At 38.5% G+C, this 144,179-nt stretch overlaps 3 protein-coding genes across 14 annotated transcripts in view; 2 read left to right on the top strand and 1 right to left on the bottom strand.

Moving 5' to 3' along the window:
• nkpd1 (NTPase, KAP family P-loop domain containing 1) overlaps nucleotides 1-16,884 on the top strand; it is a 17,263-nt gene extending 379 nt beyond the window's left edge. For 2 of the 9 annotated variants that reach the window (XM_056734661.1, XM_056734666.1), the window contains exons 2-5: nucleotides 12,884-12,952; nucleotides 13,466-13,600; nucleotides 14,305-16,118; nucleotides 16,320-16,884. In XM_056734661.1, coding sequence (XP_056590639.1) covers nucleotides 12,937-12,952; nucleotides 13,466-13,600; nucleotides 14,305-16,118; nucleotides 16,320-16,577 — 2,223 coding nt within the window. In that variant the 5' untranslated portion in view covers nucleotides 12,884-12,936 and the 3' untranslated portion in view covers nucleotides 16,578-16,884. Of the gene's footprint in view, nucleotides 199-1,323; nucleotides 1,870-8,754; nucleotides 9,063-9,085; nucleotides 12,531-12,883; nucleotides 12,953-13,465; nucleotides 13,601-14,304; nucleotides 16,119-16,319 lie in introns of those variants that run through there. The other 7 variants (XM_056734667.1, XM_056734663.1, XM_056734664.1 and 4 more) reach the window with 7 other exon arrangements.
• Nucleotides 16,885-72,223: 55,339 nt separating this feature from the next.
• Nucleotides 72,224-120,375, top strand: cntnap5l (contactin associated protein family member 5 like). Of its 3 annotated transcripts, XM_056735132.1 has the most exons (24): nucleotides 72,226-72,464; nucleotides 85,401-85,511; nucleotides 88,195-88,388; nucleotides 97,912-98,059; nucleotides 98,361-98,564; nucleotides 99,025-99,209; nucleotides 101,204-101,347; nucleotides 103,112-103,382; nucleotides 104,921-105,070; nucleotides 105,708-105,879; nucleotides 106,485-106,591; nucleotides 109,356-109,475; nucleotides 111,503-111,703; nucleotides 112,606-112,762; nucleotides 113,126-113,253; nucleotides 113,424-113,594; nucleotides 114,385-114,603; nucleotides 114,904-115,140; nucleotides 115,864-116,097; nucleotides 117,121-117,254; nucleotides 117,523-117,610; nucleotides 118,194-118,406; nucleotides 118,850-118,924; nucleotides 119,241-120,375. In XM_056735132.1, exons 1-24 carry the CDS (start codon nucleotides 72,386-72,388, stop codon nucleotides 119,435-119,437), a joined length of 3,939 nt encoding a protein of 1,312 aa, XP_056591110.1. In that variant the 5' UTR covers nucleotides 72,226-72,385; the 3' UTR covers nucleotides 119,438-120,375. The 3 variants fall into 3 exon arrangements, 2 of the variants coding, with proteins under 2 accessions (XP_056591112.1, XP_056591110.1); XR_008905014.1 differs by lacking the exons at nucleotides 118,850-118,924; nucleotides 119,241-120,375 and adding an exon at nucleotides 117,689-117,801 and having other exon boundaries at nucleotides 72,224-72,464; nucleotides 118,194-118,316; XM_056735134.1 differs by lacking the exon at nucleotides 113,424-113,594 and having other exon boundaries at nucleotides 72,225-72,464.
• A 15,385-nt stretch (nucleotides 120,376-135,760) lies between these two features.
• lims1 (LIM and senescent cell antigen-like domains 1) lies at nucleotides 135,761-143,203 on the bottom strand. 2 transcript variants are annotated; one of them, XR_008905018.1, is made up of 10 exons: nucleotides 143,008-143,202; nucleotides 141,342-141,501; nucleotides 141,137-141,203; nucleotides 140,925-141,045; nucleotides 140,642-140,791; nucleotides 140,412-140,562; nucleotides 139,241-139,333; nucleotides 138,710-138,758; nucleotides 137,933-138,600; nucleotides 135,761-137,110 (listed from the first exon to the last, which is right to left on the bottom strand). XR_008905018.1 is itself a non-coding variant. In XM_056735196.1 (10 exons), exons 1-10 carry the CDS (start codon nucleotides 143,034-143,036, stop codon nucleotides 136,996-136,998), a joined length of 1,011 nt encoding a protein of 336 aa, XP_056591174.1. In that variant the 5' UTR covers nucleotides 143,037-143,203; the 3' UTR covers nucleotides 135,761-136,995. The 2 variants fall into 2 exon arrangements, 1 of the variants encoding a protein (XP_056591174.1); XM_056735196.1 differs by having other exon boundaries at nucleotides 138,525-138,600; nucleotides 143,008-143,203.
• Nucleotides 143,204-144,179: the final 976 nt, after the last annotated feature.

The raw sequence follows: 144,179 nt of genomic DNA, 5'->3' as shown, positions 1-144,179 counted from the left end.
AGTGACGTCGGCACTATATGTATTTAGCGAATTTCAGACCCCTTTTACCATGATAGAAAGTGAAAGTTACCTATTTGTCAGACATGGTGACTTATACCCGAAATGTGACCTCTGCATTTAACCCATCCAGTGAGTAGTGAACAAATGTAACCCGGAGCAGTAGGCAGGTATTACTGCAGCGCCTGGAAGAAAGTAGGGGTAAGTTGCCTTGCTCAAGGGCACCTCAGTCTTTTCCAGCCGGGCTTGGGAATCAAACCGGCAACCTTCTGGTCACGAGTATGACTCTGTTAACATTAGTCCACGAAAGGTGCCTAAAAGGTGCACAGCTTTCATTCCGTTGGAAAAGGTCGTTTATATACTTTAATCTGTAACAAAATGTTATATTTTTCACAATTACAGTCATTGTGTTGAAATGTTATTGAATGTTTATGACTTGATTGTAAACAACTTAAAAAAGTGCAAATAGTTACAATATGGGAGTGATATACATGTCCATTTCATGCCTTAAAAGCAAGCTTTAAAATTAGGACAGCAAGTAGAACAAAATAATGAAACTATGTAAGAAACCAAAATCTTTATAAAACATCATCTGTTATCTGGTTGGTTTATATGAGCACTTGACAGCTAAAGCTTCTTACATTTAACGAAAACGTTGCGGTACCTAAAGTTTCGGTGTTCAATTTATTAACTTTACTAGAACCTGTTGCCAAACAGACTCGGACTGAAGTCTCGTTAAAGAAATTACTCGCGACTCGACTCGGAGTCATCTCCGCGCATGGGTTCTTTATAATGGATTGTAGTTCGCTCAAGACTGCTTTGGAAATTGGCTAAACTGATTCAAAAGAACCGACACATAATGATTCATGAAATCATTGCTTCAAAACCATGGCATCGTTTCATTTTACGTTTTGGATTTTAAATCTATGTGATGAAATTTAATGAATTATTATTTGGTTATCAATAAATGATATATATATGTTACATAAAAAAGTAAATAAATAAAAATAAAATGTATTATTATATGTAGTTAATATTATACTATTAATATACTATAGTTTATTTAGTTGTTGTATCATCACATTAAATAATTAATTGGTTTATGACTAATTATAAATTCAGTTAATAGTACATTTTTTACATGATGTCACAAGATGTAAAAAAAAAAAAGCTGCCACTTTGGGTGGCACCGGCACACCCGTGACTACACAACTGCTTCAGAAGTCTCATACAGAGATACGAGTACAAAGATTTGGACAGATAGTTCTTATCATAGTTAACAAGTTTGTGAATATTTTGAATAAAAAAGAAAAATTATGTAAAAGCAATACATCAGTCATACAGCTACTGTCGTTCTGCGGTGTGTCTGTCACATGATAAGCAGTCCCGCGTCGCAATGGAAATATTAAAGTGATATGTTCTAATGGTTGCCTTGAAAAAAACTCACACCAGGGAGTCATTCTGAATTTTTTTAACTTACGTGTGAAATGGTTTTAATAAAAAAATATACTTGTGCTATTGTTGTTTACTTACAATATTTGTTCATTTGAATTATTTGGGTAAAAAAAGCATTCGGACAGTCAAGCAATCTGCATTCCGCAAACTCGCACTGACTCGCTTGACCCCGCCCTAGCACCCTGGGAGACGTTTGCAGTGCGCATAGAGTCCTTGACTGAACGCTGCTAGCTAGCAATATGTCACAGAGATCCCTTTTTATTTTATTTTTAGCAAAAAACCCGCTTCATGGACAGCCGGACACAAGGGCTAATGTTATGTTTGAACGAGAGCTCACAGAAATACTGGACCCAGATGACATAATTGAATAGTTCAAGGTCTGGCCATGCCGTCTTCCCCTTTAAGGCATTATTAATGGTATGTGTTATGGCGTTGTTGTTCTTGAATCTAATGAATAGTTATATTTGATAATTTATATAAATATAAAATGTATATTGTTTTTATTGAAATGTGGCGAGTTTAGATTTACACATCAGCCCAGTGTATTCTGTAATGTTATATGCAGAGTTGGGTTTTTGCACTTTAATCTGTTGATAAATGTGACACACCCCGTTTTTCAAATGCACAACCAGAGTCTCTTTTCTGGCTACGCGACTGTTCTGAAGGCCATGAAGTTATGGAATATACATTTGAAACTAGGCCCGACTGCCACATCCTGTGTGAAACGGTTGAGAAAGAGACTTTATAAAGGGTTGCTGCAACGATGTGTCATGCATTCTGGCTTCTTTACAATGTTAAACATGCTGTCTTCTCATGGTTAACATGGTCAACTTCTCATAAAACGAGTTGGGCGTATTATGTAGTATTTCTGTTCTCAATACACCCCCCCCCCAGTTATTGTACAGGTTTCGGAATGTTTCGGAAACTGTTTTTAACATTTTTTCTTAGTCCCTTGTTGGACAATTCTCCCGGAAAAGCACGCGTCAGCGTGAAGAGCAGGAGAAGGAGAAGGCGTGGACGTCACTTTCACTTGTGTGCAGGAGAGAAAGAGCATGTGTTCGCGAAGTTGAGGTGTTTGTTTGTTGACTGCATTTGGGTGATGAATGTAATATAAAGGGTGGATATAACGCTGGATTTGGAGATAGTTTGAAACTGATATATGCAGCCGTCGCAGCGCTAAAAGATGCCAGACATGAACCGCATGCGGTGAGTGAAACTGATGTTTGTGTTTTTTAGACAATGTGCTTTAGTTCAGCCTACCCCTCCCCACCGCGCCCTACTATTTTGGACGTAATCGTACAGCTGTATCTATCTTTTATAAATGTGATCAAAGAACATACTCTTTGAAGGTACAACATATGCAATACTACTCTATAGGTACTCAAGATTAATATGAGAAACCCTGTGTGTTAGGGCCGCTTTAAGATCTTGAAGATCATGGTGGTGTTGCAGGACTGCTGTGTATCAAAGAACATTAGTGGAGCCTTGGTCATCAACATAGTGTACTTTTGTCTGAAAAGTTCTTAATTCCTCTGTTATATACTGGCCCATAAGTGCCAAGTTGGAAACTCTATGTATCTGTAACTTATACTAAATTTGGAAAAGTCACAGATTGAAAATGCCTCCAACTTCCTCTAAGCAAGAACTTTAATGAACAGGAAAGCATAATATAGGCTATTTTCTAACAGGTTTGCCATTTTCTCAATTGTTCTTATAAACCAAATTGTATTTGTCTCGACAGGGCTTCCTAGGGGAATATGCTAAAACAGTGAGGGCAACTTGTGGAAAAATCTTATTTAGTAAACCTCAGGCAGATCCTGTGAATGACTCCTGGATGACTTTTACAATTCATATCCAGGTCTGGCATAACCAGTTCCAAAAGCTCTGTGCCCTGAAGTGGTCATATGCTCATCTGGCCGTGGCCAGTAAACAACATAACTGACCCGCTGTATGTTTTTCTCCAGGCGGTGTTGCGGGAAACAATGCTGCCTCCATACTAAATTATATGACATCCTGCCAAGCGCTGTATTACATTCAAAAAATCAAAACAGCATGGGTTCCATCAGAATTAAGGACATTAATTCAGCTCCGTAACATCGAAAATGTTATAAAATGCAATAACTTGAAAAACTTTTCTGCTGTGGAAAAATGAAATTTAGAAAGTTAGCACTGCTAATACAATATAATCTGCACCAGTGCACCACTTTATCCCATGTCTTTGACTGGCCCCCCTGCTGTTGTTCATTTGACAGCCTAAGAAATTTTAATTACGTTTTTTTCCTAATGCTATCAGTGACCTATCAAGCTGCTGCCAAAAAGCCCTGCTAGCATTGTAACGGACATCACTTGCCTGTTCAGGCTCAAGGGAGCGTTATTCCATCAACACATTTAGTTCCCACTGCTTGAAACCACATTTGCTGAATGTTAGTTGTCAACATGCTGCGGCATGGACTCTGCGCTGTTCACTGAAGTAATCTTGAAAATTAGTTGTTTTAAGCAGAAATCTCATCAAAGTGTCACGAGCATGATTATAAATTACTCCCTGATTGACAGTTGGTTGAAATCCTGATTTTTAATTATGCAAATCAAATTTTATACAGAGTTTTAGTGAGTTAAGCAGATGTTAAGCGTTTATTCACACTGCATGCCCAATGGGAAAATTTTGTTTAAACTGAAAAACAGGAGCAAATTTAGGATTATAAACTAAACCTGGTTTACATGTTGATTTGTTAATCCGTAATCTTAAATCCAATGACCAGGCAAAAATGTTACTTTACAGTTTTTTATTTAACTTGCAGATCAAAACATAGAGCCCTGCTCCAAGCATCACCAAACAACTAACACTTTTTTGCCACCACAGGGCCCCCTTGAGGAGAGGAGCAAACACTGAAATTAACAATCTCCCCTCTTTTATTTTATTTATTTAATCACAACAAAAAGGCAAAAAAAAATTAAAGAGGGAGAACAATAACACATTTGGAACATTAAGGCAATTTCTCCTAAAAAAAAACAATGCGTTTTATGTTTATTTGTGTTCCCATACTCCTTTACTGAGAACTTTCAAAAGCATTAATGAAGATGTCCCCTTTTTTGTAAGACAGTCTGCAAGTTGATCTTTTGTAGCAGACCAAAGGATCTGCTGGATACTTCCAGACTGAATCAGTTCCTTTATGCTGCTGATTTCAAGACGAAGCCTCTTTTCTGCAACTGACTTCGTAGACTTCACAGCATCAAAAAGTCAATGATTGTCAGTTACACAGACAATTGGCAAATTATTACCATTTGTTATTTCTGAGTAGAGTGCTGACAGACACATCGCTTCATCAACGCCATCAGCAAGAGCCAAGGTTTCCCCTGCCAAAGTGCTTCTGACAACTCTTCTGATTCTTTTAGATTGCCAAGAGACCGGTGAGAATCTTCCATTTTCTCCCATCAACAGAATCAGGTGTCCACCTTGAGTACCGCCATCCGGAAGATTTCCCAATGAAGCATCACTAAACACAACCAGTTTCATTGAGCTTGCTTTTCCTAGGTTCTGAAACTTTAGAGTCACATCTTCTGACTTAAGTTTTCTGACAAGCTTGTTAGCGTCATGCAAAGTCTGAACAGTAGCGTTCTTTGTGGAAGAAGCAAGGATAGATGTGTCACATACAACATCTGGTCTGCTTTGTCTTGCAACCCACAATATTTGTCCAATCTTGGATCTCAAAATGTCGGTTTCGTGGTCTGTTAGTGGAGCTTCACGTTGCACAGCTCTGACCGGATCAATAACAATGGGATGAAGATTCTTTATATATGTATTTTGATGCACATGTATATCACCATTTTCAGATGTGATCTCCATTCCGACATAACTGAAACTGTGGTGCTCTTCTCGCCCAACCTGTAAAGCAGTTTTTAAGTGTGGGATAACCAAAGAGGAAAAAGCTTCAGAACCGCCCCATAAAAAATCATCAACATGAGAAGCAAGAATTCCAATTAACTCTCCTGAGTTACTCAGCCAGTAGAACATTGCAGGGTCAACTTGAGACACATGAGCTCCCAAAAGCTGCAAAGTGTCTTTGACTTTGTTGTACCAGTACAGGGAGGCATCTGCCAAACCATACACACATTTGTTTAACTTCCACAGGGATCCTTTGCACTGTGCTTCTGAAGGAGGGCGAATGTAGACATTTCTAGTCAACTCTCTTCCCTGCAGAAAAGCAGCTTTGATATCTATGGAATTTAACTGCCATTTCTTCTGACATATGACTGCCATGACCATTCTCAGAGAATCTGAAGCACAAGTAGGTGAGTCTTTAGGAAGGTCACTGACATTCATCTCTTCAAAACCTCTTGCAACTAGCCTAGCCTTAGGCGTTACACCATCAGATGTTTCTTTGACTGAGCACACCCACCTCGTGCTGATACATTTTTGACCGTTGTCCTTAACTTCCTCGTACACGCAGTTTCTTTTCCAGTTATCCAGCTCTGTTTTTTTTGCTGAATCAAAAATCTCATCTTCAGTAATGAAAACATCACTCTCATTTTGATCATAATGTGTTACTGTGGTGTCTGGAGAAACAATCTGTAGGTCATCTACCTGGTTTAAATTAGCAGATCCAGTAACACCAGCAACAGTCCCAGGTTGTGTGTACTGTAGATTATACCAGTGTCTGTGTTTGCCTGTAAGTTTTCCAGCTCTGCCAAGAATTTTTGCTGTCCGAGCCTCACCATTTTCTCTGTCTGTATAGGTTATAGTTTGTCCAACTTTAAGTTTGTGCTTATAACTTCTCACATCTTCCTCTGGCTGGGTAGATATATCATCACATTCCTCTTCCTGCTGTTATGTATCATCACATTCCTCATCCTGCTGTGATGTATCATCACATTCCTCATCCAGCGAATTTTCCATGCTCCCACTTATGCTATCAACATCCATTTCGACAATTTCTGTGAGCTGCAAACCTGTATCTTTCCCAGGATTTTGTTGTTTTTGTACTTCCATCTTGTCTGTGTGGTTGTCATTTGTCTTTCGGAGTCTTGAATAGTGCACACGAACACAAGTTCCTCCATGCCTCACAAAAATCACTGCCCCATCTTGGCCAATGACGACACCTGGACCTTTCCACTGTGTACAGCCTGCATGTTTGTAGTACACTTTGTCACCCGACTCATATCTTTCATCTGTGGGTCTTAATTGTTTTCGTAGGGCTCTTCGAATTCTTTCAGAACGCTCTTCTTGCAGCGTGCAAGGTAGAAATATGCTGCCCTGCCCATGTGCTCACGCTGGAATATTCCAAAGCTGGTGGTTTGTCAGTGAGAACTGATGGTAGGTTTGGATTTTGTCCAAAAACAAGCTGGTAAGGACTGAACCCGTGTACGTTGTGCATGGCATTTTTTGCCATCAGGGCCCAGTCTAGGGCAGTTCTCCAATCACATCTGTTGTCATGCTTCACTTTCAACAGTATTTCAGTCAGAGTCTGATTGTGTCTCTCTAAAAGACCATTGCTCCATGGACTATAAGCTGCTGTGGTCTTTACCTCAATGTTGAACTTTTCAGCCATGTCTCTCATTTCTTCATTGTTAAACTCTCCTCCGTTGTCGCTGAACAGTCTCCTGGGTGGGCCATGAACACTGATCCAGCAATGTATGAAGCTTTTCACAATCTCACTTGCTTTTTTTGTAGTCACAATGCTTCCAGAACTGAATCGTGTGAAATGGTCGATAACATGGAGATACCACACTCCTGTTTCTAATTCATGCAGATCCACAGCCACCGTTTCGTTGTAGCTTGAGGCCATGGGGAGTCCTACAGCAGGTTTGGGTTTGGGTCGGCTGTGCTTTACACATGTTTCACAGTTGTCTACCATGTCTTTAAGGATCACAATGCATTCTTCATCCTGATTGCCTGAACTGGCTAGTAGCTTTTTAAGTCTGTCCACAGAGGCATGTCCAAACTGTTTATGTAATTTTAAGAGTACTCTCTTTTTCTCTTTTGTAGTCATGTTCTCTGTTACAGTTAGAACTTCATCTTCACACTTTTCAGTATCACATGAGATATCTTTAGACATTAAATTTACACAGTAATGTCCAGATGAGGTGAGTTCAAGGGTAACAGGGTGGTGAAACATGATGGCTTTGTCATTCTGAAGATCCAAGACTGCACCTGCTCTTTTTAGTGAAGTTTTGCTCAGAAGTAATGGGATATCTGCTGGAACTACTTCAGTTTCTATGTGGCATTTAGTCTGTCCAATTGTGGCTGGAATCTTGACTTTCTTTGTAGAATGTACAACTTTTCCATTGCCAAATCTGAAAGCCCTTGCACTGTCTATGTACTCCAGTTTTTGTAAGTCGGCTGATTTTAGTCCATTGACATAATGATCAAACCATCTTTGTCCGCAAACCGTTTTGGTACAGGCTGTATCGATTACTGCTGACCCAAAGGATTCCACCATAAAGATTTCTGTGTCAGATAAAGTTTCTTTAGAAAACAGTGTGATGTTACACTGCTCTGAGTCCTCTGCTATCTTAGCATGTTCCCCTCTGTGAGGACAATCCTTTACCCAATGATATGTGCTTTGACAGATGGCACATTTTGATCGCCTACCATATTTATCCAGTGGATTTGTTCCTGGCTGTGCCTTTGATTGTTTTTGCCAACGTGACTTGTTCTCTTTCCTGGTAGCCTCTGTAAAATATGCGGAGCCATCATTACTGTGACCTTCATGCATATGGTTTTCGCCAAAAATTTGTTTCAGTGCTGACTTCATGTCAGCAAACGTAAGAGCAGGACAAGCAGTGAGCGCTAATTGTTTGTCTTTAACATCGAGTCCTGCGGTGTCAAGGAGCTTGAATGCTAATACAGCATCAGGAAGTATACTACCGAACTGAAGTAGCTTGTTATATTTGCGTTCAAATTCAACGATGTAATCGATCATAGAAATGCCGTACTCTCTTGTAATCCGATCAAATTCAGTGTATGCCTCGTATTGGCGATCTTTATCCTCTTTTAAAAACACAGAGTCAAGTTTTTCTAGAATTGTTGTCATACCGTTATCCTTGTTCAAATCTTCTGCTGATATTTCCAGGGCGGCATCCTTTGCTCTCCCTGTGAGCGATAAGGCAACAGCCAAGGCTTGTTTCATTTTTTCCAGCTCCGTAACACGCATCCACATCTGCACTTCATTTTTCCAACTTTCATACGACTTCTTTTCATCAAATTGTGGGGGAATTTTGTAGCTTCCAGCAGCCATCCTCTGCTACCAATGTTAATCCGTAATCTTAAATCCAATGACCGGGCAAAAATGTTACGTTACAGTTTTTTATTTAACTTGCAGATCAAAACATAGAGCCCTGCTCCAAGCATCACCAAACAACTAACACTTTTTTGCCACCACAGGGCCCCCTTGAGGAGAGGAGCAAACACTGAAATTAACAGATTATGGTGAAAATGTTTTATTGTTTTAAATGGTAAATTGACCCCCTACGAAAAGGGGACAGTTAACCCCAAACTCTCTCATCATTTATTCACATTCCATGTATTCAAAACCTGTATGATGTTCTATCTTCTGCAGAACACTGAAGAAGATATTTTGAAGATACTCAAACAACCCCCATTGACTTGCATGGTATGGACACAAAAACATTCCACAGAAGAAAGAGTCCTATACAGTTTTTAAATGACATTCAAAAAAAAGAATTTGTATTTTTGGGGTGAACTATCCCTTTCAGTAATGTCTCGATATAGTACATACAGATGAGGGCAGCATTGTTCAAAAGACATAAACCAATTGAATGTACAAATTCTACTGCAGTAATTCTTTCTCCACAACAGGGGGCAGCATGACTTAAAGACAAAGTTCAGTTTGACAACTACAGTAGATTTAGAAAATCTATAACTCACTAACTAATTCAATAAGTCAATTCTAGAAGGCAAGAATTATATATATATATCTGTATGTAGGTTAAAATAACTTGATCTTAACAAAAATCGAAAAACAGTGTCATACGTGTCAACATTAAAAATCTGATATTTAACATGAAATTTAAAGGCATAGTTCGGCCTAAATTGAAAAAAAATTATTTACTTACCCTCAAGTTTAAAAAAGTAAAAAATGATTTTTTGACAAATTTTTATGACCAAACTGGGGCACTATTGACTGTCATAGTAGGGAAAAACTATTATGGTAATCAGTAGTGCCCCAGAACTGTAGGATTACATACATTCTTGCAAATATTTTGTGTTCCACAGAACAAAGAAATTAATACAGGTTGGGAAAAATGGAGGGTGAGCAAATGATGACAGAATTTTCATTTTCGGGCGAACCATCCCTTTAAACCTGGAAGATAATGGATGAGAAAAATGCCAAGAAATATGATACATTTCTGCTTTTTATGACCATTTATGTTTATTCTTGACTGTTAATAAAATCTCATGGACTCATGGAATGTTTGATGTCCAAACAATATTGTCTCTGTACAAATGTATTCACAATTAGAGCATCAAAAACAAAATCTATATGCCCTTTGGGGTCTCCAAGTGACCTATTGGGATTAAAAAGATGTTTTCATCCATTTGTTCCGTGTTATTCTATTTAAGGCTATTTAACTTAAAGAGTAAAGATTCTGGACTAATCCTTGGTTACTAATCAAAGAAGCAGTGACATTGGTAATTTCATTGACGCATATAAAATGCTCTTTGCAGCCTTCTCAAACTCAAACCACACTGTGATAACATGAATCATCCGGTTTTTTGGACAATGTCATAGCTGTCATTAAAATCTAAAGGGGGCCTTCGAAATAACACTCGGTGGACTTTTCAACAGCACTGTATGTACAGTACAACACGATCTCATCCCTGTGTAAAGAGAGTACTTCAATAGTTCACTCATCACGCTGAAACAGAAAGTTCAAGTCAAACGCATCGCATTGTCTGCTTAAAACAATTGTCAAAAATTTACCCAAGCTGTCACTGGAGCAGACATTCAAAAAGTACACATTTGCACCTAAAGAGCGCATATTCGCACCAAATGTAATATGTATACGTACCCATACCAAAATGGTACATATTTTTACCATCCCATTGACAGTTTGCGTACATTATTTGACTTTTTTCTCTGACAGTGAGGGATAGTGTAGTGAGAAAATGCAAACCACCATATCCATTTATACATACATTTTTTTCCGAATTCTATTTTTCACATGTTGGTGTGCAACACTGTTGAAACTTTACTACCACCCTGAAAGTATGGAAACCAGGCGACGTATCATTCACGAAAAGAAAGAAAGCGTTATTAAAGTTATAGCGTCTCGTTTCGAGCCATAATTGAGAGTCACGAGGCAGAACACGGCAGAATAAAGAGTCGTAAAGCCTTAATTTTGTAATATTGCGGCAATTACTGTGGAAATCTATGATGGAAACAGCAATCTGATTGTCTTAGATGATGGATGGGCTTATTTCAGAGTGATCTAGATGGCGGTAAACCTATGATTAAAACCTAAAGCGTGTAAAGAGAGTATTTCACTATTTGTAACAAAAAGTCCAATATGAACAGCCTTCCCCTAGTTTGATGAAAAGCGCGGCACAGATTTTGGCTTCACGCAGCTATTTTCAATCATTCATTCATTTGATTTTCCATTCTTAGGTTTTTTATGTAACAACATCCCAAGCTTCTTTGATCACACAGCCTGCTTATATTTCGGCATGAAATGAAACCAGCATCATAGGGGGCTGTAACTTCTCTGTTTATGAGAAAACAGAATGACCCATTCAGGAATTTCCTCTCTTACACAGCAGAAACCGCACAGGATAGATAGTCCCAGCATTTGTAATTAATCCTTAGGGAAACATTTGAGGGGTGATGTAGTTCCTATTATCACACTTAATTTAGCTCAGGGAATCTAATTTAGGAAACTATTTAGAGAGATATAAAGACTCCCACTCTCTCTACAAAGGGAGGATACCCACAACCTCCGATAGAAAAAAGTGACTTTGAAAGAAACGGTTATAGGCTTCTAACCAAGTGCTAGTCAATCATGTATGAAAGTCGGGTGTATTGAATGGAGCTACATTGAATAAGATTGAGGCATTGTTAAATTGAGTTACAGACGAGATGAGTGTAAAAACGCGTTAGAAAAAGCAAATAATCTCTGAATGTCTAACATTTGCTGTTAGAGAATACATGTACATCAGAACTAGAAAAACTTGAAGGGGAGGTGGAAATGTGAATGCATTACCTGTGATTAGTGTTATTTATTTTAAAGTGGCTCGGAGCTGTCACTGAACCTCCTATAATCTGTTTTACCTTTTTTTCGTACTTATTTTTTTATTGTATACTCATAATCACGTTTAGTTTTTGCTGAGCTTAAATATTTTCTCTTTTCTTTGTATCCTAGATTTGGACAACTATGACAGATGTTCCTTCAAGTAAAAACAAATAAAAATGCTCCTTCATGGGAAAACCTTATTCTGTTTTATTATATTCTATGTTGCTCTATTGTATCACGCTGGAGGAAATACAATGCGCAGAAGAATTGTGATCATTTTAGAGTCATAAATATAAAAAAAGCGCTGAAGTGGTAAACGTATAAACACATAACAATAAATACAATGCTCATCAAACTAATATCTGATAATAGATTTATTTGAAAAAATATTGTGGATGTGATCTTGTGTAAATAGTACCGTTTTAGATATATTTGATGTATTTCGGGCCTTAAATAAGTTTATATTGGACTGTAAATAACATAACCCAAGATTGAATTGTATATGGTCTCTTGTGTAATTAAATAAATTTTACATTAATAATAAATCACAGTATAAAAAGTCAATGCACAAAGTTTACGTTTAGATCTGGTTCAAAGTTCATCTTGAGCTGGCCCATTGTTCATTCCTCATCATGTTAATGTTTACACACGGGCGTCTTTTTCTCTCTCACTTCCTCTTACCCTTTCAGCTCAGTTTTTAAATGCAAAAACTTTTTCCACTCATACGTCTACATGAAATATCTCTGAAAATAGAGAATGGATATTAGTCTACCAGCAATTTCGTTGTAAACCGTGCCTGAAGGATCGCTCGTTACATCTACTCACAAAAGGTGAGACATTCGCTTCCTTATCATATTATTCATAGTAAGGGATTCAACAGAGCTCTACGTGGTGTCTTCATTTCAAAAAGAGCAACATGAACTGTTTAAGAGGTCTTTTTAATGTACATTCAAATCTAATACCTTGTCAGAATTTAGATTGGGGTGCATTTGACATCTTGGTGTGCTTTCCATTTCTGGTAAATGCATACTAAATTGACATAATCTTATCTCACAAAAAATGTATTGCTTCACAGTGTTTGTTTTCTTTTAAAGATGGCATGGAATTAGACTCCACGTCATTCATGTATCAGAAAAACAACCTTTTTTATTACAATTGCTTTCTGTTTTGGTTTGACTTTCAGGAAGTCTGGCGGTAGAAACTGTGTTTTCTAAGGACAGATAAGGTTCAGAACTGATGGCAATCGAAAGGGGTACAAACATTGCACAAAATACATCACAAACTCAAGAATACTTAAGAAAATTCTTCATTTAGAGAATTCATTAAAACACATAAACTTCACTAACAAAAGCTAGCCCAATTACAGTATAAAGCAGAGCTCTCTGGGTGTAACAAAATGAAAAACAAATAGTTATAGATTATGTCAGTGGTATACCAAATAATGACTAAATGCTTCAAGTTGCGCTATTCAACAGTCGTATAGGCCTTCACCTGTTATCAAGTTCAAATCCATCATTCTTTCTGTTCGAGTAAATCCTGGAATTTGCCCTTCCTTGGCATTTATTGCATTTCATTGTGACTGGGCTTATATCAGTTTGTCCACCCTGAAAGCAAATATTACCTAAAATTATACCTTGTGGTGGTAAATGTTGTTTTTGTGGGGAAAACCTTATTTTTTTAAAACTTAAATACAGTATTAAAGTGAAATTTAAATGAATAAGTTGATGTAAAATATTATGAGATTTTGTTTCATTTTTTCTTCTAGTGACCGATGTCCCCTCTGATAATGTATATGCGTATGCAATATCAAAAACCCTTACAAAGGTCTCATCTCCCGTCACTGTGGGTTTGTATTCAGAATGTCACAACAGGATCAACATGGTCCTCAAGAACATTGAGGGTAAGCAGCCACATTTAAATCAGATTGAAATGTTTTCTGTCATTTGCATGTAAACATTTGATAGTTCTTTTATTAATGGTAACAGCACATTTCAGCTTTACTATTTTATTTTAATCTTTTTGTTTATAAATGCAGTCCCTGGGATTCGAACCCATGACCTTGGGTTTGTTGCACCATGCTCTTCCACTTGAGTTATTAGAAAGTGCATTAATATCTTCTAGAATTACTAAAAGTAGACCCGGCAATATCAGGGAGATTCCTACAGATTTAGGCTCTGTATAGGACTATTAACAAAAAAGCTTCATGTTTGCAATTTTTTATTCATTTTATGTGAACAATTTTGTGTATTACAGCACATGAAGTTAAAGATCCATAGTGTAATTGATTTTACGAATTTACATGAGTCAGAATATGAGAATATTATTTTGAAAGAAATTCATAAATGGCATCTGGGTAAATTTTTGTGTTAGTGAATCCAAGCCCCCCAAAATTAAAACCATCAATACGTCACACAATATCGAAATCCATATCATCAAATGTTCAACCAAGATTCTCATTTCAAGCCATGCGGTTTTCATACTGGAACGTATTGTACATTTCATTCATTTATAGACATTTATGTAGAAAGTGCCACAGATAAAGAATTATCCATAGATTGTGACATTACTTGTTACAATACGATCCTCTGTATCTCTCATTTTCAGTCCACATGAATCTAGAGGCGGAAAGAAGAGAACAGAGGAACAATAAGGAAGTAAAGCCACGCTCAATTAAACCCTCCATATGTGACCTGCTATCTCTCATCGTGAGTCTTCTCTTCTATCGACCTGTGTGGACGGAGCAGAATCAGAAGCGGAGGAATATTCGTTACGTGTTTGTGCGGTTCAGCGCCTGGCATTTTGCAGGCAGTGACATGCTCTGGGCTGGACTGGTTATGCAGTTGTTCAAAGCTTTCCAAAAGAACTTCGGTAAGCTTCAGCTGGGCCTCTTCAGGATTGCGCAATACGACGAAGAGAATGATGCAGGGAAGAAAAAGGTCGAGGACACTCTGAAAGACTGGAGGTCCAAGAACTTGTGCTGCATTCCCATTTGGGCTTTAACACTGATGGCATTTATCGGCACACTTCTCATTCTCATCCCGCTTATTATATTTGGATTTCCTTATCTGAAAGACAAGCCAGAAGGTGAGCAAGATAATGAATCACATGCGTATGGTGTGCTAGAGGGCTTTGCCATTGCGGTACTAGGTGTTCCTGCAGCTGGAGCTGTAAGATTTATATTCTTGTTGTTGAAGAATCTTATATTCAACCAGGACCTCACGGTTAGACAAGGACTGGACAACCAGAAGGTCAGTCAGCAGTTGGGACTAATGAATGAAGTTCGGAAAGAGATGAGACTGCTGTGCTGCTTCATTCACTTCATGGAGATCTTTGAGAGAAGGAAGATCAGAGTGGTGCTGCAGATCACCAACTTGGATCGGTGCACGCCAAGGAAAATAGTCGGCGTTTTGGATGCAGTCAACATACTTCTATCTGATGAAGAGAGTCCGTTGATTTCCCTCCTCGCCGTTGACCCGGAAGTGCTGGTTAGACAAGTGGACCAGGCCGAGGATTGTTTGGGCAAAAGAAATTCGGCGTATGACTTTCTAGATCGTATAGTCACGCTGCCCTTCACCGTACCTAAACTGTGTGATGCATCAAAGTGCAAAGTCTTTAAGAACATCGTCCGTGGTCAGTCTGAGATCCCTGAAGACTTTCCTCTTGGTTTAGGTGCCCCCAATACCTCGATCGCTTTAGAAGATGAGTGTTCTGTAAAGAACGAGAATGAGGAAGATCAAGTGTCCCCTTTGATTGCAAAAAATGTAAAACCTCAAACTTTTACACCCGCAGAACTAAGTCTAGAAGATGTGGATAAGTCCATCGATTTGGCATTTCAGCACATCCTTTCCAGAGATGACAGCAACCTTCAAACTTACATATCTGGTGACACCATGTCCATGAGAAGAGTGATTAACTCCATTCGAGTCACTTTTATTATTATGGAGACACTGAAATTGGAGCCTCCGGCTCCCAAGAAGATCGCAGCCTGGGTGGTTTTGGCGGACCTCTGGCCTTGCAGACTAAGCTGGATCCTGCAGTGTGTGGAAGATGACGTACAAAGAGCCGAAATAGATGGGCAATGCGAAACATTTTGTGCTCCTGAGGAGACCAAGACATTGTGGGAGGTGTTTAATGAACACAGTCTTGAATTTTACCTGCTTGGACACGAGGCTGAGAACTTTTTGGAAAGAGATGGGGATCCTGAGCTTTTTGAGATGTTTCTGAGGAGAGACTTTAGGTTCACAGTTGGAGAGGTGAAGAGGTTTTTGTTTTGCACGGTGAACTTAAACTATTCGATCAAGAATGAGCTGGCCAGAATACGTGGGAGCCACGGTTTGAAAAAAGCAGCGAGAAATATGTTCAACACGATCGCAGCGAAAAAAGTCATCGGCATGAAGACAGAAGATGTTTGTGAAGAGGTTTGTCCTTTCTGTCAATTCCTATTCGAAAAAAACGTGATTCTAGCTTCGTTTTTTCTAATATGTAAATTGTGTATAATGTTGGGTTATTTCAACCCAGCGTTGGATCAAAAATGTACAAACCCAACCATGGGGTCATAAATGAACAAATTTACATATACATAAACATTCATAAAATCATGTATTTTGGTTTCTTTATAGCTGTCTCGGCTCGACTTTCCGGAGAAGTACTTGAAGACGGTAAGGGAAAATTTCCTAGACGGTCAAACAATCCTACTCAGTAACCCCCCAGACCTCAGGCAGGTCCTGCAAATGACTCTCGGTGAATGGACATCTTTTAAAATTCATTTCCTCGGGGTCACGCCTTCTAGCCGACCAGATCTGGCACAGTCTCTTCCAAAAGCCACAAGCCCTGCAGTGGTCATATGTCCATCTGGCCACGGCCAGCATACGATATAAGTGACCTTGAGGTGTGCATCTGCGCAGAGACGGTTTCAGAAAACAACGTTGCATCCCTAAGAAAATATAATTATTTTATGGCAAGGCATGCCAAGACTGTAAATGTACACCAGTGATTTGGAGTACCCACAGAATGATGACTCTTGAAAATAAAAGAGCCTTTTTATGCGCAAGACATCGCTTGCAAACGGATGACATTTTTGAGCTGTATTATTTATATGGGGAATAAAAGTTTTAAGATTACTAAAAGATTTTTCTGTGTTTTAAAATGAAACATTTCTGCATGAATAAAAATAAAAAGATGCCAGCAAGGTGTTTTTTGCGGCGATTCCACAAGGATTATTTTTGCTTTTTTTTAATTCGACAACTTGTAATGTTACAGGTTTCTACACGGAACCATACATTCTTTCTAACAGTAATTTAAGAACCATTCTTTTTTTAATGCAAGTGATATGCACCAGCTCATAGAATAATAAAATAAATGCATTCCTTTTTTAAAACATTGTAAAAAAGTAGTGTCCTTCAACCTACAGATGTCAGACAGTGTTGAATGTCTCATTCTCCAGAGCCACAGTATACGTTTGGTTATACAGTATTGCTGAGTTTCTCGTGCCCAAACTTTGGCACTTCTCAGAATCTTTACTTTTACACTTTAGTTTTACTTTCTATAAAACTTTAATACAGGTTTGAATGACAGCGTGTAGATGTTTTTTTAATCGTACTGCCTGTCACAGAGTTTTATTTTGTGCTCTTCTGAAAGTGTGGAAAAAATGGATGTCTCCCATATGCAGCTCAGCTGAGACCTCCCACAGCTCTATGATGGAACGAAACACTAATGTGAATGTTATTCTCGCAGCTAAATATGTTTGACAGGGCTAGCAACTCCTGAAACCTAGAAAAGCATTAATTTGTAGAAAAGCATCATTTTTTTGTTTTGTTTAAAAAATGTATCAATTCATGCACAGTGTTAAAAAAGGTCAAATTAACTCTCACAGTGGTGAAGAATGAACGTGCTACGTGTGAACGGTTTATATGGTTGTCTCTATTGAATCTTCTTGTGCAGTTCAAGACAAACCAATCGAAGAAAAGAGATCGTACGCCGGGCTGAAATATGACACTGAAATTGCGATCATCAAAGTGAGGGTACGTATTCAATCGATATCATACAGACGTATTAAGGGAAGTTAATGGGCTGGTGACGGGGTGGGGTGTGGGGTCTGTCTTTACCCCCTCATTCCGAATCAATGCAGGGAAGTGGCTTTGACGGAAGCGGAGGAAATGGCTACACAGAACATTGCAATGTGATTTCAGGCTAAAATATTATTGATGGAGAATGAAAACAACGACTTTTGCTGATGCACAAGGTAACGTTCAAAGGATTGCAAAGAAAAGCCTTTAAAATACAATACTGCATCGTTCGGCACATTTTTCAGGCTGTTGTCCTGTATGGGCTGTTAAACATAATACACTTTTGAATCACGAATGCCTTTTAAAGGTTTTTATAATATGCATTTTGCAGCTGGGTACCAACGTCTGCACCTAGTAAAAACCAACAATGACATCTAAAATATTTGATATGAGATTGCATAGGAAAGGATTCACATCAACCCTCCACATTTATTGCAGGGTTTAATGCATAACAATATAACAAGTCACATAAATAAAATAAAACAAAACACATAGTTTTGACATGGCTGGAATAATAGAAAACGAATGCAACAGTCGAGCACATAAAATAACAGCTTTAAAATAAAAAAAGACCTGTGTTGATTTCATTAGTCAATCTTTATGGCCTTTCACATGGCAAGAGTTCCCATTTAGAAGTGATTGCATATTTTAGAGCTATACAGGGACATGCGATTTTATTGAAATTAGATGGGCTTCCCCATGCCATCATATTTGATGGGGGTCCGTGAAACCTCCCCTCTTAAAAGTGGCATTCTGTATAAAGCACTCCTATATAAAAATGCATGCGGTGAAACAGCCCATCTTCAGGCAGGCTCTGGTTACCTCATTTCTCCCGCTGTGAAGGCTGTAAGCTCAGGGTAAAACTAATGAGGAAGTATTTCCTTGGCATTTGCAATTTCTCTCCGAAGGCCAAGGTCGACAAACGCGGCGCTTGAGCTAAAAGAGACATCGGTCTCCAAGCAAACCAAGCTAAACCAAAGACGAACATTATACGTCACCAACTGACTGGCTGGGGGAGAAACGGGGAAGAGAAAGCAATTCGACATAATCGTAGCTGTGGCTCAGATGAGGTTTTTCTAAAGTCTAAATGGATTTGCAGTGCAGCAAATCCCTACGTGAAACATACCGTAAAGTTCACTGGCCGTAGATTAATGGCATAATTGGCAGTGGCGTGAAATTATAGATCACATTTCTGCCTGGATGAAATGTAATTAAACATTCACAGCTGTATTGACTCTACTGATGGATATTCGCAGTTAATAAGCCACTTGTGGCTGACACAAATTCAATAGGGGTAGTAATATCTGTATGCTGAAAAAAAATGAAGTTAGGCTTGTCTGCAATAATTATGATTCATCTGTAAAGCTTACCCCATAGTACCTCATATTTTGTGAAAAATATTAAACAATATTTACTCATCCTGTATGCTGCTTTAGTATGAAACACAAAACGAGAAATTTTGAAAAAACTTTATAGTTCATCTACAAAGCTCTGTTAAAGTGACAGTTCAACCAAAAACATCTTGGATGACATGGGGGTGAGTAAATTATCATGAAAATGTATGTTGAAAGTGAACTACTCCTTTAAAGGGATAGTTCACTCAAAAATGAAAGTTCTGTCATCATTTACTCACCCTCTTTTAATTTCAAACCTGTATGACTTTCTTTCTTCTGCAGAACACAAAAGTAGATGTTTTAAAGAATGTTGTTAACTGGCATCCATCACTTGTGTGTCCATCACTTTTGTGTCCATACAATAGAAGTGAATGGGTGTCGGCGCGGTTCAGTTTCTAACTTTCTTCAAAATAAAAAACCTTCTTTATGTTCTGTGGAAAGAAAAAAGGTAGAAAAAAAATGATACAGGCTTGAAATGACAAGAGTGTGAGTAAATAATGACAGAATTTTCATTTTTGAGTCAACTATCCCTTTAAAGGAGCAGTTCACGTTCAACATACATTTTCATGATAACTTACTCACCCCCGTGTCATCCAAGATGTATATGTTTTTTTTCTTTAGTCGAAAAGAAATGAAGGTTTTTGATGAAAACGTTCCTGGATTTTTCTCCATATAGTGAACTTCAATGAACTCCAAAGGGTTGAAGGCCCAAATTACAGTTTCAGTGCAGCTTCAAAGGGCTTTTAACGATACCAGACGATGAATAAAAGTCTTATCTAGCGAAACAATCGGTCATTTAAAAAAAAAAAGAAATGCTCGCCTTGCTCTGTTCTGCGATGCCGATTCATGACTTCACGTAATATGTTATTATCGTTTCGCTAGATAAGACCTTTATTCATCGTCTGGTGTCGTGTAAAGCCTTTTGAAGCTGCAGTGAAACTGTAATTTTGACCTTCAACCATTTGGAGTCTATTGAAGTCCACTATATGGAGAAAAATCCTGTAATGTTTTCATCAAAACCTTCATTTCTTTTCGACTAAAGAAACATAAACATCTTGGATGACATGGTGGAGAGTAAGTTATCATAAAACTTTATTTTAAAAGTGAACGACTCCTAGACTCCTTAAGACATATAACTTTAAACAGGCACTTGAGTTCTACAGTTTTATAACTTTCATCAGGTGTCATCAAAAAACAGCACACAAAAATGTTAATGTCATTTAAAAATCACACTGCTTGAAGGTTGTTATAAGGTGAAATCACACATTGCAAAAGCCACGAACATACATACTAGAGTACACAATCCATCGAAATGTGTGACACAGATGCTCTGGATGAAGGCAAGACAGAAAGTGGTGTTGTGGAGCCCCAAATTCACAAGCATGACAGCAATGCATTAATTATTCAATTAACAGCCTCAGAATACAGGAATAACAACTTTAATGAAGCAAAACCCAGCAACAGTTGTGCCTCAGAAAAATGCACAAAAACAAAAAAGGTTATGTGGGCAGTAACCATCACCAACTGATAATTTTGCTGCAACCATCTTTTAATTGAATTTAAAATATGTTTGAAACTTTAATTAGGGTGACAAACAACGTTCACAAAATAAAGCTTTGACATCCGTTGTGCGTGTGCTGGGAGAGGCGTAAATGTACATGTGACATTCAAAGAGGGATGATCTACCAGTAACAAACCAGGAATGGAACAAATGGGCCAATGAGAAGTGTGAAGTAGATGAGACGCATTCGGAAGAGTTTGTAATTGGAGTGTTGATTGACATGTAGAGAGAGACCTCAGGATGTGTAAAAAATAATGATGGTAACGTGTTGTTTTCCTTTTGTGTGTTAGTTGACACTGTGCATCTGCAGTCACGGACAGACAAACAGGAGCGTGATTGTTTGGTAAGTGTTGAAGGGAGGTAAATCTTAGACGTGTGTTGTTTGCCAGCAGCTACTAACAGTAAGAGGAAGCAATGAGCCTTCGATGAGAACATTGTGATGTTACATGCACAGTGTGGATATGTAGGAAGCATAAGACATGATGTGTGTTGTGCGATGCTCTTACTCTATGAATTGTTTTATCCTTAACTGTGTCTTTGCTGCAATTGTCTTATGAATAGAATAAAAGCATTTAAACGCTTTCTTTGTTATTGTTTAAAGGAATTTGAAATGTGTGAAATTTGTTTCATAAATGTTTAATTTGAGTTTATTTTATTACGGTATACATGGTTTAACGGTGAGGTGTGAAATTTTTACATCACTATTGATACTGTGTTGCAAATGAGGCTACACTCCTGGTTCTAGCACATTTTTTGTTGTCGGTTTAAGTTTAAGTCAGACAATCAACCTTGACTCAATTATTCATACTTTCAGTATAAATTATAGATTTTTCCTCATGTTCTATACAGTTAAACATTGTAAGCAGATATGCACATCTCGCACGTTGACCCAAATTAGCATCAATGACCTGGAAGTCTTGGTGTCTGCGAGTTATGGTTTTATTTTCTCACAGTAATGACCCTGTTGTGAATGTTGTTTTTGTCTGTACTTCAAAAACTAAGTGCTTGCTCACTTTCACTTTTAATGCCAGAAGAACACTTCCAAGCGGGGAAAGGGTCGGGTGAGTGCCACAAGTGCCTTTTTAGTATATGTGAAAGTGTGAAAGCCTGGGTTAGGAGAGAGCTCTAAAACTTTTATAAATTCTGTATCAGAAAGCTGTGAATGCAGAACAATATTTTTGCTAAATAACTCACTTCATACTTTGTTCTATGTAGTAAGACAGTCGCACAGTTTGTGATTGTTTTGTGATAACCGCATCTGTTCCTGCTATGTCCTGACTCTAAACGATGGTCATTTTTATAAAGAAAAGTCTTTCGGGTACAGAACAGCACGTTATTTGATTTTCCAGATTTTAAGATCCAGATTTTCACATTCACAGGATGGAAGAACTCGTAAACACCAATTTCAAATGGCCACAGAATTTTAATGATGCCCATGTAAGGTAAGATGGTGTAAACTTAACAGCATGAGCTCAGCATGAGATATTTTTGTCATCTGGAAAATATGTAAATATCTTATGTAGTTTTTGAAGGGGATAGTTTTTATTATATTTTCCTATGTACTATATGTTACCCTATCTTTAAAATCCAGACTGAAGTCTCAAAATCTACAGTGAGTACACTGAAAAGAACTATCTTAATTTTTTGTGTCAGTTAAATTATTTTTTGCCCTTAAAAAGTGTGTGCAAAAACTTGCCACAAATTTATTTTTGTAAATCTATTTAACATGTTATGTTAAAGATATTTATATTTATTCTAATTTTATAAACACTAATATTAAGTAATTCCCACTAATTGTATGAGGTTAGAGGCATCAAAGTAGCCATAGCCATAAAATTATGAAAATAGCAAATGTGGGTTTTATAAATTATATATTTTGAGATATACTATTCTAATGTTCTTTTAAATAAAACAATTCATGATGGCAAAAATAGTGGTTCCTAAATATGATTGGTAACACTTTATAATAACTGCACGCTATGAATCATTAGTTAAGCATCAGTACATAGTTAATTAATCATTTATGAAGCATTGGCCCCACATTAATAAACATTAGTAAGCAGTTTATAAATACAGCTATAAATGCTTTGTTCTTGATTTATAAGCATGTATATAATATGCTTAATAATCAAATTTTCATACTTTGTTAAGGATGAATTCATAGTTTCTAAATTAAGGATTACATTACTTACAAACCAGTTAGTTAGGTCAGTGGTTCATGAGATCATTTAGAAAGTGTAAGTAAATGATTAATAAACTCTTTGAATGCACATTTATGCATCTTATTATTCTGACATATAGTAACAGTTACTTAATTTGATAATAAATGCTTTTTTAACACACATTCCTGCTGTAATTCATGATTAATTAGGGTAGTTATAAAACATTTACTAGTTGTCATTAACTATTTTTGTGAGCTCATCTAAAGTGAGGACTATGTATGCCTTGTAGAGCATTTACAAATGAGAGTTAAAGGCTCAGTTATCTTCTAAACAGAAATAGGAAAAACACAACACCGAGGGATAAAGAACATAGAAATATTTATTTCAAGATGCAAAAGAAATTAAACTGTACAACTGTACATATTAATGAATATAAAACGATTTAATAAAAAATAAAAAATAAACCTCTGCAAAATTAAAATTGTACAACCGAACATATAAATTAACATTAAATGAATTGATATAAAATGAAAAATAAACTTCTGAAAAAAAATTAATTCCTGCACACCTCCAGAAAAAATATAACTGTGAAGTGATATGCAACTCTCATTTGTAAATGCTTTACAAGGCATACACAGTCCTCACTTTAGATGAGCTCACAAAAAATAGTTAACTGACAACTAGTAAATGTTTTATAACTACCTTAATTAATCATGAATTACAGCAGGATTGTGTGTTAAAAAAGCATTTATTATCAAATTAAGTAACTGTTACTATATGTCAGAATAATAAGATGCATAAATGTGCATTCAAAGAGTTTATTAATCATTTACTTACACTTTCTAAATGATCTCATGAACCAGTTTGTAAGTAATGTAATCCTTAATTTAGAGATGATGAATTCATCCTTAATAAAGTATGAAAATTTGATTATTAAGCATATTATATACATGCTTATAAATCAAGAACAAAGCATTTATAGCTGTATTTATAAACTGCTTACTAATGTCTATTAATGTGGGGCCAATGCTTCATAAATGATTAATTAACTATGTACTGATGCTTAACTAATGATTCATAGCGTGCAGTTATTATAAAGTGTTACCGAATGATTCTGTTTAGATATTAGTAAATCACAAAAAGTATAACTATGTCTTGCTGTGTCACACATTTCTTGAAAATCCGCTGCATTTCTTGAAAATCCTTGATGCATAAATGTACAAACCCAACTTTATAAGAAATATGACGCTTAGGTTGTAAATGTAAAGATTAGATTTCTCCTTTCACTGAAGACTTTCTATTTTGTTTTGCTGTTTGATTTGGGAGATGAATCTCAGCTATGAAAACATTAGTAGTCATGGCATCGACCGTGAGTCTGAGACAACAAGAGGGCAGAGCAGGGTGCCTTCCTGGTGTCAGCCAGAGCGGCATTGCTCAAGGATGCTTACTTTAAAAAAACAGAAAATCAGAAACCGCCAGGCCGGAAACCACTTGCGCATATCTTCTTTCTCATTTTCTCAAGGGCTCAAATGCTTCCATGAATTAATCTGAGAGATTAGGAGACGGACGACTCCGACCTCGAGGAAACAAAACAGCGTGCGGAACTTCCACGGAGGTATAACCAAAAACCACTTCTCTCTTCCTTCCCCTGCACGGCTTGCTAATTACGCCTGTGTGATTATGATGAAGGACATTCATTTGGCCAAAATGTCACCGCGTCTCATCCCCCTCACCTATCCTCATTTGCCATTTATTTATCTTCTGCGCCACAGATCGTGTCTCAGCTACCTAAATGCGCCCGTTAATAGACTTGACATCATCGCGCCCATGATCCTTGTGCACGTGATTAATTTACGTGCATTTCTATAAACCTGCAGACGTCTGTTTTAGGAAGCTGATGCAAGAAATAAAAAGTCTGTTTGAGACACAAATTAGCATTTCAAAGCTGATCTCAGGGTCTTCTGGAACGAAGCCTAATTGGTGGCCCTCGGTGACACAGGTGTATTAATGACCAGTGATGACCATGTGCTGGTATGTAATGGAGCTAAAGTAGCTGGCCAGGATCCTAATTGACCATTTCGGTCTTGCGAGGTCTGATGATGCCAGAGGACCCCGGTGGGTGGTTGAGGAGTTTGTGGCCTTACAGTCATTAGGAGCGCTGATGATCTTCCTCGAAGACGAGAGCTTCTAATGGTGGCCATTTTTGCCATGGAGACAGTGAGTAGGAGGCGGATGAAAGGGTATTGTGGTATCTATGGCGATGCCTTTTCCTTAATGAACGCGGCTGGCCATTAACTGGAGGTGATGCGGGAAGAGCATGTTTGGAGAGACACTAATGTACGAGTTAGAAACCCACACGACCGTCATCCCACCAGTGTTTGGAGTAAACAAAGTGTTAAAAGGTAAAATAAACGATAGAATACCTGTAAACACATGGATTCAGCACTTGGCTCTCATATACTGTATACAGTAAATCCACCTCTGACTGAAGCCATTTAATCTCTTCTGTTCTTTACTTCAGAGACCCACTGAGAAGTCAGGAGAAGAGAGTAAATATAGCGAGGTAGCTTTAAAGATATCGAGCAGGAACAAGAAAAGAACAGCGCCTCAAAAACACATAAAGGATAAAAATACAACACCTTGAGGGACATCTGCTCTTCAGACTCGCTACTGTAGCCGTACCGTCCCTATAGTTTTGGCTGTCTTCAGAAGACTAGGTACACGTGAGCTTCAGAGAGCTCTCGGCTTCTTCAAGCAGGCTATTCACAGATCTCAAAATACTCATTCTCTCAGAAGAGAACTACTGCTCACACTGTTCAACATAGGGTGTGACTGAAGCACAAGGCTTTAGTGAGTCAGCCCGGCTTTTGAGGCACAGTTAAATAGCGCCTAATGATCTAAACATCTACAAATGAGTTTTAAAGATGTTTATTAACTACAGTGCACATTTCTTAGTATGTATCAGATCATAACCAAGCAATAAAAGCGTAGGCCTAAATTTATTCACTAGCACAGGGGTGTATTGTTTGCCTCCATCAAGCATCTTTTTTGTAAATTGAAATCATTATGAGATGCTTTATCCAATACGCTATTTAACAAAACACTCTAAAAATGCTGGATTATTATATTACCCAAAAAGGGACCAATCCAACCGTTGGGTCGCAATTAAACTTTGGTGAGTCTGGTTTGTTTTAACACATTTTTGGGTCAAATATAACTGTTTCCTGGGTTCATTAAACCCAACGGTTTGGTTTCGTACCATTTCGCCATTCTTGATAAATGTGAAATAATAGTGTTACAGGCAGCTGGTGTATAGGGTTTGCTAAATGCACCAGGTTTAGTGCGTTACAGTACATCCTGTGGTATCAGATCCTAAATAAAATTAAATATTTCTTTCACAAATAAACTGACCTAAATCACTTGCCAGATGCAATTTTTATTCATTTGAAATAACCACAAACACAGGATTCTGAGGGATCAAGTTAAGGTTATCTGTCTTGACAAATTGACCAGATGAAGGCATTTCAATAGACAGAATGCTCCGCCAGCATTTGATTCTAATTTGGCATACTTCCTCAGAATGCTAACTGTTTTTAAAGATCCAGTGTATGAAACTTAGCGGCATCTAGGGGTGAGGTTATGAATTGCAACTGACGGCTAACTCCACCGCTCACACCCTCCCTTTCTTTTTTACCGAAGGTAATAACGTATACACAAAACGCACTCTGTAGAGCATTTTGTCCGTTTATGTCTACTGTAGAAACATCATGACGAATTCCAGGTGACCAGCAGTGTATGTAGATAGAAATACAATAACTGAAAACAAAACCCTCATTATTTTAGGCATTTAAACACCTCTGAAGACATAGTTAAGTTTATTATATTGCATTTCTGTCAATAGATCCAACAAAAAAATACACATTGGTTTTTACATGCCTATGTAACTTGCCCAGTTACAGTTTGCATCGTATTCGTGTTTTTCAATTCATACATTTGAGATGGTTTTTCTTTACTCTGAGGGACAAACTCTGGTTCTGGAAACTGTTTTGCTAACAACACTGAGCTATTGAGAGTGAGAGAGCCAGTAAAGAAGCTGACCTGACAAGGTAGATAAGTGTGTGTGAGAGAGAGAGGGTTGAGGTGAGAGGGAGGCCGTTGTGTTCGTGTTGACACTGTGATGGGAGATATTCAGCCTGCAGTCGGAATTGTCTTAAGGCAGGCTGGCTGTAGGCAAGACAGCACTGCCAGGGTAATTCATACAAATACAGGTGCACACACATAATGTTTATGCCTCTCTCCTTATTTTCTAAAATCCCCTTGAGCGAGCGAGTAAGTCAGCCGTAACAGTGAGAGAGAGAGAAGTAGGTGGAAAAGAAGACAAAAGAGTGTTCTGCTTCATTTCATTGCCAATATATTGTAATTGGTATGAACGAGTGGGCAGTATATGACAAATATGTTACTTAATAGGCTTTCCATGGACTAACACTCAACAAAGGCTTATACACTTACAGTAGAATTACCAATGACAAAACTCTTTTTATATATTGGAGAGGTATATATAAGTCAATCTAAGGAAAGTTTGAGCCAAATGTAGTTTTAACACTTTCTGTAGTAACTATTTCTCAGGGTAAGTGTTTTGAAAACCAATAATTTTGTTATTTTGTTACTTATAGGCAACATTTAATCTTGTTGATGGGTTAAAGCATCACTCTGGAGTAGAGAGAGTTGTGGGATAATGTAAAACCAGTTGATTTTTATTGTAAAATAAATCCTGACAGGGTCATCAGTCCCTTCCAACTCAATATTTTCTATGGACTTGTTTCACCTAAATTTGAGATTTGGTTTAGTTTGTCACCATGAGACGGAAGATGCGACTTCTTTTCCGTATTGTGACGTGTATCCAAGTGAAACGGCAAATTGTAGGGTATTATTAATGTAGGGTATTATTTTGGGGCATTATTTTGCCGTTCCCTTTGTGATTGGTTTGATGTAAATTGAGCCTGGAGGGGAGGCCTTAAAATGCCTGTTGTTTATGTCTTGTGGTGAAGAGTTGTTGTTGAGAGGGGAGAGGAGCTTAACTTTTTTTATTAGGGATTACAAGTGTAAATGAATTTTGAAAAAAATAATGGTGTGCACAGATAAATCATTTAGAATAATCGCTTCAGCACTGTTTGAAACACTTAGTATTTTCCCATTTGATATATAACACGTTTGATAATAATTTGTTACATTTATATAGTGCTTTTCTGGACACTCAGAGCACTTTAAATGCAAGGGGGAATCTTCACCACCAATGTACAGCATATTGGGCCAGAACACCCACCACACACCAGCTTATTGTTGGGGAAGAGACAGAGATGGTAGAAAGAGTAAAAAGATGGTAGATTGATACCTTCAAAGTTTATACCACAGTATTTGGATATGGACGTGTCAATTCTATCAGTTGTTACAACAGAGCATCAGAATCAAGTATTCCAAAGAGACCTGTAATAATCAAAATTTAATGTTCATAAAACTAACAATGCAGTATCATTTGCTTTTATGGTGAGCTATGAAATATTCATACATTTTTTTTATGACAGTTTGGAATGTACAGTCGAGGTATGTACAAACAACATGCCAAACCACAGCCTATGACAATAAATATAAGCATCCATGAAATTGAGCGTTTGATTCAAAACCATATAGTTATTAAGATATATATAGCCTACAGATTTCCTATATCGGATGCAATTTTATAAACAGACCATCAGGGTTTCTCTCCCGTATGACCCTCACACTGTCCCACCTTAACATCTGATGTTTGAACATTGAGTGTCACCGTGGAGATTACCTCTCTTTGACATTGCATCCTTGCAGGTCCATTAATCACACCGGCAGGACACCTCTGAATAATTTAAGTGCTGTGTGGGACCTATCTCTCCTTTGTTTTATTAATTAATTTAAGAGGGCAACGGGAGTGTTCATTTGCTTCCTCTTTGCCCCATCATTGTTAAATCTTCAGATTGATGGCTCAATTTGCTAAGAAATAGCAGGGGAGGTCGTTCCATTTGATTCGGGAGTTAAATCATTGCACTTTAGGGTGCTGTTTTTTTTAAATCGTCATCATTCTGCAGAAATATGGAGTAATGGTGTAACGCTAAAATGTGTCCTGTGTGAACATTCGCCTTAGAAGTCAGTGAGACGTTGACCTTCCTTCACTGCTTGTATTTATTGAACCATATTTACTTACAGGCATTTGAAAATGCTGTTACAAAGATTTAAACATAAATGAATTAGTTCAGATCATGCCCAATCACATTACTGTTATCATTATAAGGTAAGATATAGATCCAGGCTTGTCTGTTTCCTCCCCTAATAAAACAAACCATTGATCTTATTCCAGGGTTTTACTGTAAGCTATTGTTTAGCTACAGTTATAGTACTGCAGAGCCGAGGTGCCAGGAAATGCTCGGCACACATGCTGATAGATAGAAAGAGAAAGTGAGCAAGAAAGTGTGTGTGTGTATGTGCGTGTGTTTGAGGGAGAGAGATAAAGGGTATGGTTTGGAGAAGAGAGAAGGCAAAGGTAATCGGGAATGGAGAAAAATCCTGACACAACTGCAAGGTTTTGACTTTCAATTATGATTAGGACTGATAATAGCAAGAAAATGCATTCATTAAGCAATGACTGAATTATACTGTTGCTGATGAAAGCACTATTTAATGCTGTGAGTCATTTTGAGGGTTGATTCATAATGGAACTTAGCACTTGTTTGGACACTCCGTCTCATTCAGTATTGTGAATATTCATAAGACTTTTTTTTGGTGAGGGTTAGTCTCGCAATATACAATTGATACAAAATACACAATATATTTGATTATAATATGCATAACTATATACTACTATATTTAAAATAGGCTTACATAGAAGAACAGGCTTCCTTCACTGTCCTGCGCTTAGCAGTCTTTAGACGTGGGGCGGGGCATTTCAAATTGAAAGAGACATGACAACTAGCCTATAAACAAACTTAATTTAATTTATTGTAAATGATTCATTCACATATTTACCATATCCATTACATGAATTTAATCACATTTGTAATCAAATTTTTTACTCAAATACAAATATCTGGGGGACCCCCAAAGTCCATTTTTTACTTCTTAAGAGGGGTCCCTAATGCCTTATGGGGAGTCCTGGATCCCCCCACCCCCCCTTCAATTCGTGCACTGGCTGTACCCGTTTTTACTTTTTAAAATTTGACATGGATTTATGTTAGATGTTTACATATAGATAGTTAACACAAAATACATACTGTCCCGGGCGAAAAAAGTGCACTATAATACACTTGAATGTACTTAAAGTGGTATATTTTTATATGCCAATGTTGTCCAAACAACAATTTTTAATACTTAAGATAAACTTCAATCTGTGGGTGTCTACTGTGCTTTTTCGAGACACCATGAATAGACGTACAAAAACGATCATTTTATTTATTAAGTACAAATTTAATGTGTGAAAATGGAGCACTTTAAGCACATTATGAAGTGTACTTAAAGGGATACTCCACCCTAAAAGGAGAATTAGGTTGTGAATTAACCCTCCCCAAGTTGCTCCAAGCCTGTATAAATGTCTTTGTTCTGTTGAACACAAAGAAAGATATTTGGAAAGTCAAAGGTGCCCTAGAACTGTTTGCTTTGCTAAATTCTTCAAAATATCTTCTTTTGTGTTCAAAAGAACAAAAAAAGATACAATAATTTGTCTTATGTATACGGGTTTAGAACAATTTAGGTGGGAGGGGTAAATGATGATAGAATCCCTTTAAATAAAGTGTACTTAGTATGTGGTATCTATAGTTACAAATCTAATTTCAAGCCTTGGCCTTTAAATGAACAGGTTTAAAAATTATGAGATATTCAGTCCGGACATCGAGGACACTGGCCAGAGAGTTGAACTTCATAATTCAGGGCTCTTTTTGTCTTTGAAATTCCCCAGACCCACAGCACATAGCCCAACCAAGTCCCTCAGGACTCAGTTCTGGAACAGAGTTCTGAAGAGAAAGGCTTGGAATTATGGCCTACAGCACAACAAAGCATAGCTATGATCAATCCTTTCCACAATTATTATTCCCTGCACACACAGAGAAACACAAGCATATGAGATTCATGGGCAAAAAAGAAACCTGACAGCACCGGGGAATCCTAAGAAATCAGACAGATCGACAGACTTTACCAGGTAAAGTATAGAATCTAAACCTAAATACTTCGATCTGCTAATACAGATACAATATATGGACAAAAGTATTGGAACACCTCCTTCTAATGAACAGGTTTGACATCTTCAGTCCTTTTCGTGAGCCCAAATCTTACTGTTACAGCATAGAATGATAGAGAAGTGTGTGCTTCTTATTTTATAGCAGCAGTTTGGCCGGGATCTTTTGTACTCCGACATAACAATGTGCACAAAGTAAGATAATAATTGATTGATTGACTGTTTCAAGATGGACATCTTGTTATGTAAGCACTGTAATTATATTTAATTATAATAACATATTTTAATGGATCAAAAAGTATTGTTAATAGGTCTTTCTCGTGGATGAAACCAGGTGGATGTTCGGGTCCCAGTCATGGTTATCACTGTTTAATCTCTTCTTACTTCATATGAGCGGGCTGAAGTCAGAGACTGTGCATCAAGGTTAAATACAGCTGCAGTATGATGAAAAGCAGGAAATGAGCCATGTCTTCATTTAGTTATTACTGACGTAATGTAAGCCGCCCTGGCAACAACAGCTTTTAAGCAAGGCTGCATTTAGGGGAAATGCTTCAGTTGAATTCGGTAAGGTGTTATTTTAGGGGGAAAAGAGCCTTTGTGCAAAAGTTATTCTGCTGAAGTGTCCACCAATAACCATACAAAGAACTTCCAGGAGTACCAGTTTCTTGCAGGAGAGGAAATGCTGTTTTCTTTATTGCTAAGCTCTTTGACTCAAGGCTAGACCCACGGCAGACAGGGCAGAGCGAAGAACTCAAGGCAGTAGCACGTTAAAAATATAATAAAGATGAGAAGCCGAATTCTGACAAATAAATGCGATGAAAAGTCTGGGTTCGCTCTCTTTGTGACCAAAATAGTCGGTGTCAACCAAGAATTGCTCGGTGACAACTCGGCTAAGGTTTGAAGCAACTTGTCGAGATACATTTCTAGTAGAGTTCAGTTCGGCTGCCTTCATAGCTCAAGGGTCAACAGTTCACATCTTATTTTCCCTCAAGAATGTGTTGATGAGAGCGAGGTAAAAAAAAAACCTGTGAAGGAAAAAATAAAAATGGGATGAGGGTGGCAGGCAGAGATGATAAATTTGTCTGACGCATTTCTGCTAATCTTGTAATGCCTGTGGCTGACGGGCCGCCCGTCATATCCCTTCATGCATTGCTGCGGGGTCAGATAAGTGGTGCGTGTGAGGGCGATGACTGACAGCTCTTCCGTTACTGCGGGGCACTTAAACAGGCTCATTACTATGCAGAGGCTTTGTTATCGCAAATTCTTCTCAACCTGGAGAGCTCAGAGAGGGTGTGTGGACGGGTGATACCTAGAAGGGTTTAGGTCAAAACATTCTCAGAGCACATTCCAATTTACCACAACAATGCTGCAAGGAGAGGCTTGTGTAGTGTCACAAGTGATGTAAAACTGTGAAGTTTCAGCATCGTTTGTGTGAATTTGAGAAAATGGTACCATAACTAGACCCAAAAATGTCTATTTCTAGGAAACATTCTGTAAAATGCACTGTGGCACTAACATAGTAAAAAGGCACTACTTAGATACTTTACCTTAACCAAACCCTGTATGAATTGATTATTTAATGGCACGTTAAAGACAAGAGTAGTAATATTTAGATGATGATATTTTATTGGTTATTGTAATATCCTTTGCAAAGTAAATTTACGTTATTGTGTTTAAAGTACAGGACGGACCACAGGGAGCTCTCTCTCTCATCACGCTCTTAAGTTTTTCTTTCTTCTCGTTTCCCACATGTCTCCTCTCTTTTCTTTCCCCTTCACTTCCCCATCTCTTCCACTCGTTCCCCCCCGCCCCCCGTCCCTGATGACTTATCGATCACCCTTTGTGGTTTTATCTGAAGTCTCTCAAAACTCGCGGCTCTGTCTGTCATGCCGGCTGCTGAGGGATTGTTTCGGAGGCCGTTGCTCTGTAATTGAAAGCGTGGCTAGAAAGACGAATGGTCCCGCAGGCAGCCTCACTCTGGAGGAAAGCCGCGACCGGTTGTGTAAAAACAGTAACGTATACCCTGCACTCGCCCTGGGGCTTCAGATAGCAGAACCACACAGGCTCTACCTCACATGTTAGGGTGTGTCATGGGACCGACTGAAGAGAAACCTGTTAGCAATGGAGCTGGTAAAGCTTTTATATGTGTATTGCAAAAACATGCCATCTGTGTATAAATCTATTTAAAGCATTGAATCGCAACCTTTTTGACTCCTTTTTTAAGGCCGAGCCCCCACTGTCTACAGTACACGGAAATATACTGTATAAACTCACTATGTCTAACTAATGAAATATTCTATATTTAACATAGAGATACATAATCGGAAAGAAGTTACGAAAATAACCAAACATTAAGAAGATCTTAAAGTTTAGTTGTTTAAGCTTATTTTCATTTTCGTTTTGTCCTATTTTAAATCATTTGAAGTCATCTTGAGGAAGGTTGTTTAAATAAACTGTGTTTTCTGTCACAAAACCGTTTACCATGCTTTAACTACAGTAGTATTTCAGTCATCTATATATAATTTTGCAAGGGTGTTGTACTTAATGATCTGCGCCTTATTACTCTGCTATATATCGCTGCTGTCCTTCTGAAACCTTTTGTCTCCAAATCTTTGGATTTGCCATGAATCAGTATTACAGAAGGTAGCCTTAATGTTTGTCAGTGGGTTTTGCAAATGTCTAACCGATAAAATGAGTAAAAAGTTCTTGTCAAATTTGACAACGCAGTATTTAATCAACAATGTGTTTTCCATTTCCTGAAAAACATTGATTATGGACATCAGATGTTGACAGCAACGATATCCAACTGTCCATCCTTCCATTTTTTTTCAGTGCTTGACTCTACAAAGAAATCTTACTGAAACTTCAATGAAACAAATTGAAAAAATCATATTTTGAATACGGTATACGTGATATAGATTTGCAATTCTTTTTTATATTTAAACATGCATACTGGAAAAACAATATATGATAACCGATCTTTGAAAATCTTAATTCCAATCATTAATTTCACAATTATTTCAATTGCTAACATTACCTTAGTCAGTATAAAATATTGAGGTTATATTTTCAAGTAATGATCTATACATTATATAGGATGATTTCATGTTCAAAACTGTAAAAAAAAGTTTCCAAAGACTGGGTCACGTATTGCAGCAAGTACATATCTTCCCTTTATAATGTGTGTTATAATAAAATAATGCATAATAATAGTATGTATAAAATAATATTGTTAATGCTCTTTTAATTAGCAATAGTTTGCAACGCTTAGGATTGCTGGTAACTACTTTCGACAGCCTTCCCTCCCCCTCTATTCTTTTTGGGAGAAATGCCCCACTTTTTCCCTTTTTCTTGTTATCTAACACGTTGTTTTGTTCGTGAATGACGAGAAAGTTGATAACAGTGCATACGTGAGGGTGCGTGGGAGTATTTTGCTGCTGGATTGGAAGCATGGTCTTAATGCGTTCTGAGTGACGTGCTATCTTCCATTCTCGCCGTATGGTGCTGCTCACAAACTCCAGCAGAGGCTTTTTTGCCACTAACGTGTAACAAATTTTTGAGAGTGAAAAGTTGTCATGTTTTTCTGCTGTGCATTTCTGTTGTGCAGCTGAATTCTGTCAAGCATCCAGCGAGGCCATGGCAGATTTTTTGTATATTTAAAATTCCGGCGGACTTGATGTGTCATAAACTTCACATGCTGCTGGTGTTTAAATGAAGGCCATTTATTTCAGTTGCTTATTAAATAGTTTTTCTCTCTCAATGAATGCAGTAAGTGACATCTTTTTGAGTGTTCCTGTAACTCAGCTGGTAGAATGTGGATACGGCAAAGCCAGGGCTGTGGGTTCGGTCCTCAGGGAATGCACATACAAATAAAACATAAATATTGAATGTACTGGAACTCGCTTTGTAGATGAAAGTGGCTTATTTCAATAAGGTAAATACAGTAAACGTGCTGCCTTTGTATGTGTTTTGAACTATAGGCTTGAAATTAAATTGAGGAACAACAAATGTTGATCAAGAATTTTATAGATAAAATACGTCAGAGAAATTACATTCAGTGTTTTCACGATGCAATAAAAAAACGTTCCTCCTTTATAAAGCAGGCATGTATGATTGACACTGTGAGTAAACAAGCACACCCTACTTGTGTGTGTCTGCTTGTTTGAAACCGAGAGAGAAAGAGAGAGAGCAGATCCTTGACAGGATAAATCATCATCGGCCCAGCCCTGCTGACACTATGGAAAAGCTCGGGTGAGCTCTTCACTGCGGCTCCTTACCACAGTCGTCTTACGGTACCCGTCGAGGTGCACCCATCTGTATTCATCTGTCTCCATTTCGTCGTGATTCCCCGTGTTGCGGGAGAGACGCTGATGCAAACTGTACCAAATGCCAGCCGTATTTCTGAGACTGCTGATGCTACACAAACCCACTTTACCCAGAAGTCCAGTGCTTTGTCATGAGTGACACGCTGACAAAAAAGCGCCTCCAGAGAGCAAAAGAAGGTTATGTCACTGCCATTACTACGAACTCTAGCGTAAGCACGACAACATCGTGTTTGGACGCATTTGCCAGGTCAGAAATTTATGGATTAAGTGACTGCAGTATTCATCTATCACAAGCGTAGCTTCATGTCAGTCTACCATGCACCACGCTGAAACAGAATTGACTGGGGCTGAGAATTATTGCGCTAGTAGTTTTCAATGACATAAATAATCGGATAAAATGGGCCGGCGTTTAGTGGGGCTGTCAATCGGTTTATGTTTTTAATTGAATTTATTATCTGATGGACTGAGCAACTACTCAATTGAATCGTAATTATAATCACATATCGATATCTGCTGACGATAGAATGAACTCAGAGGTCTTACAAAAGTGGTATAGATGCCAATATAAACAACCCAAAAAATACTTCAGCAGCGGGGGCACAAGAAAAGAAACATAAAAAACGTTTTTTTAAAGTAAAATGTTTTATGTTGTAAAATTAGGGGGTTCCATCCATCCATCCATTTTCTACCGCTTATCCGAACCACCTCGGGTCACGGGGAGCCTGCGCCTATCTCAGGAGTCTTCGGGCATCAAGGCAGGATACACCCTGGATGGAGTGAAAATTAGGGGGTTTTCTAATTAAATTTTTTTACCGCATTTGAAAAAGTAGTTTTTTACAGTGTATCTATGCAGTCCTTAGTGATTCATGAAATGAAATGTATCGTAGATTTACTACCACTTCGGAATTATGTTAACGTCACAGATCTTGTGACACGTGTGATACATCTTTCGCCATGATCATGATCGAGTTGAAGGGAGAGTTGAAAAACGGAAAATACTTCCCTCGTATCAGTCCAAACCAGTACGACTTGCTTTCTATTGCAGAACCCAAAGAAGATAAGAACGTTGGTCACCAAACAACTTTGGCCCCCATGGACTTAAAACCACAGACATTTCTCAAAAATATGTTCTTTGGTCTTCCACAGAAGAAAAAGTCATACAGTACACAGGTTAAAATGGCATGAGGGTGAATAAAAAACTTTTTTCTGAGCGAATGGTAGAAGTATTACTTTAAAGGATGTTGAAACTTCGGCGCTCTATTCTGATCTGTTGCACTCTATCCAGATGCTTTTAAAAGCGTCCTGTGAGAATAGCTTCTTATTTATTAATCACTGTGACAACAATGGACATACCACCACTTGCACTCATAATACAGTATGTTTACAGTGCAAAAGAAGAGAAGTGTCTGCTCTGTTTGTCCTCAGTTAGTGTGGTTTGAAGTAATCCATTTCTCCATACCAGTTCTCCTCAAGTGGTACACTATGCCCTGTAAAGATCATGATTCCTCTTGGAAAACACATGATGCTAAAATATTTTTTCAATGTTCCGTAAATCATTTTGGATTAAACCTTCAGCCAAGTGCATTAATGAGTAGCCTGTAGTCTGCTGTCTCAAAACCAGACAGTGCTTCAATACTGAAGTGCTCCAACTGAAATAATATCTCCTCATGGTAATAATTAAGTTCTTTTTACTGCTATTCATTAAATAAGCTAATAAAATAAATCCAATAACACGCATTAATTCGACAGCTCTAGTATTTGTGCCATTTGCTCTCTTAATCCTCGCTTTCTTTTCTCACAGGAAGTTGCTCACGCCAGTTCCTCCCTTCCGTGAAAGGTAAGGGGAGCAGAGTCTAATTGAATTTTGTGTCAAGCTTCTGGGGTTCAGCTATCTCATTAGCCTGTGGTTACTCGATGTCCCAGGACATTAAACCACCATTTGACATACATCCAGACAGAAAATGTAGGGGAAAAAAGTCACCTTGCGACTCCAGCGATAGAAATATCTTACTAAATAAAAGTCCCAATGGTCTACGCACATGTGTTTTCTGTGGACTGATTGTTTATTTATGTGCTTGAGTTATTATTTCTTATAATGATATTGGGTCTTAGACGCTCTGCTGGCACAGTGGCAATAAAAAGGTCTTTACGCTGGAAAGTAGATTTGAATTGATGGTTCTCATTGTCGCGTACAGGGACTGTAGTATGTGTTTACCGCACATGCGATTGCCTTTTTTAAGTAGCCCCGCAGCTCTGCATGCAGTCTGCTGTTTGTGTAAATAGGCGTCATCGCCCGCCAGGAGCCGTTGCTGAAAGCGTCTGAATAAGTAATAGCGAACATATGAATAAGTAAAGAATCGTGTCAGTTGTAGATTGGTCATCGGAGACAAACTGTTCCAGGTAAATGTCGGTTAAAAGACTTTTGATTATTTATTTCCTCACATCCATGATCTCATCTTTGCTGAATGCGTGCTGTTTTTCCCAGCAGAGGGAGAGGCCTTCGTGAAGTCACTTCCTGCGTTTTATCCCAGCAGGAAGTGCTGTTGTGGGTCAGCTCCCATCGTGCAGTTGCTCTGGGGGGCATGAAAAATGCATCGGGTTAAGAAATATAAAAGCTGTGCGGAAAAACGGGAAGAAAAAACTGTTGGAAATTATCCCTTGACTCTGTTTGTAAACATGGTTTTACCATTTAGCTTTCATACAGCTTTGCTCTTCTGCGCTGAGGTGAACTCTTGGTTGAGTTTGAAGGCCGTGCGGCTGGTTCGAATGGAGTTTAGAATAAACCGCAGTCATTTCGCCCTATCCGAGTGCTAATAAGCATTGGGGCTGTGAAGAGGCTGTGGCAACAAGCCAGAAGTCGACAGGCAGTTAATAATTCAGTAGAGCTCAATAAAGTTTTTTTAATGATTTTGAATGAATTATTGAGGGAGCCAAGCACGAGTCTCCTCTGTAAGCAGACTTTCCTAATGTCAGCTCAGTTTTGGCTCTTTCCTGCGGGAGCAGCCGTAGGTCAGAACTCACGGCAAGCCGGAGAGATGTTTCCAAGACTCATGTGGGCCTGACCGACAATGGAATGAGTAACAGCCGTGTTACTTGATTTGCTTTCATCTACCCCTAAAGACGTGCCTGTGGTAATTTCTCTTACCTTAATTTTGATGTTCCTAGCCTACCTTTTCTCAGTCTTGTTTTGTGTGCAACTCGGACCAGATTGCAACTTCAATTTACTGTGGCAAGGCGAGCCATTTGCTCTTGACAGTAATGTCGAGTGCAGCTCTGGAATGAGCCACACAGAGCCAACTAATTTCAATTCAATCTACTGTTATGGGCATTGTGCTTTCTCCCTTTACCTCAGACGGTACGATCTATTTACTCCATCAGCTGGGTGTGTTTTAAAACACGCATGCACATACATGCGCTTCTACAACAACCTGTCACGTTTCTCAGTGTCGTTGCTCTCTGGGGGAGCAAATGCATATTGATCTGATGGCAAACTCTTTACACCAAAGGGCCATTAGGGCGACACATTACTTCCTCTTCGTCTTGGTCTTTCTTTCTCTCCTTTACTTACAGCTGAGCCTTGAGTAAGAGATCCATTGTGTAAATGGCACACTGAGACTGTTTTGACTGCTGCTGTCACTCATGGTGCTGTCCATCTGCAACGGTACTGCGATGCTGCACATCTCTCAGGTTACCAAGGACAGGGAACGCACGGAGAGACAGAGACACACACAGACCCTCAAGACTGATGATACAGCTTTGAAAAGCCGTAAGATAGCTTATTGTGCAAAGGGAATTCAAGGTTTATTTGTCTATCACATAGCGAACCGTTCTCATCGATCTGCGTATAAATAACACGCTGTGGCAATATTGTGTGATACGTAAGTCAAAGTTCAATTTTGCATGCAGATAGTACGCCAATGTTTGCATGCACCTCGGTGGAGAGCAGCAATTTTGAAACGTACATGAAGAGGAAACACTGAAATAGTTCAAATAAATCTGTTAGGTTTAGGGTTTGGGGATAGGTTAATTATCATTTTTTAACATTTAATATGCACATATGATAAAATTGGCGTACCAAATGCACGCAAAAATAGGCGTATTGTATGAACACAAAATTTATCTCAACCGTACGTTTTAAACGATATTGCAATTGATGAGAACGGGTTCCACATAGACCACCGATCAAAAGAGTAGGATCACTTATTCATTTCGTATTCATACTTATTCTAGCTTGTAGAATAGTAAAACACTCAGTGTGATGTTGAGAATTATGTTGTGACTAAAGAAAAAAACGAAGCTATGTTTTATATTAGTTTCTTCAAACAAGCTACCATTTGCCTTGAATTTGCAGATATGCCTTTGAATTGGCATTTTATCAGCCAGTTTCTACACAACTCTCCCTAAGATGCTTTTTAAACAGTATTGAAGTAGTTTCTATCAATGCTGGGCTTTTCAATTGGCTGCCTTTTCCTTATTATTTAGTCCAAGTCATCCATTTCAATACTTTCATTTGATAAAATTTTAGTTTTCAAATGAAAGCAGTTATGTTTTGTCTACAAGCATAATTTAAAATATGCCTTAAAATCAAATGATTTTTAAGATCACAAAATACATTTCAGTCAAGTGATCCTAAACTTTGGAACAGTAGTGTATGTGTGTGCAGAGAGAGACTAAAGAAAATGAATATAAAACGCATGAATAGACTTCTTATGGTATATATAGTGAATACTATATTTGGAACTTGATGAATTAATAGTAAGTATTAAAATGCGTCATATGTGAAATCCCTTGTGTGAAATCCTGTCATTTATTAATGACATGTACTGTAAAGGAACCAGTAAAGAACATAGCAACCATTTAGAATAGTAATCACCTTGCAATTCCTTGCGGGGGAGTTTGTATGAGCAAGCACGTATATTTTCTGCAGAAAATGTTGAAATCTGAGGCATTGTTCGGCAAGATTTGCACAGAAATTCTGTTTGTTCATGTTTAATGAATAGGGTCTTTAATTTATTTTATATAGAAAAAATTTCCTTTTAAAGAAATTAATGAATTGGTTGGCATCAAGGCCAACAAAATTCAATCTGTGTAGCATTGCTGATCAGCACCATGGACAGCGACATACCTCCAGTTGAAAGAAAATACATTTCTATTGCATCTAAAACAATGTATGTGCATCTCTGATATTTTTAAAGCATTTTTATGTTTTGCTTCTTTTCTGATTGAAGATCAATTGGTGGACATCTTAGAATCTAACAGAAGAGAAATATCTCCAATGTTCCCCCCAGCTGATCCCGGTTTCGAGCAGATGGCTTCAGACGCAGCATGGGAAAACAGGGGGTACATTTAAATGAGTGAGTGTGATTTAATTATGATCAATGCCAACCTTATCCAGGCTCATTTCTCAACATCAGGGGTAACCTGAAATACATCCGTCTGCTGTCTGAAGGTTTTCTTTGTTGTCCATTGCAAAGAACCAAACAAACAGCTTTGACTAAAATATATCGAAGTATCCGGCATTACAATGTCAAACCGCAAAGCTGAAATTGGTGCTATCACGATGCCACAAAGAAAACAGTGAAAAGGAAAAAGACAGACGCACATCAACACTTTGTCCCATGAAAGCAGAATTGTTAGCCTGCCAGCTCCAAGCGTCAGACTTCTGAAGAGAATAGCGGGAGTAGCGCATCTCAGCACATCACAATGCAAACCAAATCACACAGATCTACACAGAAAACATCTCCATTCCTCTTAAAGAAATATAGCCGCCTTCATCTCAGAAAACACAAGCTCTCAAAGCTACAGCCAAATGTTCCATTAATCAGACGTGGCAAAGACACAGTGAGCGTGTTTCTACAAAGTCTAAAAGGGAAGGAGGAACTCGGAGTGCTATAATTCTTTGTGGAAAGGAAAACATTACTCTAGAAAAAACAGGGTTAAAGGTAAAGTGTGCGTTTTTTTAAAGTGTAAATAATCCTTTCCCATGTCCCAGTTTAAAATGTAGAGGCAACTGCATTAAAGATTTTCATTGATTGGTTTTCACATAAACTGTAAATACTATGGGGCTTTTAGAACATTGCTCTGTTTGTGTATCCAGTCCAACATAGGAACAAAGTGTAAAGCAATGGCTAAGTTTTTTTTTAGCCTCTGGCAGATGGGGATTCTTTATAGTATTTAGGTGGGATTTATTATCTGTTTTGTGTCACTTAATATACCCATTATAGTGTTAAAACCAATAATAATGTAATGTGGTCAAGTCAAATAAAAATTGAAATTTGATATTCTTTTTCAGCCCTCCTGTCCTGACTAAGAACTAGTATAGAAACCGTAGTATTAAACTGAACAAACCGGCAGCTATAAATGATTTTTTCGTGTGTGTTGAAGCTTATTGCTGTGTATATACAGTACATGCTGTGAAATAAGTCTTTGCATGGAATGAATGTACCACCGTATCACCCCTGGGATAAAAGTTTTGCATGTGTATGTGAGCTGTTTGTGTGTGAAATGATGACTGTTTTACACTGGTTGCAATTATAGCGTTTTATTTTATGTTGTGCAAATTAAACCATTGTAAATTTCTAAACCTCTTAAAGAAGCATATTTTATAATGTTATCATGCATACATGATATATCCACATTTCTTTAGCCACACTGTGTTCAGTCTCTTTGACAAAAAAGCCACTCTCCAAGACTTTGACTTGAAAAGTTGTATATTGTTGCTGTCCTTCTGAAACCTTGAATGTCCAAAATCAGTTTTTCAGGAAATGGAAAAATGTCGATTACACACTTTTTATTAATTTTTTTGCTTAGATATTTGCAGAACCCAGCAAAAAACATAAAGGGTGATTATAATAATGATTTAAGGAAAAAAATAACAATCTCAAAGTATGGAGATACAAGGTTTAAAAAGGACAGCAGCGATATGTGAACTACCTTTGTAAAGCTTGGATGATGTCGTTTTGTTTTTGATTGTAGTTTGACAAACATGGTTACTATAAAAACTTCCATTCTGTTTCAGAGAAAAAATGAAAGAATATCGGTTTGGAACAACTTGAGTAAAGTATGTTATGTGTGATTAAATAATGCCAGAAATGTCTGAACTCCTTAAAGTTCCATTACTTAGATAATGTGGCTATTTGAAATATAAAAGTAACAGCTGTTCTTAAATGACATGTGAAAGATATAGAAAAGAACGCTTAGCCTGCCTTCAAAGGCACATTAAGCTTGGTAGAGACAAGGAATTAGGCATCACTTTGGAAGAGAGATTAATCTGCATAATTGAAATTGCACATCACAAATGTCAATCTGTGAGCTGGACTGAGCTAAAAGTAACATAAAAAGATTTATAGAGTCCTGAGAACATCTTGACGGATTTTGTAGAGCATCTGTCAAATTGTGGGTCAAACTGCAGTTAGTCTGATGATGCCTATGATCACCCTCATGGGCAAACACCTGTTTCTGTTATGTTCTTTTGAAAATTGTGGGAAAATAAGGAGACAATGAATAATAGCCTTGATGGGTATTCAACAGAGCTGAATACACTTTGTCTGAACAAGACCTTAAAAATGTGCTTTATGCATACTGATTTTCTTATGCATTTTCGAGATTTTCATTCCTTAGCGTTATGGGAGCTTCTTCATTAATAATCCTAACAATTAAGGGAAATTACTTGTCATTTAATGAGAGAATAAGCTGTTTCTCAGCCTTTCAGCTTTATCACAAATGAAAAATGAAATGTTTTGTTTAGTTCGCCAGTCGACCCACCCATCTGTAATGATTTTACATAAAGATAAATTCATACAGCACGCATACGGCTCTGAGCAGATGTGTGCATGCGTGTATTTGTGTTATAATGTATTGCACACATGAAATGGTGCTTTCCCCTTCTCCCTGCTGAAGCAGGACAATGTAATTGAAACCTTTATGAGAATGGAGGGACGGGCAGAGAATTCTGGGGAATGGGGGGAGGGTTTGGTCACTGGATCCATAACTCAATTTAATGGAACTATGGACTTGTGGCTGCGGAAAGTAAAACCAGAATACACGGCTTTATTTTCATTTTCAATAATAGGCCGATGACGCTGCAAAACTGCAATCGATTTCATGGTCAGGGCTCTCTCTCTATCTCTCTTTAACTCTCTCTATCTTCTCTGTCTTTCCTAACCCTGTCACACAGTTATAAGTACTAAAAGCTCAAAAGGTTCACAATGTTCTCTTTAATATTTAAATTAACAGGGGCACAGTGTTTTTCATAGAGTCTTTCAACCCTTACGCTTCATGGCGTAGGGTACCATGCTGTGTGTTGAGCCACCTGTGAACTCTCCAACAGGAAGTGAGATATATCTGGACTGATTGTTTCTATTCAATGCCTTCTGCAGGAGTTAGCAACCTCTGTGCAGGGTGTTAAATTACTGTTTATTAGACTTTTTCTTATGAGACTTTGATTATTTCACTTACTTCTAGAGAAAATTGAACAGTTGAATTATTCCCAACTCATTAGGAGCCATTTTACAGTTGTATTTATATTTTTTATAGTGTATGGTACTAGATTGATTCATCATCCAGAAGCTTTTGTCTTGACAGTATGAAATATGATATAAAATATTCATTAAGGCATTTTTAGTTTTTCAGTTTTGCATAATGCGTGGTTAACAACAGACTAAAGTACTATTACAGTTTAAAGCTACAGTGTCTAAAATTACGCACCATCTTGTGGTGAGGTTGTGAATTTAAACCAGTGGCTTACTCCAACCTCCATTTTAAACCACTACGGTGGCTGAAACAGGACTAAAAGGTCTCACGTTTTCTCTTTTTTGCCGTAATTACGTTTCGTTACATTACGCTAGAGAAGTTTGCCGTTCAGGCCAACTGTAGAAACAACATGGTGAATTCCATATCTAGGGAAATCTCAAGGTAATAAAAACATTTATGTTTTCATTAGGTCTTTTTACAACTCTGAAGACAAAGTTATTGCGTATTTCTGTCAATATTATAAAAAATTGTACCTTTAACGGGGACATGTGACACGGCTAAAAGGAATACTATCGTTTGTTTTAAAATGAATGCAATGTGTATACACGGTTTAAGGTTAAAAAACGCTGTATTTTCCAATTAACGTGCTTGTTTGTATCTCCTCATTGCCCCGCCTCTCTGAGACGAGCAGATCTTTTACAAAGCTCATCTCTCTGAAAAGCGAGGTGGGCTATGATTGGCCAGTTAACTAACGCGTAGTGATTGGTCGAATAATGCAAGCGTGTGACCGAAATGTAGCGCCTCTTGCTTTGGAACCTGATGTTCTAAATATGGTCATTGTATTGCTACGGCTACCTTACGTGCGTATACATTTGGGCGGTGTTAGTCACATCAAACCCCGAACTGATGTAGATTTGTTGGGGTGTGGTTACACGAGGCGCTTCAGGCAGGTCTTGGTGAGCATTCGCTTTTAAATATGATGCATCTTTTGTTCCGACACTTAATTTTTGCAATTTTTCGTGTCTAATACATGCATGATTAACTTATAACACACCAAAGACAAAGAAAAACACGTGTTCGCACCACATGTGACCCTGGATCACAAAACCAGTCTTAAGTAGCACGTGAACACTTTTAGTGAAAGACAAAAATACATTTTATGGGTCAAAATTATTGATTTTTCTTTTATGCCAATAATCTATTATTAAGTAAAGATCATGTTCCATGAAGATATTTTGTACACCCTTAACTATAATAAAAATGTGTGGATGGCCTGCCACATTGCCTATGATTAACAACTTCAAAGGCAATTTTAGGCCAGACATTGTCCATTTATAACAACTCATGCATCAATAGAAATCTTTTTTATTCAGCTTTCAGATTATGTAAAATCACAATTTCCAAAAATTTACCCATAAAAAAAATAAAAAATAAAAGTTTTGTTGTTCAGGGTCACATATAACCCCTTTTAGCTTTATCAAGATTTTCATCTTTTATGGCATAAAGTCAAGTACAACAGAAAATAATTTTGATTATTTTTAAGTTTTGTTTCATTTTTTTTCTTTGCAAGGATGTGAAAAGCAAAACCCATGTTTACATTAGAAGTAAAGCAGGCTGTGGCGAGGTGGGCGTGGTTCAGCACGGTCTGTGCAGAGGGGGAGTGTCGGGAGAAAGACGGTGAGTAGGCAGATCAACGTTTTAGTGAAAACACCTGCTTCTCATTCTAGTAATTGGCGAGGAGACGCTTTAAAAGCGAAAGGCAGATCTGGAGGTAAAAAGAGAGACCGGCTGGGAAAACGAGTGCCAGAGCTACAGAGACGCTGTATCCAGAGGAAACAGAGAGACGAGAGATTCTTAGATCCGGAAGGATCGAGTGGGACTTTTATTTTGAACACCGGATGTGTGAAACCCGGAACTATTATTTGAATAAAATACTTATCGTTTTCCCAGCCACGCCGACCCTGACTCCTTTCTTCCCTACACTTATCGAACGTATTACATTGGTGCCGAAACCCGGGAAGAAAGGAAGCCGCCGCCGCCAACATGCAGTCTCCGTCAGGATCGCCATTTGCGGAGGTCATCTCCTCCCTCGCCGGTCTTCACCAGCAACACCACCAGGCCCTGTTGGGTCTGAGAGAAGACCAGGAGAGGCGATTCCAAGTCCTCATCCAGACCCAACAGGAGGACCGCGAGGCGTTCCGGAGCTGGGTGAGCCAGGAGAAAGGTGCAACCGGAACATCGACCGCATCCCCCACCATCCCGCTACATAAGATGGGAGCGCAGGACGAGCCGGAAGCTTTTCTGGAGCTGTTCGAGAGGTCTGCGGAGCAGTCAGGATGGCAGCCGGACGCGTGGGCAGCCCGTCTGATTCCCCTTCTGACCGGCGAAGCCCAGATGGCCGCCCAACAGCTACCAGTGGAGAACCTGCTCAAGTACGCAGACCTCAAAAAGGCTATCTTAGAGCGAGTAGGGCTCAGTCCGGAGCAGCATCGCAAGCGGTTCCGATCACTGGAACTCGGGGATCGCGGGCAACCCTTCGCCTTCGCTCACCAGCTCCGGGATGCATGCCGCAAATGGCTGGTGGCCGACGCCGGCACTATCGACAACATAGTGGATAAGGTGACACTGGAACAGTTCGTGGGACGACTCCCCAGGAAGACAGCCCAGTGGGTCCAGTGTCACCGACCGTCGTCGCTGGCTCAGGCCATCCAGCTGGCGGAGGACCAGTTAGTGGCGTGCCCCGGGGTCGGCGTACCCCTAACGACATCTTCTCTCTCTCCCACTATCAACCCTTCTCCTTCCACCAGACCTGTGCCGTTTCCGAGGTCCAGGGGGACGTTTTTTCCCCGACCAGACCCACGTAACCGGACGTTTCCGGAGATGGGGAATCCAGGAGCCGCCAGGACTTTTGAGGGAGCCGGGAACTTACAAGGGCATGGCCCCAATGCCTCTACTCACCCGTCATCCTCCCAAGCCTCTCCTCGCCAATTCGGGGGTCTGCCTCCTGCCGCTAGGGCGGCGGGAACTTCTGGGCCGGCCTGTTGGCGTTGTGGGGACCCCGGACATTTTATCGACCGATGTCCCATGATGGAGGTCGGTATGATGATCCGGGTGCCTGACAACCCACAGGCTGCCCTCGGTCAAGATGGGCTGTACCAAATACCTGTGAGTATAAGGGGGGGTACATATCAGGCTTTGGTAGATTCAGGGTGTAACCAAACCTCAATACATCAAAGCCTGACTCAATTCGTGGCAAGGGATACGGGCCGTATGGTTAAGGTAAGGTGTGTACACGGGGATGTGGTGAATTACCCTTTGGTGCCGTTAACCATAAAATTTAAGGGGCAAAAACATAGTGTAGAGGTGGCTGTTAACGAGCACCTCCGACATCCGCTAATTTTGGGAACAAATTGGCCGTTATTTTCAGTATTGTTGGGACAATTATGTGCGGATGTTTCTGGGCGCAACCAAGAGCAATGGGGGGGGGCGGTCGCGCAGATGGGAGAGGTTGAACCGGGACCACTGACGACTGATCAGAGGGAAATAGCGCTGTGGAGAAAATAATTTTCTCCCAGGGTGATGATTTCCCTCTGGAACAGTCTCAGGACGATTCGCTCAAAAATGCATTTGATCAGGTCCGTTCCATCGACGGACAACCTCTCCACCCTGCACAACCGCTGTCCTACCCATATTTTGCTATTTTGAAAGACCGGTTGTATCGAGTGACCCAGGACACTCAGTCAAAACAAGATACAACCCAATTGGTCATACCAAAAAGCCGTCGGGAAATGCTTTTCCAGGCGGCTCATTGTAATCCAATGGCAGGGCACCTCGGACAAGCTGCCACTATAAATCGACTAACGACCCGATTCTTTTGGCCGGGCATTCATGAGAACGTGCGCAGGTGGTGCGCGTCTTGTCCTGAATGCCAGTTGGTAAACCCACCGGCCACCCCGCGGGCACCATTATGCCCACTTCCGCTTATGCAGGTCCCCTTCGAACGAATTGGTATGGACCTGATCGGGCCGTTAGAGCGATCCGCACGAGGGCATCGATTTGCGTTAGTCATTGTAGATTACGCAACACGTTACCCTGAGGCAGTGGCGTTACGCAATATCTCAGCAACTAGTGTTGCAGACGCGCTGTTTCGACTAATCTCACGGGTGGGAATCCCAAAAGAGGTTCTCACCGATCAAGGCACGGCGTTTATGTCACGGACACTCCGCGAACTGTATGGATTATTGGGGATTAAAACGATTCGGACCAGCGTCTACCACCCACAAACAGATGGACTGGTCGAACGTTTTAATCGCACATTAAAAACCATGATCCGGAAATTCGTTCACGAAGACGCCAAAAATTGGGATAAATGGCTGGAACCCCTGTTATTTGCGGTCCGCGAGGTTCCCCAAGCCTCCACGGGGTTTTCCCCCTTCGAGCTTCTCTATGGTCGTCAGCCTCGCGGGGTTTTAGATGTCTTGGGAGAGGCTTGGGAGAGGCTTGGGAGGACGGACCATCCGCGAGCAAAAATCTAATTCAATATGTCCTGGACCTGAGAACAAAACTCCATACACTGGGGCGGCTCTCAATGGAGAATTTGTTACAGGCCCAGGACAGGCAGAGCCGGCAATATAATAGGGGCGCCAGACTACGTAAATTTGCACCGGGAGAGAAGGTCCTTGTATTACTCCCAACGTCCAGTTCTAAGTTACTCGCCAAGTGGCAAGGACCATTTGAGGTCACACGACGAATAGGGGATCTCAATTATGAGGTAGTTCGATCGGATAGGAGCGGAGCACATCAGATTTATCACCTCAACCTCCTCAAAAAGTGGAGCGAGGCGAACACCGTGATGCTGGCGACGACAGTGAGTAGAGAGGATGATCTCGGGCCAGAGGTAAACACCAAGGTGCAATCCCTCGCTCTGGCTCCAGGGGGAGATCACCTCTCGTCCTCCCAGTTCACGGATGTGGTAAGATTACAAGCAGAATTTGCAGATGTGTTTTCGCCCCTACCCGGTCGCACAAATCTCATAGAGCACCACATTGAGACCGAACCGGGTGCGATAGTGCGCAGCCGACCATATAGACTACCTGAACACAAAAAAATGGTGGTTCAGAAGGAATTAGAGGCAATGCTGGACATGGGCGTAATAGAAGAGTCCAGCAGTGATTGGGCGAGCCCGATAGTCTTAGTACCTAAAACTGACGGCTCAGTTCGGTTCTGTGTGGACTATCGAAAGGTGAATGCTGTATCGAAGTTCGATGCATATCCAATGCCACGAATTGACGAATTACTAGACCGACTAGGCACGGCTCGTTTTTATTCGACATTGGATTTAACAAAGGGATATTGGCAGATCCCTCTATCTTCCTTATCCAAAGAAAAGACGGCTTTTACCACGCCGTTCGGTTTGCACCAATTTGTCACACTTCCGTTCGGGTTATTCGGGGCCCCGGCGACCTTTCAGCGTCTCATGGATCGCATACTCCGACCGCATGCTGCATATGCCGCAGCGTATTTGGATGATATCATCATTTATAGTAACGACTGGAACCGACATATGCAGCACCTGAGAGCGGTCCTGAGTTCGTTGAGAGGAGCGGGGCTAACGGCTAACCCGAAGAAGTGTGCAATTGGGCGGGTAGAGGTAAGGTATCTGGGTTTCCACTTGGGCCACGGGGAAGTGCGTCCCCAAATTAATAAGACAGCCGCAATTGCGACCGCCCCGAGACCCAAGACCAAAAAGGAGGTGCGGCAGTTCCTGGGGCTGGCGGGATATTATAGGCGGTTTGTGCCTAATTATTCGGACCTCACCAGCCCGCTGACTGATCTCACTAAAAAGGGAGCACCAGATACCGTCCAATGGACGGAGCAGTGCCAGCAGGGGTTTACCAAGGTGAAGGCTGCTCTGTGCGGCGGACCGTTATTGCACTCTCCTGATTTTTCTATTCCCTTTCTCTTGCAGACCGATGCATCGGACAGGGGCGTGGGGGCGGTTCTGTCTCAGGAGGTGAGGGGAGAGGACCGGCCGGTGCTGTACATTAGTCGTAAGCTCTCACAGAGGGAGACTAAGTACAGCACCATAGAGAAGGAATGCCTGGCGATCAGGTGGGCGGTCCTCACCCTTAGATATTACCTCCTGGGACGGGAGTTTACGCTCTGTTCGGACCACGCGCCTCTCCAATGGCTCCACCGCATGAAGGATACCAACGCGCGGATCACTCGTTGGTATCTCGCATTACAACCATTCAAATTTCAGGTGATCCACAAGCCGGGGACACAGATGGCTGTGGCTGACTTCCTCTCCAGGAGGGGGGGGGGGGAAGCTGCAGGCCGGATGGGGCCCCGGCCTGAGTCGGGCGGTGGGGGTATGTGGCGAGGTGGGCGTGGTTCAGCACGGTCTGTGCAGAGGGGGAGTGTCGGGAGAAAGACGGTGAGTAGGCAGATCAACGTTTTAGTGAAAACACCTGCTTCTCATTCTAGTAATTGGCGAGGAGACGCTTTAAAAGCGAAAGGCAGATCTGGAGGTAAAAAGAGAGACCGGCTGGGAAAACGAGTGCCAGAGCTACAGAGACGCTGTATCCAGAGGAAACAGAGAGACGAGAGATTCTTAGATCCGGAAGGATCGAGTGGGACTTTTATTTTGAACACCGGATGTGTGAAACCCGGAACTATTATTTGAATAAAATACTTATCGTTTTCCCAGCCACGCCGACCCTGACTCCTTTCTTCCCTACACTTATCGAACGTATTACACAGGCATTTCAAAAGATAAACCCACTTAATAATTCACTAAGGTGTAATTATTTGAGTTGTAGAGTTGTCTAAACCATTTGTTAGATACCTTTTTCAGGCAGATAAGCTTCTCTATATCACTTAATTATCTTACTTCCTGTTGTTTGTTTTCTCATAAAAGGGTGAGTTAAGATTATTTTACGGTTATTTGACAATATGCAACAAATGCGGTTTAACTTGCATTGAACCAGAACATTCCTTCCTCGGATTAATATTTTGGCCCTGTATGTAGACGATCAGATATGCACACCCACACCACTGGTGCTCTCTTTGGAACTGACTGTTTCTCTTTCAAAGCGTGTAATGAAAATTTGCCAAAAATTGTTTCATTAAAGTTTTATTTGTGTCCTATTAGAACTGTATTTCGGTCCCCACTGTTGATCTGGGTGGCTGCGGTTTTTATGCTGCTTTTCTTGTTAGAAAGTAAAAGCCAGAGACACTGGGGAGTTATACTTATGACCTTTATTTAGCTAGAATACTTTTCATATACGTTGTCATTCACAGCTATCTATTCTTGCTGAATATCTTTGTGCATGTGTTCTTTTCTGTTTTGAAAACAAAAATATAGAGCCCACCTCAAAATTCACCAGTGACTAGTAACATCTACATTTTTCATCTGGCTCTGTTAATAGATAGTTCACCAAAAAAAATCTAGTTAGACACTTAACAAGGTTGGTAACTGAACAACACCAATACTTTTATTACTTCTATTGTATGAACACAAAACCACAGTGCAAAGGGTACCACCGTTGTTCGGTTACCAACATTCTTCAAAATATATTTGTTTTTGTTCTGCAGAAGAAAGAAAGTCACGAAGCTTTAAAATGACATTAGGCTGTCTAAATGATTTTCATTTTTGGGTGAACTATCCTTTTAAGGATTCACAAATGTATTGACGGTGGCAATAGTCATTTTAACAGGTGTTTGAGAATGATAAAAAACTAACTGAGCCTGTTCAAAAAATAGATGTAACAATCCTAGTACAGACAGTTAACAAACATACACAAGTGTGTGTATATACATACTTATCCCTGTGATGTGCTAATATTTTGCACACGTGTTGATATCAATAAGAGCAGGATCTCTCGCTTAATGCAAATCAAACATCTATTCACTTTGAACGGGCAATCTCCATCTCTTCAAACAGCCTGTGGTCTAGTAGCGAAGTAAAGCAGAACAACAGCTTTTCTTAAATGTCCTTGGTGCCATTTAAAGATAATGGAAATTGTGTGCTGTGAAGTACGCCAGGTTCCTCTGTGGTAATTCCTCTTTGCATTATGGGCTGAGGACTCGGCACTTACCCGCCCTCCTGCTCTGATCATTATTCATGGCCGCTGAAAGCGCACACACGCACAAACAGCCGGAGCATAGCTCCAATCTGAAGGTTGGGAGGGCCAACAAAAAAAGAGCTTGCCAGATAAACTTAGAGTGACAGTGTCAAAAGAGAGACAGACAGATTTTGTGTGTTGCTTGCCAGTCTCTATCTATACTGTACAAGTTAAGTTAAGTTACTCTGAAAATGAAAATGCATTTTATGCTGCTACGTCCTGCTATTCGCATAATTATTTGTATAGAAGGACAGTGCATCTTTCAAAATGGTAAAATGCAACAATGGTTTAATAACAAAAATAAATGTGACCCTGGATCACAAAACCAGTCGCACAGGTAAATCATCTGGATATTAGGTAAAGATCATGACGCATTAAGATATTTTGTAGATTTCCTACAGTAAATATATAAAAGGATTCCGCTTTGGGGTTCATCTACACAAAACAATCTACTTAAAAACAAACCTGTTTCTTCCTAGTGCCTCTGATCTCTTTTTATGTTGTTTTTTTAACCTAAGTTGTATCAAACATCGTTCTATCCTAACAAACAATACATCAATGGAAAACATATTTATCAGCTTTCAGATCTCAATTTCTTATGGTTTTTGTGGTCCAGGGTCATAAATAAGCATGCAAGTTTGAATTGATAGAATGAGTAAATATACAGAAAATACATTATAGTATAAACTGTGAAAACTGTGAGAAAATATTTTGAAGAAGTTGATACTGTACTTTCTGCTGAGCCAAACTATTAACTTGCTTCATTAAAAACCTTGAGTCCTTTTGTGTGCAACTTTGTTACAAAGGCAACGTTCACACGTGCAACAAGTTCCAAAAGTGATCCTACTGAAAATGGTTGAGTTAAGTCAAAGGGCCCTATCTTGCACCCAGCGCAACTGACTTTGTACACCGACGCATGTGTCATTCCTATTTTGCACTCGCGCAGAGCGCGCTTTTCCCTCCACAGAAGTGAATGAACACTAGTGAATGAACTTGCGCTCCCTGGGTGGTTCAGCGCAAAAAAGGAGGCGTGTTCCGGCGCAAACAATCCCTGGTGCTATTTTGCTGTTCCATTAAACAATTGCGCCACTGACCAGAAAAAACCTAGTCTAAAGTCAGTGGCGCGTTGCGCGTTGTTCATTATGCTATTTTAAGGGCGCATGCTTGACCATAATGTATAGCGTGCACAACGCGCATACACTTTGCTCATGTAATCTACACAGATGCAACAGTTATTTTTGCAAATCATAAATTGTTACACTAAAAAAATATTAACACATGAGATGACGGAAATCATTGTGGTGTGCCACGAAGATGTGAAAAAATAGGCATAAATCTAGCTTACAAATTATTCAGGCTAATTGTAGTAATTAAGGATCAGACCTTTTTGCCCAATAGTGGCAAAACATATATGTATATAAGGACATCTGACAAATTGGTTTGTCCGTCAAGAACCAGGAAAAAAAATCGACTGAAAAACTGAAAAAACTGAAAGACTGAAAAAAAAGACTGTGAAATCACCTTTACCATAATGTAAGTACATTAAAAACCTTAGTCTTCAACTTACCAGTTAAGTTGAGCGTGCTCATATTTTTGCGCCTGGTAAATACGCCATAATAATAGCAATCCATAATGGAACTTGCGCACCCGCTTTTAAAGCGAATGTTGGATGACGCTCTGATTGGTTTATTTCACGTTAGGCCCAAACCACACCTATGAATAATGAAGCTACTTCAGACCAACCCATTTTAGATTTGCGCCGGGCGCAAGAGCCATTTATCCCGCCGGGAAAATAGCCACAGCGCCGAGACCCGCCCACAAAGTTACTTGCTCTTCGCGCTTTGACACTTGCGTTTCAGATCGTTAAAATAGGGCCCAAAGTCTGTTTACGGAAGTCGTGCCACTCGGCCGCCATGTTTGCAACGCCCCTGAGCAGCCATTTACAGCATAGCTAGTCCTATCTACTTGAATAGGGGAAGGCAAATTTTTTTGAACTCGCTGGCAAAAATTAAACGGCATATTTGGTATCAATAATTAAACCTGATATTTACTGTGCTATAACTTGCTTAGCCGCAGAGAATCGTCAGACAATATTCACTCACGATTGGCTGGTTTCACTGGAAGGTGGGACTTCCTGTGCTAGAGCGACCATGTGTGTTGCATTAAACGCCATTCATTGTAATGTCACTGGCTCATCTTGTTAAAATTAATATCTTCGGTTTAGAATATGTAGCATCTCTAAAACAAAGAGGGCAGTGTTGGCCTGCTCACCGGGAGACTGCATTCATTCATTTATTTATTTAGAAATTAGATGTTATTTATTAGAATGAACGTACTCGTTGTATAAATACCATGCACTGTGCTGTGTTTTAACTTTTCTGTTTTTCTTGTTTGCCCCTGTAAAGCTGCTTTGAAACAATACACATTGTGAAAAGCGCTATATAAATAAACTTGAATTGAATTGAATTGAAAACATCACAATGTAGTTTTTAGCATGCTGGTTCAGACAATGACTTTAATTGGTCTCATGGCAAAATAAAAAAACATAAGTGGTGGCCTACAAAGACAGACACTCCATATTTCAAACCATCTCCTCCCCAAACCCTTGTTCTTTCATCTTTAATTTTCATTTCCTTGGCACGTCGCTCTTTCCATATGGCCGATCTCTATCAAAAGCGTGAAGGCATGAGAGGATTCTTAATTGGGCTTTTATGTCTGGTACTAATTAAAAATGAGAGGAGGGAAATCTAATGGACACTCGCGGAATGGTTGTCGTTCTCCTCTGAGAGCTTGATTAAAATCCGATATGTCTTATGCATATGAAGACTTATAAACCAAAATTGAGCATTCGCGTCTTCCGCCATCCGCACTTTAAAATGCATTAATCAGTAATTAAGTTGCAATGGCTCGATTCTTATGAACCTCATAAAAATGAGCCACTGATGTTTAGAAGACATTGTTATGTGCTTGCATTCGCTCCACATTTTCTGTATTTGTCATCAAAAGAAAGGGAATAAATATCGTTTCAGTTCTCCCTTGAGCTTCTTATTACTTTAACTGATTAAATGTATGTTGGAATGCCCTATACACTAAGCAGCCGGTAAATATTATACGTTTCGGATGACAGATGCCAAAAACAAACTATTGGACGATACCCATAGGCAATAAAACACATGAGTGTAAATTAACCACAATAACAGACAGCTGTGAAACTCTAGTCTCTAAGTAATGGATGGGCTATCAGATGAGAGGGGAATTTGGTAGAGAGCTATGAAAAGATGCAAATGGTCACACTTTGTCACATCGGTCCCTTCATCACAATCTATTCTCTACCGAACAATAGTGGTCCACCCACAGACACCTGTCACTGTTGTTTAAAGGAAAGAGTTTTGGCTCCCTAGGATGCCTGGTAGTAATATTATAATAAAGTTCTAGAGAGAGTTAAATTATTATTTTTGAAAAGCAAAGGATAGTCTGGAACGTGTTACTGTGAGGTGTTAAAATGAAGAAAATGTTGGCTCTTGAATTAACTGGAGGGCTTTTCTTTGTGTTGTGATGGGTTAGGTCACGTTTCAGAGTGAAGGAAAGCAGTCATAAAGCAGAGAGAGAAATTGAAGAGCGCTTTGAGCTTGAAGACAAATTGGCCGTTAACTTGATACGGGCTGTAAAATTTGGTTTCCGAGCAGCCGAACCCCGTAGCCTGAGAGTCGCCGCAGCGACAGAGGAATTGTGCTAATGACTCGGAGTGTTCCAGTAAATGTTATTGGTCAGACGCCCAAGCCATCGGAGTCTTCCCAGTCCAGTGCGCACACAGTGTCATTAATCTCCTCGCACACACATAAACAAATGGATGACAGTCGATAGAACAGAAAGTTTTAAAAGACCAAAGACTCCAAGTGTCTCATTCATTACTCACATCTGCAAAACCTGCTTCTTTCCAAAGACCACTTTACCTGAAAGTGGGAAATTTTAGGATAATGCACACTAACCTATCAAGTTGCCTATGTAGACAGCTCTCTTGGCATCTAAATCTAAATTAAACCTTATAAGTGATAGATTTGTAATCAATGCATAACAGTGGCACAGAAGACTTGACTCAGATTTCTATATGTTGCTGTCTTTTAAATAACTTTAAAAGGTGATTGGTTGTCTCAACAACCATATTGTATCATGTTAAGTAGCTTCTACTTAAAAAAAAAAACAATTTATAATGTTATCGCTTAACTTAAAATCGTTTGTTCATGCAACACAAAAATATAAATTACAAGAAAGCTCAAAAGTATGCATAAAGTAAATGGAATAATTTGAGTTGTGTAAAAGTAAGTAAACCTAACATACATTTCCAGTACAATGAACTTAAAATTATCAGTACAAATGCTGTGACGAATACCCATAAGCCATTTCACCTGAAAATTTGATTATACATGCTTTCTTAAATAAAAAGGACTTTTGGGGCATTAATATAAATGTTTATAAGATGTATAACCGAATCTAAGATGTATTTAGTATTATTGGTGTTGTTTTGTAATGAATAATCATTTTCTGTGAAATTACCATTCAGGTGATTCGTGTTTGCTTTGGTAAGCAAAGACCCTATTCAACCCATCATATGTCTTACCAGAATAAGGAAGACCCACATCAGAAATGCAGTACGTTGTGTGCTTCTGTGGAGAATCATTGAATGATTTACATCAAATCAGTCATCAATTATTTCAAACTGTTTGTTATAATAATATACTTCACTATGCTATATGAAAATTAAGGTAAATTAATGAAATATTTAAGTAAAGCCCACATGAGCAGTGTAAGTTGATTGAACTCGTGCTATGTCATTTTTGAAGTAAAGAAGGTCAAGCGAACGGATATATTTGTGTAAACGCAACAAAGATTATCTTGTTATTTTTACTTAAAATCTCCTCAAATTTAATTTACATAAAAACCATGATGCAAATATGGTGCACATATATTTTAAAACCTAGTGAGCTGCAAAAATGATGTGTTGACTACTGTATGTTTCTTGGTTTGTTGACATCTTTGTCACCCTTTGCACCCTGTCTTTGCTTATGTTTAAAATTTTACTCATTAATGTTAATATAAGATCTGTGTTGTGATTTTATTGATCTGTGTGAAGATTAAATTAAACTGCAAAAACGATGACCCTCAGAATGAATTCCCTTGTTCCACCCACCCATTTCTCTGCAAGTAAACAGCGATGTGAATATGTGTGTGAGGACACCATTCAGGTAAACCAGCAGGCAGGTGCGTTGAACACATGGAACGCACAGTTGGATGACTTTCTTGTCCAAATTAACACTTCAAATTATAAAATGTAATCCTCCTCGCACGATTTCCATTTCTCTGTCCCTCCACTCAATCACGCCCACAAGAAAACTCAAGCATACAAAACACTTTGTAGATTGTGTTCTCCTTGTTGCATCATTGTTCTTTGAAAACTCTCCAGGAGGGATTACACTCATGACAAATACCTGATCTTAAGAGAGGGAACTGGCCTTTTTGCCACATTTCGAGAGCCAGACAGCAACAACAAGAAAAAATCCACCTGAATCCACGCTGGATGCATCTGAGTAAAGGGAGGGTGAATATAGTGGAGGGAAAATTCTCCATCTAAATTCAGAGGATGGGAGTCCTTTAGGGTAAGTGCTTCTTACCGGTGGCATATAAAACGTGCTGGAATGAGAGAGAGGCTTTGATGAGGATCTCGGCAGAGATGGAGAGATGTAGGGAAGGTAGAGAAATGTGTTCGTGATGCAGGAAAAAACATGAGTATGTAAAGGATGTGAGACAAAGTGCAAGGTGCCATGGGAAAACAAAGAGGAAAACGACTAAGCCTCAGTGTGAAAATGTTTTATGTATGCACACTTGTTGTTGGGCTTTTTCAGTTGGTGACTGCACATGGCCCAACAAGGACATGTTTTTGATGGCAACTCATCGCCACGCCTAGTGGGAAATCCCAGATTTTACAGTAAGTGATAAAAAAACATCATCTTGTTTAAATACACTTAATGAGTTCTAAATGTACCTAATTCCCCCAAAGGGTCATTTTTAATGTCCCACCAGAGATAGTCCAGAAAATGACAGCCACTCATCTCAGAATAAACTTGGAATTTACTATGAATTGGTTAGAGGTCATGCATAAATATATTTTAGACACAAAACAATGGCTCAAAACCTTGTGGGCTGGCTGGTGGCAACAAACATTCACAAAGCAATGGTTACTGCATGTGCGGAGTATTCCAAATACGTCTCAATTTCAATTATCATGATGTCTAAGGAGGCGGCTACCTAGTATATGTCGGAAGCAGACAGTAAGACAGCTCTCTAAGACAATATTTATAGCTTCTCAATGCTGTCTGTCACCGACAGCGTCAGATACAGTTGGCACAGTCTGTCAGAAATGTTTTTCTTACTTTTTATTTTCTTATCTAAAGTTGTAGATGTTGTCAGGCTAGCCTTTGATAGGTAAAACAGATGCCTGCTGAGTGTTTTTTATTTATTTTCATTTTTGATCAAAATCTCTCACATCATTTCCCATGATTCCCTTCTATTACCCAGGCCACGAAGAAAATAAATCACATGCCTCTCATGTCTGTCAAGATCATAGGCAGGCCTAAGGCTCTGATTAAAGCCTGACACTGAAGCTTTGAATCTGACCGCCTGGTGTTATGGGTTGGGGGGTGGAGGGGTGGTATGTCATACTGCCCTGACAGGTCAGGCTGTTTATAGGAGGCTCATTTAGATTCTACCTCTAGAGGCAATGCAGCTCTGCCCGCCTGCTCCTGACAGACAGATCCGTGCTGTGTCTGCTTGCACATGGAGCAAAGGGCAGCTTGAAAGAAATGCATATTGGTAAGGTGAAAGATTTCCTCTAATGAGTGCTTAGCCTTCATGACATGGGGTTATCTAAATATAGTCTATGCCTAGAGCCTGACACTGAATGAACTTATAAACAATCTGCCTTGATGTCATATTAAACACTTTGTATTTATAAAAAGCAATAGAATACAACAAAGGTATAAGAGGCAGTGATACATTGGTGAATACGATGTCAAAATCATGAAATCTCCCGTATGACTTAAGCAATACAGAAGATTGAACGATCTTTCCAGAAAACATAGCAAGACGTTTATAAGCTAAACATTTTGATTGAATGTTTTGCGTTTGGCTCTGGCAACCCAGGATGACCCTCATTATTGGTTTTGGTTCTGCTTTTACAGTTAAAAGCCGATATTATGTATCAAATGGTTTTCATAAATTGACTTACATAATAAGGACTTCCCAGAAGTTCAGCCTATTTTCAAATGATGACCTGGCAAAATGCATACTGCACTGACTCCAGGAGCCAATGTGATTCAAACAAACTTATGAATAATTTGTGTGAATAATGAAGCTTAAAGTTGATTTTTAATGAATATTTAATTGTGAATATTGCAGGTGGCGCACGGAAAAGTAATGTATTCAAATTCTCCTTGGAGTGCAAGTGAAACGGTATAATTGATCAAGTTATTGATGAAACACTTGTTAGGAAGTCTTGTCAAAGATGGAGAACCTCATCAGGTTTTTGTTGAACAAGTCCAAGCACCATTGATTAAGCATTATTAAAGAAATGCATGCTTTCCTATTGACTGGCTATTAAATGCATATCAGTGAGTGGTGAGGATGATAAATGATCACGGTGTTTAGAGACTTCATTATTCATAAGCCATTCCAGGAAGATGCTGTAACGTAATGTAAACAATGCCGCCCATCCCCCACGTCGCCTCTCAGGAAATGATCTAACAGAGGATGATGAGGGAGAATGTGTTTACATTTCTGCTTTCAATCGCAGAGGCTTAAATATATATAAGACATCCTGGAATTTCTGATCCGCAATTAGTGTTATATTTAATCTCATGTGGGTGGAATCACATTAGAAACACTCACATGACAAGAGTGTTGATGTATTTTTGACGTGGTGGTACAAATGGAAAGCAGTTGATGACATATCACGCATGGTGCAAAATTGGTCACGCTGGACATACATGTTGATATTGTAGGGTAAGAGAGCTGTAATGTGTTATATATTCTTAAATGAACAGTTCATCAGAAACTAATATCTTAAAACTTGAACACGAAACTTAACAAAGAGCTACAAGTATCGTTTTCACTTGCGTACATTCAGCATTTGAACTGTTTGCTGTTGGGGAAATATAAGGAGGATAAAGTGTATATGAAAAACCTTCCAAAACCTCAGATGTCCAAATTCACAGTTTTTAAGGAAACGGAACACTGTAGTTTTTAAATAAGTAAATATTGTGTTGTGAAAGTTGACAAGGACCTTTTAATACTTTGTAGTGGAGGACTAACAATAATAATAAAAATCATGATGCCTACAAGATTTCAGAAGAAAAGCAGTAAGTTAATGTAAAGTTATAACGGACAACACATTATTATCTTTCCAAACACATGTCAAAGTAGGTAATTATGCAACAAAAAAAAACATAAATGCTGTCTACAGATTATGATCCATAGAATACATGAATGAATTTGAATGGCTCCCATTGGACCTCCTGGATGCATACAGTATGTTTGCTGAAGGCTATATCAGGATTCCAAATAAGACTATTAAAGGGGTCATATGGCGCAAATATGTGTTTTTCTGTGTCTTCAGTGTGTTATAAGTTGACCCTTCATGTATTCGACACGTAAAAATGCCAAAATATCTATCTAAGAGCGAATGATCACCCAGACCTGCCTGAAACGCCTTGTGTAACCACACCCCCACAAATCAAGGTCAGTTCATGGTATGATTTGACTAAGACCGCCCAAATGTATGCGCATGTACGGTGGGTGGATCGCTTTTGGAATCTGATTTTCCAAATTTGGTAAGAGGTGTAACATTTCCATCACACGCTTGTAGTATTCGACCAATCACTATGCACTGGTTAACTGGCCAATCATAGCACACCTCGCTTTTCAGAGTGATGATCATATTAAAAAACCTGCGCGTTTAAGGGAGGCGGGGCAAAAAGGGTAGATACAAACATGCACGGTATGTGGAAAATACAACCTTTTTTAACCTTAAATAATGTTTACACATTGCATTACATCTAAAACAAACGATAATATTCGTTTTAGCCGTGTCATATCACCTCTTTAAAAATTCTTTGCACCTTGCTGTAAAATCTCATTGGGTTTAAACCTTAAAGAATCTCATCTGACCTGCACATGTCACAGCTGCTGGGCATTGTGTTGGTTGTGTTGGACAGTGTTGGTTTGCAACTGTCAGGTGTAGTCTAGTCTACTTTGATGTCGTTATCTGTATTTTTCATTCTTTCTGCATTCTGTCTTCATTTAATGCATGTCTTTCTCTGCTTTTGCATTTCTCACTAACACCCATTCCTCCTGTTCTCATCCTACCCCAACTCTCTAGACACCATGCTAATGAGCCCAGCTGTGTGTGAACATCATCGAGCCATTTATTGAAGCTCACAAGGGTGTCACAGGAAGAGGTGTGTTCAACCGTAATTCTAATTATTCCACATGCCTCTCAAAACCACACAGCTCTGTTTCTCATCTTTCATCGCCATCCCACAATCGCTTGTTGTCATTAAATGTTGTCTTACTTCCTCTCTGATGGAGTCCCTTCTTACCATGCTAATCTGTAAATCTGAGTGGAGAGATATTTAAAACTGCTGGAAGGCTTTAAAAATCCCATTTATGAACTTCAAACCATTATACTGCCTGATAAATATCTAGCAAAACTGACAGAAGTAAATATGCATATACTAAATCAAATAACAAAGAGAAGTAGAACCACTAATCAGTTCATCAGTATATCTCCATATCTCATTTACTGTATACATGAATATACAGAGACATGATGGCTATCTCTCGCCGTAGTTGTTGATTTTAATTGACACGTAGTCTGCATTTGTTTGGATGCAGAGTTTTTCTCTAACTACAATGCATTGCAAAGAGATTCAAATGCTTTATATCTGAACAAGCAGACTGAATAACTTGAAAAGCACTCAACACAACAGGTCTCATTACATCTGGTTCCTCTTATAATTTTACAGTTTGGGATCGCAGGAGTTAACTACATTTTGGCAGGATTCAGGTTTTGTCCTTGAAGAACATAGATATTTTCCACCTGTTTGAGAAGCAAACAGGTGCATTTTAATAAACAAAGAGAGAAAGCTGTTGGCATTTGGCTTGGCCCTGTGCTAAAAGCTGAGACGGGCGGATGTAATATTTGGTGTCTTGCAAGGCATAGATGTGAGGCTATTCTCTTTTAATTCTTTAGCGTAGGACTGTGCATCAGATGAAGATGCAAATTTGAATCAACCTTGGCATAGGAATCACAAAAACAAATGGTTGGAATGTTTTAAAGGTGCTGCTGGCTTACCGAGTTGTTTTTTGATGTTACTTTAGTGTTTTTATAAGAGAAGGTTTGAGTCAGAAATCCTTTGCTTTGGTTTGATTGCATGAACTGTTTATAAGTTCTTGAGCTAAAACGTGACCATGCACGTGCTTTAGATATACACAGACTTAAAACATGTATCGTTTTATCGAGTGTGGAGGTCAGCACAGATTTGGGTCTGGTTGTAAGCTGATCCTCAGTCAGTTGTGGTCAACCACCGCAGTATTGGCTTCTCGTTTGACATTTGTTCCTAGATCAGATTAGTGATGGAAAGCGTCCTCTTTTAGAAACTAATGGAGTTTTTATCTCCATGGTTAGGCATGTGAAGCCGTCAAAGGAACCCCTAAGTTGTTATATGACTCATATTTCTCTGAAACACACGTTTTCAGATACTAGAAATCCTACCCTAAAAACCTCTCTTTTAGAAACACAAACCTCTTAGTCTAACTAGGCATTAGTTCAAAGAATCTTGTTTCCATGTTTCCATGGCTACATTCTAATAAAACATTACTGATTTTATAACATCTAAAAAACAAACAGCTGAGCCTTTTAATTCTTTTTTTATTAAATTACTTTACCTATCTATAAAATTCTTTACTCCTTTTTACCCATGTTGTTCATTCTTGTGTGAAACACAAAAGTATAACATTTAGAAGCTTTTGATTTCTATTACAATGAAAGCATCAGGGAGCCATCCATCCTTACACTAGTCTATACCTATAATATTGCTATATTGCAAGTCTTTCAAAACCATATAATAGTTTGTGTGAAGATAGACCATAATTTGACCTCTTAGTCCCTGAAAGTAACCACAGATTTAAACTTTGTGTGTTGCCTAACAACATCTCTCCTTTGTGTCAAACAAAAGAGAGCAATACAGGTTTGGATTGACAGGATGTATATGAAGAGTCAATTACTAATTCTACACTTTTCTAATAGTCCTTTCATCATACAGCACAGCATCCGTCAAAAACAATTCATATTATCATCAGCATTGCTAAGCGGTGTACAATAGCCTCCCATTATAACAGTCTTTCTTCTCTTTTTTCTCCAATCCCGATTTTGCCTTTTGTTTCCGTCTGTCAAACTTTTGTGGTCGGCCAGCCTGGATTTGTCATTGATACAGCATTGTTTGCTATTGATCAACAAACTGCTCCAAACCCACAAAGAAACAGGTGTACCATAAGATTTCCCCAGCGACCAAGAAAACACAGACGTGAACTGTAGGTTTGTTTAAAGTATTCATGATAGCCCTGCAATGCGTACATTTAAAGTGTCACTGCAGCACATTCCAGCGCAGCTATTTCTGCATTACTCCAGAACTACATGTTCGAACTGCAACACAAATGCTTTAACCTGTTTAAATAATGGATAAAATCAACCCCAGACGCATCAGACCACCAAAACAGATCAATCATGCTGCCTCACTTCCAAGGGTGTGTTAAGCGCCTAGAGGTGGAAGAGGTATCAACAGATACATTTATTACTATTGATGAACCAATAAAAATTCTCTTTATGCATCTTTGGCTTGTTCTTCACGGATCGGATTCATATATTTAGATTTGTTGGAAATTGATTCGTCTGTACTATTTAATAATGTCCATTAGACGGCTCTCTGGAATACTTGATTCTGATTGGTCAGTTGCAGCATCGTGTCAGGGAACTGATCACGCGGTTATTTAATTTCCAATAATGACCGGCTGTTTGTTTATTTGTACTTATTCAATGCTCTAATGAATTGACAAAACGAATCAAGCTAATTACTCTAAAGTCCTGTCCTGAAGAAAGGAGTTTTAGGAATGGTTTAATGAACGTTTTCATTTGCTGCAGAACTCCACTGTATAGCACGACTAGAAAGAGCAGGAATAATATTGCAGGTAAGAGAGTGCTAGACTGTCTTGTTATGCCCCGGGTCTCTGAATCAGGGCTAAAACCCTTAAGGCCGAGAGGGCAGGATGTCCTCTGGCTCCTCTGGATAAAGTAAATAAAGTTTTATCACTTACCTGTCTCTCAAAAACTCCAAACTGCCTGGCACAAATCCAGTGAGCACTCCTAAGGCATAAGAGGCAGCAGGGGCTGACCTAATCACCCTGGAGATGCTGTCTAACAGATGGCATTATGGGATGTGGGGAAAGCAGGAAGGGATTTGTCAGTGTGGCTGCTTGTTTTGCTCCCGGCTGATTCCGAAGGTGTTACTTTCAGGGAGCTGATGATCTGTGAGTGCCGGAGCAAGAGAAGGGAAAAGAGGAAGACAGTGTGAGAAAGCCGGAACAGATATTCATGATGGGGTGTACAGCGCAAAGCCCTGGATTGAAATTCAAGAACTTGTGAGTATTAATGAGAGAGGAGTTATGAGTTTAGGTGGTGGATCAAGCACTGAAACAGTGGTTTGAAAGATAAACTCAGGGTACGTGCTGCTGGAGAGATTAATGAAAGATTAAGAATTAATAAATTAAAGTAAAACTGCAAGGATGAGAAATTGTAACACATCTATATTAAATATAAAAATATATACAACATGTAAAATAATGTTGTGTATTTTATATTAAAAAAACAAATGACCAAATTGGTGAAAATGACCAAAGAACCAGTTGTATTTAGATTAATGCATTGCCAACACTCTTAAAAATAATGGTGCTTCACGATGCCATAAGTACCTTTTTGTCTAAATGGTTTCAAAAAGAACCTTTAACATCTGAGGAACCTTTCTGTTTCACAAGTGGCGGTTTCCCAGACAGGGCTTAAACCTAGTCCTAGACTAACGTAAAGGAGTAATTCACTTAAAAATGTACATTTCATGGTAATTCACTGGCACACATGTCATACAAGCCATCCGTGTGTTTGGTTCTACTTTCGAAAACAATTGAGGCTTTGGAGGAAAGCTTTCCAGTGTTCTTATAATGCATTTTAATGGGGAGCTGTTGGTTAAGGTCCACATTTCAGTTTCATCAAAGCATGAAAAGGCTCAGCCGATGAATAAGGGTGTAGTCAAGCGAAACAATTTGTCATTTTCCAGGTGTCTTGATATCCTAAAATATATTAGTGCAATTGTTTTTATCTCAAGATGCACACATTAATGTTTGTTTGTTAAAACATGTATTTAAAAACTACCAAAATATCCTAATTTACCCAAGGCATAGTCCTGGTTTAAAAAAATCCCAGTCCGGGAAACCACCCCAAAAGGTTTTTTTGTGGCAAAAAATTCAGATTATAAAAATGTAAGAAAAAGATGATTCTTTAAAAAACCTTTGACTCAGTGGTTCTTTGTGGAACCAAAAACTGGTTCTTCTATATGGCATCGCTGTGAAGAACCTTTTAAGCACCTTTATTTTTAAGAGTGAAGATGCATCTGGCTAACAACAACACTATCCACCATTTATAGTTGACATCTTTAGAGGTTGACAAAACATTTGCTTAAATATCTGTATCCCCAACCGGTTTAGATCCAGCAGGGGATCAGCGTCAGAAAGTTTCAACACTTCCACCTTGACTTGATTCTCTGTCACATTAGCATCTGATTACATCTGTGACAAGTTGGGGAAGATGGGATTTGCCAAAGATGCAGGGCCTTATGGTCACATGTGCATATAATCATGCTGTTCATGCTTGTATTTGCTGTTTGACCAACAAGCTGGTCATGCTGGTTTAGCTATTTAGGGGGCTTTTAAACTATAGTACTTTTAGAGTGCACCCTGGTTTGATTGACGTCAGACTTTGCGTAACTTGAATAATGTGAACGTTGTTTTCCAAGCCATTTATTCTTTAAAAAAAACAAAGGTTAAAAAAGCACAAAGGGGATTCCAATTACATTGTTGCGCCTTCTCTTTTATAGGTTTATAATTCAAAACTATACAATGTGAACAGACATTAACAGAGGAAAGGGGGAGGGAGTGTGTGAAAGCCCACTTAAAAGTCACCACTGTATGGAATCATCATTCTATACATTTGACCAGCTTCCAAAACACAACGTGCGGTCATCTCAAGGCAGAGCTAACTTTCGATTGTCTGCCAGATCAGCATCTGTGTACATATCTGCCCTTTTCTTTTCCTGACTCCATTAGTGATGGCTGTATATCTTTGACTCTATATTGACTTTCTTTCATCTTCTGCAGGAAACTATAGCTGTAGATTATAGACTGACCCTACGGCTCCCTGCTCAAGAAGAAGGAGACTTGTGCCAGCTAAAGGTATAAGGCACACACACATACCTAGCTTTGGAGACTTGATGTTTGTTTTAACTATTACATTTATCCCAGATGTTTCTTCAAAACAAGAAAAACAACATTTAGGGATGGTTCACATAAAAATTCTTCTGCAGAACACAAAAGCAGATATTTTAAAGAATATTGGTAACCGAACAATGGCAGTACCCGTTCAAGTCTATTGTATAGACACAAAACCACTCCAAGTCAATGGGGACAGTTGTTATTTTATTCTTTAAAATGTTTTCTTTTCTTTTCTGCATAAGAAAGAAAGTCATACAGGTTTGAAATGACAAATTTCATTTGTGGATGAACAAATAGACACAAATTAGACAATTGTTGATACACAGCACTATACAGCCCGGTTGATATACAGTAACAGTATAAGGCATTGTTTCGATAAAAAGTGTCTATTTGAGCTAGGAGATACAATAAAGATATTTGTAAGATTTCTTTGGTCTATAGAGATTCACACACACAGACACAAAAAAACTCTGACAGGACGAGAACACGCTGTCATGTTGCTTTTACTCTGAAAGCGTCTAAACCATTCAGCCAAGCACATGTTCCCGCTCACCCACTCAACACCCTCCCTACACACACACACACACTTACAATTATACACTTGTGTACAATCACACAAGAATGAATAAGTCCCGGCTCTCTCTGGAGAGGAGAGGTTTATCGGCTTATCACAGCTGACTGACACCGTTCCCCCCAACCCATTTCTCCTTCCTTTTCAGCACAATCCAACGGACTTATTGTCCATTTCTTGAAAGTCAAGCCTCCTCTAAACATCTGTTTCACTGTGAGCATTGCAGGTGAGCTAAATTCATGTCTCCGCTGTCATTATGAAAACACACACCCTGAATAGACCTACAGGAGAGAGGGGATTTAAACCACAGGATCATTTTCTGTGTCTGAATGCAGATGTGTAGTGCGCGTGGGGTTTTACGGTCTAATTTGGCGCTACCTGGGCTCCATGTCCAGACACCCGATATCACATGCAGGTCGGCTGGTCAGGTTGGAGGGGAAGTGGAGCGAATCGATACACTTGTTAAAGATTGCAGATAATGAAAATATGGGAAAAATATATTCCAAGCCATCAATTTTTGATGAGAAGAAAGCCCTGGGAGGCAAAAAGACGCAAGTCGAAAAGACGCAAATGTAGAAACAGTATACTGGATAAATAATTAAATGAGTATGCTCATCGATTCATCATTCTTACTTATTTCTATTCTCTCCTTTTTTTTTGAGTGTTAAAACCTTTTCCATGAAGGTAACCTCTCCAGCCGATATTAGATATGGTGGCATTGTTTGTTTGCATAGAGAAGTGCTGGGACTGCGGCTTTTGCTAATCCTGCAGCTCAAGTGCAGTCTCAATTATGTTTTTATCTATGTATTGCAAGCTGTTAGCACCTCTGAAGCCATATAAGAGACTGAGACTGCTCACATGATATAGAAAAAATGGCCCTTGTTCTTACTTTGATAACATCTCTATCCAAACCGTAAATCTCTCTGAAACTGCACATCCTAGAAAAGTGTATTGCTCTTAAGCTCCTCCAAATACTTCAGTGTGTTGTTTGGGAATAATAGGTGATTAGAGCTTTTCTCCATCCCTGGGTTAGGCCTGGGTTACATGAGCTTAATAATTTGTGCAAAGTTTGACCAGCCGCATAAAGTCTAGTTCTGCTGATGCATGTATTTAATATAAACAAAATATTGTAGATCTTGTCAGCTCATCTCTACTGTAAATCCTTGCTTTTCAGATCTCCATGGGAACAGCACAGGAGACATGCCATTGGATTGCACCTGTTTCTTTGGCTTTCATTAGTTCAAGCTTAGTTTCAGATGCTCAGGGGGCTTAATAATATGCAGACCAGACGATGCTCCACGGAGAAACGAGGAAGACACGTCAAGATTTTCACGGAGGCGTTGAAAATGTCTGCTGTTCCATCAAGATAACCTTTACATCAAACAGAGTAACAGCTAAAACTCCCAGAGAGAGAGAGCGAGAGAAAATTTTGCATTCTGCAGAATCAGATAAATGCAGACACACACATCCTACACATTACAAGAATAATCACAAACAATGCAAGTGAGGTGGAAAAGCAGACCAAATCACAAAAAATATAATGACAGGAGACCAATCCCTTTACAAAATCCTTTAGATTCATGATAATACATGTTTCTCGTTAACACTTCTTTCAACTCGACAAGGATGAAAACAAAGAAACTTATTCTGGAAGCACTTCACAAAGCTTCTAGGGCAGCCAGCACTGTATCAATGCCAAAGCATAAGGACAGAGCGTAACATACACTATTGCCTGCTATCACATACTATCAGTGATAAATGTGGTTTTTTGAGCAGTAAAATCTTTGGCCTATTTTGAGTCGCACCACTATATCTGAAATCTATTTTTGTACTTTTTTATTTGATTTACAATACTATATCTTACTGTAACCTATTTAATTTCCTATTAACTGTATTGTGTGTTTGAATGCTGTAGCGATATTGAAATCTTACGTTTTACAATAAAGTGTCATTGACTATGAATATTTTCACAACATGTTTAATGCAATAAGCCCAAAATGCCAGCTATCGGAAAGTGCGTTTGCTCTTCTAAACCCTTGACTCTTAATTCGGCATTGTTAGCTGTAAATTCCATGTAAACCTAGGATTGAGGGCTTATTGTTTTTATAGAATGGTTACTCCATATCTATCAAAGTTTCATAAAATACACACACAGCAACCAAAATGGTATGATACTGCCAAGCAATATACTGTATTTCTTAAGAAGCAGAATGGTTGTCATGCAACACAGATGCGGCACGTTATTTACAATGGTTTTGAACACGGCTCAACCATCATAATAAAGGACCGGAACTGTCCGTTTTATTAAAATGTTTTAAATGGTATGGCTGGAGTTAAAACCATTAAAATGATCCGTAAAATCATATGTGCAATGTAAAATTAAGAGATTACATTTTACCAAAAAGCCTTTGAAGTGCACATTAAATATATCTTCATCCAATTGAATGAAAATAGACATCCACACACATGCATCTACACACAGATGATAGAGTGGAGATTGTGTACGCAAGTACATCATCACTTGCCTTATATCACATTAAGCCTTCACAAATTAATCAGAGAGGTGGAGCAGAGTTCAGGCTTTTCCTCATCAGTGAAAACGATTCCCATGTCCGCCATTCAGTGAAGGGCAGTCGAGATGAGAAGGCAGATTATGCTAAAAAATAAAGGAGGGGAGAGATTGTTTGCAGCTTAAAGGGTACGCTTCATTTCTCTTCATTTACTCCGAATTACTCCAAAATCCCTTGGGAGGCTTGTCTTGCCGTTGCCCTTCAGTTCATTCTACAAAAGCTTTGAGAAGTTCACACTTTCTTTACCTTGTAGGAAACTGAAGACTGGCTACAGCAGGCTGAGGTTAAGTTAAACAAATATGATCCCCAGCTCTTAACCTACAGTAAACGTGCGAGTGTAGTTCAAACAATAAAGTGCACTTAATATATTTTTAATTAAATCTGCATTGCTGTTATACTCAAAATCAAATATTTGTCCAATATTTGACTTTTTCTCCTAGATTATTTACAGAAAGCGTATATATATTACCTTCAAGTGAGCACTGTGGCCATCAAGTCTATGACATCTTAAATACATCTCTTTGATGTGATCTGCCTTTGATCTTCTCTCTGCCTCCTTCTTTGAATCGAGGGATATTCATTTTGATTCGATGCAATACATGAAAGTTTTACCATGAGTGCATACAGACTGAAAGGTCAGACAGTCCCTCAATTACAGACTCAAACATTTTAATTCAATGCTTGTGTATTCATAGACTTTCCCAAAGGGACTGTCACCAAAAGTTGTCAACTAAACTCAGCTTCTTCATTACAAGATTCAGCACTGTTATGTATCCCTATAGAGTGTATGCATTGATGTCACTTTCCCACGTGCACATGTCAGTATACGCCCTGGGACATGCTCCCCTAGGTGGCAAAACACCCAGCAAAGCGGCTGAGGAGAATAGGAGAAACAAAGACCGGGACTAAAACACGCAATTATTTGCTGAAATACAAGCAGTTTGACTCGATGGTGATCCTTAGGACTTCCCAATGACTTACAAAGGAATAAGGTGTTCCTGAACACTGAAATGTTGCACGGAATTGCGTTTCCTGATATTGTAAGCAGTCATTTTGCTGAGCCACAAACTGCCCATTTAGACAGGAATACAATATGCAGTTCTTCACATGGAAATTATAATTTTTTGCTACTAAGCACATTATATCTGCTTCACAACTCGTTCCTGGTGGATCATTCTTCCTAACTCAGTCCGGTCAACCACATCTCTTACAACATTCAAAACATTACTTAAAGCCGCATCTCTTCTGTGAATAGGCCTACTTGACAGACAAATGAAAATAATAACGACAACTAACCCTCTCTCTTTCTTTTTCTAACTTTTGTTGAAACTAGTAACTTTGTATAAGCACCTATTGTATTATTGCTCCTGTATGACATATCGCTTATTGCTCCCTGAACTCTCTGTAGATCTAAATCGCTTTGGATAAAAGCGTCTGCTAAATGACTAAACGTACATGCAAACGAAATGAAATGTCTTTTATGGTACTGCCCTGGCAATTATATAATTAGTTATTCCTCAAACGTGTTTAACATGATTTTGTTTACTACCGGACTGGTTCACCTTTTCCAGCACGTTTTGCCAATGTGTTTATTTATTAATTAATTGCAAAACCCCCATCGGACGGTCTGTGGTAGTTTTGTCTGAGGCTGATACAAATGCTCAAACATATGAGTAATGTAAGGCAATATAAACAAAACACTGCATGACAAGACAGACGTATAATAAAGATGTGAAATAGTTGTTCAACGTGTCATCATTTTATCTGCTTCATTTCCTTCTCGCTTCTAGAAAACTGAATTAAAGCAACATGGAAAGTGGCGGCTAGCTGCATTTCTCACACGCATAGACCTGTACTCAAACTTCGCAGCAGAAGACCTGTAGGTCAGACCTGTATTAATAAGACAAGCAGAAATGTCTGTATGGATGTGTGAAGAAGAGAGAGGCAGCGTATTAGAAAGTCATAGTTCAATGTGAATAAAGATCAAATATGTCCTTCAGATATGTACACAAATTTACCTCACATCAGACAGAGTTCTCAGTCGAGCACACTAACATTTTTACCTCCAATTGGTGCACATTAACTATTCACTCCATGTAATGAAACACCTCTTTATGTTCCAAAATGTCTTGTCAGCACATACTCAGCACCTGTCCATCAAAATGCGATTTCTGTGCTAAAATAAGAAATTCCAGTCGTAGTGTTTTAAGAGGTTTTCAGGATTTAGAAAGCGTTAGAGGCGCACTTCCCTTCTTAAATATAATGTGTCCAAGAGCAACGTAAAATACGTCTGACGAGAAAATCGTTGATTGAGAGACACCGAGAGAGAGAGAGAGAGAGAGAGAGAGAGAGCACGCGCACGCAAATGTTGGATCAGCCCTTCAGGACGATCTGAGGAAACGGCGGGAGGCGCGCGCTCATTTGTGGCTGCATCTCACTGTGGCGGGAGTCAAAACGCAACCTTTTAACGGTTTTAACGGTTTCCCCCCAAAGGCTGTAACGGAGGTACGTCAGAAGTGTGGTACGGAGTACTTTTCCAAACATGGGATTCCACAACTGCATCGGATTTTTCCTCCTCGGCACGTTGAGCGTATTAACTTCTGTGTTATCTGCGAGTAACTGTGAGTAAAATAATTTATTCTGCCTAATAATACTGTAAAGCATTATGTCACTTTAAACGTCTTGAGATAAGGAGACGTAAGATGCTGAAAAAAGATATATACCATACTATATACCATGGTATTTAGCCATATACCTGGTTGAAAGTAACGTTGCACAATGTCGACTGTTCATGTTTCATTTTATCATACATGTGTTTATAAGACTGGAGAATTATATAAATATGAATAACTTTTTTGGCATATTTGAAACGGTATTTCTTAGGCAATGATGTTGTTTGGGTTTTTATATGCTATTGGGAAAGTTTCCAGAAATGTCACTCGTATTTCGTGTGTTGCTGTTAATTTAGGCTGGTGTTATATAATTTAGGTTTAAGGCGTGTCCCCGTTCCCTCTTTAGTACTGAAAATATTTATAGTGCAAAACTTAGTCATGAAAGTTTTCATACAGTAGTGTATACGGTTTGAATGTAAAATTAATATCAGGCATTTACGTCATGCAGCCACGCTTCCATGGGCAATATAGTATATTATTACCATGTACATATGTGGTGTTTAGGATATATGTACGGACCGGTCCGGGACAGATCCGGCATCACAGATGTTATTATCACAGTCGAACCTACACAGAAAAGGCACAGGAACGAGACAGTTCTTGAATAAAGATTTAGTGAGTAAAAATTATTATAAAGAGAAGAAGAAGAAAAAATTACTTCACTGCGTGTGTCATTAAAGAGATTTATAGAACGTAATCATCGTCTTTAACGTTTGAGCGCTCTTTATCCCTCACTCTGAACGTGTCTTCTGTACGATCTCTCTGGCACACGCACACAAGGGCGTGCGCGCGCAGCGAACCACTTCTTGAAGAAGTCAAGCGCCGAGTTCTGCTAGCTTGTTTCATGTGTTAAGAAGGCAGTGCGTGCGATGGGAGGACAACTGGAGAAAAAGTGCTAGCAAACCATATGTAGATCTGCACTAAGCGAAAAGATACGAACGTGGAAAGGTGCAGTACATGTGAATGCGGGATTGGTGCGCAAATTCTTTGGCGCGCAACGCCAACCGTGTGTGTATGTGTGATCTTCTGGTGTACTAAATAAATGTGTGAGGTTGGGTGCTTGTAGAGGAGCGTGAAAAGTGTTATCCATGCTGTAGGTTGCAGTGGCGTTTAAATGTAAAACTAACTTTAGTTTGTAAACGCTTTAGTGTGCAGTACAAAAATGTTTTTTAAGGTGCACTACAGGTTTTGACAGGTTTATTATGTTGTAGTGTAGTGCGTAAGTATGAATGGCGTGTGATTGTTTTGTGTGCATTAGAGGGTGGCGGAGTATTTGGGGGTTTAATAAAGGAATGTGGTGTGTAGAGGGGTGTATGAACGTGATTGATTTGGGAGTGTTGGGGTAGAGAATGACTGCTGTCTACAAGCAGTCAGCCTCTCCAATGTCAGGCAGAGGTGCTGCAGCTTTGCAGGAGAAAGAAGTGGCGTTTAACTCACTCCCTGCTGAGAACAAAAGACCTCTGCGGATTTCAATCTGTCTCTCACAGATTTTAGCGCCCTCAAACAGGCGTGTGAGTGATTGAACTCTTGGGCCCTTGCCAGCAGAAAATAACTCCTTTAAACAAGTTTCACTTTAAAAAAGTACTCTTAAATAGACAGCAAGACTGAGATCAGGGCTATATCAAGAATATCAGGCAAGCTTCTCAGTAAACAGATTGTTTTCTTTTTCTTTTAGAATCAAAATGGCAGACATCAGTGTAATAATTTAAAACGAGGAATAATAAGCTGCACATTCAAAGTAACAAAGCTTGTTATAATAATGTGTCAAGATGTTGCCAATTTGACACTGTAAAACTTTCTGTATAAATCACAGTATTACTGGCAGCAGTTTGTCAGTAACTTACTGTAGATTTACATTTATGTAAATAACTGGCAACAGTTTGCTGAAAGATAAATAAAAAAAGTCTTTATCCTTTCAGAAAAAAATATAAAATAACAGCTCATGCAAAGCATTCTGTTAACCAAAACAAGAAAAAAAACAGAAAATGATCAAATAACAGCCTCATGCAAAGCATTCTGGGAACCAAAATTAATAAAACAAAGAAAAAGAAAATTAAAAAATAAATAACAGCCTCTTGCAAAGCATTATGGGAACCAAAAATCCATCGTAAATTGAGTAATATATGCGTCTATTTATTACTAAATGTAACCATGTAAATGTGGATTTCTGGTTCCAAGAATGCTTTGCATGAAGCTGTACTTTTATATTATTTTCTGGAAAGATAGAGACTTGTTAATGTTTAATATTCATTTATCTTTCAGAAACGGTTGCCAGTAAATTAGATCATTATAAATCTACAGACAATAGAAAAAAGAATAACAACAAAAACATTTACAGTGTAAGTAACTGTGTTCATATCTGAATGAAACACTTATTGATATTAATTTAATTGATCTAGTGTATTTATATTATAATGAAAATATTGTTTATTTGCCTGCACATAACGGTTTCCATGATGTTTTTGTGTCAAGAATTTTTGGGTAAGGTTTTAAATAGAAAAGATGCTTACATTGGCTTACAGCTGTTTATGTAAATTCAGTTAAGTGTAAAGTCAGACTGAATAATATTCTTTGCACTTCTGAGTCAACCCTACTAGTGAGCATTATGTGTGTCTTGTGGGTGTTAATGATGCTGTTTTCAGGAGGATTTCGCAAAATTCATGATTGGGTAGAGGGATAGCATGCTATATTTATAATTACAGTGTTTTCCAAATTTGCCACTTATAACCTGGCTACAAGATTGCTCAACAGTAGGCTCGCAACTCAAATCAACAAATCTAGGAAGTGAAATATATGAACATATGTGGCAAAGAAATGGAACGAACAAATACTTTCAAAATAGGGCTGGGTGTGAATCCTCTGGAACTAGACAGAGGCGAAATATTCCTTATCCCCCATGAGATATTCAATTAAAAGATGTCTGCACCCTTAATGCCAAGGCCTATTTTTTATCCTTGAGCAGATCCAGCTCTCTGTGCTGGTGTGAATGAATATGTAAAAATCTGAAGTTACATAAAAGCCAAACAATAGACCTTAAACATAAGACAGGCCTGTGGAAATGAAAAAGGCTGTTTTTATTTTCCTATACTTAATAAATATAAATGGTAAATATTAATCAATTAAACCCCACAAATCGACAGCTATAAATGTTTGAAATGCCAGCCACAGAAGAGTGTAAATAATCACAAAATGACCTTTGAAATAATTCCTGAAGTATTTGTTTTGATGGTGCTGACAAAACATGTAAAATAATGAAAATTCAGTGTGGGACTGTGCGTAGGTCTTCAAGAGATCTGTGCAATTGTTTGATGCTGACCCTTTAACTATTGGTCCAATCAATAATTTCTGCTCAGATGGCCAGAGACATTTGCTTAAATCCACAAGGATTTATTGTAAAACTCATACAGTTTGTGTTCTGGACATATTTGATCTCAAAATACCCAGTGTGATTTTTTTTGATCTGACCGTCATTTATTTCCATTTTTGCTTCTGGTGTATCTTGATGAAGATATCTAGAATTATAAAGACGGTTTATAATTTTTTTTAAGGGAAGGGTTTGTGTGTTTGATGATGATTATTTTTTGTGTATTAGGGTTTAGACTTATTGTTATTGTGAGGTATTAACATGGAGTATGAGTGACATCTTGATAACATACTCCTGAGCAATAGAACTCATCTCCTGGTAGGACAGTATGTATGATTAAAAATGTGTACAGCCACATCTCAGCTTCCAGGTATTGAGAGTCGAGCATGTGTCCCGCTGAGTCGAGGCAGACATGCTAAGTATTGCTCTTTCTTGATAGCTGGATTACCACTTGGGAGAAAGCTAAACCCACAATCTGCTGTTTACAGACTAGCCTCTTTCTGGTACAATGCCAGGATTACCCAAAGGTGTTACGTCACAAAAACAGAATCATAGGACAGTACTGTTCAACCCTTAACATTAGAGAATGAAGGATGAATTACATCTCCTTTTTATAAGGGAGGACTGAACATCTATGTTTTGCCATTAAATTGTCAGTTAAACAGGCACAGAAGACAATTTGTGTGTCTGAGCATTTCCTGGCCCACATCACATTAGTAGAGTCAATATAAACGGCTCACAATTGCCTCATTATAAGTTGGCAGTGTTTATATTTAAAGTTCTTTGTTTGCACCAAACAACCAAGACAAGTACAGCCATATGTTGTTAAGCATGCAGTTTAATGCATTCGATTTTGAAGTTTAGTTTTCAAAATAAACTCAATTACCTTTACAGTCTCTTAAATTGTTCAGCAGTGTCTATAACATCAGCTCTGTATAAAACCCTATTTAAGAGTTGTGGGAATTTTCTGTAGGTCAGTGAATAGAATGGCGGTTCCTAACTGCTTACATTTACATAACATTTACGCATTTGGCAGACTAAGAGACACGTTTATTGTCTTGTATGGAAGTATGGCTCATGTCGATTGTTAGCATTGACATTTGATAATTTAATGTTCTGTAAGTGGACAGTGACTCTTGTGTTATCTGAATACATTATATACTGTATCTGAGACTTCATAAGTGGGCATTTCTGTGAAAAACCTCTTTAAACAAAGACATCATAGCTATGATATCGAAATGGAGTTTAACTCCTCCCACAGTAACACTGCATCTTCATACATGAAGATAAAGCTCCAAAAATCTAGTCTGTCCACACTTACAGTGGTTATGAAACTACTGTGTGATACCACCCAGTCACACCCATCAGGAAATATTCTGTTTGATGTAGCATCACAAATAGGAGAATTTTAGACCAGTGATTTTTATTTAGTGGGCCTTCCAAAGGGATGCTACAGAAATAGAAACCATCCTATAAAATGAAAAATGATCAAAAGAAAACTGATATTAGTCGTTTTTTTAGTTTTTTTTAACTTAGATGGTATTGATAATGGGAGGAAAAACATAAATAGGTGAACTAAATATGGTTCATCTATTTTATCTACCCATCCATCTTTGTGTTGATCATAGAGGCTAGATCAGTTTCTGCAAGAAACCACATTGATGATGGGAGGGGGATTTTGGCAAGAGCGACATCTTTGGGTCCTAAACCCAGTCACATACAAATGAAGATCAAAGAAGGCAGGCAGGGATTTAACAGAGATTAAACACAAAGTGAAGGACAAACAGAATCCTACCGAGTTTTGATGAGAGGAAATTAAGGCCACGGCTCAGCATCAGATGAATACAAACAAACAAGGCGGCTGCCAAACGACATCTTAGAAAGAGAAAAAAACACACTCACACACATTACTTATTGTCAGCTGCCTTGACAGATGAGCCTCTTCACATTTTTTTTCCTATCGAAATCTTTTAAATCCAGAAGCAATGGGGTATATGCTTAGGGGTCGATGTTATACTTCCGCTAAAATCTCAGCCAGGCTGTTACATCCGGTGCCATAGGGAACAATGGTGTTTCGCTTCAGGGTGTACATACGATTATGATCAACAATGTGCATCTAATTTTTCAAACACTTCAACATATGTTGAAAATTAAATAGGAGATGCACTTCGGGCTATCTGTTTTAAGGTACATAAACAAATATGAAGAAAATAAAAGTGGACTTTTGCACTTATCAGAGGCATGATCACAGAGGCACATAGTGCTTTAGGTTCGCCAAAATTTGAATGTTTTTTTACCAAGCACATCATAATCACTTGGTGAAAAATCCCCTTAGTGCTATGAGACCGGAAGTGACCTAGCTGGCTGAGATATAGTGAAAGCATGTCATCGTCCTGTGTGCATGTCCCCCATTGAGAAAGGACAGAGTTTCATCACTGAAAACAAATAATAGTCTCAATTCAATTCAATTTTATTTATACAGTTCTTTTCACAATGTGGATTGTTCCAAAGCAGCTTTTCCAGGAGAAAAACACAGAAAATGTAAAACACAGCACATTGCATGGTGTTTATAGAACAAGCAAGCTCATTCTAGTAAATAATATCTAATAATATCTAAAGAAAAGCAGTGTCCCGGTGAGGAAGCCAGCCAACAAACTCGGGATAGGCCTCCATGGTACCGCTGATTAAGACAACCTTATAGCCAATCAGCAGTAAGGTGCACAGGATGGACATTTGTCGAGCCGAGCGCTGACGAAAGCGAAAGATGGGGGTAGGGGTGTGTCTGTTTTGGTGATTTGAACATCAACAACAGCTATGAGAAATTGGACGTCCCAATTTAAATGGCAGATTAACGGGTTTCCATAGTTTTTCCATCATGCTTAGTTTAAATCATCTCCCCACTAGAATGACAGTACTTTGAGTGTAAATAGGAACCTTCGTGGGATTGCCTTACAAATTACTCCCTTTAGCTTTGGTTTTAGCAGAAATGATGTCATCTTTAGGAGTTACAACACTCAGAGGAAAACTCATGGGCATCCCGAGGCGGGGGAGGAGGGTGATTCTTTGACCAATATCTTTTAACATGATCCTCAAGTGTTGTACGTTTTGTCTTGTGCGTGATTTATACATTTTCAGTATGACAAGCTCAAGCAGTGTTTGGAATATGGATTTTTCCCTTCTCGAAAACGCGTAGATGCTTCCTCTGAGTTTTGTAACACCTAAAAGTTACATCATATCTGCTAAAACCAAAGTTAAAGGGAGCTATTTGTCAGGCAATCCCATGAAGGTTCCTATTTACACTCCAAGTACTGTCATTCTATGGGGAGATGATTTAAACAATGCCTGGCGGAAACACTGTGGAAACCCGTTAATCTGCCATTAATCTCCCACCTTAATCAGCGCTATCGTGGCGGCCCATCAAATGGCTGATCGATCCCGCAAGCTATAAATAGCTTCGAGCAGTGCGGTCTAAACAACTCTCTGACGTGATGTACGTTCATTAGACCTGGATGCTTGAGGTGTTAGCACATCTTGTTCTACCCGAGCAATCTCTGTGGTATTCATATTTACTTACCCTCTTTCCTTTTAACCTTAAACTCCCCCACTCTTCCTTGTTATCAACTGTTAGAGGGCTAGTCCACCCAAAACTGAATATTCTGTCATCATTTGCTCACCAATGAGCAAACCTGTATACATTTATTTGTTCTACTGAACACAAAGGAAGATATTTGGAAGAATGCAAACAAAACCAAACAGATCTCTTCCTCCACCATAGTAGGGAAGATAAATACTCTGGGAGTCAATGGGGGATGAGATCTGTTTGGTTTCTGGCATTTTTAAGAAGACAGAATCTTAATTTTTGGGTGAACTAGCCTATTTCTTTGAATGTGGGGTGGTTGATTTGGAAAGTTGCTTACTTTAGCCTGCCAGCACTGAAATAATAATCCCACCCTCTGTGCGATTAACTGTCCAAAACCAGGCCTCCTCCAAACACAATAGTGTATTTCGTAAATCGAAATCGAACAAATTGCAAACTAAATCCATTAAACTCTTCTAGAAGTATGTACAAAGAGAGCAACCATGGTATCGTCTTTCAGAATCTTTGCCTGCCGGAGCTGTCTCCATCATGTAAAAGCTGAATTGATGTTAATTTGAGTGTTTTCTCTTTCATGATCCAGCCTTTTTCTCATCACTGCTTTTTCAAAAACGTACTTTCGTTTTGTAGATTTACTTGTGGTCAGATCCATATAGGAAAGTTTGATTTTTGCTGAAATGCAAAATACGTTGGATGAAAATTTACACATGACCATTCACAGCATTTGGCCAGAACGTTTTGATTGGGCGAATGTTTTTTGCCTTTCACAGAAGATATAATAATAAAAATATTATTTTACCACTATGCTTCTTGATTGTTATCAGGATATAAAGAGATTTCCAACAAAGATGACAAAAAATATTCTTGACAGGATCAACTACCTTGCCTTAAAGCTTTTGTAGTATATATTTTGTGCCGATAAAATGTAAAATGTAATGCATTGTTTTTATAATACAGTAGACTGAAGTAACATCTGCTTTATAAATTATTGTTATAGGAGGAAAAAACAACAAAACAAAGTGCCTTTTTGCACTGCTTGGCCATGAATGGGAGTAGGACTATACGAGTAGGACTATACGAGCCACAGGACAATGTACTTGCGGGACTCATTGTTGGTGATCCATTTTTTATTTGTGTTTTGTTGTCTGTAGCAAACATCAATTTTCTCTCAACAGAACGGAACAGATCTGTTCTGTAATTTTCAGTGGGTCTTGCACGTAACTGGATCAGCATGGCTCAGTTTCTTTAAAACTGGATCTGCTAAACTTTAAAACTAGCTCTCCTGTGTCTCAGTGGTTAGAGCATGGCGATAGCAATGTTAAGGACATGGGTTCGATCCTAGGGGATTCCACATAGTCAAGAGTACAATGTTATGTTAGTCGCTTTGGATAAATGCGTCTGCCAAATGTGTAAATGTAAATGTAAAACTTAACTGTTATTCAAAGTCTTAAGGAAAAACATGTATGTAAACTAAACATTTATTTCAGTCTGATGTGTGGATGTTTAATCTTATAAAATGGAGACCCATCCTCTATACCAGGGGTCTTACACTACTTTTATTTGAGGGCCAAAATCCAAAAGTAAAAGTTAATTTTGTACTGTTTTTGTTGCTGTCACTCATAGGTCATATATTAGAACATGCACACAAATATTGCATCAAGTATATATACCTTTCCATGGTATTTAATTAAAAGGGATATTGTCACTTCGTTGAACGAAATTGCTGTTAATTTACTCACCCCCAGTCCTCCAGTACTTAGGACCTTTTTTATAAAAAAAGGTCAAAAATACTAATACATTCAGCACAAAAGTAATACCTGCACCTTGACGTTAAACTGGTGTCTAATAAAATGAATCCATGGGTCTGTGCATGAAACTGAACGCTTTATCAAATCTTTGGGTGAATTCAAATTGCATTCATGTGCCCCCACGCACTTAAGGGCAGATCCTCTGAAGTGAAAGTTCTGGAGGGAGATGAACAGCTGTTTTCGTAAATATAGCTGTTTAAATCATACATAATGAATTCAGTAATAAAAACAACATTGTTTGTGCTTATCTGAGACAAAAGTTCACGTGGTGTAGTTCTCTTCCTGCATCACTTGTCTTTCAAAGGCACAAGAGGCGTTTTGGAATGCGACTATCGCGTGCACAAATCCGACTGCATGGGGATTGCCAATTAAAACATTGCAAATAACATTAAGTTTGTTAAAAAGACTGATCAAATCGTTTTTTAAGACGTCAGTATTGTTATGAGCCGCGGGAACTCGTATTGAATGCAATGTTTTGGTCTTTCAAAGGCGTGGCATCCCAGGATGCGCATTTCTTAAAGCTCACCATTCTTAAAGTCTCTCCACGTATTTGAAATGTTAAGGTGGGCCAGGTAAAGGTGATTGATGAGCCGCTTTTGGCCCACGGGCTGCCAGTTGACTAGCACTGGTCTATACTCTTCTTCCTTTATCACTATTTCTTCACATTCTTGTCTTTTCTTTTCATTTTCCTCTGCTGTTTCCACTCTGTGACCACATGATTATAGCACTTCTGCTTTCCTCTTGGTACACCAGGCCCAGGCCTCAGTGAGGCAGCGCAGTAATAATAACTGACCTTTTGAACAATAGCCATGTGAACAGACTCGAGCAGGTCAAAATGAAGAGTCCTTCAGAGACACAAGATGTCACAGACTCAAAACCACCTTTCTTACATCTTATAATTCCATATAATGTCCGTCATTAAGCTAGTTCAAAATGGGCATGCTTTGTGCATTGTTTGATGTTGGAAAAATATAATTAGGCCCTTGTTGCTAGATAAACACTTTACTTTGCTGGCTTTGTGGTCCCTGCCATCACGGTATGTTTATGTGTGCGCGCTTGTGTGTGTATGGGTGCATAAAATATTTTTTGGAAATGTAGAGAGGTCAATGAGACCCTCATACTGTAAAGTGGCTTGACTGTTGTGATGATAAGAGAAGCTTTTGTTGTGGGCTGTAAATGTGTTTAACCGTCGAGGACTTTTTTGAAATGGCGGACTTAGAGCTGTGAGGTTGAAGTATTCCTGAACTGTTTGAATAGTAAATTGCAGTAATTTTGCATTTGTAGATGTCAAATACAACATATCAAATGAATCTCTTATATTCACATTGTTAGTAATCACTGTTCATAATGTTTTTTGAGTGACATTTTTATTGTTTGGCTTAGAGCTAAATTCAGAGAAGACAGTTCATTTTTTTAAAGTGAAACAGTTACGTCAACAAGTGACACACTTGCTCTGTCGGTACCTGTCAATACAATCCGTGAATGGGTTATGATAAAACAAAAATGTTTTCTGCAGGGGTGATCTGCCTTGCGTTTGCATTCTAACATCTGTATTTGTTGGCAGAACAAAAAAAGTAGCACGTACACTCTGTGACTGTATAAGCGACTAAAATAAAACTACACTTGTAGCAGACTGCAGTACTCATTAATAGCCTATGGAGATGTCAGTCATAGGTTATGAAATATAAAGCTAGGAACTGCCTGAAATGGGTTAAAGTAGTATTAAAACATATTTGAAAGTATCTGTAAAAAAAAAATATTTCTCAGCTTTTGTATTTGTTTGTGGTTTCACAATGATTATTACACCACCCTCAATGATTTTTTAGAGCTCTCAAAGTGGGTCAACAAGCAACGCACAAAGATAAGATCAGTTTGCATAGTTTAATCATGCCCTATTCCGAGGTCTTGTTGTTTGTTTACTTCAAATATAATGTTTCAAAATATAATCTCTTGGGTGGAATTATTATGAGTATGTCCATCCCAAATCTGTCCTTATAGTAATTAAACATTAGTCCAATTTTATGTGCCCATATCATCTTTAACATTTTAAGGTCTAGACACTCCATTGGGAAATTAACTTTGTTTAATGAAAGAAATCTTGTTTGAGATATTACTAGAGCCAATAGGAGTGTATTTAAAATCCTGACACTGCCTGTTTATGAATTTCCTACTGAAAAAAGAGTTTTGCTTGATTAAATTCAGGGCACACAGAACTTTAAAACCTAAATTTAATAGGTCCTCCACAACTTTCTCTCAGAAAATTCAGCTGTGAAATATTTTGGTGTCTGTCAAACTTAAATTAGATCAAATTGTTGCAGTCTCTGAGGCTGATTTTCATCCTCAAAGGAACCCCTCATAACCTTGAGGAACCGTTTTAATTTGACATGACAACACTTTTTTCTGTGAACTTTATTAAAAAGCAAATTTTTGCTCCATGTGTAATGATGAGAGTGTTGTGTGTCGTTTTTTGCTCAGCTGAGAGAGAAAGACAGAGGTTGCAGCTGTTCTGTGTGATGCAGTGAAGAGCATTGCTGACTCAGATTATAGCTCCCTTATGGTGACAATAATGCATGTGAGCCCCGTCATACCGCCCAGACTTCTCTGTTTTCTCATTAAGGTGAAGAGAAAGTGGGAGTGTGTATGTGTGAGTAGATTGAGAGGAGGAGAAATAAAGAATGCAGGTGGAGGAAAACAGAAAATGAAGAGTGGGTGAAGAGAGAGAGAGAGAGAGAGAGAGCGAAAGAGAGAGAGAGAGAGAGAGATGGATGGGGAGTGCTGAGAGATATTAAAAAAAAATGGGGAGTAGGCAATTCAATGTCAAGTGAATGATTGTCAGGCAAAATGTTGCCACAAACGCAAAGGCCCACTAAATAAGAATATATTTTTACCCCAGTCCGTAGAGAGTGCGGCAAATTGCTTACGCTGCTAAAACGGGAGAGAGCTTTAAAATGCTCCCTGGACGCAGCTAATGGCTCCCTAACCTGCTGTTCATTGTTTTGTTATTCTGACGATACATGCATATTTGGGAGGTTCGACACTAATGTGTTCAGGCTGCTGAGCTTTGGCTCATTAGAGTTCTTTAGATCTGCGTGTTTCCTTTGAAAAGACCGTTGAAATGTGCATGAAAAGCAAATTAAACGTTTTCATATGACGTACAATGAATTTGTACTTCATGTATACATGCTTCTTATTCAGAATGTACACATCTGTTAAAAGCAGTCTGTAGTCACGATTCATGAAGGATTATCTGTATAGTTATCTGTAAATGTATTTATATGGGTGACATAAAAAGTAATTGGTTGTACATTCTTCTATACTAAAGCATGCTGAAGAACACAGAGAATGTTTTTTCTGTCTCTTTCATGCAAGCATTAAGGGCCTTGACCTTTGTCTAATGAAATGTTTTGTGGTCAGCATTGAGCAAATGTTGTCAAAAGACTAAATCATCATTGCTGTATTTTGACAAGCAATATTTGAATGGACAGACTGAATGAAACTTTGGACTGTCACATACTGTACATCAAAAGTGTTTTAAGAAAGTCTTTGATTTGAATCTTTCATATTTTGATGGTCAACATATTAGAATAGTCTAACTTTACCTAGACATCTTTAAACACAAATTATTTTAAGAAGTCTGAGGTCAGTGACATACCGGCATTGAAAATACAGTCAGATGCCAGACAATAAAAGACTGCGAGACAAGACTTATCAACTTTCACAAACTGTCCTTACAGACAGAATGTCATTTCTGTACACTCCGTATTATCTCCACTATCACAATGCAAAGACAGTTTAACTTGTTTGGTTTCAAGCACATTAAGTTTTAAACCCCATTAAGGAGCTTTCTAGTGAATTGTGTCCAATGGAAAATCCATAAGTGCAAGCTCCATGTTTATCCCACTAAGGATATGGGTTAGTGTTTAGCAAAACTGTTTGAAGTGAACAAATATTTCCTATTTCTGGTTGAGCCAATCATTTAATCTTTAATAATATTACTGCATCCTAAAATCCCATTAAACTGAATAGATTAATTTAATCAATCTATTCCTTATCTGGGTTTCATTTCAAAGAAGGAATCATGTATGTTTGATATTTTTTCTTTTTTCCTTATCATCTAGATTACTGTGAAGAACCGCTGGTGGCATCACTACCCCCAACTTCTTTCCAGAGCTCATCAAAATCCTCTGACAAAGCGGCACCATACTTTGCTAAACTCAACAGACGAGACGGTATGAGCTTGTGTTTTTCTGCTTCCCTGTCCTGTTTGTACAAAATAACAACCTCAGTTGTCTGTGTTTATGTGACTAGAGAATTAAGCCAAAATGAAATTTGTCTTGTCAGAAAAGTGCAGTCGCAAAGCTTTTTTATGAATACCTAACATAATGCGATTTAGATTCCATAAACAGTGCTAAAGTCTGCAAAAGAGGTATTAGTTCATTTTATACTTTCATTCGAAACGGAATTTATCAGTCTGCTGGTGTCCGTCAGATGCTGTAAAAGCTCTGGTGACGGGAGTTGTCTCTGACATGATAATTTAAGACTGTACACTCAATCCTCAAGTGTGACAGGAACATAAATACATGTCTAATGATAATGGACAACAAGAGTTTTGCATATTGCTGTGAGAAGTGAAGGATCAAGCAATTTAGAAACTTAAACTTATCCGTTATTTAGAGTAATATGGATATGCATTTAGCAGACATTTACATTTATGAATTTGGTAGATGCTTTTATCCAAAGTGACTCAATTCAGTCTGTACCTTTTTATTGTAATGTGTGTTCTCTAGGTCCCCCTGACAGTGGAATTGGAGGAAAACACATAATTTACAAGATATAATTTTCCCTTATCTATTATATCAGTGATCATTCTGATATTTATTTTTGGCTGTATGTTGACAATGAGAATACGTTCATGAATTTTAAACAAAAGGGTAAAAAAGCCCTTTGTTTTGACTGCCTGCTTATTTCAATGCTTTAAATAAGCAGGGTTTTATGCAAAACATTCTTCCTTGCTTATTAAGAATTTTGACAATGCCACTTAATACTTTTGCTCTGAAGAGCATAGAAAGCATCATAAAACAAACTTAGAGGGTAATGTATGTAATGTCTGCTCTTTATTTGCTTAATGATCCTAAAACACCCAGGCTGAGCATTGTGCCTGGCGGAGCATCACCCAAGCATGGGATGTAAAGAGAGGACCGAATAAATTATTACTAAGCAAACGTGTTGTGGTTTTTACTTCAGGGAGGTGGAGAGCAGTTTGATTAATGCAACAGTACAATCAGCTGCTGATTACAGTCTGTAGAAGCACTTGAGAAAATTCCCCAGCCAATTATGCAGTTAAGCATAGATATGCCATAAATACCAGCTTATGCCGAGGCCCTCAGAGATGGTTGCTTTGCACAAAGATGTTCGACCCCCAGTGTGAGCACACACACACACCAAACACTTCTTTATGATGCTGTGTGGGACTCGCCCTTGATTACAAAACCTAAAACGACTGTAGAATTGTCACTTTGGAATATTGGTGTCTTCAAGTACTCAGTAGGACAACAGTATGTCGGCTCGCCCCTGTCACCCCTCAAGGCATATCTTTTTTCTTGTGATGCCTCTTGCTTAGTAACAGCAGGAGGTTTCCTTTGTGAGCTGTGAGATACAGACAGGCAGCCCGTTCCCAGTCACTGCCGGCCTGATCCAAACGTGAACAGACACCAAATATTGTTGTCTTTAGATCCATCCACCTGCTTTATTCTCTAGTCATTAAATCATAAGGCTTGTAAATCGTAAATTATGTCTGCGCCTGAAGTCAATTAGACATCACCTTATTACTTTGTTGCTCGTGCTAGACTATATTTCCAGATGCACGTATAAAAATGTGTTATATGCCTCGGTGTGATGGAGTCGGCAGTGGAATCTAATGAGCTTAGAGTGTTAGTTCTGACCTCTGTAAATTCTCTGAAGCCAAAACCTTCACAGATGATATGTACCTTGTGGCTGAAAAGCATCGATGAAGCATTCATTATCTGACCGTCTTGTTCTGACTCGCCCTAGGGCAACCCTGTCACACATGACCTTGAGGGCTTTCTGTTTCTGCTTTAACTTTGTGTTCTCTTTTTAAAGGGCTTTAGTCTGAGCCTTTTCCTTTAGTAGACTCTGCTTAAAGTTACTGGCTGCACTTGCTGAAGCTCTTCTGCAATCACATCAAGAAAAAAGACAAAAGCCCAAACAAATCATGGCATTTGTAAATATCAAGGCAACATTCTTTAATTCTGCATCGCTAATGCTCTGATGGAAGTTGCAGACAATCAAAACACCTTTATTCTACCACTTGCTCAAATCATTTATTAGTAATTTACTAGTTTATTTTTGAAGAAAATGCGCGGGTGTCTAAATAGTGTTGCAGGTGAATGGACATAATGTCTGTTGTTAATTTTGTGTTTGTGGACGAACTAATCCAAGGGTTTTGTGAAAATGTTGTACAATAGATCACTGATGGGAAACAGAAAATAAGAGTGTTTCAGGACACCAATGTGTTAATTTCCAGCCATATATACAACTATAAAGCCATTAAACAAGGAAAACCAATACATACAAATGTGGAAATATGCTGTGTAATTTTCAAATTGCCTTTCTTTAACACTGTAATATTAAACTGCTCTAAGGTCTGGCTTCTGTCCTCCAGGGATAGGTTGGAGATTTCTATCTAAACAAATGGAGGCTGAGCCTGAAAACTACTGTAACAAATTTAAATCATTTTTTTACCCTGACCACTGAGCCTCAGCCCTGTCAGTATGATGAACAAGAGCATGAAATCTTGGTGAGGGTTGAATTGGGGAGAATAACTCTGACTTCCGTTTCATTTCTTTTCAAAGTGCTGAATTATAATCTCTTTCGCTCTGTCTCTATCCCCAGGTGGTGGGGGTTGGTCTCCGAATCGAGAAGACCGCCAACCCTGGCTACAGTTGGACCTACGGGATAGGTTGAAGGTCACAGCCATTGCTACCCAAGGTCGCTGGGGAAGCTATGATTGGGTGTCTCGATACCAGCTTCAGTATAGTGATTCTGGTCGGACCTGGAGGCCATACAGACAAGAGGATGTGATATGGGTGAGTAGCAACTATTAGGATGAGTAAGACAAACATGAGAAGAAACTCTCTTCCAAAACAAAAAATACATAAACGCTGTGTGTTATAAAAATATACATTTGGGTATAAAATAAAAGAAAGAGTATAATGCAATGGATAAGACTCAAAGACAAAAACACTCTGCTGTAACATGCCCAAATAACCTGAAATGTCCAAATGGCACTACAGAGAATGCTTTATATCTTTTTTATAAACTGCACAAAAAAACTAAAATCTGTTTTTGTACACTCAGTACCAGCCTGAAGTCTCAAGGGCTTTATTTCTGAATGGGAGTTTTATGTTTGTTAATCTGCAGTATTGTTAAATATTGCAATGGAGAATCTGAACACATGTTAAGAGGATGAAAAAAAGGTTTCTGAAAGCAACCAGTATTCAGCAGATGTTTTCAAAGCAATTTACAGAAAACTTTGGTTCCAGACTTTGGTTGGAATTGTCACGCTTTTGATCAAAAAAAAAAAAAAAACATTCACTCAAGGGTAATACCTTATTCCTGGGTCTTGCAATTTCATTATTTGAATCCCAAACTATTTGACTGCCAAATTTTGCATCTCATTTTTGTACAAATCTCAAAGATGTGATGAAAGCATTAGCCCGTTATGATTGAATTGCATTCAGTGACTTGATGGAATTTTGTTTGAAATATGTTGATAAATTACAGTCTGAGCTCAATGAAACAGACTTCAGGTCACTTAAAACCTGTCAGTCACCTGCGGCAAATACAAATGATGTATTAGATTGTTAATTCATCTTCCAGTTATGTACACTTTTGGGTTTAGTTCCAATTCTGTGGTACATTTTGGTGAAATTATAGTTTGTTTCTCTATTTAACAGAATATAAATTATGGAAAATAATTTAAATGGATTGAAAATCTAATCTTGAACAAACTTTCATAGTATTCCATCCTCTTAAACGGAGTATGTTTCGTTGTTATTTGGATTATTATAAGAAGTGCAGTTTATTTTTATTTTTTTGGGTAAGTCAGTTAATTTTGCATCTTTATTCCTGATTGCTTTAGGGTCTTTGTTGCTACTGCTGAACTGCCTGTTTAAAGTTGTGTATAACCACCAGATGCATTTTCTCTAATGAACCAATGGAATGAAGCTATTAATTATAAGTGAAATCTATAGCCTTCGTTTTCTGCCCTGGAATACGCCATGACAGTGATTACACGTTAATTGTCTTGAAGGACTCCTTGCTAATTTCATTAATTATTTCAGACATATTAATTATTCAGATGATTATTTGTCCTTTGGGATGACTTAATAGTAATTTGACCGGGAAGAAAGTTTTCAAGGAATTGTACGGCATGCAAAGCCCTGTGGAAATCTTTGTGTACATAATACTTGTTTCAGTGGTGAGTAGTAAAGATGTTTCACCAGAATTCAGTATGGAAGTCTAAAATCAATCCGTTCAGACCTCGGTCTGGCTAAAATCAGCAGGATGCTTTTTTACTTTAAATACCAAGTCCATCACCTACTGAGATGTTTCGTGGCCAGAAGGATGGGGGAACTGAGCTTCCCGTCGCTGTTGCGCACACACTGGCAGACGGACCTTGAATTTTACTTGTTTACCTATTCAGTGGAGAAAACCATCTCACAGAGGTGCCAGACTGTGCCAAGGTGAGTTGCCATGCCAGCTGGAGCAGATGCCAGTGAGTCAGACAAGCGGCATCTGATGCCATCTGTTTAAAGCCAGAATACAGTCACTCGCTCCAAATAAACCAAAACACACTGCCCATTAGATAAGGGTTTTCACATTGCTGCTGCTCACCAGCTTTTTGCCATTAATCAAGTTAAACATGTTGACAAGTCAATAAATAATTAAAAACTCAAGTGGAGTGATTGATATTGACATTGATATTACCTCTTACATCATATTTGTGACCTAGTCATTTTTTTGTAATTTGCTGTTTCTACATAAACCATCCTTCGTAATGTAAAGAACATTCTGTCAAGTCTTGATCTCTTTAATATTGACTGAGTAACGCCATGTAAAAAATGAAAGCATGGTGAAATTAATGGTTGAAATCAAACTTTAAAGCTTGTTATATATTTAAAACTTTAGCATGGTTTTCACAGACTGGGTCACATTTATGTTAATAGAGTTTTAAAATGTACGTGAAATATGACAATTTGATTATATTTAACCATTGATGTAGCGAGTCTAATGGACGAGTGAGAACAGAAAAATACAAAAAAGCGTTTCTGCAAAATGAGAAGTTCACCATGATTCATTCAGCCTTTCAAAAGGGCTGCTGAACTTTTCCATTTTCACCACCCGTTTTTTAAATCGGAGGTTTTTGTGACTCAGACATCCTTGCCTCATTCCCACCATCTGTGTGAGAGCTTCCTGGGGCCTGGAGTACAGCTGAGGTTTTTTATTCCTGCTGGCACAAAGCATTTCATTCTCACCACAGCATGAAGGTGGTGCGCTTTGACAATTAAATCCTACATTAGCCAGCATCTCCTCCACCTGCCTCGCCCCATTCTTTCACCGTCTCGCTGCATGCTCCTGCTGGCTTTCATCTATATCTATACTTATGCCTTCACACTGAATGTGAGAAAGGGAAAAGAAGAGGAAAGAGATTGATAACCATTAGAAAGGCATCTATAATCCAAGCAACGAACCAGAGACACTTTGTCCTAAAACCTAGTGAGATGCCAAAGGAGGAAGCATTTTAAGGGATCATGTGCTCTTCCTGCAAGAAGACTGTTCCGAGAAACGTTGGCAGCTTAATGGTGTTGCCTTTATAAAAAATAGTTTTAGCCAAATTCTAAGGCAAAACTGCGCTGCATGTAGCCTTCAAGGAAAAAGCGATTCCAGTGAAAAAAATTGAGACAATGAATAAAGTGAGAATAAAAACAAAATATATAACGCTCTATTTCAGTCAGTGATGAAAAAAAGGTTTAGTGTAATTAAAAATTGATTATTTTACACAATTTTAGTTTTTTATACATTCTGTTTATTACAGCATCACATCATTAGTGTGGCAACATATGCCAAACTCTACTGAAATCAATTAAGTCGTGTCTTCCATGCAGAGCCGTAGCATGTAGAGTTGCAGTCTAAAGGGTTTGAGATTAGTATTTAATGGGGTTTCATAAGATTTAAGGTGTGAAGCTACTACTTTGCTGCCAACTAAGCTTTTGGAGCAGAGCTGTATGTTCTTAATGACAGAAAGAGCAAAACTGTGCACAAGGACATAACGTGCATGTGTGTGCGCTTCATAGCATACTGCACATACCCTTTCCTCGACTATACTGTCAGTTTAATGAGGCATGACACAGAGCAGCATGACAATACAGGAAACCATGAATCCTCTTTCGCTCTCTCTTTCTGTCTTATTCTCCATATCATTATTCAGTATCCTTCTCAGCCCGGGCTTGTTTGTCCTTAAGTGAGCCATGCAAAAACATACAGAGTACATGAGACAATAGTTGAAATACGACACCCCGGCTTCTCCCGGTTCTAATGGTCACGTCCAAGCAGAGGTGACTGAAGTGACTCTACTGTTTAATGGCCATATCCTGTGCACAGCGACAGCTAGGAAAAGTAAACACAGCTTGGCCTGGCACGCAGTACGTTTGGGCATCGTGTGAGATAAATGGTTTCAGTCCGATGCAGAGGCAATACCTGAAATGTTCCAGTCCAATATTGTTGAAAAGAATTTACCGCCTCATTATCCCTGTGTATGCAGACCCTAGTTTGGTTGTTTTTCCTGGCAAGGTGATACTACATATGTTTCCAAGCTGATATGAACTACTTCACAAGAAACTGCAACCTTGTGTATCTCAAATGTGATAACGTTTCTGAAGTTAGTGTGAATGAGTTGGATTGTTTAAATTAGTTTTGTATTGAAATTTATGAGTAGGATTTTTCTGGTTTAAATGCTTTGTTATCAATGGAAACAGAATTGTTATTCTGATATATTAATTTCAGACAATTTCATATATTGATTTCATTGCAAAACAATTTTGGGACCTACGGGTAACAATAATAAAATTTATTTTAACAATACAAAAAAGCAGCCATAAAGGAATCTATGGGAATTCCTTTAATACGGTGTAAAGAACATTTGATGAAGCTGGGTGATAACATTTCTAAAACTCTAGTCAAAGGATGGCTCTTTTAAGAAAGCTAAAATATCTGTCCATCACCGACAAATCGAGGACTGGGCACAAAAAGCGCTGCGGCGATCCGAGTTCCAATCCCGGCTTGTGGTCTTTTCCTGGGTCCTGGACCACCTATCTCTCATCCCATCATACATTATATGTCTCCCTATAAAAATGGCAAAATTTGAACACGCTTTGGTCTATGTATTGTATTATTTTTATCTAGAATTTTCTATTAATGTGCATAATATGGAAAAATATCAATGATGAGTGAGAGTAACTTGGCATCAAAGAACCTTTTGAAGCACCTTTTTTTATGTGTATGCCGATTTTGCTATCCAAAAATATGGTACATATGAATTGGTTTAATATTCTTTTCCTTTATGTGTCTGCTATGTTTTAACAGTGCTGTGAAAAATTCTGATTTCTATTTGAGGGTCGAATAGAGAGTTTTAAGATTGGATATGCTTCTCTGTGAGATACGGAGTTGTGAAATATTACAATGTATTGGCTGCTCAGTGGATTGGCTGCTGATGGAGGAACAGGTATATATTTATATTAAGGAGATTTTCCAGAAGTAAAGCTGTTAAAGAGCACAAGGATTGTAAAGACAGAGCTGAGATACTTTGATAATGTCAAGCTGTCAGCTCCTCTATAATTTTGAAGTAGTTAACTACAGTCAAGTTACCCTTGTGAAAGGTTCCCCTACAAGCTGCTAATAAAAAGTGTTTGTACACACTAAATTGTGTTGCATTTTATCACACTGTTTAGCATTATTGGTAAACGTTTAGTTTGTTACTCTTTAGCACTGCAGAGATCTATAAACCTCAGTTAACTTTCTTCATGCAAATGTAGCGTGACACACTTGCAGTATAGATTAATGTAAGGCCGTGCTCTTTTTTGATCATGTGTTTCTTTGACTACTTGAACATAAAATAAAAATAGATTCATGTTTGAGATCCCCAGGTTTAATAGCCCACATTAAATATATTTGGATAAGTTTGCAGGCTAATATTTAAACATGGTGGGGAAAGATAAAGCAGTGAGGCGTAAGAGAAGCCACTTATTTCTTGCTGAATCATCGTATAGTGATTTATGACCAGTTGATGTGTCTTCTGCTCCTTGGGGCTGCATTATTTAGAAATGCTCCCAATGAAAAAGTTTTGCTACTTCATTATTAGATAAAAAGCTATGAGGAACACAGAGGTGGTCTTGATGTCATTTAAAATAATATGCAAAACTTACATTTTCAAACACACAACCTGCAATTTTGAAAATGTCAAATGATAGAAAATTACAGTAGAGAATAGCTTAAACCTACACTTGTAACATAATGATCCCTATAATTTTATGCTCTCAAATATTTTGTCATGTTTTAGAGGTGGATTTTCCACACCTTGTGGTGTCAGATTCAGTTGTAGAGAAGATCAGAGAACTCTCTGCAAAATAAGATAGATTTTCGTAGTGCCTCTCATTGACTCAAGTTGTCTCCTGTTTAGTTTGGGCTTATTGTGACATCTCTGAAATCGATTGCTTCAGCCTCTTTCCACCACACTACTGTTTTGTGTGTGTGTGCCTGATCCACCAAATAGTGCAAAGCCCCCTTAACCCACAACCCCGGACACACAAAATCAATACATTTCATTTCAGAACACTCTCTTATCTGTGTTAGGATTGGTTAAAAGCAGATTATCCTGGACAACTTTTTCAGTTCTGACTAAAACATTAACACAGCAAACGCTATTTAAAATATGAAGATCACTCATCTTGCAAAATAGCTGTGTCACCTTTGACATCAAGTGTATTAAAGGCTGTTTACACTCAATGTCTGTGTGAAGTTTGAAAACTCTTAATGCGATTTATAATATTTACTTAACAAAGAACTCTGTGAGCAGAGGTTCGGAAAGAAGGATATTAATTTTAATGAAATGTCTGCAATCTCTAAATACACACTGTAAGTAGGACCCATGGTGGTGTTATTAACATTTTCATGAATTTAATTATTATTTTTTATTTACCATCTGAATAAAGTATTCTCACAATTAAGTGCAATATTTAAGGTTTGATTGAAAATGTATTCATCAGCAACATGAAAAGGTCAAAGCTGTTTTTTGTGCTCTGACTACAGAACCTTCTCCTTGGCTTTTCATAATGTTTCTTTTTTCTATTAAATACTACAATGCCTTTGCAAAACGCCTACCTATATCCCACATAATACGATTTTGGTGTCCGAATCAGTGCCTGTTTATAATCAATGGCTATGACTGGGAGGATCAGGGGTGGCGTGAGCTACTAATGTGGCAAGGAGGATTCATCACATTGTGACAGATTCCATTACGCCAGTCTAAAAAGGTCAATCAGATCAGAAACGTGTTTATAGATATTTTCTCTCTGCCTTTCACATATGCTGTATCTGTCTGGTTGTAAAGTTGTTTGTGCACTCGTCAGGTGTGTCACAACACATCTTTGTGTTTCTTTAGAGCTGGAGGTGGAATGACAGGTATTGATAATGTTGCACTGAAGTCCCTAAACGCTCAAATTAGTTCATATTACTGTCCCTGAATGATGGCAACATATTGCTTTTATATTTTTGTCTTTATGATACATAGCATACAATTATTGTTATTTTACAAATGTCATCTGAAAAACATTCTCACTGTTTTTGATAAGAGTGTGTTGACACTCTAAACTGCATCCCCCACCCACAGGACCTTCATACCTCCGCTTTCAATCGAGGTTCGATAGCTCAGAGTTAATTGACCTATCTATTGAACTTTAGATGCAACGCAAAATGTCAACATCAGTAGCTTGAAAATGCAAAATAATAATGATTATAATTTAAAAATCGATACTTGGCGTCTGTGTATTGATTCTATATCTAGATGAAAGAGTGTTACGGTGTTATGCTGTATTGATTTTTTCCTCTCAGCCTAGTTCAGAGCATTCAAATGCCATCACATAGGCCAAATAAAGAAACAAGGAAGTTGCTTGGCAAAATTTCAACTATAAACTTAACCCCTATAAAAAAAGAAGACAGTAAGGAATGTTTTGCAGCATTAAAGTGATAATGATTAGGAACCATCTAAACAACAGCTCTCTCAACATTAAATAAACCCCATTTGGAGAATTTTTGCACTCAAAGATAGCACTGAATTGGGACACCCTGAATCTGCCAATTCCGTTTCATTTTAATAAAAGATGGACAGTTTTGTGATATCTAACTTCACAGTTAATTCTTCATTGTTGATTATGCAACAAAAAGATGTGTGTGGGGATTAAGTTTTAGGAATTTAATTTAAGTTTGAATAAATTATATTTACAGCGAGTTGCTTAGTCCTCTCTGCTTAGTGTATCTCACTGATGAACATCTCTTGAAAGCTATTGTCTATCTCTCTCTCTCTCTCTCTCTCTCTCTCGCTTGGTCTTTCTCTGTCTCTCTTTGCCTATGCTAAGTGTAGAAATAAATTCCTCAGTTTGAGGATTAAACACCTAGGCCTTTATCCTTGGGTTGAGAAGTTGAATTACTTGTAAATTAAGTTTTCTTTTTATCGTCCACTGGGATTTTGGGGGGAGTTCTATTCTTCCTCTCTCAAATGAATAAAACATATAGAAAGTATTGTTGAATTATAGATAGAATTTTTGCACTGCACTATTTTTCATGCTTATTCCCCTGTGAGAAGTTGTGAGAGGGGAGATGAGATCATGGAAGTCAATAGAAAAGGAGTCTTTCGGTATTGGTCATTCATATAAAACCAATTTGTGTATAGTGAAATCGGTATGTCAGAACAGACTATCTAGATGAACATTTTTAGTTATGATTTCATGTAAGCGGCAGATGCTTTTAAATAGATTTGCATCTGCTGTTTTATGGTGAAATTGGTTCTTAAAGGATTTTCGGTTGCACTTTATTTTACAGTACGCGTACCTATAGTGTACTTCCCTAAGAAAGTTCAGGGGAATTTAAAGTAACTACATGAGATAAGGTTAGGTTTAGGGGTAGGTTCAGCTTTAGTACCTAGTTATTACCCAGATTATAATATTTGATAATAACTATAATAAGTACACAGTCTGTACATAGGAAACAGGACGGTAAAATAATGTGCTACCAGATTTTCAATTAAATACATACCATAAATATTGATGTCATTGGCAATAATGTACTAAATGGTAGCACATATAGTGGATTGTATCTTATGGATTCTTACTACATTGTAGGTTGCTCTGTTGTTATCTCGTTGTTATTAACAATGACAATAAATTCAAATTTTTCAAATAAAGTTACCAATACAGTTTTAAAAAGGTTATCTATATAAGGATCCTTTCATTTGGTGAACTTTTGTCCGACACATTTTACTATTCTGAGAACTGTTGGTCTGTTTTATAAACCATTGCATCACCTTTGTTTTGGATTTCAACTCTCTATTTCTCTTTTTTGTTTTGGCTCACTGTTGTATTCTCACTGAATGAATTATTAATATCAAATTTAACAACCTCAAAGACATTAGAACATAAGGAGATTAAAATCAATCACATTTTACTCACTCTTGATTAAGAATTAAATCTCTAGAAAATTCAGAAAGAAATTAAACTTTAGACTAAGACTCTATTAGACTCTTTAAACCCTTTTCTGGTGACATTTTGGATAGTTGCCATTATGTTTTTAGTTTATTGTTTAATATTGTAGTTCACTTGATTTTTTTAGATGCTTTTCATCCACAGGCCTGTTCTTTAGCAAGGGCATGAAATTCACTTGGGAATGAACACACGTCAGGCAACCCCGCCACCTTCGTCTAAATTTTCTCAAACCTTACCATTGTTTCATCACACTCTTGATCTTCCATTAACTTTAATGAAGCAGACGGCATGATGAAAATGAGTTTATTCTGGTCTGGATTCTGTCTGTGAAAGACAAACAGCTCGGCTGCCATTTTGCGAACGTCTGCCATCTTCCACCAAGCTCGAGGGTGATTTATTTCCTAGGATTCTGTTATACAAATATCCAAACAACGCAACCTAGTAGAGATGTATCAGCACACAGTAGAAAGTTCAAGAAGGTCGAAATTCATCAGAAAACAATTTGGTCTAATTTGATCATCACCGGAGAACAAAGAAGCAAACCTGGAGTGGATGATTTGTGTTAATATAGCGTTTGCATCTTACAAATCATTGTATACTAAATGGTTTCTAGGGGGCCAGTTTAATATCGCAGTTCTGTCAGTTGTTTTCTTGAAGAAGCTCTAATAAACTGTCAGTGAAATTAGCATCGATCCACAGAAATAGTGAGAAAGAATTTGAAAACTTAATCTCAGTATTGACAGTGATATATTTTAAGCACCGTCTAACCAAGATCCTTATGTGTGTATATGCGCAGACATTCACAGGGAATACTGATGCAGACACGGTGGTCCAACACAAACTCCCACACTCAATCAGGACTCGATATTTGCGGCTTCCACCCCTTGAGAAAAGCCCCAAAGGAGAAGCAGGTCTAAGGCTGGAAGTCTTTGGCTGCACATACAGTGAGTGATAACTTTCTTATAGGGATGCTTGCACATGCACAAAACAAGAATGTATTTCAATATTGTTATGGAAGTTCTGTAAGCATTTTTTCTTGCACACTTTAAGATCTGAAGAAGTCATCTGCCGTCTACTGTTCCCATATAAGCACTGAAGTGTTTTTTACATGCTTTCAGCTCGACTTCGTTTTCAAATTGACAGAAAGTGATGGAGTGTCAGTGTCTTTAGAGGTCAAAGAAAGTGCAGAGAATACAGAGGAGCGGGTCCTCTAACATTCTTCTTGATTCTTTTTCTGTCCACCAGAGTCTGATGTGGCTGACTTCGATGGTCGCAGCGCCTTGCTATACCGGTTCAACCAGAAGTCCACCAGCACCGTGAAAGACGTGATATCGCTGAGATTTAGGAGTCATCAGGCTGAAGGGGTTCTGGTTCACGGAGAGGGACAGAGAGGAGATTTCCTCACTCTGGAACTTCAGAGAGGAAGACTCCTTTTGCATCTCAATTTAGGTGAGAGAAAGTACAATTATAGCACATGAGAGGTGAGAATAGGAAAGGAGTGGATTTGTTTCATGCGGTAAACTGCAGAATGACCTTCTGTCCCTTTATTCACATCCTTGTTGAAGTGTCATTTTGTGGGCAAGAGAATAAAATTAAAGATCAAAGCGGTATACCTGAAAAGTAAGGAGAACTGTGAGGAAATAGGAGCTTGTGTGGTGAATTGCGGCACTAATGGCCCCCCAACATTAAAATAGGGGGGTGGTTGCTATAGCAACGTATTTTCATTAATGTAAGAAGAAGCATCTGAAGGTCTGAATGTGGAATGTTTGACATCACCTGTTGCTCTTGTGGAGTCATGACCTTCATTCGGGAGCTGTGCTTCAGTGCCGCTGAATCAAATCTTTGCTTTCACCGACTGGCTGATGTGATTTATGTGCTCTTAAGTCTCTGTGATGCTATTTCTGTACAGATGATGCCAAGCTTCAGTCTAGCGGTCGGTCAGCCTCACTCATGTTAGGAAGCCTGCTGGATGACCACCATTGGCATTCTGTTCAGATTGAGCGCTTCAACAAACATGTGAACTTCACCGTGGATGGACACACACAACATTTCCGCAGTCCGGGCCAAGAGGACACACTGGAGATAGATTATGAGGTGAGTTCAAAGCTTGGAAGGAAATGGGGGGTCTTGGAGGGGATTGAGCTCCATTTTAAAATGTAAAGAAATGTAATCCTTTATCCATGCAGTAGCATTCAAACACTATGCAAATGTCATAAATAAATAAAGTAGGACTTTCTTTACATCTTTGTCTGTCCGTTCAACCACATCTCTCACAACATTTAAAAAACTACTTAAAACCCATCTCTTCTGTGAATACTTGACAAACAAATGAGAAAAAAAAAAATACACTAACCCTTTCTCTCAACAGGTAGTGGTCTAGCTTTTGTTGAAACCAGTAACTTTCTATTGGCACCTAATGTATTATGGTTCCTGTATGAACTATCGCTTATTGCTCCTAAACTCTTTGTAAGTCGCTTTGGATAAAAGCGTCTGCTAAATGTCTAAATGTAAATGTCTTAAAAATTTGAAATATTTTCCCAACAAGCCATTTTTACCACATGCTCTGTTTGTATATTATTCTCATACCAGTTGTCTGACTATTATTTCAAAGAATGCTTTTTAATTTAGGCTAGGAAGAAAATATGACTAGAAAGTAGAAACTCTCCCTAATAACCATTTCAGATAGAAACACAACACCCAAGAACAAAAGATAAGAAGCCAATCCATTACTCTGTTGTACAGAAAGATATCAAACAGTCTCCTTATTCAAGGACTTTTGTACAATTTTTTTATTCAATCACTGTCACTGAGCGCTTATTAAAGATTAAACCCAAGTACCATAGACAGCACATGCATTGCTTTCAGGTATAACAAAAATGTAGATGTTCCAAACAGTATAGGTTCATCGATTTATTTGTATTGTTACATAATTCTATCATTATCTTCATAATTTGCTCCCAGGTTGTGACTGTAGATACACATGTTACAAGATGAGAAATATGTGTAAATGTATCTTGTGTATATTTGAGCCTTAATATTGAACAGAAACGTATCTTACTGATTAGGTATTTGTTATATGAAATGTCATTTACATTGATTAAAAAAACTGCCTGGAAATTGAGGAGCCAAATTGCAAATAGCTGCCATGTACTGGAGTCAAATTATCACGCTGTTTGGATGTTGTGAAAAAACACAAAGTTGTTCTGGAGGTTTATCTTGTTTTTGGACCTGTTGCTAGCTTTGACCTGTTGTTAACTTTGTTCTCTAGCTTGTAAGATTCTGAATGTTTTACAAATGAATAAGCAAGAGTAGATTTTTTGATGTTTTTGTGTTATATAAATGGTTTATTCCCAAATATTTTCCCCCATTAGACTTTGCCTTATTTTTTATATCACTATTAGTTCTGTAGTTTCCTAAACTCTTAAGTTATAAGTTTAGTTTGTTTGTAAGCCAATTTGTGCGTTTGTATCTTTTTTAATTGTTTGACCTTGTTCTCTTCAATTTTGTTGACTCCCTTATGCACCCCTGATAATGATGGTGATTTATTTTAAACAAGAGCACGAATTCCTTGTATTTTATTACTCTTCCTTGCTTAAATGATTAATAGGTTTAATACTGAATGAAAATTGATACCATTTATTATAGATTAACCTTGTTACAAACAGCTGAAATATTTACCACTTCTCTTATGCCATTTTTTCTTTCAAATTTTTTCTTCCGTTTGCTTTTTATAAGCATTTTCATTCTGTTCTAGAAAGCAAAGTATATAATTTACTCCATGCCTGTTCGATACTTTGTACCATTGCTTCAGAACAAAAAAAAAAATTCACCTTTATCTCTATCACAGAAAAACAAGACACATGAGAATAGACCAATGCACACACAAAACCAGTACAAAAGTATTCAAAGCATATTGATTTTAGTGAAGTCCAAATCTTGTGTTGGTTCTATTAATGTAGTCCAGTCTTTGCTGTGCAAATCATTTTGGTTTATTACTGATCTCTGGGATCTGTGGTTGTTTCTGTGGTTGGTTGGTTGTTTGTATGTGTGTATGTGTGTGCGCATGTGTTTGTGTGTCCTTATTCAAGCTCAGCTTTGGAGGAATTCCTTTGCCCGGTAAGCCTGGGACGTTTCTCCATGAAAATTTCCATGGCTGCATAGAGAACCTCAACTACAATGGCGTCAATGTCATCGACATGGCTAAGAGACGTAAGCCACAGATCTATACAGTGGTAAGGTCAATTGCTGTTTCTGTGAATACGCCTTTTCAATATGTCTCGGCAACTCCGTAGTGACTATGAAAGCATAGCAGTGATGTTTTGAGTCTTTTATGTAAATACTGTACATGTTTTCATTCAGCTCATTCCATTTATACACAGCAACATAGTTTGTTCATTTGATCACTATATACCAAGGATATTGAACCAATGACCTTGCGTTTTTAGTGACATGGTTAGCTAGAGAAGCACTCTAATACCAGTTACCACAGAAACTGTTGCGTTCGCTTTTTCATTCCAGTGATCTTGTAGCTTAACAGTTAAAATGCAGTTCGCTTTTTTTGTTAGTAGCTAGTAGTGCAGCTATATCGTTTTTAAAGTGTTGTGTTACTATAGTTTACTATATTTCGATTTAGTTGCTTGCAGATTGGCAAACTGTAGTTTTCAGTGTCCTGTAACTTTCTATACTGGCGTGGGTGTATTTAAAGGGACAGACACTGTATGCTTCCGCACATGTAGTTGATGTGTGCATCTGTCGAAATGTAAAAACTCTCTTTCCCTAATTAGCAATGAAGTCACTCTCCTCTTGTCCTCATCCATCTCTGCATTTGGTCTGATATACTTTTGTGCAAATCGTTATAGCTGTATTGATTATCACAGAGAGGTGGTCTTTATTTTGTCTCTACCTCCCACTTGTCAGAAGCATTTTTAAGAAAAAGCACTTAAAGTGCACCAAAGACCAGGCATAAATTAAATTGTAACCCATCATCACAGTCAAAGTCTGCCTTATTGTCAATTCTGCCACATGTATAGTACATACATATAGAGGATTGAAATTGCATTACTCTCAGACCCATGGTGCATACAAATAACGCTTACACAGATTAAAATGAAAAATATATATAAAAAATACAGATAAATACAGATTATACATATATGTCAAATACAACTATTAGAAGAAGGGATATTTAAAAACAAATAAGAAGATAGGTAATGGCAGATAGACTGCAAACCAATGAAATATACAACAGTGCAGATGTAAGGTAGTGCAAAGAGCTTATTGTCTTTTTAAAGTGACAAGAGAGCAGGCTTTGTTTAACCTGTCAAAAGAGATCTGAATCATCACTAACTGAATATTGTGATACTAAAGGGATTTTAATCATAGTTTTGCATGTACTAGTTTTTGTCGTAAAGTAAAATTTTGATGAAAAGATATTTGTTGATTATTGTTATTGTTATTTTTCATTTTAATAATGAAGTTACATTACATGAAAATGCATATTCTTTGAGGAGTGTGAACCCTGATGTGCATAAGTATTGGTTGTCATTACTGACAGACCCGTAGTCTAATTTAAATGTATCTGCAGAAAGGGCATTGACTGCATTGCTTGTTAAAAGCATGTTAGAATAGAAAATGTGAAGTAGATCTGAATGGAATGCAGTCATCAGCGCTTTTCATGGTAAGTTAATTGCAGCAGCCGTAATCATAACCTCGATCATTTATTCAGTTACTTGTGCCAGAATCGAGTGTCGAGTAGCATTGATCTATGAAGTGTGAAAAGTATATGCTTGAGGACACACACAGAAATGACTGACAGTTGTTATATTTGATCTTTTCTACCGTAAAACCATCATGAGCCTCAATTTGCTTACTTGGCATGAATGCTGCATCTCAGCCCCACCCTGTTGTTTTCTTCATTTTTTACCATTACTCCTTTTTTAAATAGGCTCTTCACAATGGCATTCTTGTCTTTTTCCCTCTCTCTTTCCGATTATAAGGGGAATGTGACGTTCTCCTGCTCTGAGAGTGCCTCTGTCACTGTGACGTTCCTCAGTTCTTCAGGCAGCTTCTTGGCGCTCCCAGTGGAATACAGAACAGAGGATCTGTCCATACGTCTCCAGTTTCGAACATGGAACCAGGAAGGGCTGCTATTCTCAGTCCAGCTCTCTCGTGATCCAGACCTTGTTAACCTGCTTCTGCAGCTTAGACAGGCTCGACTGCTCCTCACCCTCTCTAGAGAACAACTTCACTCTGCTCAGGTTTTCAGCGGTAAGAAGTGTAGGATCATACAACATTTTATGACAAGACATCTCAAAGCATCTAAAGAATGAATGTTTATACATGTATATCCTGTATGTGCATATTTTTGTCTGTGAATATTCCTTAAATATCTCACAGCATTTTTATAAATGTACGAAGAACGATTCATATATTACCGCCAGATCAAGGGATGTGTACGTTTATTATAATCTTGTGTGCTGTAGTTTCACATTTTAAAAGTGCAAGCAGTTTAAATTTGGATTTTGAAAAGTCAATCCCAAAAATATTGTCTCCCATGTACTGTTATTGATAAAGTTGTGGATTGCTTTTGAGTCAAATTAACACAGTTTTGCAAAGTGTTGCAGAGTGTCTTGTTGATCACTAGTATGCATTCCTAACACCAAGATTCCAGAGATTCAAAGACAATTTGTGTCTCTGAACGTGTAAAGGGTCATGTGACAATCAATCACAAACACAACCCCTCAGAATAGTTTATCTCTGTTCGTGCACCCTCTTGCACTGCAGCTGAAGAGCTTACACAAAAAGAGACACCTCTCTTGTTTAGATACTGCCGAGATTACTTATTTTTGTATGCAAAACCCAGAAGCGAGTTAGCATTTTGGTACTTCTGGTTCCATCCTGCCAAAGTCAGAGTTTTTTTTTATTTGTTTTTTGGTTAAATGCCTAAAATAAGGTGTTTGGTTTACAAAACCTATTTTCATGTTTTTATCTATCACATCAACCACACCACCTATAACCCGATTGTGATTTTTAAAGCATTATCGTGTCTTAAAAACAGCGAAAAGTTGGAAAGAGCGACTACATCCTTTGACGAGGACGTAAAACATCATAAGGCATTAAAATATCACAAAGAATGCCACATGGGCACAAATCATTTGGATTTATATTCATTCGCAGAGGGATGAAAAGTTGTCGGAGGCTTGCTGGTGGTGATGTTGATATCGAGCGACTGTAGTGTAGTCTGTTTATAGCCTCATGTTTACTCTGGCAATTGTATTTAGGCTTCAAAAATAGCATATATTATGTAAATTTATAAAGATTATCGTGATAGACAAAACGTGTAAACTTCAGAAGTCTTTGTTAATTACAGAGCTGATTTTTTGCGATCTTCTAAGTCTATTGAAAAAATGCATACAGTATGCTTTCAGTTGAGGGAACCAGTGCAGAGCTAACTTTAGGGTTGGCATCCGAAAATATGTCATCCCTGCCAAGTCAATTCTAAAGACGTCTTTGATGCCTCACCGCATCTGCTTCTTAAGGCTCTCCTTGTGAAACTTTTCATATCATTTCTGAATGTAAACTTCCAGAATTAGTCTCTACTCACTCATGTTTGAGGGAAATAAAAACTACACTATATTAAGAGGGAACATATTTCTATTATGTCTCTCATATTTCGGTTTAAAATCATTAAGGTGGGTCTTGAGATTATACCTGTCTTTGCGTCCTGAAATTAAAAATTTTGGGAACCGCTGGTTTAAGTCACTGGAATGAATGTCTTTCAGACACCTCTTCTGCTTTTGTTTCAGGTCAGAATTTGAGTGATGGACAGTGGCACTCCGTTGTGGTCCAGGTCAAGAGTCAGAAGCTGTCTTTAAATGTCGACAACCAAAAGCCAGTTACTTTGGAAACCCGTGGCCTTAGCAACAGTGTTCAAAAAACAACCATCTATTTTGGAGGTATGGCATTACAAATGATAATTCACCTTTTTGATTTGTTACTGGCTGTCCCAATGCAGTTAATTAACGGCTTCAAATTCAGGATTTTGATATTCATTGCTTATTATTAGGTTGTTATCCACAAAGCTCTGTTCAACTTAACTAACCTAATCGCTCCTGGCAAAATATGGTTATTATCCAAAACATTTATCTGAATGCAAGGGACAATTTTCTTCCAGCTTCTACCTTATTAAGTCCAACCTTCATCAACCTAATGTTCCTTGATAAAATACAAGCTTAGGCGGCAGAGAGCTATGTTAATGTCTGTTCATTTCATACATATAACTGTTGTTCTCTCAACACACTTCCTTTTTTCTTGGAGGGGTTTTCTTTTTAGTTCATTCAGGCAGCTCTCAACGCATTCAATTACTGTGGAGGATACATGCTTTTTGCTTTAAAGCTGTAATTCAAATCTTTGACTCATATTTTCAATGTTTTAACTAAGACCTTTAAATCCCTCATTTTGCTTACTTCTGAGACAATGCAGTGCTGCGGAGATTTCATAAGCTGCTTTGCCGGAAACAGAGATTTATCTTTGAGGGACTTGGTATTAGTTGCGATGGTTGTTTTAGATTTTAAAATTATTTTATTATTCTAGGCTGTCCTGTTTCTCAGAGTGGTTTCATCTGCGAGAACCCCGACAGAGGATATCAGGGCTGCTTTCGTCTCCTTTTCATCAACAACCATCCGGTCAACTTTCTTCAAGTTCAACAGGAAAGCTTGGCCAACTTCAGTCAGATTAGCTTTGACGTTTGCAACATTCAAGACAGGTCAGTTTTTGTCCACATTGATTTCTTGTGTATGGAGTTATTGTTTCACATTAATAATAGATCAAGTAAAGATCTATGTATGGCTCAAAAAAATAGAGCGATCAAATATATTTGAATGAAACCATAATACGTAGTTTCAGTTTGATGTCAAACTGCACTGAAAATTAAACCACCTTAACAAACCATTTGTGATGCTTTATAACAATGTTTTACTTTATTTTCTCAAAACAGACAAAACCTGAAATCTACATATTTTGAAAAAAGCATTACTAAGGTTGATAGGATGTTGCTGAGACGTTTTGAGTGTTTTTTAGAAGATTGCTATGATGATGCTCAGGTGTTGGATGATTGCTCAAATTAAGTCTCTATGGTCTCTAAATTTGACTCCCTTCTTCAAGGAAATTATAATCCAGATCAGTCAGAAAACTAATGGCAAACCTTTTCTTCAGGAAGTCACATGATTTAACTTTACATTTATTCATAGCACAAACTGCAGATGTAGTTACATGGCTACACAAACCGCTAACCCACAGTATGAACCGTAATAACAGCGCAGCATGCTTCAGCCAGCACTATTAAAATAATAAGTATGTTTATCCCAACAGGTGTTTGCCTAATCTTTGTGAACATGGTGGTCAGTGCATCCAATCATGGGAGCAGTTTTACTGTGACTGTACTGGAACAGGATACAACGGAGCCACCTGCCACAACTGTGAGTTAAACACAATTCCCAAACCAGCTCAACAGTGTTTTATGAGACAAGAGCGAGCATGATTTCACTGTTTTACAGGGAAATGATGTTAGAGTTTTTCTAATATCTGAATAATAGATCTATGTGTGTATTAGTAAAGCCTAAACAAACTGCAAAACACACAAAAAAATGGCGAGGACAGAGGGCCCTATTTTAACGATCTGAAACGCAAGTGTCAAAGCGCAAAGCGCAAGTAACTCTGTGGGCGGGTCTCGGCGCTGTTGCTATTTTCCCGGCGGGATAAATGGCTCTTGCGCCCGGCGCAAATCTAAAATGGGTTGGTCTGAAGTAGCTTCATTATTCATAGGTGTGGTTTGGGCGTAACGGGGAATAAACCAATCAGAGCGTCATCCAACATTCCCTTTAAAAGCAGGTGCGCAAGTTCCATTATGGATTGCTATTATTATGGCGTATTTACCAGGCGCACGCCAGGAGCGGTTCACAGCCGAGGAGACTGATGTTCTAGTAAGAGCAGTGAAAGACAGAGAAGTTGTGTTGTATGGGGATGGGAGAAACCCACCCAAAATAGCGTCAGTTAAACAGACGTGGGAGGAAATAGCCACAATTGTTTCATCAGCTGGCATCCCCAGGACGTCGCACCAGTGCCGCAAGCGCTACAATGACATCAGAAGACGGGGAAAGTCCAAGCTTGCCAGCATCAATCGGGCACGCCGTGTTACGGGAGGTGGATCTGCCTCTACTCAGGACCTGACGCCAGCAGAGGACACCACAATGATTTCCGTCATCTCATGTGTTAATATTTTTTTAGTGACACAATTTATGATTTGCAAAAATAACTGTTGCATCTGTGTAGATTACATGAGCAAAGTATATGCGCTGACTTTAGACTAGGTTTTTTCTGGTCAGTGGCGCAATTGTTTAATGGAACAGCAAAATAGCACCAGGGATTGTTTGCGCCGGAACACGCCTCCTTTTTTGCGCTGAACCGCCCAGGGAGCGCAAGTTCATTCACTAGTTTAGCGACGTGCTTCTGTGGAGGGAAAAGCGTGCTTTGCGCGGGTGCAAAATAGGAATGACACATGCGTCGGTGTACAAAGTCAATTGCGCTGGGTGCAAGATAGGGCCCAGAGAGTTAAGAGAGTTAAGTATACGTGCCAGTATCAAATGTTACAATTCCCAAACTTTCAAATGTTTTACAACCTGATCTTAATTATATCAAGAAGTTAAATGTTCACATTGGATGTTTTTTTGCTTTTTGTTGGTTGAGTTATGTTTCATATCCCTTGCCAATATACTGTATGTCCCATCCACATTCCCTGTAAGTTTTTTAAATAGAATGCAATTCTCTTTTTTTTAATGGATAGTCTTTGAACTAAACCCTTGCTGCTTATCTTTGACAAATCTTTATCGGTAATTGGAACATTCACAATTTATTACTAGACAGATGCAAATCTAATCGTCTTTGAAATTATTATTTGATGTTTGTCTATTTAATGCTGGCATCTGTGATTTATGCGAATATTTGATTAAACTGTAATTATTTTCGCCAGATCTATTTTTAAGGTTCCTTGCTGTTATCAAATTTGTTGGATCAATATGTTCTAATCTGTCACCACATGCACTGTTTCATCATATGCTTATGACTGTATGTGTTTTGCGGTGGAAAGCAAGGCACAACGAAGCCCATCTGTTAGTCTCATTGAATTAAAAGAGCGAGAGGGAGGACAAAAATAAGATTTTCTGTTTCAACTCCTGCTGTGTGATACACCGTCAGCAAATCAACACGTGCAACAAATTAGCCCACTGCGCCATACAGAAGACTTCTCTCTCGTGACAGACGGGTCCCAAATAAACACTAATTATATCTGTTTGCTAAATGAACTGTTTGTATCTGCAGTTTAGTTAAGTTATGGTTGACATTCATTTAAGCTTAAAAAATTACTTATTTGATATGTAGGAATTATTCTTGACAAGCAAAAAAGCTTTTTACTATGGCTTGAACGACCTCAGATTTTCTGAAGTCGACTACTATGTGATAAAAGTTGTTGACGTCAACTAGTCATTGACGTCTTTAATCGAAAAAATAAGAGCTAGGGAATGTTTTCAACAAGATTTGATGGGTCTGGGCAGTGTGCACAGGCTTTATCATAGCTTTATCATGTTTCTTTCATGTTTTATCAAATGGGGAACAAGTATAAGAATAGCCTATAATATAAAAAGATCTGAGTGTAGAAGCCAGCACTGAAAAATTAGGTTTTCCTGCAAGCTTTTGCGGTATCAGAACAAATTGTGAATGTCGCATACGAAAATAGGGCACATTGTAAATGATCTATGCGGAAGCAGGACAAGATAGCATACAGTACTGTATATAATTGCCAGGAGTATGATAGAATCCCGATGAAGCGGGTGGGAATGACATCCGTCTCGTGTGCAGGTGTCTTAAAACAGTCGGCGGGCTTCTTTAAGATACAGTGTCAAAAAATCACTTGACCCGCAACTAGAGTCAGAGTAGAGAAGGCTGATACAAAAAATGTTAGTTAACATGATTACACAGTAAACCTTTGAGATACAAAACATTGTTTTATCATCGCCATGAAGTCCCAGGCTGCGCCAATGTGCCAAAATATAAGCATACTTTAGCTAACAAGAGTGAACACAAAGATCCCAGTGTTGCTTTACTATCAAATTTGCAAACTGAAATTACACAATAACACAGCCTTGATATGTGTTGCTATTAACTTTTGTTGTTTATCATCATTTTCAGCAATATATGAGCGATCCTGTGAGGCCTTCAGGAAAACAGGAAGCCAGTCGGGGGTGTTTACAATCGACCTTGACGGCAGCGGTCCGCTAGAGCACACTCAAGTCAACTGCACTGTGGCAGGTACGCTGGCAATGGACTGAACTACATATTACCCAATTACGCATACTCAGCTCTGCATATTTGTAGACGTATTTGACACTAACGTTCATCATGTTTCACATTATTGAATGATGAAACTAACAGCCCAGCGATTTTCATTTACAAATCCGATTCAGTGCACGACCAGGTGTGACCTCAGCATGTGTGGGGGAATGCCTGGAGAAATCACACAGCTCATTAAGTGAGTACAGCATCTCCTCCTGAGGCTGTCTGGTTCAGCAGGTTGGATCAGGGTTGGCCAACCTTCCTTCCAGGGAGCCTCTGGTGATTTTTGTGCTCGGGTCCCTCACAACATCCCTGATTCAGCTAGACAGGATCCAACGAAGCAGTTGATAAGTGAAACCTAGACCTCGGCTGAGTGGTATGATATTGCTTTGGTTTGAATGTTTCCATTCTACTTTAAAGGGACAGTATCCCCAAAATTAAATTTCTGTACTGTCAAACCTGTATGACTTTCTTTCTTCTGCAGAACACAAAAGATGATATTTTTAAGAATGTTGCAAGTAAAACATCGGCAGTCAGGGTTAACTTGCATTGGTTTTGTCTCTGTACAATAGAAGTGAATGGGCACCACTGTGGTTCGGTTACCAGCGTTTTTCAAAATATTCTCATTATTATGGTATTGATTTAATATAATAAGTGTTCATGATATTTATCTAATATCTACATTTCAAATGTTGTACACGTGTTAGAATACATTAAAGATTATTTTGATTGTATACTGGGCCCCCTTTGTGTAGTGTGCATCGCTTTGCGGCCCCCCAAATAAAAGACTTATAATCTCAAACTTCGAAATTTAATTAAACCAAAAACATATTCAACTATACACTAATGGAACATAACATTTTTTGGGTTGTGGTCTTATTTTTGTATTCAATATATGATACATTACTATAATTCATAAAATACCACAATATCGGTACCCCCTGGGTAAATCTGGGGCCCCCAGTTTGATATTTCACAGTTCTCTTGTTATACAGAAGTTGACATAGATCTGAGTACTGAGTTATCTTTACCCTTTCTGAAAATCTGCTGGGAAAAGCAGATGCATCCTTCTCTACTTTGAACCATGTGCTTTTCACATCCCCTGTCAGGATTCATCACCACTTTCAGCGGTCATGGTGTTTGGCCTATGACTCTCCGCTGTCCGCATCACACAGCGGCTTGATTTGTCTCTCAGATGAAACTGTAATACATTATGTCATCACACAAGGAAATTCAGACCCCATTATGTCAGCAGCAGGGAGGAATGGAGGTGACGGGAGGAAAAGCGTGTCATCAGGGAGCGTGTCATCCTGCAGAGACTGGCAGCGCATAGTAGCCGAGACTGATGGCTCCATTTTTCTTAGTTTCATAGGAAGCTGGCTTTGGCTTTAAGGTTACTGAAGCTGCAAGCCGAGTGAGTGCCAAGGATGCTGTCGTACGCTGTGATCGTATGCTGTGACCACCCGCCGCACATTGGCAAGGCTAAGCGGGCTTAATTTACAAAGTTAGCTATGATTGAGCTTCAGCCATCTTGTAAAGTCAGATTTGCCGTTTTGCATACATTAAAAGAGTGCTAATACAAATAGACGTTTCTTTCAGGCGCCTCCAACAAGCACTGGCGAGAAAATCGTTTGAAACTGACCTCAATTACTGGAGCTATTAGCTATGCTAATTTCGCAAGACACGGCAAACAGGCACCTTTGGACGCCACGTGTGGGAATTTCAATTTGGCTTGCGAAAGGTGTTAGCATGGCGTAGTCATTTCGCAATCTCCTGAATGAACGACCTTCTGTTCGCTGTTTAATATTCATCAGGTACTTGCATACGACTTCATCACTCCGTTAATCTCTCATTTTCATTCGCAGGCACATGCGGTCGATTGAGTACAGGCTTGAAAGGGTTGATGACAGACGATAGGAGTCAATGGGGATTTCAGTATGTTCTGGATTCTGGTTTTTCACACATACACTGTCTTTGTGTTTGTATGTGTGTTTCTTGCGCAGAAGACAAAGTCTGGACAGTGGTGGGTCACGATCACATGAGGCCCATAGAAATTCAAGGATCCACTCCACGCAGCCCTTTCGCTTTCATCTTCAACTACACCATATCACAGTACCACCTCCGTTCCCTTGTGGCATCCTCAGAACACTGCCAACAGGAAGTGAAATATCTCTGCAGGAAGTCACGGCTTTTCGACAACTGGGGTTTGTCTTGTTTTCTCAATACTCCTTACTGGATTTAACCGAGTTTATGTTATTATTGTGTCGGCAGAATCCATACATTGCGGTACTGTTGTCGCTCCTATATACTTCGTGATTTATGATAACGCAGGAATTCCAATCCTCTCAATATGGCTGATATGTTCCAAAGGAACAAAAAATTACCTCATAGCTAAAGATTCACAACAGCAGGTTATTACCACAGATATTAAAGGGGCTGAAGTGTGACATGACGACGATGTGTTGTGAATGATGATGTTCACTTAAAAACCGGTTAGGATGTAATGCACGTGATGCGGAGATGGTTATGCAATGTGATCAGATCATATCAGTTGCAAAGGCATGCATTAAAAAGATTATTAGCTGGTATGCTACATTTTTCTGAGTGTTGTTTTGCCCGTTGCTTTAATACTTTCAAATTTGTTGGATTGGTATGCTTTTCTGCTAGTTCCGACTCAACTTATCCTATTGGCAAACACTTTAGAAACATTTTTATTGCCATGCAAAGAGATCCAACCAAGCCCCCGAGCAACCTTTGATGGTTCTGCACACAAACATTTCTTAAAATCCACTAAAACGGTGAACCTCCAGCACTAGACATCTTGCATATCAGATTGTCGTTTTGTCAGGGGTTTAGCTCTTGGCAGGATTGCAACACCACAGTGATAGCAGATGACTAGACAGGCACACTCTTGCAGTACTATAAAGGCTACTTGATTGACAGGAGACTCCGAGCTCATTATAGTTCAGCAGGGGCAGGCCAGATGTTGTCATGCATGCCCAAATTACATTAGACACCAAACTGCGCTGTCATTTTTTGTATAATCATTTATTTCTCAAAAAAAAAACTATCCTTACCCGTTGGTCATTTCTTTGATTTTTTTTAGATGGAACACCCCTGTCTTGGTGGTTGGATAGAGATGGTGTGAAGAGGACATATTGGGGGGGATATTTGCCCGGGGTCCAGCAGTGCTCCTGTAGCTTGGATGGTAACTGCAGAGACATGAATTATTTCTGCAACTGCGATGCAGACCAAGACACCTGGTAAATCAATGTCATTCATCTCAATTTCACAGTCACTGAGCAGTTTTTCCACTTTTGCAGGTAATAGGATCGTTTTTTTTATAGAAAACGAAAGACGGTCAATTAAAAGCAAACTAAATAGCAGTTTCTGAGTATAGCCGTTATATTGAACGAGACACTTCCACAAGGCTTAATATTCGCCATAGGGCAAATATTACCATTTTTTAAGCAACAAGTGAAGCATGCACACTGCTTGGAAGGCCATCGTATACCTCAGAGACAGATTAAGAAGACTCTCTCCCAGCTGCCGTCTCATTTCTTCTGTTCGCTCATTACGTCTCCTCTCTTCTCCCACAACGTCTCATTTCCTTTCTCTTTTCACAGGGCAAATGATACCGGCGTACTGTCGTACAAAGACCATTTACCCCTGAGTGAGATCGCCATTGGAGACACAAACAGGACAAGCTCGCAGGCCGTGCTCCAAATTGGACCGCTGCGTTGCTATGGCGACCGTGGGTGTTTTGTTTACTGAATTTAAAAGGGGAACGGGGGGTAATATCGCTCTGTACTGAATTCATTTTCATATTTCAAAATACCAGAGAGATGGGCCATTTTATGCAATTCAATGCGCAATTTGCTTTTCAACTCGCTGCCTCCTTTCTTGCCTGTCCCTCTGCTACAGGGTTCTTTTGGAACTCTGCGTCTTTTTACCAGGAATCTTCATATCTACACTTCCCAACTCTCCAAGCTGAACTCAGCGTTGATATCTCACTCTTTTTCAAAACCAGTGCTCTCTCAGGGGTCTTCTTGGAAAATTTAGGAGTCCGAGACTTTGTTAGACTGGAACTTAGTTGTGAGTGCCTAAGCATGAGTAATGATGAAAATTTCTGTTACTGTTTTTGTTATTTATTTGTGAATATTTTCTTTTAAAAATAACTACTACTGTTACTATCAATAAACTCTTTAAAAATCATTGCTGTTAAATGGAAACCTTGTACCTCCAAAATTGCTTTTCAGAAAATGGGAAAAACAATTAAAGTTCCAGTGTGTTATTTTTTAGAGGATGAATTGACAAAAATGTAATATAATATACATAACAATGTGTTCAGAGGTGTATAAAGACCTTAAATAATGAAACATTATGTTTTTATTACCTTAGAATAAGTTATTTCCATCTACATACACCGCGGGTCCCCTTAGATGGAATTCGTCATGTTGTTTCTACAGTAGCCCTAAATGGACAAACTGCTCTACAGATCCCGTTTTATAAATCCTTCGACAAAGAGGTGAAAACGTGTCAACATCTTTGCCCTGTGTCAGCCACCATAGTGCGAGCAGTAAAGTTAGCCATTGGTTGCAGTTCATAACCTCATCGCTAGATGCCACTAAATTTCATACACTGGACCTATAAACACTTGTTTTCAATGTTTACAAGCTCTTTTTAATACTTTTTTTTGATTAAATATTTATAAAACCCAAAATCAAACATAAGGGGCATGTTTTTATTTCAGCTAGTAATGATTTAAAAAAAAATCAAATCAAATAAAACCAAAAAAATGGAGAAACAAGGTTCCCATGCAACAGAGACAATATGTTTGTTCAAAACATGTGAGAATAGCATATCACTTCTTTGTTACTCATAGCTCCCTCAACAGTGAACTTCACCTTTGAATTGGGGGATGGACCGGTAATTCTCACTGTTCGCTCACCTGTGGCCTTAAATGATCGTCAGTGGCATTATGTTCGTGTCGAGCGAAACGTGAGAGAAGCTTCTCTACAGGTTGACACGCTCCCTATGGAACTAAAAGAAGCACCATCTGAAAGACCTTACCGGCTTCAGCTCAGCAGCCAGCTCTTTGTGGGTATGGAATCTATGTCCAACAATCAACAAAACATCACTAACAATGTTTAAAACATACTTTTAGATAATAGTTTTTTATATCTGAACATCTAGCTAATGGACACTACATGGATATAGTATCTAATAAGAGGATGTCTATAATAAAATGTTTGCTTGCCATATGGTCAAAAACAACATAAGGATACCACTCCCTTGAATGTGATTGAATTTCAATCAAAAATCTTCAAAGGGAGAATGACTGAATTATAGATTGTAACAGTTTTTTTTAATGGACAATTAATCATTGTTATCTACCCATTAGGTGGAACAGCTTCTAGACAGTGGGGATTTCTGGGTTGCTTGCGTGCCCTCACCATCAATGGCGTTACACTTGACCTTTATGAGCGAGCAAAGACCACCCCCGGGGTTAATTCAGGCTGTCCAGGTCACTGCAGCAGTGACAGCGCCTGCCATAATGGAGGAAGATGTGTAGAGGAAAGAAGTGGATATGCCTGCGACTGCACGCAGACGGCATTTGATGGACCAAACTGCAGAACAGGTGAGGCTTCTGTTTAATGTATGTTTATTTGATTTTACTATATTGGAGTTTTAATATTTAATATGAATTTTGGCAGAGGCTTGGGCGTTATTGTTGTAGTAGTGGACTTGGAGCTGTACTGCTCGGGAGGAACTTGATCGAAAATGTGTAGGCATTGTCTATAGTTCATGGAAATTACTCAATGGCTTACATCTTAGACAACTTTTTGAAGTCATTTCCTATTAGATCAGAATATCAGCGACCTCCAAAGGTTGACAATGCGTCCTTGATGGCGTATTCAACTCAAATCCTTTGAGGCGGGCTTGACGGGACTTGGCAGAAATGCTTTAACTGACGAATGGAATTGAATAACAGTGGCCATTGCTCCAACGCTTACCTATCCAGCAGCCTGTCAGTCAAATTAGTGATGTAAGGGCTTTGTTTCTTTTCAATGCCGTGTCACAATGGGTGCCGCTCACGCCACTGCTGCTTACCGCTAACTAGAATAGATGACCGTAAAATGTGTAGAGACAGAAATAATCAGTAGGACCACGGGTCTCAGCTGTGGTAGGGGAGGAAACAATGCTAATGTTGTTGTTTTTTATAGCTCTAATAATGACAGATGAGATGTGGAGTTTATTCTCTCTTGCCTCGCAGTTCTCATTTGCATAGAGATTATGATGTCCTCCATAATGCAACAGCTCGGTTTCAAGGGAATGCTCTGTCTCCCTGTGTCCATCACAGCTCTGGCAGCATCCTTTGAAAGTGGATCCACGGTCTTGTACACTCTCCAGGAGCCATTTTCCGGAATACTGAATGAGGAAGCCAGACGATCTCCAGCTGGAGTCCATGACACAGAAGTTACCATCTCTCAAGAGGAAGTTTCGTTCGGGTTCCTGACGCATCATGCGCCAGCCTCAATCCTGATGGCTCACACTCTTGACCTGCACTATATGGCTGTTATGTTAGCCTCAAACGGTACCAAGACATAGATGTATACAGTACACCAAATTACTGTTTAAAAAGACACTTTTTTACTCACGTTGAACATCTAGAAACTGCTCTTTTATGCACAAGCAAAACTTCTATCTGTCGTAGTTTGGGATTTAGAAATGAAAGCAAAATGTTAGCTATGCAGAATAAATTAGAACAAAGTATCGAAAAGGCATTTATCTGAATTGCTATTTCCATACAACAAGCTTAGAACAGCTTGAGCAAGTTTTTAATCTCACATCCCACAAATTTCCTGCTGGCACCCATTCATACATTTCTACTAAAACAAAAAACCTTTAGCTCATGTCGCACACACTTCTTAAATAAAGAGCACATGGCATCTCAGCTAAAACCTGCTGCTTTAGTCACCACTCACTCTTCGGGTTTCACGCCTCTCACGGTTCACATCATCACATTAGTTTGTAAAAAAGAATATGACGCCATCTTATCAATAGAGCGCATGACACTGTAATGTCTCTTCAGCATGCGTTATGTTTTGACATACAGGGACAAAAGAGGAAAAGAGCTAGAAGCTTTGAGTAGGAGAAAGATTGAGGCGATAAAGAGAAGAAGGGAAAGTAGTTCATGAGTTAGAAAATACTGGAAATGAAAATCAATCAATGGATGCTAGGAAACAAGCAAAAGCTATAAAGAGGGAGTAATGACAACAGAGGACGAGCACAGGGAGAAAACACATTTAAGCCACAACGAAAACCATAACTCACATGAGAGAAGAATTTTGAGTGCAGAAATGTTTAAGGCTTTAGTGCTGTTATTCCAAATGACTGCTTGACATATTGAACTTAAAGGAAAGTCAATAATTCATAATTCACATACAGAGGACTATTTTTATTAGATCAATGTAATGATGTAATGTAATATAATCTGCTTTATGTTGAGGTCCAAAACACCCTATTAGGGTTAATTTTGAAGTAATGTGCATTTTCCCTTGCTTGTTTCTCAACAAATACATATGACTAAGTTGAAAGCTTTGCTCTGATTTCCCAGGAAGCCTGCAAATACGATACAAGATGAACCAGGAAAAAGGTCCAGAAGTGTTCAGTCCAAAATCAGCCGGTCTAGCAGATGGGAGGTTCCACTGGGTCAAAATCAACCGCAGAGGACAGGAACTTCTTGTCCAGGTGAGTTTGTTTCTATAGTTACAGGTGTTAACACAACAGATTCTGTTTTGTACAGAAATATGCTTTTATGGAACCTTGGCTTGCACACATTTCCTGGATGTTATGCACATCTGGTGTTGTGCTACTGGTTTTACTGGAACAGAGATCTTTAAATTTACACATTTGTTTCTCAGAATGCATTGTCCTATTGTTTTACATAATTGATTTAAATCCAATATTGTTACAAGTCATTTCCAAATCATCTGTCTTCACATCTCTGCCCTTCCAGATTGACAACACAATAACCCAGCAGTACAGTCTGTCTCCCAGCCCCGCTCTCAGCCCAGTAAGGACAGTGATTCTGGGGAGAATTCAAGGTGAGTTCCAGACAGGCCTTTGAAGAGGGCTCCTCGTCTGCTGTTCTACACCTTTCTATTTCACTGATGTGCCGTCAGGTGTTAGAATCCGGGCAGGTTAGGGCAAGGCGGGTGGTTGGCTGGGCAGAGCAGCAGAGGTAAAAAGAGCAGGAGGTTGTATGGTGCATGCACATCTGAAAGCGCTGTGACAGGTGAGTTGCCAAGTGAAAGCCAAATGGTATTGCTCAGCGTTGCCAAGGAGACAAAATATATTTTTTTCCAAAAACAAAATGAGGGTATGAATGAGACCCGCACTTCCGCACTTTGGTAAAAACAGCATTTAAGATGCATTTCCTCTAATGCTCTGGCACAACTATTACAAATCCCTATTCAAATCAGAATTCGTCATTTCAAACTCTTAATAGAACATTTTAGAAAAGCTTTTTACATATTAAAATAGAAATCCATGGAATATAATAATAAAAATTAGCAAAGTGTTTATAAAGCAAATTAGAGAGTGCTATAGTAATTTTTATACTAAGCACAAAAACGAGTCTTCTTTTTAGAACTGACATCGTGATGATTTTGTTTTTTATTTTTGCAGGTGGTGATGTTACTGATAAGGCATTGGTCCAGGCTGGATCGAGAGGGTTTATTGGATGCTTTTCCTCTGTGCAATTTAATCAGGCTTACCCACTGAAGGAAGCCCTACAAAACAGCCAAAGCCCGTTAGTTACTGTGATCGGCCGTCTGGAAGCATCAAGTTGTGGGACGATATCCAGCCCAAACACTTTGACAGATACACACACACTGTCAGGTGAGCAATCTTTAAAAGGGGCAGTTCACCAAAAAACCTGATTGTTCACATTGTTGCCTGTTGTGACATTGATGATAATATATACATTTTATAAACGTGTTTAAGATATCGCTGCTGTCGTTCTGAAAACGTTTATCTCCATGTTGTTTTAATTTTATTTTTTGCCATAAATCATTATTATAAGTCACCCTTAATGTTTGTTACTGGATTTAATAATATTTAATAAATAAAAATGTAATAAGGTTTCTGAAGGACAATGACAATTTCTTCTTTTATAACTAATAAATTCAATTTATAATCATTTATTTTTATTGCATTCTATTGTTGCCTATATGTAAGGTTAGCTAAGTAGTTATTTACCTTTATTTCTGAACTGAAGGTGTTAACAAGAAATGTTTATACCAAAAGTAGCCTAAATGGTCACTCTCCTTATTTACTTGCAGATGATTCAGCAAAATCAAGCAGAGGCAATGGCCTGCTGAAGAAGGCAGATCAAAATGACTTGGCACTAATCGGAGGTATAGATCCATATGATATTGTGCTCGGAGGAAAATCTTTTTAGACAAATAATAGACCTTCCTTCCGTATAGGGCTGTAAGGCCTTGCACATCTTTTATGTTATATTCTGTATATTTTGATGTTCTTATTTGCACCAGCACTGTGTATAGAGGTTATCAAAATATAAACACATTTCCTGTGCATTCTCAAACTAGAATGGGATCACTTGTGTTAATAACATAAACGCATATACATTATAAATATGTATTATGTTTTCCTTTATCCATATTTTAAAAAATCACTAATGTTGCACTTCCTGATTATTTTACTGAACAGGACTAGTGGCTGCAGTAGTGTTCATAACCCTCTGTGCGCTGGCCGTAATCATACGCTTCCTGTACCGACACCGACAGACTCCACCTCCCTCTGTTATCACGGGAAAAATGCACCGTCCAAGCATGGAGCGCTCACCATACCGGACTGAACTAGACCTTCATAAACCCCACCACGACAGCAAAGAATACTACATTTGACCTCTCTGTGCATTTTAAACACACGCATCAACCTTCGGCACTGTATCATCACCGCTGAGCAGCCAATCAGAAGCCGTTTTGTTCTAGCAGGTGTGATGTCCTGACAGAGGCCGGCTGCCTCATAGAGATTACTTTCATGGGTGGGGTACACAAAATTACTGAAACATTCGTTTGTGTTTTATGAAGAAAGTAACGCTTGTGTGAAAATGGTATGTAAATGCCTCTTGGATGATCGTAGAGCTGTATATTGTCATTTAAAGGCATAATAGTAGGTTAAACATGCACAGCACACACTTTACAAGCACAGCGGGAGGGTTGACGCATCACTCTGAATGGTCTTTCCCAACCTGCTCAAACGTGTCTATCTTATAGCCCGGGATACGGAGTGGGTTTAAGATAATGGACTGATATCCCAGCAGAGAAGGTTCTGAGGGAGTGGTTTTGCGGCAGGATGGTGGACCTTCCCAGACATTCTTTTTAAAGGATCCATCATCGCTCCGTGTTCTCCCTCCACCTCCCCAACAAAAAGACGTTTGCATCTGACAAGACTGCATTTGATGTTGAAACTATTGACTGGCACGAGGAGCTGCTAAATGCTGGGATTAGCAGCCAAAGGACTATAAGCATATATCTGTAGCGACTGAGGGAATAGAATGTGAGTCATTTGTGTGTATCCCAATTACCAAGGACCAACTAGATTCAGGCAATTTAATTCTCTTTCCCACCACAATCGAGCCGGTCTCGCAACTCAGCGTACGCATTGTGATCCAGAATGAAACTCCTCCTTACTGAAGTGCATTTCAACTCCTGACAAAACAAAAACACCTGCTTTTTATTAAGAATGAATTCGATGGCTGTTTTCTTTTCTATATGACTATTGTAAATGAGTGTTGTACATATGTTTCATAATTATATTTAATAAATGAAGCTTTCTAAGAGCTTATGAGTGCAGATGGACTATTAAATGAAATTAATCAGTTTGTTTTTGTGTGTAGCGGAAAAACCTTGAAATGTTTATTTTGAATTCTAATTCTCAGCCCTGAGGAAGATACACTCTTGAAGTAATGATAGAGAGGGAAAGAGAGAGAGAAAATCGACCGAGAGACCCTAAGGATACAGTGGTAATGAAACAGCTTCTCGTGGTCATCTGCTGTAACAGGTAGGATGTGGACAAAGCAAACAACACATCCCCACTGTCAGACATCTTATTTTTACAATACTGCCAACAATCACGCTTTTAAAACAAGACTTGGGTAAAATACAACTCCACAATAAAGGTTTTCATGAATTGAATTTCAAAAATATATGGAAAGATAAATTGAAATTGTGCCTATGTGTAAAATGCCATCGCAGCTTGCACACAAACACCACGAAAACAACATAAGAAACCTGCAAACACAGAGCATCCACAGTATATACACAAGCTGACGTTTCACATGACTAACTTGCTCTGCTATTTTCTCCGAGCTAGATAAAGGGAAAACATAGCGGGTGAAAAGGGAGTTTGGAGATTGAACAATCATTTAGTCCAAATTCAATTCAGCCCAAATGTGACTGAATATCTTGAGACACGTGAACCCGAAAATGCAGAGTATCAAAAATGCAGCAGCACCAACCTGGAAGAGTGTTTTCGAATGTGTTTTTAATCAAAGACGAACACGTCAACCTTTTCAAGCAGGAAGACGGGGAAAGAAACATGAAAGGGAGATGAAGAGAAATGAATTACTTTGTCTTCTTTTTACGGATATTTGGCCTTGAAACAAAAGGATCAGTGTAAGTGATTTAATGACACGCAGACACATTTCATATGCCATTTTACTCAATTCAACCTCTCATTTTGTGAATGGTGTGTTTTTGCTCTCTCCAAACTAAAAATAACCTGGAAAAATACAAAAAGGAGAGAAAATACCTAAACCTAAGTGGATTTCTAAAGACGTTAAGCAATGGCCAAATTGTGTGTCATTTTTTTATGCATTCGTGTCGGGAGCACATTTGCCCTTATCAACATGCAGAATGAAAGCTTCAGGCAGCATTCCCAAACACAATTTCAACAGGAAAGTCCCAGTCTGATTGAATATGAACAAACCTATTACTATAAAATACAATTATATGGTTCACATTGATTTTAATTGGATGCACAGTGGACAGTCGGAACACCAGGAGCACAGACTAAATCACTGGTGGAGACTAAATCTTTTTACTTAATGCCTTGATTAAACCCATCAACCTCCGCACTCGACAAAAGCAAAACAATTTTGATACTGTCGATCAGCCTCCAGGGAGTCCAGAGAAGCTAATTAACCTTGCTTGCCATTTACTTTGGGATGAGATTCAAGGGAACTCTAACCCTGCTTGTCTATTGCGTGTCATCTGTCCTATCTGCAACGTGATCTCGTGGGAAAAGCTGACATAAACTCATAATTAATTGTTCTCGGATTTGGTAGTGTTTTTGAAAACTCAGCTGGACAAATGGACCTTTGGGGCCAATGGTATATGAGCTGGACTCTTTCCAGCGTCCGTAAAGCTCAGAAACTTTGAACATGTGTTGCATTTCTGTAGCTTTTAATTGGTGGGGTTGGCAACTTCGTCTGTATTTGCTTGGGGAAAAAAGACAAAAAAGTCATTGCAGGATCACTCACATTAGGGGCACAGCTTTACTTTGCAGTATGTAAATGTTACTGTGGAAGGCTGGAAAGCTCTAGAAATTGGATGGACCCCATTTTCCATAATATCTGTGAAGAAGATAGCTATCGTTCTGATCTTCAAAATGGCACAATTATTAGATGTAATAGACTCTTGTGTAGTTGTGTTAGATCAGTTGACTGTCACAATATCTAAAAGTTGCGGCAATTCACGTTAACAATAGTATTGCAGTTTCTATAGATTATTTTTTTAGAAACATTGCTTTCATTCAAATTTATATTTAATTATATTTATTTTGTATTTTCTTATTATTTTGTCAATGATTACTACTTTATGGAAGTGGCTCTTAAAAGTCCCGTGTGTCATTTTTTGGATGATCTATTGATAGAAACGCAATATAATATACTTAATATGTCTTCAGAGATGTGTAAAGACCTTACATAATGAAGTGTTATGTATTTATTATCTTAGAATGAGCTTCTATCTACATACATCGGGGTCCCCTTGCATAGAATTCGTCATGTTGTTTCAACGGTATCCCCAAACAGACAAACTGCTCTACAGAGCGCGTTTTATAAATACTTTATCTCTTTCAAAGAAGCGAAAACATGACGTCATGTTTGTCCTGTGTCAGTTGCCGTAGTGCTTCAAAAAGGAGGGGTGGAGTGAGCCGTTGGTTGCAATATGCAACCTTACCACTAGATGCTACTAAAATATCCTTTGAATGATAGTTCTGTCATCATTTATTTACCCTCATGGGGTTCATGTGGTTTGTGACTGTGGAACACAAAATAAGTTATTTTGAGAAATGTGCTTTAGTGTCCATACAATGGAGGTTAATGGTTGTCAACAGGGATGTAGCGATTCATAGTAAGCCGGTTGAAAATCAATTATAATATGTGATGATTTCGGTTGAGACATTAAAAGAATCTCAGTACATGTTTTGAACAGCAGGGGCTGCAATTTTTGGCAAACTCAGTAAACGTGGATATGCTGATAGTTAGGAAAAGCATAGACAAAGTCTTAAGTATTGTTCATTTTTTATTTGATTTGGAATTGGTTTAAAACTGTAATTTAGTTTTGTTATTTGACACGAAAACAAATATTTTACAAAGAATTGCGCACCATTAGAGAAATAATAAAAGGGCAGTTGTTCATTTTTTATTTGCCTCAACTCATTCTGTAAAAAACTCATGAATAAAATTGCATTGTGAGATCAGAGTTGTGAATCGCATCACATCGTGAGCTGAGTGAATCGTTCCATCCCTAGTGCTCAGTGTCTTTGGTAACCACAGTCTTCAAAATGTATTTTGTGTTTCACAGAAGAAAATCATACAGTACATGTTTGGAATGACATGAGGGAGAGTAAATGATACAATTTTATTTTCAGGAGGACTATCTCACCTCCTCTGTACTGGCACTGAATTATTTACAAAATATCTGTGTAATATTAACACGATATCAATAATCATGGTTATTAATTTGACAATTATTGTCTATAGCAGAAGCAATAATGCAACACCCTTAGTTATCTTCTGACTCTATATTATACTGTAAATGTACAAAAAGTACGGTTACAAGGATTTAATCGCTACTATAGCGGTTTATTGTAGATGATCTGCTAACTATCAAGAGACATAAAGGGAAGGTGTTGGTCATCATACATCATAATCAAAAGTGGCACATTTGTCACAAGTTGCTTGGTATTCCCAGATGGTTAGTTCACCCAACAATTGTGATCCAGGTCTTGTTTTATATTCTGGGTAAACGACAGAACCTGCATTTCTGGCCAAACTACTGGATCACTTCAAGACTGCAATTGAGCCTCAAATTGCCGCCACATTACCTGAGCTGCTGCACGCTTCAATTTGCAAACTTGGCAGGGTGTGGGACTCAACGATAGCGCAGAAGGGTACAGTCACACCTGTTTTCACACACACACACTTTACATCTGGTGGCCATCCCTCTTCTTTACCAGTCATGGACTACTCAAGCAGGATAATTGTGTAAATGTACTGCAAAATTGGTTCAGCCTGTGCACTTGCGTTACGGGAGCTTGACATTTTTTTCATGCTGCTGATAAGCTACAGGCACAACGTGTCTTTGAAATGGCTGGGTGTCCCGGACAACATATTTTCTCATCAGCCCTTCCTGCTGATCGCCCACCCGCAGGCGTACACAGATGAACTCATCCGCAAAGTGTTTTCGACGGCCTCTGCTGCATCTGGTGCGCACTGGTTAAAAAATATTTATCTCAGACATTTGTCAAAACTTTGTGTTTAGGATGTAAATATTCATAATCGACAGTGTACGAAATTGCCTGAGGATATGGGCTTCACTATATGGGTGGTCGAAAAGTTTCAGTTGGGTGTAAAATCTGAGGCACATAAAGTGACATATGTGTGTTGCCATAAAGAGTAGTGAGGGGTTTGTAGTATTTAGATTCCTGTAGGGTCAAAAACACTACACAACAAAAAATTGTTTAGACACAGTTCAGAAAATAGGGGTTTGTCGATGCATAAACACAAGTGTTTATTAAAGTATAAGATTAAATATCATGTGTGCCATATACAGTTTTATTGTAAATAAATGATTCTTACTTTCTCTTATCTTATTTGAAACGTTGCTTTTAACATAAACCACATTCATCTTTCAGATTGCGACTTCCGCGTATCTCTTTCTCTTTTTTGATGAAGTGTACACGAGGCTGCTTGTAAATAAAGCACATTCTTTAAAGATTTCTGAAATTGAACAGCTTTTGAAAGTTGTTTAAGATGTAAAACTCTCAACCTACGTGTACAATATGCACAATTGCATGTCTAAGTGATCTGCTCACGAAATCAAAGCATGCCTCTGGAGCATAGTTGTAATGTGAGGCTTTGACAACAGACAAGAATGAGCTGCAACAGTCCAAGTGCAGTGATATTGAATATTGAGGACATCGATTGACATCTGTATTGTGATATTGAATCGTTGACATGATAATCGTAATCAAACTGGCCCTTCTGAAAAAAAAACAATAGAAACCATTACAGAAATTCTATGGTTTCCATTAAAATACCATAATGAACCATTAGCTTTTTCCATTAAAACCATCACGAAAATCCTTTTTTGTAGTGTGTTTCAGGCCTTAGTCCAATATTATTTAACATCCCCCCAATAGAATCCATCAAATACCAGTATAACCATTACAGTTTCCTTTAAAACCAATAAAAATCCCTTTGAAACCATTAATACAATTACAACTTCTTTAATGGTTTCTATTGTTTATGTCAGCATGGGTTTGAGTCCTTGCCGAAAAAACAATGGAAACCATTGAAGAAGTTGTATGTAGGTATGTGATGGAATCAATTGGTGGGATGTTAAATCCCACTGGAAATATGCCCGAAACACACTATTTAAAGCTATTGGGTGTAAGGATATACCAAAGGAAACCATAAGAATTTATGTGATGGGTTCTATTGGGTTTCTCCAGTTTCTTGTTTTCTTCTGTGTTGTCAACATTTTGCTATGCAGGAAGTCAAAACTTATGTTATGCCATGGAATTTTTGTGTTCCAACAGTTACATTTGCTTTTGCTCATTGTGGTATCTGCTGGTTTCGAGGCAGTATAGTTGACCACAGTAGGTTTCAGACAAGTTTAATGCAGAATGTAGTCTACTGACAGCGTGTTTTGCAAGTGTGCTTCGAGTTTAATGGGATCATGTAACTGACCTAGAACACAAAAGGAAGATAAGCTCCATCGTGTAGACTTAAAAAGGCATACAGCAAGTACAGTCATTAGGGCACGAGTGTCCAAATTACCAAGATCGAGCATGTGCTTTTGTGCACAAACATGCAGCCATGGACAGATCAATAGCTCAATTTAAATTAAATTTCCAACTGCAATCAAGGAGCAAAAGTGCTTCCCTCGGTTGGATGGTTTCCACAACAACCGGAGCCAAGTGTGTTTTGTCGTCACAGGCTGCTCATTCCGGTAAAGAAGAGATCAGCAAACAGTACAAGGCTCAGTGTTCTTGGAGGTGGAAAAAAACATACTTCAAAGTCCATTGAACAAAGCCATCAGCGAGAGGTCTAATAGTGCTTTCATACAAAGCAATGTATCCAGACGCTTCTCAGCTGGAAGTGTTCCCAGAATGCATTGCCAGTTTCAGCCAGGCTCAATTTAAAATGCCAGAAACAAAGCAATCGCGGTAACTGAACATGTATTGACTGACGTTTCGACTGTTGCCAAGTATATGATCATGTTAGTAGTTGTTTGACAGCTTGCTCTGGAAGATGAATGCATTTAGAAATAGTTGAAATGCTTGGAATCAATTTATGTAACCTTTTCAGTATCACTAAATGTGAAGATTGTAGATTTTTGAAATACATGAAATGTATTATACATGAAATACAGTTTTTAGTTATTTCCGTTAGAGAGTAAAGTATACTAGAGATGATATTCTACTCTATATATCACATTATATATAATCCTACACTATTGAAGGCTATCTATAATAATCTTAATTTTGAAATGATCAATGCTTCATTTTTACTGTATATAAAAAAATTCAAAATGCAAATATGTTTTATACTATTGGACCTTACTGTATATTCATTTTGTAATGCATATATACCTGCATGATGTCCATAATAATTCAAAGTTCTCTTTTCCTGTATCGAACATCTGCACTACACAGTTTCTGTTCCACAAATCCACAAAAACTTAATGGACCATATAAAACACAATAAATACTGAACTTTTTACAGTAAAAATTGCTTAAAATCAGCCACTTAAGGTTTGATGGGGTGAACTGTGTGTTGTGTGTGAACTGCTGATTGAACGTCTCCAAGGGTTGTAGTTGACATAATGGGTTTCTGGGAATTTAGGCCATTTCAAAAGCTTGGTTTTGCCTCCGGGGAAATAAAAATCAATACACAATTAAAGTATTACTGGAAACGGAAACTCTATTAAAGTGTACTGTAAACCTGAAACGGCGGTCATGATACTTTTAACCGACCATCAACATCTAGTTTTGGCTGACCGTTTTTATGTACATGTCAGACCTCAATTATACTGGTTACCACTATCGCTTTCAATGTAAATTAGTTAGGATTACATTACAGCGGTTGTAATCGGTTTCATGCCATGGCTATTTACTGTCACTTTTGCACACAAATAGTATACAACAACACATCAAATTGAGTATTTATTTATCATGCTTTTCATTATTTATTATTATTCTCTTGTTTCTGCTTTGTGGTTAAAAAACATCAAATGTTCTGGCTTGACTTCCTCTCACAATCTCAACAACCTTATACTTGATGAATTCACTCAAAAGAAAAAACTGTCCTCTCTGGAACAAAACCATTCTCATAAATTGCGTATAAATAACATGCACCGTTACAATATCGTGTAACAGGTACGCTTAAGTTACATTTTGCGTGCATACAATACGCCATTTTTGCGTTGATACGCCAATATTAGGGTGCGTGCATGTTAAACGCCGATTTGTCGTATTAACTAAACATTGTAACCAATTCATTCTTTAAAAAAATCTATGTTGGAACAAGCTGGAAATGCTAAACTGACTATTCTCTAAAGACATAGATGGGATGATTTGTGACATATAAACGTTTGACAGACACTAACTTCTCGAGCGATCATTCTATTTTAAAAAGCTCAGCGCACCTCATTAAATGATATAAATGTGTTTGTCCCGCGGGATTCACCTTTGTAAATCTTTCACAGCACTTTCAATAGTCTAACCTGAATAATCATTCTCTCTTTCTGTATCTTGAGGTTTGCCTGAGATAACAATGGAAACCAGAAAATTGCAGGTGATTGTCTCTTTGTTTTTCCTGATGAAGCTTTTGAATGATATTGCATTTTTAAATTTGCTATAAAACAGAAATCTAGCTACAAAAGGCCGTATTCATGAAGATCTTGTCATCTATTGCCAATTCAGTCGGAGCATTTTAATATCGACTCCTCTGTCTCTGAGTGCATTATTAAAACAATCTACCCACAATTCCACCTGAAATGGTAAGCCGCATAATCAGCCTGTAACCTCTCATCATGACACCATTAAAACATCAATCAACACTTTCAAATAACCCTCAACCCCTTCCATTAAAACCCACTCTGTAGAATGGAGCATTATGTTGCCGGCCTAGCAGATGCTTTTCATTCAAACAAAGTAAAGGACACTAATTGCACGAAAAGTCTTTTTGAAGCAACCTGGCGCAATAGCAATAGAGCGGGACTTTTTCCAGTCGTTCTGTAGGTCACAGGTCAGCCCAATTTGGGAATGAACCTCAAACCTTTGAGTTATTATCAGCTCAGATCCATAGCCATTACATGACCACTGCACCAGGTAATGGGCAAATTATGACAAAAATGATCACTCATAAGCTTAACCTTTAGAAAGAGCAAAGAGAATTTGTGTTTACTTTTCAGGGGCTTTAACAATAAATGTTAAAAGTCATTTTAACAAGTTTAAATAACTCACTTAACCACATTATCATATTAATGCTTGATCTCTGGGCGAATAGCTGAATATAATAAACATTAACTTAGCAAGACAATGCCAGAAAACCTCCATAGGGAATAACTCACAGTCTTCTAATCATATTTGCTCCCAAACAGTATGCGGAAGTGAAATTGTCAAAACAGTGACACAACTAACTTTAGTCTTTTTAGTTAGCAACATAGATGTCAACGCTAGGCTTATTTTCAAGGACAATACAAATACTTATAGAACATATCCTAGATGCACTGTATGTCACTTTGGATACTCCCAGATCCATTAAAATGTTAAACACTTCCACCACCAGATGTTGAAACATGAGATTTGCTTTCGTTTAACCACAAGAGCATCAGTGAGGTCATGCACTCATGTTGGGTGATGAAATAGCAAAACTCCATTAGTGAGAACACATTAGTTAATGTCCATTCCTTATCTTCGGCCATGTCACCAGTTATTATTATTCACAAAACTGTTTTTGTCTTGTTTTTTAATTGCTCTTATTTGGCAGCAAACTAAACATTCAATTAATGCTGTTGTTTTATCACTGTCCTAAATTGAGTGCCATTTACAAGTTTAAGGTGTGATGTGTGTTCAAATCCAATGAACCTAATTGATATCCTAGTTATTTTTGTGCCAAAAATTTACCGTTCTGAATGAACAGCAGCTACGCTAATTATTCTCTTTATTCTCTTACCGCCTCTGCCTCGGGAGGCCCATCCCGAGGTAGGAAGAAGTTCCACCATGTCCAGACGACCGACAGATGCCCATCCCCAATTTGAGATTACGCCAGCTACAGCTGCAGACTGACTGACCATCCCAGCTCCATCTAAGGCAATTCCACCACCAGCCAAGAGAAATATGACCATCGGACCATCCCAGTTACAATATTTGGTATTAAATGCTAAACTAAAATCACATGTCACCAGTTTGAGTGCAGCTATGACACGTCAGAGGGGATCTGGCCCTCCCGGTTGAGCCTGGTTTCTCCTGAGGTTTTTTTGTCCATTAATCATCATTGGAGTTTGGGTTCCTCGCCACAGCAGGGCAGTGTTGGCCTGCTCACCGGGAGACTGCATTCATTCATTTATTTATTTAATTAGAAATTAGATATTATTTATTAGAATGATCATACTCGTTGTATAAATACCATGCACTGTGCTGTATTTTTATTTTAGTGTAGGGCTCCTGTAGTAACAACATGTTGAATTCCATGTAAGGGGACCCGAGGTGTGTGTGAATAGAAGTAGCTCATCAGGTAATAACAACGCTTCATTAAGTAAGGTCTTTCTTTTCCTCCAAAGATTAGTTATTTATATTATATTGCATTTTCATCCAAGAATGCTCACACAGTATCTTTAAGTATATGTGTATTATACTGCACTTTTTTCTGTGACAGTAGGACTTCCCAAATTATTCATAACAAGAAGCAAGTTTTTGTAAGACGGTTTTTAAAGAACAATGTTTTAAAAATGTTGACATGCTGATAGTGGGCAAGAAAAGATTTAAGTAGTAATGTGACCAAGATTTATAGCAGAAACAAGCAACACAAGTTTTGAAGAGTCGTTTGCTTTAATAAGCAGCATTTTAACTATTAACATATCTTGTTAATTAAAAGAAAATTACACCAGAGCCTAGAGGTAACATTTCTTTGTGCAGCGTCGCTGAAACTATTATTTGCTAAGTCTGTAGATGTCTAAACTTTCTTCTAATGAGAATATTGGCAAATACACCTCGCACAAATTTCACATTCACAGTTGTGGATTAAATAGTTTTGAGTGTAAAGAGTTTTGTCTTGCTTAACAAACAGCTGGTAATATAACATTTAAATGTACGATCAGTTCCCTGAAATATAATCACATGTAAAACTTTCCGCTCATGGATCCACACGTTACTTTGGCCCAGCTTTCTACAAAACTCACATAAAATGTTCAGAACTGCCAATCACAAAAATAAGCCAAATTACCCATATAGTTTGGCTGTGGTTTAAATATAGCTCTTTCTAACCCATCCCATGGTTGAGGAAAATTGTGGTCTGTTGGGGGAAGCCAGAGAGGAGAGAGATCTAATTTGGTATTCTCTCCGAATCTCTTGTATATTTGTCTGGAACAATCAGGTGATTACGGCAGGAGTTGAATGGCAAATCAATGGCGTGCCTTTACTTGTTGTTGCTCGCACTCTCTTGCTGTCTCATCACAAAGGACGGATTCGGTTCAGGCAAACACATAACTTACAATGCAATTTACTAAAGGTTAACAGGCCGCCAAGGTTAATCTTAATCAGATCCATCCGGTTCGTCTGTACAGAGCAAGATTCCTAAAAAACAGGTTCTTGGCTTTAAAGGACAGCACACCCAAAAAATATTAAGAACGCTTATAATCAAACACCTCATGGCAACCATCGACCACCATAGTTGGAAAATGACAATTGTAGTCAAAAGTGCCCCAGAACTGTTTGCTTTCCCACATTCTTCAAAATGTCTTCAAAATAAAACAGCCAATATGCAAGCTAATAGGCAACTTGTTGAAAACTGAGAATTTTCCCCCAACCTAAACTGTTACCGGAACAACTTGAGAGTGAGTAAATGAAGATTTTTTACTCTTAATAAAAATATATTTTTATTTTTGTGTGAACTTCCTTTAAAGGGGTCATATGACACGGCTAAAACTAATATTATTGTTTGCTTTAGATGTAATACAATGTGTAAACACGATTTAAGGTTCAAAAACGCTGTATTTTCCACATACCGTGACTGATTGTATCTCCTCTTTGCCCCGCCTCTCTGAAACTCACGGATTTTTAACAAAGCTCATCGCTCTGAAAAGCGAGGTGTGCTATGATTGGCCAGTTAACCAGCGTGTAGGGATTGGTTGAATACTGCAAGAGGGTGATGAAAATGTAACTTCTCATACCATATTCTGAACATCAGGCTGCGCCGGCGACGATGCAATGAGATTTACAAGACCGCCCACCTTACTTGCGTATACATTTGGGCGGTCTTAGTCAAATCATACCATGAACTGACGTAGATTTGTGGGGGTGTGATTACACGAGGGGTTTCAGGCAGGTCTGGGTGAGGATTCGCTTTTAGATCTAATGCATCTTTTGTTCCGACACTTTAATTTTTGCAATTTTATGTGTCGACTACATGCATGGGCAACTTATAACAACCGAAAAACACATATTTGCACCATATGACCCCTTTAAGAGACACTGTGGTGTATATCAGTAAGTATATCTGTTTTTTGTATAACGACTGCTTAAATTTACAGCTAAAACCCAAAGCACTGCAGTGCAAAATGTAAAAAACAGGTTTTAAAAATAATACGCAGAATTCCTTCATATTGATACAGTATATTGTACCCTATTTTTACAGTTCTTTTACAGTGTGCAAAATTTTACATTCTTCTCTGCTAACAAATGTTGGGCACAGCTGTGCTAGTTTCACATCTTTGTTTCTACTCTCTCTCTCTTCTCACATAATAAAATTATTTAAACTCCTATTTCATCCACTTACTTTACAGCTGTGTCCAAATGTAACGTGTCTACCGATTCATCTTCATATTTTACTTCACAGCCATAACATCATGACTGCTAATATACCAAGACATTACCAAAATAGCAGGCTGGAGATTGTTTAATAAGTTCATCCGAGCACAGAGCGGCAGAGAATCTTCAATCAGGAGGGCAGCGATGACATTTAAATTGACACCTGTGCAAATTAAACCTGGAGAAGGTTAAGCTCTGTTAACACCGTTGCAGTGTCAAAAATCCAGCACAAAGTTCCTTTCCCATGCCTCCTTTATTTGCAGAGGGATTCCAAGTGATGGCTCACAAAGCCAGAAGAGCTCTCATACTGTGCTCTGAAACAAATTATCTGCTTTTAGCTTATCAGGATTTGTAGATAAAGAGTACAGGGAGAAATAAGCTACTGTCAGTATGACCCTTTGGGAGGGTTGTGAATTTGCACGCTGCCATTCTTTTATGTTACTCGGAAGGCGATGGAAGCAATGAAGACTTTGCTTTTTAGGCATTTTGACGAGGTAAAAAACTTATTTCATTCATATTATAGATTGTTTTGAGCAGAGATGGTTTTAAGAAGCTAGTATCTAGAGGAGTTCTTTTAACTCTTGAAACTGTCAAACCAGGGTCATTTTTAACTCTTAACTTTATGCATTTATGGTGCTTAACAGCTATAAAACCACAGAAATGTTTTATTTATTCAACATTTCTAGATGGACTGTGTCCATTCAAGTCCAGTGTCTGTTGACTTTTAACAAAATCAAACCTCAGGAGTGACAAAGACATCCAACAGCACTGTGAAAGACAAAAAAATAAAATATGTTGTATAGCTTAAAATTTATTAAGAACAGCATTTGAGGTCTGAACAAAATGCAGTGCATCTTTTCTGTTATTTTGGCATGTTTTTTCAATTTTGGTTCTCTGCAAATAGAAACAATATTTTAATTAGAAATTTAGAAGAAATATTGTTAGTAGCTTATAGAACGAAACAAAAGTGATAATTTTACCCAATCACATAAACTTGAAAATATATATATTTTTTCCACAGCTGTAGGCTATATAGCCTATTTTATCAGTATGGTCATTCCATGGGAGTCAAACCTGTTGCTAGCACCCTAGATTTAAAAAACCTGGAGTATCGTAAACTTTCAAAAGGATTTACTAATATAGGAAAACACATTGAAAGATGAAAGAACACCAAAATAGTAGAAAAACAATACATTCAGGCAATGTAATCTCATTTTTCGATCACAAAACAAATGCTTTACCATTACGTTTCCATAGGAGCAACATCTTAACAACATTTTTCGTAAAACCCAGCAAAACTTGCTGCCACGCTGATTAATGATGCAATTAAACCGTTGGCATCAAAAACACACATCTAATCCACATTTCAAAGGTTCATTACGTTTTTTTTAGATTTAATGCCATTCTTAAATAAGATATCCGTGAAAGCATTTCCCTTCGACCATGTTCCTAAATTATAAGATAATGGAGCGAAGAGGAATCAATACCTTAAGTAATTTCAGTTTAGTGACTCCGAATCAAACACCAACCCAAACAAAAACACATCCGCACTTTTCCACAAAGCGAGCCGAAGTCATGATATCACTTGTCTCCTGAATAAAACATGTGTCCAATTTAGATTCAGTTGGCTTCATCCTTGGGAGCGATCTGGCCCGACGGGACGTAGAAGAGAAGCTACATCTGGAAATAGTTTCAGCAAAAAGTTCCAGTCTCTGCACCCTTTTACTCGCCTCATATTCATGGATAATTACATAAATTATGCAACTCTGATATAACCCTTCTCTAGTTCACTTTTGTGAGATTTATCCAGAACGCTTCACTTGAGAAGATAAGTGTGGACCGGACACAGAGCGACACCTGTCCCACCAGTACAGGAAGTGATGACTCACCGCACCTGTCATGCTTCCTCCCTCAACATGCTCGTTTATAGACTAAAGTTTTCAAGATTCGCATGTGTTAGTGCATACTTGATAGAAACCACCCAACAAGATGATTAATGGACACATTATATTTCCATCTCCCTTGACTTTTCTTGGTCAACTTTAGTGAAAGCGACTTTAAAATCACCACCCGGCTCGGCACAGCAAGCGCGTTCCTATCGGATGAGTGGCCTAGCATGATTTTCCTCAATAGATCAATAATATTAATCCCAAAAATGAACTGGGCTACGTTTGGACAACCAGAAACCCGATAAGCACGGCTGCACCCGGTTCGGCACTTGTCGCATTCTTTTATCCACCCGGAAGGGTTTCTGTGTGTGACACGTATCGACTTTCTTCATTCAATACTGTCACCATGATAGATTTTCAGTCCTTTGCAATAACTCCCCACAGTTTTGAACCTCTCCGCGTGTATTCATCCCTTTTTGAGCCTCATACACACAAACAAACCGATCCAAGAGTACCAAACATTTACGGCTGTCAATCAATGCCTTCAATGTTTGAATAACAAAGTCCAGCATATAGAACTATTCCCAGTCAGCATGAATAATTAAAAAGGGCTTCTTATAGACTTTCTTATCCAACGGTATACTTTATTCGCTTGGACCAAAATAGGCCTTTGGGCACAACATGGTTTTAACAACCTAGATGCACTGCAGGCTCCAAAGAAATGCCTCCTTGATCCGTAATTAATAGGCCGGACTCACTTTTAGCTTCCCGTCGTTCCCGCCACCCATATCACCATTCTCAAAAGTGTACTTAAGATTTTTTTATGGGGTTGTTATAGAGGGACTAGATAATAATCGATGAACAAGGAGAGAGAAAAATCTATTTGGTCCGGTGCGTGTAGATAAAGATGAACGAGGTTTATTAAAAGGCCTCTTGGCTTTGAAACGCAAGCGTGAGATTATCTCCAAGGAAACGAAGCACACGCATCCACTCTCTTCAATTGTCCTCTTTCACAACTTTCTGAATGTCTCATTGTTCTTTGTCATTTCCTTCTCTTGTTTGATTTGAAAGACTCTGTAAAGGAAGATTCTTTCGCAAGAGGAATGACGAATTGCTGGAGCCGATGGGAGTGCAGAAATTAGTGCCACTGAATGTAAATTACTCCCATTGTAAAGGATGACAGTCGGGAGACGACAGCCAGTTAATATTTTTCCACAGTTCTCAGTTGTGCCAGTGAGTCGCGATAATGGAATCGGAAGTATTGTTTCAACTTTTACTTGGGATCAAAGCTTTCGAAAAGGCCTTCTTCGGTTCAGTGAAACTGAACTGTTCCTTCAGGTTAATACACCTGCGAGTAGCCTACTTGATTCGTTTCGTCTCTTTTCTATTCTTCATGCTTTAGACTTAAGCAATTCATAAATGCTGATTTTTTTATTTAAAAGCGTAATTGTAAAGAGAAAAATAGGCAAATGAGAGGAGGTGTTATGCATATCGATCAACAACTTTGAAGACTTTTACCAACAAGATGTTTTTGTGTGTGCAGAGCGCCACCTGGTGACACATTTAACCACACATCACACATAAAACCTTAAAGCAGAAGCTCATACTCATCATACTTTAATACATCAATGCCAATAGATTTATATTCGATTTATAATATAAATGATTCGATTAATTTAATCTCAAGGGATAAGATTTTCATATTTTTGAGCAAAATTTAGATGAAGTGCATAATAGTGAAATAGTGCATACTTTATTATTATATTTTGACATTTCATACAGAACAGTGAATTGTATTATATCAAAGCTGCCAGCAAGCATCACAACTCTGTATTTTCTGCTCAAACGCATCAGCGAATCCAGATATAGATAAATGCATAAAAGTATATTTGCCAATGCTCCATATATTTCTGTAATTTATTTTGCAACCTTTCTCAAGGAAAGCTCTTTAAAACGAGTGAAAAAACATTAAATCTGAAATGTAGTGAGGTGAAAGTTTAAAATACACAAATTATTAAAAAAAACTTCGTTTTAAGACTTCCAACAAGGGTAGAATTAAGAATCAGAATTCAATTCTGTCATTTGTTACATAAATCATACATAATCCGCCATTTATTTGGATAACAAAAAACAAGGCACGAGTTAATCTGTCGATTTTAAAGGGCTGTAATAAAATAAGGCATATGGCTCCTAAATTTACAGTCTTAGAAGTAAAACGTTAAAAAAGTACTTTAAAACAGTAACAGTAACACATAAGTATGTGAAACAGGGACACTTTAAACCATGTAGAAATGAAGGTGATATAAATGATTGCATATTTCTAACAGACAAGAAAGCCTTTTAATAAAGCGCAATAAAAGCAAAGGGGGAGATTGCAGAATTTAAACTGTTGGGAGTGAAGAGTTCGAAGGTTGAGTTTAAAGGTTGTTGCATTCTTCTAAGCCTATTACATCATGCGCTACTTTTTGATTCCCTCTCAGACAGAAAATGTTAGGCTTGGGCATACATTAAATATCAAATAACACTCTTAGATCAACAGATCAAAGCTGAGGCCCAGGGCCAGACACAGGAACGGTTTTAGCTTTGAGGAAGGAAAAACATCTCAAATACGTGCTGGATGATCACAAGCCCTGTGAAAGTGTGCCCACATCTAGAATCAACTTTATAAACATGCAAGTACACATATATAGCATAAGACAATATAAAATGCATTTGTTTGGTTAAAGTTTCAATGATTATACGAGCTTGTTAACACACGACAACAACATTTGGTGTGAGACCAATGAAAATCTGTGGGCTTCTTATAGCAATGCCAAAAAGACGGATATCTGAAATACATCATTTAAGTAAGACTACACAGATAAGACGCAAGATACCAATAAGTAGTCCAAATTTTCTTTGGTCTATTCTTGAAGCACCACTGTTGGAATACTTGTTCAGCCTTTGGCTCCTCCTGTAGTTGAAGAGGTCTACTTGCGGCCCAAAGTTTCCGCTAGCTTCTTGAGTCTCTTCTTCAGCTCCAGAGGAAACTTCTCGTAACATTTCTTACACACTGGCTTCATGTCGAACTCCACAAACTTGTTCCTGCAAACAGCATCACACCCATTTAAATATGTTATATAATAATACTTTTTGTCTGGATGCATTTGCATCACATTATATATTTTTCATGAGGTGGAAGTATTTTACTCTATTTGTACATCTTTCAAGTCTGTAGTGTACTTTATCAATGTTTTTATTTAAAGTTTTGTATTAATTACATTAGAAAGCATATATCATAATTTTTTATTCAATCCATTTAATTAATTCATACCTGTTCCAAATAAAATATATATTTTTAATCTTTAATAGGTACATAAGTATAATAAGTACTTAGTACTTTTCTTACTTATGATTTTTCAGTAAAAATAAGAAAGTACTAGATTTTTTATGTAATTAAGTATTAAAGGTAAAATATATTCATAAAATCAAGTGGAGTAAATAGTTTGATATATGCCTAATACTATAGCACAGTAAAGAATACACAGAAAAAAACACATCTAATGATGTACAAATACTTGAAAATGTACTTGAGAATAAAAATACTTAAGTACTGTCAGCCTCAACAATAATACATACTTAAATATGATTAAAATGATAATATTTCAACAAAACACCTTTACTTTTAAAGGTCGTGTACAGTAATATAGGTCTATGTGTAATGGAGAATAAACGAAAACGTAAAAATCCCATGTCATTCAGAATATGACAAACAGGTTCACCATATCTAACCAATGACCAATTTAAAAAAACTGGAAACATCTATGAAGAAAACATAAATGAAATGAGACACAAATGAAGACACTAACCAATGACAACGAGTGCAACAGATGAAGAGATAAAGAGAGATAGAAAAGGGTTACAGACAGACAGCGAAGGCTTTCTTTCGGCGTTCACGAGAGTCGCGTTCACGCTTCGCCAAACGACGTTTTAGTTCTTCCGGCAGCCGCTCGTAACAGTGTTTACACACCGGCTTTAGGTCCACCTCCACAAATCTGTCCCTTCAGGGCCACCGAGAGGCAGGACAGAAGAAACGAGCAACAAGAGGGAAAGCGGATGGGAAGAGGATACAGATTTTAAGTGGGAAAGAAAAAGAGGATGTGGTGCCATTTTAAGAGCAGTGGAGAGGATTGAGGGAGACAGAAATAAAAAAATACAAGCATTAGGAGTACAGAAAAGTTAGTAATGATCCAAAGAAAACATCAGAAGGGCACACAGCAGCCGAGAGACCCAATTTAAAGACACTTTACTGAACAGAACCAGACAAATGTACAGATACAGAAGAGTCAATAACAAAGAAGAGGAAAGGGTGACAGCACACAGCTACTCAATCTTTTTGCATTTTAGATTCACATCCTCACATATGTCTTACCTGAATAACATTGCGCTTTAAAGAAACCTCTCACAAGCCACTTTGCATCTCCGGTGACTTCATTAAATAGTGTGTGAGATCACTTACTTGAGGGTGAGCTTGGTGTTACATGTTGCGCAGGAGAAACAATTCACACACCAAGCCTTATTCAGAGCAGAGACCACTGAGAGAAAAACCAACAAACAACATCTTAATATTCAAACTTATAGCACCTTACCCAAAACAACTGCACATCAGAGCACAGTTTTGATGTGGAAGTAAACAGTATTTACCGTCTCCCTCGATCACGCGGTTGCAATGGTAACAAACGTCCCCGAAGAGCTAGAAACAGACATAACTGATGGTTTAGTTTCAAGCCAAAATCAAAGCATTCACATCACAACCCACAAAGTTTCCTGCATTTCTTAGAATTTTCTTGGAGAAAACTAGGAACATATGAAATGCAAATATGAAAATTGATTTGTGAGATTCTCAGTCGATGCATTGTACGCAGATGGGCCTGTTATAGTTTAAGTTGCAATCCATGACCTTTGGTTCTGTATCGCCATCTCTCTTTGAAACATAAACTTGCAGGTTACTTTGCATGGGTTGAAGCCAAATGACATCAAACTGACATTTCCTGCAAAATAGAGTCTGATGTCTCAACTTTGAAACTATTCATAGAATATCTAATCATTGTGAATCCGTGTTAGATAAGGAGAAAGTTTTGAACACGTTTCAAACTTTCGACCAATGAAGAAACAGACTATGACATTTGCGTTCATGTACGTGTGTAGAGCATGTCTCAGTTTTACTTGCGTTACCTGGTTGTAATGGGTCTCGCAGTAAGCCAGACCTTTCCTCTCATAATGACGGTGTCCCAGGAAGGGTTTCTCGCACTTGGCACAGACAAAATGCTGCAAACATACACACACATCCAACATTTAGTTACAAGGATCAAATATATACAAGAGACCAGAGAGATGTTAGATTTTATAAACATGATCTTCACCTTGTGCTCACACAAACATACAGAAAAAGAATTTTGCTAAGTCATGTTTAACTTTCAACTCAATAATTTGTGTGATGGTTAGAAGATTATCACTAGCCTGGTATCAGAACAGTTTAAGCCACAGTAGCCATAGTGAAACCTGTGTGTGTCTGTGTGAGTGCAGCGTGTGTGTGTGCACGCTGAGGGCAGAGGTCACATGTTAAAGAACGTCTCCATCAGAACATCTGCCACATTCATCACACTACACTCAAAGTGTCAATCCACACGAACACACAAAGTAAATGGATGAGTCACTCAAGAGGAAAATACAGAACAGAGGCTGACTACAAGGACAAGCAGACAAAGAAATACAGATTGACGCTATTCACATGAGTGCAACTGACTAGACAAAAGATACACTTTTAACGAAGGACAAACAAAGGCAAGTCAAAATGAAAGTGTGGAGAACAAATCACAGAAATTATGCACTGACAATTTTTCCCGTAATATTCAAAATCAAAGCAGAGGACAACAGGGAAAGATTTTGTGTGCCGTATAATAACTAGCACACACATCCAAGATCCTTCTCAACAGCGTTGCACATTTTGTACGTCTCACTCATCTCACATGACCAGTTCAGTTCACTTTTTTTGTTTTGAATCAGATGTGTTAAATAAGAGAGAGACTTCTAGTGGATTCCAGTGGATTAAACAACACGTCAACCCTCATTCTCAAATGAGCATGTTTAACAATATCGGTACAGACACCTAGATTAGCACTGAGGTAAATTAAAATGTTAATAACTTTATGTTAATTCATTTAGGTATTGATTTAGGTCACAGCAGAGGCAACGGTAACTAAAGAGATCACAGTAACACAATGAGCGTGCTGTAGAAATGCTTTCAACAACTTCTTTCACTTACACTTACGCAAATAAATCAAATGTGCAAAAAAAAAACTTTTATCTCGGTTAATCACACTGTCTGCAAAGCAGACACACGCACCTCAACATGCCACTGCTTGCCCATGGCATTCACCACACGGCCCTCGATCGGACGCCTGCAGGCGCCGCAGATGGGCACGCCCATTTTATCATGGCAGGGGAGGCAGTAGAGTTCACCCTTCAGTTCACGGGCGTCAGCCGTCAGCTCCTTACTGTAAACCACACACAACACCTCAGATTTCTTTGAGAAAATAGACGCAGCAGTTGAAAATTGCTCGGCGCTGCACTGACCTGCAGTTGCTGCAGTTGAAGTGGTCCGGATGGTAGGGGTCGTTTTTGAAAATGAGAGGCTGCTCCTCGATGATGGCGTGACACTTCTGACAGATGTACTTTCCGAGTCCGCGCGCCTTCTCGCGGTTATGACACGGACGGCACAGGTGGCTGGAAAACACACACGTGTGAACAACACCCACTTCATGTTGCTTCAAAAGAATGATAGGTTCCGTCTCATTCATTACACTTGTACGTTGCTTATCACAAGCACATGGTAACTCCTAACTGGCTACAGACTCACCGGCCAGCGTTTTTGACGAATCCAACATCAGCGAGTACGGCTTGGCAGATATTACAGCAGAAGCAGTCGGGATGCCAGCTGTTATTCATGGCCTTAATCACACGCCCAATTATAAACTCTCCTGCGGGAACACGAGGAACACAATTCACAATTAACACAGCCAGTCAATGACATCACCTGTTTGTGTGTTTGTCTAGGTGTCTGCGTCTTACCACACTGATGACAGCACGGAGCGAACAACATCTGGAAATCACGCTCACAGTATTTTCTTCCCTCAAACTACGAAGACAGAAAAGAATCATTCAAACAGTAAAAAGCACATTAGCTATAGTGAATACACATTGGAGCATATATGTAGTCAACTCTATATCAAGTACTATTCAATATAGTTATTTCAAGCATTACGCTACATCATACCTCATAAAAGAGCCCTTCTGGGAACTGCTGGAAACACTGGGCACAGACGAAGCACTGCTCGTGATACAGCTCACCGTTACTGTTGACGATTTTCTCCGTGGGGGCGAAGCCACTCCTGCACCGTTCGCACGAGGCGTTTGCCAGGGCATTAGCCATGTTGCTGTTAGAAACAGATCGATTACAGGATAAATGGAACGTCAGTACCTGCGAGCTTTCTGATGTTAGACATTCGCATCCAAATGGATCAATGTTGTTCTTACTATTTAAAAACAAAGCATAACAACTCTATTTAAGTCCGTTCAGCATTTTCCAAATGACTCCGTTATGAATTAAGAGAAGACTGACTGCAAACAATGTTTACATCACACCAACAGCATGTTGTCTTTTAAACAGACATGACCATTCAGAATGAATCACAAGTGCTTCCCCAAGACCGACATTTCTCCTCTATGACATCACGGGTGATGTGGCTTTTAAAGAGGCAGGTCGTCTTTGGAGCTTCCCCTCAACTCTCTTCCCCGCTGCCCGGGTGTCAAAGAAGACTGTTGATTCTAGACTGCGTTTCCTAATATGGTAAACTGGCGCTGATCTGATTGTGTACTAGTGTAACACAGAGCTGATCCAAGAATAGATATGTGCGTTCGGGGGGGTATTAAAGGGTTAAAAACGTATTTTGCCTTGTGTTAATAACTTGGCTTATGATAAAAAATCATGAATAAAGGAGAACATCATTTACAGGACAACACTAGAGCTGACACTCCTGTGTGAGGAAGTGGGAGATGTTGATCATCACCGTGTGTCCGTGGACAAAGCTTGTTTCTGTCTGCGACTCGGAATGTGCATTTGTGAGGAGAACAAACTCCCGACTCCTGATATATTTAACAACTTGTGTGTCTTTTCTCACTGTGAATACATACTTTACGGAAATTGGTATCTGATGTTAGAGCGTTAGAGTAAAATAATCTCCATAAGATTCATTGAGTATCTTTGGTCATTTCCAGTTTACTGTAGATCTCGGTGAAGGAAGCAGATTGTATCCGTCTCTTTAGGGAGATCTGTCAATCCAAACACAAGCTTAGGAATGTTTGGATATCTGAGTACATGAAAGTTTCTCCCATCAAGCAGAAAAAAAACAAACAGCTCACAAAGCACTTATGTGTCATGATTTTTTTTCTAATGTGCAATGAATTTGACATTGTAAGGAGATGCATTCATGAACATTTTTCAGACATTAGCGTTATATGGTGACTGGAGTATCCCAGATTTCACTGATAGTTGTGTATCATAGAACTTTGTGAGCGAGATAAATTAATTTGATATTTTTGGGTACTAACGTAACCATACATTCAACTTAGGTTTTATTAAGCCTCGTTATGTAGCCGGTATATTGCACAGTATCTGAACACTTGTGGTGCGTGTCCCAAGAAAACTCCACTAGGGAGGCTAATTAGCTTAGCATCCACCCATAACCAGCAGTCATTTTGCTTTTATAATAACGCTTTCCGTTACATACGTTTAACAAAAATAGTCCAATGTTACAAAAGTTAAAAGACAAACTGCGATGAGTCTATGAAAAAATATACAGATCGAACAAAATTGTCGATATCTGAAAGATGCATCTCTGGGAAAGAAAATAATATAAGAGCAGCATGTTGAACGTATTTACCTGCCCGTCATTTCCGAGACACCCAGCATCCCCTTCAAGGCGACTTATCCAGAGACTTTATCAGATTTTAATCGGACACATATGACGCCCCTCGGATCTGTTGCTTTTCCACTTTTTTTCCTTTTCTATCAAAGATAAAGACGCTGTCCTGAATGACGCGGTGCCTCCACTCTGTTCACACTTCCGGGTTGGGTCACGTGCGAAAATTATGACACGAACAAATCAAGTGAATACTTACGAGTACGCTTCAGAATGTGTAAAGCAAATTTATCTAGAAACGACATTAATATTGCATTTACTCGTTAATACAAACTTTGATGTATTTGTGCATTTTGCAGGCGCTTTCTCCATTGCATTGCCTTTATACATTTAATTGTATTTGTATGTGGGCGTCGAACACACAACTTGCGTTTCTAACGCAATGCTCTGCCGATTGATCTACAAAAACGCTCCTCTATAATATTGTTAAACTGAGATTTGTCTCTTTCGTAGGAGTCGTGGGTTCATTTAACAGTTTGGCAGAAATTGGCGCATGAGCGAGTGGAAAGGCTGGACCACAGAAACGGGCGAGACGGTAAGCGTCTACACCCCTTCTTCTGACGTCAGCACACTTTTGCGTACTTCTATCAAACAGAGACTTATAAGGCATTAATATCGAACAACCGTTTAATCAGCGTATTAGAAGTAAGAAGTCCAGCCTATAAACCAGTAAAACAGTTTTATGTCACTTGAAAGTGAAATCGTTGCGTCGAATTAATAGTTTAGCACTAACAGTCCTCTTTGGGTGGGATCTGTTCGTTTAAAGAAAACAATAGCGCATATCCACCTCACGAGGGAGCTGTTGCGTTGATCATGGATCTCCGAAACAAGAGAAAACTTACTTGAGGCTAGTGCATAACACATTGGAAGTGTTTTAATAATAAAATAAAACATGACTAGTAAGAGTGTATAAGAGTTCAACTCAAAGTTTTTCAAATAAAATAAAACAAAATAAATAAAATAAAATAAATAAAAAATAAAATAAAGCTTTCCTGTAGCTCAGTGGTAAGAGCATTGCGTTAACAACGCAAGGTTGTGGGTTCGATCCCAGGGGATTGCAAATACCTATGTAAAATGTATAGGATAAAGCAATGTAAGTCGCTTTGGATAAAAGCGTCTGCCAAATGTCTAAA

This window comes from Triplophysa dalaica, chromosome 21 (assembly GCF_015846415.1).
Source record: "Triplophysa dalaica isolate WHDGS20190420 chromosome 21, ASM1584641v1, whole genome shotgun sequence".
Taxonomy (NCBI): Eukaryota; Metazoa; Chordata; class Actinopteri; order Cypriniformes; family Nemacheilidae; genus Triplophysa; species Triplophysa dalaica.
This window is presented reverse-complemented; position numbering and strand designations above follow the sequence as displayed.

Excerpts from the sequence above, each read along its gene's own strand:
- cntnap5l (XM_056735132.1), top strand. The coding sequence starts at position 72,386 with ATGGGATTCCACAACTGCATCGGATTTTTCCTCCTCGGCACGTTGAGC. Across the intron at positions 72,465-85,400 it reads TGTGTTATCTGCGAGTAACT|ATTACTGTGAAGAACCGCTG; the intron begins GTGAGTAAAATA and ends CTTATCATCTAG. Across the intron at positions 98,060-98,360 it reads AGTCTTTGGCTGCACATACA|AGTCTGATGTGGCTGACTTC; the intron begins GTGAGTGATAAC and ends TCTGTCCACCAG.
- lims1 (XM_056735196.1), bottom strand. The coding sequence starts at position 143,036 with ATGCTGGGTGTCTCGGAAATGACGGGCAG. Across the intron at positions 141,204-141,341 it reads CAGAAGGGCTCTTTTATGAG|TTTGAGGGAAGAAAATACTG; the intron begins GTATGATGTAGC and ends CTGTCTTCGTAG. Across the intron at positions 141,046-141,136 it reads TCCGTGCTGTCATCAGTGTG|GAGAGTTTATAATTGGGCGT; the intron begins GTAAGACGCAGA and ends GTGTTCCCGCAG.